Raw genomic sequence first — 144,179 nt, forward strand, 5'->3', positions numbered from 1 at the left:
GTCCCGTAATCCTAACGCGTACTCTAACACTAACCCGCGCGCTCACACGTACGCTCCCCCTAAAGCGTTGTCGTACCCTCACCTGGACCGTAAACCGTCCCCGTCCCCTAAACCTAACCCTAGCCCGAACACTAAACCTAACCCTTCCCCGAAGCCTGACCCTCACCCGTCCCCTAATCCTAACCCGTACGCTAACACTAACCCGCGCTCTCACACGTACGCTCCCCCTAAAGCGTTGTCGTACCCTCACCTGGACCCTAAACCGTCCCCATCCCCTAACTCTATCCCTAGCCCTAACCCTAACCCTAACCCTTCCCCGAAGCCTTACCCTCACCCGTCCCCTAATCCTAACCCGTACGCTAACACTAACCCGCGCCCTCACACGTAAGCTCCCCATAAAGCATTGTCGTACCCTCACCTGGAACCTAAACCGTCCCCATCCCCTAACCCTAACCCTAGCCCGAACACTAAACCTAACACTTCCCCGAAGCCTGACCCTCACCTGTCCCCTAATCCTAACCCGTACGCTAACACTAACCAGCTTCCTCACACGCACACTCCCCCTAAAGCGTTGTCGTACCCTCACCTGGACCCTAAATCGTCCCCGTCCCCTAAACCTAACCCTAGCCCGAACCCTAACCCTAATCCTTCCCCGAAGCCTGACCCTCACCCATCCCCTAATCCTAACCCGTACGCTAACACTAACCTGCGTCCTCACACGTACGCTCCCACTAAAGCGTTGTCGTCCCCTCACTTGGACCCTAAAACGTCCCCGTCCCCTAACTCTAACCCTAGCCTGAACCCTAACCCTAACACTTCCCCGAAGCCTGACCCTCACCCGTCCCCTAATCCTAACCCGTACGTTAACACTATCCCATGCCCTCGCACGCACGCTCCCCCTAAAGCGTTGTCGTACCCTCACCTGGACCGTAAACCGTCCCCATTCCCTAACCCTAACCCTAGCCCGAACCTTAACCCTAACCCTTCCCCGAAGCCTGACCCTCACCCATCCCCTAATCCTAACCCGTACGCTAACACTAACCCGTGCCCTCACACGTACGCTCCCCCTACAGCGTTGTCGTACACTCACCTGGACCCTAAACCGTCCACGTCCCCTAACTCTATCCCTAGCCCTAACCCAAACCCTAACGATTCCCCGAAGCCTGACTCTCACCCGTCCCCTAATCGTAACCCGTACGCTAACATTAACTCGCGCCCTCACACGTACGCTCCCCCTAAAGCGTTGTTGTACCCTCACCTGGACCCTAAACCGTCCCCATCCCCTAACCCTAACCCTACCCCGAACCCTAACCCTAACCCTTCCCAGAAGCCTGACCCTCACCCGTCCCCTAATCCTAACCCATACGCTAACACTAACCCGCGCCCTCACATGCACGCTCCCCCTAAAGCATTGTCGTACCCTCACCTGGAACCTAAACCGTCCCCATCCCCTAACCCTAACCCTAGCCCGAACACTAACCCTAACCCTTCCCCGAAGCATGACCCTCACCCGTCCCCTAATCCTAACCCGTACGCTAACACTACAACGCGCCCTCACACGCACGCTCCCCATAAAGCGTTGTCGTCCCCTCACCAGGACCCTAAACCGTCCCCATCCCCTAAACCTAACCCTAGCCCGAAAACTAACCCTAACCCTTCCCGAAGCCTGACCCTCACCCGTCCCCTAATCCTAATCCGTACGCTAACACTAACCCGCGCCCTCCCACGCACGCTTCCCCTAAAGCGTTGTCGTACCCTCACCTGGACGCTAAACCGTCCCCATCCCATAATCTTAACCCTAGCCTGAACCCTAACCCTAACCCTTCCCCGAAGCCTGACACTCACCCGTCCCCTAATCCTAACCCGTACACTCACACTAACCCGCGCCCTCACACGCACACTCCCCATAAAGTGTTGTCGTCCCCTCACCTGGACCCTGAACCGTCCCCGTCCCCTAACCCTAACCCTAGCCCAAACCCTAACCCTAAACCCTAACCCTAACCCTTCCCCGAAGCCTGACACTCACCCGTCCCCTAATCCTAACCCGTACACTCACACTAACCCGCGCCCTCACACGCACACTCCCCATAAAGTGTTGTCGTCCCCTCACCTGGACCCTGAACCGTCCCCGTCCCCTAACCCTAACCCTAGCCCAAACCCTAACCCTAAACCTTCCCCGAAGCCTGACCCTCACCCATCCCCTAATTCTAAACTGTACACGAACATTAACCCACACCCTCACATGTACACTCCCCCTAAAGCATTGTCGTGCCCTCACCTGGACCCTAAACCGACCCGTCTCCTAATCCTAACCCTAGCCCGTACCCTAAACCTAACACTTCCCCGAAGCCTGACCCTCACCCGTCCCCTAATCCTAACCCGTACGCTAACACTAACCCGCGCCCTCACACGTACGCTCTCCCTAAAGCGTTATCGTACCCTCACCTGGACCCTAAACCGTCCCCGTCCCCTAACTCTATCCCTAGCCCTAACCCTAACCCTAACCCTTCCCCGAAGCCTGACCCTCAACCGTCCCCTAATCCTAACCCGTACGCTAACACTAACCCGCACCCTCACACGTACGCTGCCCCTAAAGCATTGTCGACACTCACCTGGACCCTAAATCGTCCCCGTCCTCTAACCCTAACCCTAGCCCGTCCCCTAACCCTAACCCATCCCTGGAGCCTGACACACACCAGTCCCCTAATCGTAACCCGTACGCTAACACTAACCCGCGCCCTCATACGTACGATCCCCCTAAAGCGTTGTCGTACCCTGACCTGGACCCTAAACCGTCCCCGTCCCCTAACCCTATCCCTAGCCCGAACCCTAACCCTAACACTTTCCCGAAGCCCGACCTTCACCCGTCCCCTAATCCTAACCCGTACGATAACACTAACCCGCGCCCTCACACGTACGCTCCCCCTAAAGCGTTGTTGTACCCTCACCTGGACCCTAAACCGTCCCCGTCCCCTAACCCTAACCCTAGCCCGAACCCTAACCCTAACCCTTCCCAGAAGCCTGACCCTCACCCGTCCCCTAATACTAACCCGTACGCTAACACTAACCCGCTCCCTCACACACACGCTCCCCCTAAAGCGTTGTCGTACCCTCACCTGGACCCTAAATCGAACCTGTCCCCTAACCCTAACCCTAGCCCGAACCCTAACCCTAACCCTTCCCCGAAGCCTGACCCTCACCCGTCCCTGAATCCTAACCCGTACGCTAACACTAAACCGTGCCCTCACACGTACGCTCCCCCTAAAGTGTTGTAGTCCCCTCACCTGGACCCTAAACCGTCCCCGTCCCCTAACATTAATCCTGGCTCGAACCCTAACCCTAACCCTTCCCCAAAGCCTGAACCTCACGCGTCCCCTAATCCTAACCCGTACGCTAACACTAACATGCGCCCTCACACGTACGCTCCCCCTAAAGCATTGTCGTACCCTCACCTGGGCCCTAAACCGTCCCCGTCCCCTAACCCTAACCCTAGCCCGAACCCTAACCCTAACCCTTCCCGAAGCCTGACCCTCACCTGTCCCCTATACCTAAACCGTACGCTAACAGTAATCCGCGCCCTCACACGTACGCTCCCCCTAAAGCGTTGTCGGCCCCTCGCCTGGACCCTAAACCGTCCCCATCCCGTAACCCTAACCCTAGCCCGAACCTTAACCCTAAACCTTCCCCGAAGCCTGACCCTCACCCGTCCCCTAATCCTAACCTGTACGCTAACACTAACCCACGCCCTCAAACGTACGCTCCCCCTAAAGCGTTGTTGTCCCCTCGCCTGGACCCTAAACCGTCCCCGTTCCCTAACCCTAACTCTAGCCCGAACCATAACCCTAACACTTACCCGAAGCCTGATCCTCAACCGTCCCCTAATCCTAACCCGTACGCTAACACTAACCCACGCTCTCACACGTACGCTCCCCCAAAAGCGTTGTCGTCCCCTCCCCTGGACCCGAAACCGTCCCCATCCCCTAACCCTAACCCTAGCCCGAACCGTAACCCTAACACTTCCCCGAAGCCTGACCCTCACCCGTCAACTAATCCTAACCCGTACGCTAACACTAACACACACCCTCACACGTACGCTCCCCCAAAAACGTTGTCGTACCCTCATCTGGACACTAAACCGTCCCCATCCCCTAACCCTAACCCTAGCCCGAACCCTAACCCTAACACTTCCCCGAAGCCTGACCCTCACCCGTCCCTGAATCCTAACCCGTACGCTAACACTAACCCGTGCCCTCACACGTACGCTCCCCCTAAAGCGTTTTCGTACCCTCACCTGGACCCTAAAGCGTCCCCGTCTCCTAGTCCTAACCCTAGCCCGAACCCTAACCCTAACCCTTCCCCGAAGCATGACCCTCACCCGTCCCCTAATCCTAACCCGTACGCTAACACTAACCCGCGCCCTCACACGTACGTTCCCCGTAAAACGTTGTCGTACCCTCACATAGACCCTAAACCATCCCCATTACCTTACCCTAACCATAGCCCGAACCCTAACCCTAAATCTTCTCTCAAGCCTGACCCTCACCCGTACCCTAATCCTAACCCGTACGCTAACACTAACCCGTGCCCTCACACCTACGCTCCCCCTAAAGCGTTGTCGTACCCTCACCTGGACCCTGAACCGTCCCCGTCCCCTAAACCTAACCCTAGCCCGAACCCTACCCCTAACCCTTCCCCGAAGCCTGACCCTCACCCGTCCCCTAATCCTAACCCGTACGCTAACACTAACCCGCGCCCTCACACATATGCTCGCCCTAAAGCGTTGTCGTCCCCTCACCTGAACCCTAAACCGTCCCCGTCCCCTAACCCTAACCCTACCCTGAACCCTAACCCTACCCCTTCCCCGAAGCCTGACCCTCACCCGTCCCTTAATCGTAACCCGTACGCTAACACTAACCCGCACCCTCACACGTACGCTCCCCCTAAAGGGTTGTCGTCCCCTCACCTGGACCCTAAACCGTCCCCGTACCCTACACTAACCCTAGCCCGTACCCTAACCCTAACCCTTCCCCGAAGCCTGACCCTCACCCGTCCCCTAATCCTAACCCGTACGCTAACACTAACCCGTGCCCTCACACGCACGCTCCCCCTAAAGCGTTGTCGTACCCTCACCTGGACCTTAAACCGTCCCCGTCTCCTAACCCTAACCCTAGACCGAACCCTAACCCTAACCCTTCCCCGAATCCTGACCCTCACCCGTCCCCTAATCCTAACCCGTACGCTAACAATAACCCGCGCCCTCACACGTACGCTCCCCCTAAAGCTTTTTCGTACCCTCACCTGGACCCTAAGCCATCCCCGTCCCCTAACCCTAACCCTAGCCCAAAAACCAACCCTAACCCTTCCCCGAAGCCTGACCCTCACCCGTCCCCTAATCCTAACCCGTACGCTAACACTAACCCACGCCCTCACAGGTACGCACCCCCTAAAGCGTTATCGTACCCTCACCTGGACCCTAAACCGTCCCCGTCCCCTAACCCTATCCCTAGCCCGAACCATAACCCTAACTCTTCCCCGAAGCCTGACCCTCACCCGTCCCCAATCGTAAACCGCACGCTAACCCTAACCCGCGCCCTCACACCTACACTTCCCCTAAAGCGTTGTGTTACCCTCACCTGGACCCTAAACCGTCCCCGTCCCCTAACCCTAACCCTAGCCCGAACCCTAACCCTAACCCTTCCCCGAAGGCTGACACTCACCCGTCCCCTAATACTAACCCGTATGCTAACACTAACCCGCGCCCTGAAACGTGTGCTCCCCCTAAAGCGTTGTCGTACCCTCACCTGGAACCTAAACCATCACCGTCCCCTAACCCTAGCCCGAACCCTAACCCTAACCCTTCTCCAAAGCCTGACCCTTACCCGTCCCTTAATCCTAACCCGTACGCTAACACTGAGCCACGCCCTCACACGTACGCTCCCCCTAAAGCGTTGTCGTACCCTCACCTGGACCCTAAACAGTCCCCATCCCCTAAACCTAACACTTCCCTGAAGCCTGACACTCACCCGGCCCCTAATCCTAACCCGTACTGTAACACTAAACCACGCCCTCAAACGTACGCTCCCCCTAAAGCGTTGTCACCCCCTCAACTGGACCATAAACCGTCCCCATCCCCTAACCCTAACCCTAGCCCGAACCCTCACCCTAACACTTCCCCGAAGCCTGACCCTCACCCGGCCCCTATACCTAACCCGTACGCTAACAGTAACCCGCGCCCTCACACGTACGCTCCCCCTAAAGCGTTGTCTTCCCCTCGCCTGGACCCTAAACCGTCCCCGTCCCGTACCCCTAACACTAGCCCGAACCCTAACCCTAACCCTTCCCCGAAGCCTGACCCTCTCCCGTCAACTAATCCTAACCCTTACGCTAACACTAACACACACCCTCACACGTACGCTCCCCCAAAAACGTTGTCGTACCCTCATCTGGACACTAAACCGTCCCCATCCCCTAACCCTAACCCTAGCCCGAACCCTAACCCTAACCCTTCCCCGAAGCCTGACCCTCACCCGTCCCTGAATCCTAACCCGTACGCTAACACTAACCCGTGCCCTCACACGTACGCTCCCCCTAAAGCGTTTTCGTACCCTCACCTGGACCCTAAAGCGTCCCCGTCTCCTAATCCTAACCCTAGCCCGAACCCTAACCCTAACCCTTCCCCGAAGCATGACCCTCACCCGTCCCCTAATCCTAACCCGTACGCTAACACTAACCCGCGCCCTCACACATACGTTCCCCGTAAAACGTTGTCGTACCCTCACATAGACCCTAAACCATCCCCATCACCTTACCCTAACCATAGCCCGAACCCTAACCCTAAACCTTCCCTGAAGCCTGACCCTCACCCGTACCATAATCCTAACCCGTACGCTAACACTAACCCGTGCCCTCACACCTACGCTCCCCCTAAAGCGTTGTCGTACCCTCACCTGGACCCTGAACCGTCCCCGTCCCCTAAACGTAACCCTAGCCCTAACCCTAACCCTAACCCTTCCCAGAAGCCTGACCCTCACCCGTCCCCTAATCCTAACCCGTACGCTAACACTAACCCGCGCCCTCACAATTACGCTCCCCCTAAAGCGTTGTCGTACCTTCACCTGGACCCTAAACCGTTCCCGTCCCCTAAACCTAACCCTAGCCCGAACACTAACCCTAACCCTTCCCCGATGCCTGACCCTCACCCGTCCCCTAATCCTAACCCGTACGCTAACACTAACCCGTGCCCTCACACGTACGCTCCCCCTAAAGCGTTGTCGTACCCTCACCTGGACCCTAAACCATCCCCATCCCCTAACTCTATCCCTAGCCCTAACCCTAACCCTAACCCTTCCCCGAAGCCTGACCCTCACCCGTCCCCTAATCCTAACCCGTACACTAACACTAACCCGCGCCATCACACGTACGCTCCCCCTAAAGAGTTGTTGTACCCTCACCTGGATCCTAAACCGTCCCCATCCCCTAACCCTAACCCTAGCCCGAACCCTAACCCTAAAACTTCCCAGAAGCCTGACCCTCACCCGTCCCCTAATCCTAACCCGTACGCTAACACTAACCCACGCTCTCACACGTACGCTCCCCCAAAAGCGTTGTCGTCCCCTCCCCTGGACCCGAAACCGTCCCCATCCCCTAACCCTAACCCTAGCCCGAACCGTAACCCTAACACTTCCCCGAAGCCTGACCCTCACCCGTCAACTAATCCTAACCCGTACGCTAACACTAACACACACCCTCACACGTACGCTCCCCCAAAAACGTTGTCGTACCCTCATCTGGACACTAAACCGTCCCCATCCCCTAACCCTAACCCTAGCCCGAACCCTAACCCTAACCCTTCCCCGAAGCCTGACCCTCACCCGTCCCTGAATCCAAACCCGTACACTAACACTAACCCGTGCCCTCACACGTACGCTCCCCCTAAAGCGTTTTCGTACCCTCACCTGGACCCTAAAGCGTCCCCGTCTCCTAATCCTAACCCTAGCCCGAACCCTAACCCTAACCCTTCCCCGAAGCATGACCCTCACCCGTCCCCTAATCCTAACCCGTACGCTAACACTAACCCGCGCCCTCACACGTACGTTCCCCGTAAAACGTTGTCGTACCCTCACATAGACCCTAAACCATCCCCATCACCTTACCCTAACCATAGCCCGAACCCTAACCCTAAACCTTCCCTGAAGCCTGACCCTCACCCGTACCCTAATCCTAACCCGTACGCTAACACTAACCCGTGCCCTCACACGTACGCTCCCCCTACAGCGTTGTCGTACACTCACCTGGACCCTAAACCGTCCCCATCCCCTAAACCTAACCCTAGCCCGAACCCTAACCCTAACCCTTCCCGAAGCCTGACCCTCACCCGTCCCCTAATCCTAATCCGTACGCTAACACTAACCCGCGCCCTCACACGCACACTCCCCATAAAGCGTTTTCGTCCCCTCACCTGGACCCTAAAACGTCCCCGTCCCCTAACCCTAACCCTAGCCCTAACCCTAACCCTAACACTTCCCCGAAGCCGGACCCTCACCCGTCCCCTAATCCTAACCCGTACGCTAACACTACCCCGCGCCCTAACACGTACGCTCCCCCTAAAGTGTTGTCGTACCCTCACCTGGACCCTAAATCGTCCCCGTCCCCTAACCCTAACCCTAGCCCGAACCCTAACACTAACCCTTCCCCGAGGCATGACCCTCACCCGTCCCCTAATCCTAACCCGTACGCTAACAGTAATCCGCGCCCTCACAATTACGCTCCAGCTAAAGCGTTGTCATCCCCTCACCTGGACCCTAAACCGTCCCCGTCCCCTAACCCTAACCCTAGCCTGAACCCTAACCCTAACCCTTCCCCGAAGCCTGACCCTCACCCGTCCCCTAATCCTAACCCGTACGCTAACACTAACCCGCGCCCTCACACGTATGCTCCCCCTAAAGCATTGTTCTACCCTCACCTGGACCCTAAAGCGTCCCCGTCCCCTAACCCTAACCCTACCGCGAACCCTAACCCTAACCCTTCCCAGAAGCCTGACCGTCACCCGTCCCCTAATCCTAATCCGTACGCTAACACTAACCCGCACCCTCACACTCACGCTCCCCCTAAAGCATTGTCGTACCCTCACCTGGAACCTAAACCGTCCCCGTCACCTAACCCTAACCCTAGCCCGAACCCTAACCCTTACCCTTCCTCGAAGCCTGACCCTCACCCGTCCCCTAATCCTAATCCGTACGCTAAAACTAACCCGCACCCTCACACGTACGCTCCCCCTAAAGCATTGTCGACACTAACCTGGACCCTAAACCGTCCCCATCCCCTAAACCTAGCCCGAACCCTAACCCTATTACTTCCGCGAAGCCTGACACTCACCCGTCACTTAATCCTACCCCGTACGCTAACACTAATACGCGCCTTCACACGTATGCTCCCCCTAAAGCGTTGTCGTCCCCTCACCTGGACCCTAAACCATCCTCGTCCCCTAACCCTAACCATAGCCCATCCCCTAACCCTAACCCTTCCCCGAAGCCTGACCCTCACCTGTCCCATAATCGTAAACCGTACGCTAACACTAACCCGCGCCCTCACACGCACGCTCCCCCTAAAGTGTTGTCGTACCCTCACCTGGACCCTAAACCGTCCCCGTCTCCTAACACTAACCTTAGACCGAACCCTAACCCTAACCCTTCCCCGAAGCCTGACCCTCACCCGTCCCCTAATCCTAACCCGTACGCTAACACTAACCCGTGCCCTCGCACGCACGCTCCCCCTAAAGCGTTGTCGTACCCTCACCTGGACCGTAAACCGTCCCTGTGCCCTAATCTTAACCCTAGCCTGAACCCTAACACTAACCCTTCCCCGAAGCCTGACCCTCACCCGTCCCCTAATCCTAATCCGTACGCTAACACTAACCCGCGCCCTCACAATTACGCTTCCCCTAAAGCGTTGTCATCCCCTCACCTGGACCCTAAACCGTCCCTGTGCCCTAACCTTAATCCTAGCCTGAACCCTAACACTAACCCTTCCCCGAAGCCTGACCCTCACCCGTCCCCTAATCCTAATCCGTACGCTAACACTACCCCGTGCCCTCACACGTACACTTCCCCTAAAGCGTTGTCGTACCCTCACCTGGACCCTAAACCGTCCCCGTCCCCTAACTCTATCCCTAGCCCTAACGCTAACCCTAACGCTTCCCCGAAGCCTGACCCTCACCCGTCCCCTAATCCTAAACCATACGCTAACACTAACCCGCGCCCTCACACGTACGCTCCCCCTAAAGCGTTGTTGTACCCTCACCTGGACCCTAAACCGTCCCCGTCTCCTAACCCTAACCCTACCCCGAACCCTAACCCTAACCCTTCCCAGAAGCCTGACCCTCACCCGTCCTATAATCCTAACCCGTACGCTAACACTAACCCGCGCAATCACACGCACGCTCCCCCTAAAGCATTGTCGTACCCTCACCTGGAACCTAAACCGTCCCCGTCCCCTAACCCTAACCCTAGCCCGAACCCTAACCCTAACACTTCCCCGAAGCCTGACCCTCACCCTTCCCCTAATCCTAACCCGTACGCTAACACTAACCTGTGTCCTCACACGCACGCTTCCCCTAAAGCGTTGTCGTTCCCTCACCTGGACCCTAAACCGTCCCCGTCCCCTAACCCTAAGCCTAGCCCGAAACCTAACACTAACCCTTCCCCGAAACCTGACCCTCACCCGTCCCCTAATCCTAACCCGTACGCTAACACTAACCCGCGCCCTCACACGCACGCTCCCCCTAAAGCGTTGTCGTACCCTCACCTGGACCCTAAATCGAACCTGTCCCCTAACCCTAACCCTAGCCCAAACCCTAACCCTAAACCTTCCCCGAAGCATGACCCTCAGCCGTCCCCTAATCCTAACCCGTACGCTAATACTAACCCGCGCCCTCACACGCACGCTCCCCCTAAAGCGTTGTCGTACCCTCACCTGGACCCTAAACCTTCCCCGTCTCCTAACAATAACCTTAGCCCGAACCCTAACCCTAACCCTTCCCCGAAGCCTGACCCTCACCCGTCCCCTAATCCTAACCCGTACGCTAACACTAACCCGTGCCCTCGCACGCAAGCTCCCCCTAAAGCGTTGTCGTACCCTCACCTGGACCGTAAACCGTCCCTGTCCCCTAACCTTAATCCTAGCCTGAACCCTAACACTAACCCTTCCCCGAAGCCTGACCCTCACCCGTCCCCTAATCCTAATCCGTACGCTAACACTAACCCGCGCCCTCACACGCACACTCCCCATAAAGCATTGTCGTCCCCTCACCTGGACCCTAAAACGTCCCCGTCCCCTAACCCTAACCCTAGCCCGAACCCTAACCCTAACCCTTCCCCGAAGCCGGACCCTCACCCGTCCCCTAATCCTAACCCGTACGCTAACACTACCCCGCGCCCTCACACGTACGCTCCCCCTTAAGTGTTGTCGTACCCTCACCTGGACCCTAAATCGTCCCCGTCCCCTAACCCTTACCCTAGCCAGAACCCTAACCCTAACCCTTCCCCGAGGCATGACCCTCACCCGTCCCCAAATCCTAACCTGTACGCTAACAATAATCCGCGCCCTCACAATTACGCTCCAGCTAAAGCGTTGTCATCCCCTCACCTGCACCCTAAACCGTCCCCGTCCCCTAACCCTAACCTTAGCCTGAACCCTAACCCTAACCCTTCCCCGAAGCCTGACCTTCACCCGTCCACTAATCCTAACCCGTACGCTAACACTAACCCGTGCCCTCACACGTACGCTCCCCTTAAAGCGTTGTCGTACCCTCACCTGGACCCTAAACCGTCCCCGTCCCCTAACTCTATCCCTAGACCTAACCCTAACCCTAACGCTTCCCCGAATCCTGAGCCTCACCCGTCCCCTAATCCTAACCCATACACTAACACTAACCCGCGCCCTCACACGTATGCTCCCCCTAAAGCATTGTTCTACCCTCACCTGGACCCTAAACCGTCCCCGTCCCCTAACCCTAACCCTACCCCTACCCCGAACCCTAACCCTAACCCTTCCCAGAAGCCTGACCGTCACCCGTCCCCTAATCCTAATCCGTACGCTAACACTAACCTGCACCCTCACACTCACGCTCCCCCTAAAGCATTGTCGTACCCTCACCTGGAACCTAAACCGTCCCCGTCCCCTAACCCTAACCCTAGCCCGAACCCTAACCCTAACCCTTCCTCAAAGCTGACCCTCACCCGTCCCCTAATCCTAATCCGTACGCTAACACTAACCCGCACCCTCACACGTACGCTCCCCCTAAAGCATTGTCAACCCTAACCTGGACCATAAACCGTCCCCGTCCCCTAAACCTAGCCCGAACCCTAACCCTATTACTTCCCGAAGTCTAACACTCACCCGTCACTTAATCCTAATCCGTACGCTAACACTAATCCACGCCTTCACACGTATGCTCCCCCTAAAGCGATGTCGTCCCCTCACCTGGACCCTAAACCATCCTCGTCCCCTAACCCTAACCATAGCCCGTCCCCTAACCCTAAACCTTCCCCGAAGCCTGACCCTCACCTGTCCCCTAATCGTAACCCGTACGCTAACACTAACCCGCGCCCTCACAATTACGCTCCCCCTAAAGAGTTGTCATCCCCTCACCTGGACCCTAAACCGTCCCCGTGCCCTAACCCTAACCATAGCCCGAACCCTAACCCTAACCTTTCCCCGAAGCCTGACCCTCACCCGTCCCCTAATCCTAACGCGTACGCTAACACTAACCGGCACCCTCACACGTACGCTCCCCCTAAAGCACTGTCGTACCCTCACCTGGACCCTAAACCGTCCCCGTCCCTTAACCCTAACCCTAGCCCGAACCCTAACCCTAAACCTTCCCCGAAGCCTGACCCTCACCTGTCCCCTAATACTAACATGTACGCTAACACTAACGCTCGCCCTCACACGTACGCTCCCCCTAAAGCGTTGTCGTACCCTGACCTGGACCCTAAACCGTCCCCGTCCCCTAACCCTATCCCTAGCCCAAACCCTAAGCCTAACCCTTCCCCGAAACCTAACCCTCACCTGTCCCCTAATCCTAACCCGTACGCTCACACTAACCCGCGCCCTCACACGTACGCTCCCCCTAAAGCGTTGTCGTACCCTCACCTGGACCCTAAACAGTCCCCATCCCCTAACTCTATCCCTAGCCCTAACCCTAACCGTAACCCTTCCCCAAAGCGTGACCCTCACCCATTCCCTAATCCTAACCCGTACACTAACACTAACCCACGCGCTCACACGCACGCTCCCCCTAAAGCATTGTCATACCCTCACCTGGAACCTAAACCGTCCCCGTCCCCTAACCCTAACCCTAGCCCGAACCCTAACCCAAACCTTCCCCGAAGCCTGACCCTCACCCGTCCCCTAATTCTAAACCGTACGCTAACACTAACCTGTGCCCTCGCACGCACGCTCCCCCTAAAGCGTTGTCGTACCCTCACCTGGACCATAAACCGTCCCCATCCCCTAACCTTAACCCTAGCCTGAACCCTAACCCTAACCCTTCCCCGAAGCCTGACCCTCACATGTCCCCTAATCCTAACCCGTACGCTAACAGTAACCCGCGCCCTCACAATTACGCTCCCCCTAAAGCGTTTTCATCCCCTCACCTGGACCCTAAACTGTCCCCGTCCCCTAACCCTAACCCTAGCCCGAACCCTAACCCTAACCCTTCTCCGAAGCCTGACCCTAACCCATCCCCTAATCCTAACCCGTACGCTAACACTAACCCACGCCCTCACACGCACGCTCCCCCTAAAGCGTTGTCGTACCCTCACCTGGACCCTAAACCGACCCGTCTCCTAATCCTAACCCTAGCCCGAACCCTAAACCTAACCCTTCCCCGAAGCATGACACTCAGCCGTCCCCTAATCCTAAACCGTACGCTAACACTAACCCGCGCCCTCACACGCACGCTCCCCCTAAAGCTTTGTCGTACCCTCACCTGGACCCTAAACCGTCCCCGTCCCCTAACACTTACCTTAGCCCGAACCCTAACCCTAACCCTTCCCCGAAGCCTGACACTCACCCGTCCCTTAATCCTAAACCGTACGCTAACACTAACCCGTGCCCTCGCACGCACGCTCCACCTAAAGTGTTGTCCTACCCTCACCTGGACCGTAAACCGTCCCCGTCCCCTAATCTTAACCCTAGCCTGAACCCTAACACTAACACTTCCCCTAAGCCTGACCGTCACCCGTCCCCTAATCCTAATCCGTACGCTAACACTAACCCGCTTCCTCACACGCACGCTCCCCATAAAACACTGTCGTCCCCTCACCTGGATCCTAAACCGTCCCCATCCCCTAACCCTAACCCTAGCCCGAACCCTAAACCTAACCCTTCCCCGAAGCCTGACCCTCACCCGTCCCCTAATCCTAAACTATACACTAACATTAACCCGCGTCCTCACACGTACGCTCCCCCTAAAGCGTTGTCGTCCCCTCACCTGGAACCTAAACCGACCTGTCTCCTAATCCTAACCCTAGCCCGAACCCTAACCCTAACACTTCCCCGAAGCCTGACCCTCACCCGTCCCCTAATCCAAACCCGTACGCTAACACTAACCTGCGTCCTCACACGCACGCTCCCCCTAAAGCGTTGTCGTCCCCTTACCTGGACCCTAAAACTTCCCCGTTCCCTAACACTAACCGTAGCCCGAACCCTAACCCTAACCCTTCCGCAAAGCCTGACCCTCACCCGTCCCCTAATCCTAATCCGTACGCTAACACTAACCCGCGCCCTCCCACGCAAGCTCCCCCTAAAGCGTTGTCGTCCCCTCACCTGAACCCTAAACTGTCCCCGTCCCCTAACCCTAACCCTAGCCGGAACCCTAACACTAACCCTTCCCCGAAGCCTGACCCACACCCGTCCCCTAATCCTAAACTGTACACTAACATTAACCCACACCCTCACACGTACACTCCCCCTAAAGCGTTGTCGGACCCTCACCTGGACCCTAAACCGACCCGTATCCTAATCCTAACCCTAGCCCGAACCCTAACACTAACACTTCCCCGAAGCCTGACCCTCACCCGTCCCCTAATCCTAAACCGTATGCTAACACTAACCCACGCCCTCAGACGTATGCTCACCCTAAGGCATTGTCGTACCCTCACCTGGACCCTAAACCGTCCCCGTCCCCTAACCCTAACCCTAGCCCGAACCCTAACCCTAGCCCTTCCCCGAAGCCTGACACTCGCCCGTCTCCTAATCCTAACCCGTACGCTAACACTAACCCGCGCCCTCTCATGTACGCTCCCTCTAAAGCGTTGTCGTACCCTCACCTGGACCCTAAACCTTCCCCGTCCCCTAACCCTAACCCTAGCCCGAACCCTAACCCTAACCTTTCCCCGAAGCCTGACCCTCACCCATCCCTTAATCCTAACCCATACGCTAACACTAACCCGTGCCCTCTCACGTACGCTCCCTCTAAAGCGTGGTCGTACCCTCACCTGGACCCTAAACCGTCCCCGTCCCCAAACCCTAAACCTAGCCCGAACCCTAAACCTAACCTTTCCCCGAAACCTGACCCTCACCCGTCACCTAATCCTAACCCGTACGCTAACACTAACCCACTCCCTCACACGTACGCTCCCTCTAATGCATTGTCGTCCCCTCACCTGGACGCTAAACTGTCCCCATCCCCTAACCCTAACCGTAGCCCGAACACTAACCCTAACCCTTCTCCGAAGCCTGACCCTCACCCGTCCCCTAATCCTAACCCTTACGCTAACACTAAACCGCGACCTCAGTCGTACGCTCCCCCTAAAGAGTTGTCGTCCCCTCACCTGGACCCTAAACCGTCCCCGTCCCCTAAACCTAGCCCGAACCCTAACCCTAACCCTTCCCCAAAGCCTGACCCTCGCCCATCCCCTAATCCTAACCCGTACGCTAACACTTACCCACGCCCTCACACGTACGCTCTCCCTAAAGCATTGTCGTACCCTCACCTGAACCGTAAACCGTCCCCATCCCCTAACCCTAACCCTAGCCCGAACCCTAACCCTTACCCTTCGCCGAAACCTGACCCTCACCCGTCTCCTAATCCTAACCCGTACGCTAACACTAACCCGCTCCCTCACACGTACGCTCCCCCTAAAGCGTAGTCGTACCCTCACCTGGACCCTAAACCGTCCCCGTCCCCTAACCCTAACCCTAGCACGAACCCTAACCGTAACCCTTCCCCGCAGCCTGACCCTCACCCGTCCTCTAATCCTAACCCGTACGCTAACACTAACCCACGCCCTCAAACGTACGCTCCCCCTAAAGCGTTGTCGTACCCTCAACTGGAGACAAAACCGTCCCCGTCCCCTAACCCTAACCGTAGCCCGAACCCTAACCCTAACCCTTCCCCGAAGCCTGACCCTCACCCGTCCCCTAATCCTAAACCGTACGCTAACACTAACCTGCGCCCTCACACGTACGCTCCCCCTAAAGCGTTGTCGTACCCTCACCTGGACCCTAAACCGTCCCCGTCCCCTAACCCTAACCTTAACCCGAAACCTAACCCTAACCCTTACCCGAATCCTGACACTCACCCGTCCCCTAATCCTAACCCGTACGCTAACACTAACCCGCGCCCTCACATATACGCTCCCCCTAAAGCGTTGTCGTACCCTCACCTGGACCCTAAACCGTCCCCGTCCCCTAAACCTAACCCTAGCCCGAAACCTAACCCTAAGCCTTCCGCGAAGCCTGACCCTCACCCGTCCCCTAATCCTAACCCGTACGCTAACACTAACCCACGCCCTCACACGTACGCTCCCCTTAAAGCGTTGTCGTAACCTCACCTGGACCCTAAACAGTCCCCGTACCCTAACACTAACCCTAGCCCGAACCCTAACCCTAACCCTTCCACGAAGCCTGACCCTCACCCGTCCCCTAATCCTAACCCGTACGCTAACACTAATCCGCGCCCTCTCACGTACGCTCCCTCTAAAGCGTTGTCGTACCCTCACCTGGACCCTAAACCGTCCCCGTCCCCTAAACCTAAACCTAGCCCGAACCCTAACCCTAACCTTTCCCCGAAGCCTGACCCTCACCCGCCCCCTAATCCTAACCCGTACGATAACACTAACCCGGGCCCTCAGACGTACGCTTCCCCTAAAGCGTTGTCGTACCCTCACCTGGACCCTAAACCGTCCTCGTCCCCTACCCTAAACCTAGCCCGAACCCTAACCCTAACCCTTCCCCGAAGCCTGACCCTCACCCGTCCCCTAATCCTAACGCGTACTCTAACACTAACCTGCGCCCTCACATGTACGCTCCCTCTAAAGCGCTGTCATCCCCTCACCTGGACCCTACACCGTCCCCGTCCCCTAAACCTAACCCTAGCCCGAACCCTAAACCTAAAACTTCCCCGAAGCCTGACCCTCACCCGAACCCTAATCCTAACCCGTACGCTAACACTAACCCGAGCCCTCACACGTACTCTCCCCCTGAAGCTTTGTCGTCCCCTCACCTGGACCCTAAACCGTCCCCGTCCCCTAACCCTAACCCTAGCCCGAACTCTAACCCTAACACTTCTTCGAAGCCTGACCCTCACCCGTCCCTTAATCCTAACCCGTACGCTAACACTAACCCACGCCCTCACACGTACGCTCTCCCTAAAGCGTTGTCGTCCCCTCACCTGGACCCTAAACCGTCCCCGTCCCCTAACACTAACCCTAGCCCGAACCCTAACCCTAAGCCTTCCCGGAAGCCTGACCCTCACCTGTTCCCTATTCCTAACCCGTACGCTAACACTAACCCACACCCTCACACGTACGCTCCCCCTAAAGCGTTGTCGTACACTCACCTGGACCCTAAACCGTCCCCGTCCCCTAACCCTAACCCTAGCCCGAAACCTAACACTAAAACTTCCCAGAAGCCTGACCCTCACCCGTCCCCTAATCCGAACGGGTACGCTAACACTAACCCACGCCCTCACACGTACACTCCCCCTAAAGCGTTGTCGTCCCCTCAACTGGACTCTAAACCGTCCCCGTCCCCTAACCCTAACCCTAGCCCGAACCCTATCCCTTACACTTCCCCGAAGCCTGACCCTCACCCGTCTCCTAATCCGAACCCGTATGCTAACACTAACCCGCGGCATCACACGTAGGCTCCCCCTAAAGCGTTGTCGTACCCTCACCTGGATCCTATTCCGTCCCCGTCCACTAACCCTAACCCTAGCCCGAACCCTAACCCTAACATTCCCCGAAGCCTGACCCTCACCCGTCCCCTAATCCTAACCCGTACGCTAACAATAACCCGCGCCCTCACACGTACGCTCGCCCTAAAGCGTTGTCGTCCCCTCACCTGGACCCTAAACCGTCCCCGTCCCCTAACCCTAGCCCGAACCGTAACCCTAACCCTTCCCCGAAGCCTGACCTTCACCCGTCCCCTAATCCTAAACCGTACGCTAACACTAAACCGCGCCCTCACTCGTACGCTCCCCCTAAAGCGTTGTCGTCCCCTCACCTGGACCCTAAACTGTCCCCGTCCCCTAACCCTAACCCTAGCCCGAACCATATCCCTAACCCTTCCCCGAAGCCTGACCCTCACCCGTCCCCTAATCCTAACCCGTACGCTGACACTAACCCGCGCCCTCACTCGTACGCTCCCCCTAAAGCGTTGTCGTCCCCTCAACTGGTACCTGAATCGTCCCCGTCCCCTAAACCTAACCCTAGCCCGAAACCTAACCCTAAGCCTTCCGCGAAGCCTGACCCTCACCCGTCCCCTAATCCTAACACGTACGCTAACACAACCCACGCCCTCACACGTACGCTCCCCTTAAAGCGTTGTCGTAACCTCACCTGGACCCTAAACAGTCCCCGTACCCTAACACTAACCCTAGCCCGAACCCTAACCCTAACCCTTCCCCGAAGCCTGACCCTCACCCGTCCCCTAATCCTAACCCGTACGCTAACACTAATCCGCGCCCTCTCATGTACGCACCCTCTAAAGCGTTGTCGTACCCTCACCTGGACCCTAAACTGTCCCCGTCCCTAAATTTAAAACCTAGCCCGAACCCTAACCCTAACCTTTCCCCGAAGCCTGACCCCCACCCGTCCCCTAATCCTAACCCGTACGCTAACACTAACCCGGGCCCTCAGACGTACGCTCTCCCTAAAGCGTTGTCGTACCCTCACCTGGACCCTAAACCATCCCCGTCCCCTAACCCTAACCCTAGCCCAAACCCTAACCCTTACACTTCCCCGAAGCCTGACCCTCACCCGTCCCCTAATCCTAACCCGTACGCTAACAATAACGCCCGCCCTCACACGTATGCTCCCCCTAAAGCGTTGTCGTACCTTCACCTGGACCCTAAACTGTCCCCGTCCCCTAACCCTAACCCTAGCCCGAACCATATCCCTAACCCTTCCCCGAAGCCTGACCCTCACCCGTCCTCTAATCCTAACCCGTACGCTGACACTAACCCGCGCCCTCACACGTACGCTCCCCCTAAAGCGTTGTCGTACCCTCACCTGGACCCTAAACAGTCCCCGTCCCCTAACCCTAACCCTAGCCCGAACCCTAACCCTAGTCCTTCCCCGAAGCCTGACCCTCACCCATCCCCTAATCCTAACCCGTACGGTAACACTAACCCGCGCCCTCACACGTACGCTCCCCCTAAAGCGTTGTCGTACCCTCACCAGGACGCTAAACCGTCCCCGTCCCCTAACCCTAACCCTAGCCCGAACCCTAACCCTAACCCTTCCCCGAAGCCTGACCCTCACCCGTCCCTTAATCCTAACCCGTACGGTAACACTAACCCGTGCCCTCACACGTACGATCCCCCTAAAGCGTTGTCATCCCCTCATCTGGACCCTAAACCGTCCCCGTCCCCTAACCCTAACCCTAGCCCGAACCCTAACCCTAACCCTTCCCCGAAGCCTGACCCTCACCCGTCCCCTAATCCTAACCCGTACGCTAACATTAACCCGCGCCCTCATACTACGCTCCCCATAAAGCATTGCCGTACACTCACCTGGACCCTAAACCGTCCCCATCCCCTAACCCTAACCCTAGCCCGAACCCTAACCCTAAACCTTCCCCGAAGCCTGACCCTCACCCGTCCTCTAATCCTAACCCGTACACTAACACTAACCCGCGCCCTCAAAAGTACGCTCCCCCTAAAGCTTTTTCGTACCCTCACCTAGAGCCTAAACCGTCCCCGTCCCCTAACCTTAACCCTAGCCCGAAAGCTAACCCTAACACTTCCCCGAAGCCAGACCCTCACCCGTCCCCTAATCCTAACCCGTACACTAACACTAACCCACGCCCTCACACGTACGCTCCCCCTAAAGCGTTGTCGTACCCTCAGCTGGACCCTAAACCGTCCCCGTCCCCTAACCCTAACCCTAGCCCGAACCCTAACCCTAACCCTTCCCCGAAGCCTGACCCTCACCCGTCCCCTAATCCTAACCCGTATGCTAACACTAACCCGCGCCCTCACACGTACGCTCCCCCTAAAGCATTGTTGTCCCCTCACCTGGACCCAAAACCGTCCCCGTCCCCTAACCCTAACCCTAGCCCGAACCCTAACCCTAACCCTTCCCCGAAGACTGACCCTCATCCGTCCGCTAATCCTAACCCGTACGCTAACACGAACCCGCGCCCTCACACGTACGCTCCCCCTAAAGAGTTGCCGTACCCTCACCTGGACCCAAAACCGTCCCCGTCCCCTAACCCTAACCCTAGCCCGAACCCTAACCCTAACCCTTCCCCGAAGCCTGACCCTCACACGTCCCCTAATCCTAACACGTAGGCTAACACTAACCCGCGCCCTCACACGACGCTCCCCCTAAAGCGTTGTCATACACTCACCTGGATCCTAAACCGTCCCCGTCCAATAACCCTAACCCTAGCCCGAACCCTAACACTTACGCTTCCCTGAAGCCTGACCCTCACTCGTCCCCTAATCCTAACCCGTACGCTAACACTAACCCGCGCCCTCACACGTACGCTCCCCCTAAAGCATTGTCGTCCCCTCACCTGGACCCTAAACCGTCTCCGTCCCCTAACCCTAACCCTAGCCCGAACCCTAACCCTAAAACTTCCCCGAAGCCTGACCCTCACCCGTCCCCTAATCCTAACCCATACGCTAACACTAACCCGCGCCCTCTCACGTACGCTCCCCATAAAGCGTTGTCATCCCCTCACCTGGGCGCTAAACCGTCCCCATACCCAACACTAACCCTAGCCCGAACTCGAACCCTAACCCTTCCCCGAAGCCTGACCCTCACCCGTCCCCTAAACCTAACCCGTACGCTAACACTAACCCGCGCCCTCACACGTTCGCTCCCCCTAAAGTGTTGTCGTACCCTCACCTGGACGCTAAACCGTCCCCGTCCCCTAACCCTAACCCTAGCCCGAACTCTAACCCTAACACTTCCCCAAAGCCTGACCCTCACCCGTCCGCTAATCCTAACCCGAACGCTAACACTAACACACGCCCTAACACGTGTGCTCCCCCTAAAGCGTTGTCGTACCCTCATCTGGACCATAAACCCTCCCCATCCCCTAACCCTAACCCTAGACCGAACCCTAACCCTTAAACTTCCCCGAAGCCGGACCCTCACCCGTCCGCTAATCCTAACACGTACGCGAACACTAACCCGCGACCTCACACGTACGCTCCCCCTAAAGCGTTGTCGTACCCTCACCTGGACCCTAAACTGTCCCCGTCCCCTAACCCTAACCCTAGCCCGAACCCTAACCCTAACACTTCCCTGAAGCCAGACCCTCACTCGTCCCCTAATCCTAACCCGTACGCTAACACTAACCCATGCCCTCACACATACGCTCCCCCTAAAGCGTTGTCGTACCCTCACCTGGACCCTAAACCGTCCCCGTCCCCTAACCCTAACCCTAGCCAGAACCCTAACCCTAACCCTTCCCCGAAGCCTGACCCTCACCCGTCCCCTAATCCTAACCCGTACGCTAACACTAACCCGCGACCTCACACGTACGCTCCCCCTAAAGCGTTGTCGTCCCCTCACCTGGACCCTAAACCGTCCCCGTCCCCTAAACCTAGCCCGAACCCTAACCCTAACCCTTCCCCAAAGCCTGACCCTCACCCGTCCCCTAATCCTAACCCGTACGCTAACACTTACCCACACCCTCACACGTACGCTCCCCCTAAAGCGTTGTCGTACCCTCACTTGAACCCTAATCCGTCCCCGTCCCCTAACCCTAACGCTAGCCCGAACGCTAACCCTAACCCTTCCCCGAAGCCTGACCCTCACCCATCACCTAATCCTAACCCGTACGCTAACACTTACCCACGCCCTCACACGTACGCTCTCCCTAAAGCGTTGTCGTACCCTCACCTGAACCGTAAACCGTCCCCGTCCCCTAACCCTGACCCTACCCCGATCCCTAACCCTTACCCTTCGCCGAAACCTGACCCTCACCCGTCTCCTAATCCTAACCCGTACGCTAACACTTACCCACACCCTCACACGTACGCTCCCCGTAAATCGTTGTCATACCCTCACCTGGACCCTAAACTGTCCCCGTCCCCTAACCCTAAGCCTAGCCCGAACCCTAACCCTAACCCTTCCCCGAAGCCTGACACTCACCCGTCCTCTAATCCTAACCCGTACACTAACACTAACCCGCGCCCTCAAAAGTACGCTCCCCCTAAAGCGTTGTCGTACCCTCACCTGGACCCTAAACCGTCCCCGTCCCCTAACACTAACCCTAGCCCGAACCCTAACCCTAACCCTTCCCCGAAGCCTGACCCTCACCCGTCCCCTAATTCTAACCCGTATGCTAACACTAACCCACGCCCTCACACGTACGCTCCCCCTAAAGCGTTGTCGTACCCCCACCTGGACCCTAAACCGTCCCCGTACCCTAACCCTAACCCTAGCCCGAACCCTAACCCTAACCCTTCCCCGAAGCCTGACCCTCACCCATCCCCTAATCCTAACCCGTACGCTAACACTAACCCGTGCCCTCTCACGTACGCTCCCTCTAAAGCGTTGTCGTACCCTCACCTGTACCCTAAACCGTTCCCGTCCCCTAACCCTAAACCTAGCACGAACCCAAAACCTAACCTTTCCCCGAAGCCTGACCCGCACCCGTCACCTAATCCTAACCCGTACGCTAACAGTAACCCACGCCCTCACACGTACGCTCCCTCTAAAGCATTGTCGTCCCCTCACCTGGACCCTAAACTGTCCCCATTCCCTAACCCTAACCCTAGCCCGAACCCTAACCCTAACCCTTCCCCGAAGCCTGACCCTCACCTGTCACCTAATCCTAACCCGTACGCTAACACTAACCCGCGCCCTCACACATACGCTCCCCCTAAAGCGCTGTCGTACCCTCACCTGGACCCTAAACTGTCCCCGTCACCTAACCCTAAGCCTAGCCCGAACCATAAACCTAACCCTTCCCCGAAGCCTGACCCTCACCCGTCCCCTAATCCTAACCCGTACGCTAACACTAAACCGCGCCCTCACACCTACGCTCCCCCTAAAGCGTTGTCATCCCCTCACCTGTACGCTAAACCGTCCCCGTCCCCTAACACTAACCCTAGCCCGAACCCTGACCCTAACCCTAACCCTTCCCTGAAGCCTGACCCTCACCCGTCCCCTAATCCTAACCCGTAGGCTAACACTAACCCGCGCCCTCACACGTACGCTCCCCCTAAAGCGTTGTCGTACCCTGACCTGGACCCTAAACCGTCCCCGTCTCCTAACCCTAACCCTAGCCCGAACCCTAACCCTATCCCTTCCCCGAAGCCTGACCCTCACCCGTCCCCTAATCCTAAGAAGTACGCTAACACTAACCTGCGCCCTCACACGTACGCTCCCCCTAAAGCGTTGTCGTACCCTCACCTGGACCCTAAACCGTCCCCGTCCCCTAACCCTAACCCTAGCCCAAACCCTAACCCTAACACTTCCCCGAAGACTGAGGCTCACCCGTCCCCTAATCCTAACTCGTACGCTAACACTTACCCACGCCCTCACACGTACGCTCCCTCTAAAGCATTGTTGTACCCTCACCAGGGACCCTACAGAGTCCCCGTCCCCTAACCCTAACCCTAGCCCGAACCTTAACCCTAACCCTTCCCCGAAGCCTGACCCTCACCCGTCCCCTAATCCTAACCCGTACACTAACACTAACCCGCGCCCTCACACCTACTCTCCCCCTAAAGCGTTGTCGTACCCTCACCAGGACGCTAAACCGTCCCCGTCCCCTAAACCTAACCCTAGCCCGAACCCTAACCCTAACCCTTCCCCGAAGCCTGACCCTCACCCGTCCCCTAATCCTAACCCGTACGCTAACACTAAACCGTGCCCTCACACGTACGCTCCCCATAAAGCGTTGTCGTCCCCTCACCTGGACCCTAAACCGTCCCCGTCCCCTAACCCTAACCCTAGCCCGAACCCTAACCCTAACCCATCCCCGAAGCCTGACCCTCACCCGTCCCCTAATCCTAACCCGTATGCTAACACTAACCCGCGCCCTCACACGTACGCTCCCCCTAAAGCGTTGTCGTACCCTCACCTGGACCCTAAACCGTCCCCCTCCCCTAACCCTAACCCTAACCCGAACCCTAAACCTAACCCTTCCCCGAAGCCTTACCCTCACCCGTCCCCTAATCCTAACCCGTACGCTAACACTAACCCACGCCCTCACACCTACGCTCCCCCTAAAGCGTTGTCGTACCCTCACCTGGACACTAAACCGTCCCCATCTCCTAAGACTAACCCTAGCCCGAACCCTAACCCTAACACTTCTCCGAAGCCTGACCCTCACCCGTCCCCTAATCCTAACCCGTACGCTATCACTAACCCACGCCCTCACACGTACGCTCCCCCTAAAGCGTTGTCGTACCCTCACCTGAACCCTAAACAGTCCCCGTCCCCTAACCCTAACCCTAGCCCGAACCCTAACCCTAACGCTTCCCCGAAGCCTGACCCTCACCCGTCCCCTAATCCTAACCCGTACAATAACACTAACACACGTCCTCACACGTGCGCTCCCCCTAAAGCGTTGTCGTGCTCTCATCTGGACCATAAACCCTCCCCATCCCCTAATCCTAACCCTAGACCGAACCCTAACCCTTAAACTTCCCCGAAGCCTGACCCTCACCCGTCCCCTAATCCTAACACGTACGCTAACACTAACCCGCGACCTCACACGTACGCTCCCCCTAAAGCGTTGTCGTACCCTCACCTGGACCCTAAACCGTCCCCGTCCCCTAAACCTAGCCCGAACCCTAACCATAACCCTTCCCCAAAGCCTGACCCTCACCCGTCCCCTAATCCTAACCCGTACGCTAACACTTACCCACGCCCTCACACGTACGCTCCCCCTAAAGCGTTGTCGTACCCTCACTTGAACCCTAATCCGTCCCCGTCCCCTAACCCTAACGCTAGCCCGAACGCTAACCCTAACCCTTCCCCGAAGCCTGACCCTCACCCATCCCCTAATCCTAACCCGTACGCTAACACTTACCCACGCCCTCACACGTACGCTCTCCCTAAAGCGTTGTCGTACCCTCACCTGAACCGTAAACCGTCCCCGTCCCCTAACCCTAACCCTAGCCCGATCCCTAACCCTTACCCTTCGCCGAAACCTGACCCTCACCCGTCTCCTAATCCTAACCCGTACGCTAACACTAACCCGCTCCCTCACACGTACACTCCCCCTAAAGCCTTGTCGTACCCTCACCTGGACCCTAAACCGTGCCCGTCCCCTACCCCTAACCCTAGCCCGAAACCTAATCCTAACCCTTCCCCGAGCCTGACACTCACCCATCCCCTAATCCTAACCCGTACGCTAACACTAACCCACGCCCTCACACATACGCTCCCCCTAAAGCGTTGTCGTACCCTCACCTGGACCCTCAACCGTCCCCGTCCCCTAACCCTAACCCTAGCCCGAACTCTAACCCTAACCCTTCCCCGAAGCCTGACCCTCACCCGTCCCCTAATCCTAACCCGTACGCTAACACTAACCCGCGCCCTCATACGACGCTCCCCATAAAGCATTGTCGTACACTCACCTGGACCCTAAACCGTCCCCATCCCCTAACCCTAACCCTAGCCCGAACCCTAACCCTAACCCTTCCCCGAAGCCTGACCCTCACCCGTCCTCTATACCTAACCCGTACACTAACACTAACCCGCGCCCTCAAAAGTACGCTCCCCCTAAAGCGTTGTCGTACCCTCACCTCGACCCTAAACTGTCCCCATCCCCTAACCCTAACCCTAGCCCGAACCCTAACCCTAACCCTTCCCCGAAGCCTGACCCTCACCCGTCACCTAATCCTAACCCGTACGCTAACCCTAACCCACGCCCTCACACATACGCTCCCCCTAAAGCGTTGTCGTACACTCACCTGGACCCTAAACCGTCCCCGTCCCCTAAACCTAACCCTAGCCCGAACCCTAACCCTAACCGTTCCCCGAAGCCTGACCCTCATCCGTCCTCTAATCCTAACCCGTACACTAATACTAACCCGCACCCTCAAACGTACGCTCCCCCTAAAGCGTTGTCGTACCCTCACCTGGACCCTAAACCGTCCCCGTCCCCTAACACTAACCCTAGCCCGAACCCTAACCCTAACCCTTCCCCGAAGCCTGACCCTCACCCGTCCCATAATCCTAACCCGTACGCTAACACTAACCCCTCGCCCTCACACGTACGCTCCTCCTAAAGCGTTGTCCTACCCTCACCTGGACCATAAACCATCCCTTTCCCCTAACCCTAACCCTGGCCCGAACCCTAACCCTAACCCTTCCCCGAAGCCTGACCCTCACCCGTCACCTAATCCTAACCCGTACGCTAACACTAACACACGCCTTCACACGTGCGCTCCCCCTAAAGCGTTGTCGTACCCTCATCTGGACCATAAACTCTCCCCATCCCCTAACCCTAACCCTAGACCGAACCCTAACCCTTAAACTTCCCCGAAGCCTGACCCTCACCCGTCCCCTAATCCTAACACGTACGCTAACACTAACCCTCGACCTCACACGTACGCTCCACCTAAAGCGTTGTTGTACCCTCACCTGGACCCTAAACTGTCCCCTTCCCCTAACCCTAACCCTAGCCCAAACCCTAACCCTAACACTTCCCTGAAGCCAGACCCTCACTAGTCCCCTAATCCTAACCCGTACGCTAACACTAACCCACGCCCTCACACATACGCTCCCCCTAAAGCGTTGTCGTACCCTCACCTGGACGCTAAAATGTCACCGTCCCCTAACCCTAACCCTAGCCCGAACCCTAACCCTAATCCTTCCCCGAAGTCTGACCTTCACCCGTCCCCTAATCCTAACCCGTACGCTAACACTAACCCACGCCCTCACACGTACGCTCCCCCTAAAGCGTTGTCGTACCCTCACCAGGACGCTAAACCGTCCCCGTCCCCTAAACCTAACCCTAGCCCGAACCCTAACCCTAACCCTTCCCCGAAGCCTGACCCTCACCCGTCCCCTAATCCTAACCCGTACGCTAACACTAACCCGTGCCCTCACACGTACGCTCCCCATAAAGCGTTGTCGTCCCCTCACCTGGACCCTAAACCGTCCCCGTCCCCTAACCCTAACCCTAGCCCGAACCCTAACCCTAACCCATCCCCGAAGCCTGACCCTCACCCGTCCCCTAATCCTAACCCGTACGCTAACACTAACCCGCGCCCTCACACGTACGCTCCCCCTAAAGCGTTGTCGTACCCTCACCTGGACCCTAAACCGTCCCCCTCCCCTAACACTAACCCTAGCCCGAACCCTAACCCTAACCCTTCCCCGAAGCCTTACCCTCACCCGTCCCCTAATCCTAACCCGTACGCTAACACTAACCCACGCCCTCACACCTACGCTCCCCCTAAAGCGTTGGCGTACCCTCACCTGGACACTAAACCGTCCCCATCTCCTAAGCCTAACCCTAGCCCGAACCCTAACCCTAACCCTTCTCCGAAGCCTGACCCTCACCCGTCCCCTAATCCTAACCCGTACGCTATCACTAACCCACGCCCTCACACGTACGCTCCCCCTAAAGCGTTGTCGTAACCTCACCTGGACCCTAAACCGTCCCCGTACCCTAACCCTAACCCTAGCCCGAACCCTAACCCTAACCCTTCCCCGAAGCCTGACCCTCACCCGTCCCCTAATCCTAACCCGTATGCTAACACTAACCCGCGCCCTCACACATACGCTCCCCCTAAAGCGTTGTCGTACCCTCACCTGGACCCTAAACTGTCCCCGTCCCCTAACCCTAAGCCTAGCCCGAACCATAAACCTAACCCTTCCCCGAAGCCTGACCCTCACCCGTCCCCTACTCCTAACCCGTATGCTAACACTAACCCACGCCCTCACACGTACGCTCCCCCTAAAGCGTTGTCGTACCCTCACCTGGACCCTAAACCGTCCCCGTCCACTATCCCTAACCCCAGCCCGAAACCTAACCCTAAACCTTTCCCGAGCCTGACACTCACCCATCCCCTAATCCTAACCCGTACGCTAACACTAACACGCGCCCTCACACGTACGCTCCCCCTAAAGTGTTGTTGTACCCTCACCTGGACCATAAACCATCCCTGTCCCCTAACCCTAACCCTAGCCCGAACCCTAACCCTAACCCTTCCCCGAAGCCTGACCCTCACCCGTCCCCTAATCCTAACCCGTACGCTAACACTAACCCGCGCCCTCACACGTACGCTCCCTCTAAAGCGTTGTCGTACCCTCACCTGGACCCTAAACCGTCCCCGTCCCCTAAACCTAACCCTAGCCCGAACCCTAACCCTAACCGTTCCCCGAAGCCTGACCCTCATCCGTCCTCTAATCCTAACCCGTACGCTAACACTAACCCGCACCCTCAAACGTACGCTCCCCCTAAAGCGTTGTCGTACCCTCACCTGGACCCTAAACCGTCCCCGTCCCCTAACACTAACCCTAGCCCGAACCCTAACCCTAACCCTTCCCCGAAGCCTGAACCTCACCCGTCCCATAATCCTAACCCGTACGCTAACACTAACCCCTCGCCCTCACACGTACGCTCCTCCTAAAGCATTGTCCTACCCTCACCTGGACCATAAACCATCCCTTTCCCCTAACCCTAACCCTAGCCCGAACCCTAACCCTAACCCTTCCCCGAAGCCTGACCCTCACCCGTCCCCTAATCCTAAACCATTCGCTAACACTAACCCGCACCCTCACACGTATGCTCCCCCTAAAGCGTTGTCGTACCCTCACCTGGACCCTAAACCGTCCCCGTCCCCTAACCCTAACCCTAGCCCGAACACTAAACCTAACCCTTCCCCGAACCCTGACCCTCACCCGTCCTCTAATCCTAACCCGTACGCTAACACTAACCCGCGCCCTCAAACGTACGCTCCCCCTAAAGCATTGTCGTACCCTCACCTGGACCCTAAACCGTCCCCGTCCCCTAACCCTAACCCTAGCCCGAACCCTAAATCTAACCCTTCCCCGAAGCCTGACCCTCACCTGTCCCCTAATCCTAACCCGTACGCTAACAGTAACCCGTGCCCTCACACGTACGCTCCGCTTAAAGCGTTGTCGTACCCTCACCTGGACCCTAAACCGTCCCCGTCCCCTAACCCTAACCCTAGCCCGAACTCTAACCCTAACCCTTCCCCGAAGCCTGACCCTCAACTGTCCCCTAATCCTAACCCGTACGCTAACACTAACCCACGCCCTCACACGTATGCTCCCCCTAAAGCGTTGTCGTCCCCTCACCTGAACCCTAAACCGTCCCCGTCCCCTAACCCTAACCCTAGCCCGAACCCTAACCCTAAGCCTTCCCCGAAGCCTGACCCTCACCTGTTCCCTATTCCTAACCCGTACACTAACACTAACCCACGCCCTCACACGTACGCTCCCCCTAAAGCGTTGTCGTACCCTCACCTGGACCCTAAACCGTCCCCGTCCCCTAACCCTAACCCTAGCCCGAAACCTAACACTAAACCTTCCCAGAAGCCTGACCCTCACCCGTCCCCTAATCCTAACCGGTACGCTAACACTAACCCACGCCCTCACACGTACGCTCCCCCTAAAGCGTTGTCGTCCCCTCAACTGGACTCTAAACCGTCCCCGTCCCCTAACCCTAACCCTAGCCCGAACCATATCCCTTACACTTCCCCGAAGCCTGACCCTCACCCGTCTCCTAATCCGAATCCCTATGCAAACACTAATCCGCGGCATCACACGTACGCTCCCCCTAAAGCGTTGTCGTACCCTCACCTGGATCCTAATCCGTCCCCGTCCACTAACCCTAACCCTAGCCCGAACCCTAACCCTAACATTCCCCGAAGCCTGACCCTCACCCGTCCCGTAATCCTAACCCGTACGCTAACAATAACCCGCGCCCTCACACGTACGCTCCCCCTAAAGCGTTGTCGTCCCCTCACCTGGACCCTAAACCGTCCCCGTCCCCTAACCTTAACCCTAGCCGGAACCCTAACCCTAACCCTTCCCCGAAGCCTGACTTTCACCCGTCCCCTAATCCTAAACCGTACGCTAACACTAACCCGCGCCCTCACTCGTACGCTCCCCCTAAAGGGTTGTCGTCCCCTCACCTGGACCCTAAACCGTCCCCGTCGCCTAACCCTAACCCTAGCCCGAACCCTAACCCTAACCCTTCCCCGAAGCCTGACCCTCACTCGTCCCCTAATCCTAACCCGTACGCTAACAATAACGCCCGCCCTCACACGTATGCTCCCCCTAAAGCGTTGTCGTACCTTCACCTGGACCCTAAACTGTCCCCGTCCCCTAACCCTAACCCTAGCCCGAACCATATCCCTAACCCTTCCCCGAAGCCTGACCCTCACCCGTCCTCTAATCCTAACCCGTACGCTGACACTAACCCGTGCCCTCACACGTACGCTCCCCCTAAAACGTTGTCGTACCCTCACCTGGACCCTAAACCGTCCCCGTCCCCTAACCCTAACCCTAGCCCGAACCCTAACCCTAACCGTTCCCCGAAGCCTGACCATCACCCATCCCCTAATCCTAACCCGTACGGTAACACTAACCCGCGCCCTCACACGTACGCTCCCCCTAAAGCGTTGTCGTACACTCACCAGGACGCTAAACCGTCCTCGTCCCCTAACCCTAACCCTAGTCCGAACCCTAAACCTAACCCTTCCCCGAAGCCTGACCCTCACCCGTCCCTTAATCCTAACCCGTACGGTAACACTAACCCATGCCCTCACACGTACGATCCCCCTAAAGCGTTGTCATCCCCTCATCTGGACCCTAAACCGTCCCCGTCCCCTAACCCTAACCCTAGCCTGAACCCTAACCCTAAAACTTCCCCGAAGCCTGACCCTCACCCGTCCCCTAATCCTAACCCGTACGCTAACACTAACCCGCGCCCTCACACGTACGCTCCCCCTAAAGCGTTGTCGTACCCTCACCTGGACCCTAAACCGTCCCCGTCCCCTAACCCTAACCCTAGCCCGAACCCTAACCCTAACACTTCCCCGAAGCCTGACCCTCACCCGTCCTCTAATCCTAACCCGTACGCTAACACTAACCCGCGCCCTCATACGACGCTCCCCATAAAGCATTGTCGTACACTCACCTGGACCCTAAACCGTCCCCATCCCCTAACCCTAACCCTAGCCCGAACCCTAACCCTAACCCTTCCCCAAAGCCTGACCCTCACCCGTCTTCTATACCTAACCCGTACACTAACACTAACCCGCGCCCTCAAAAGTACGCTCCCCCTAAAGCGTTGTCGTACCCTCACCTGGACCCTAAACTGTCCCCATCCCCTAACCCTAACCCTAGCCCGAACCCTAACCCTAACCCTTCCCCGAAGCCTGACCCTCACCCGTCACCTAATCCTAACCCGTACGCTAACCCTAACCCGCGCCCTCACACATACGCTCCCCCTAAAGCATTGTCGTACACTCACCTGGACCCTAAACCGTCCCCGTCCCCTAAACCTAACCCTAGCCCGAACCCTAACCCTAACCGTTCCCCGAAGCCTGACCCTCATCCGTCCTCTAATCCTAACCCGTACACTAACACTAACCCGCACCCTCAAATGTACACTCCCCCTAAAGCGTTGTCGTACCCTCACCTGGACCCTAAACCGTCCCCGTCCCCTAACACTAACCCTAGCCCGAACCCTAACCCTAACCCTTCCCCGAAGCCTGACCCAAACCCGTCCCATAATCCTAACCCGTACGCTAACACTAACCCCTCGCCCTCACACGTACGCTCCTCCTAAAGCGTTGTCTACCCTCACCTGGACCATAAACCATCCCTTTCCCCTAACCCTAACCCTGGCCCGAACCCTAACCCTAACCCTTCCCCGAAGCCTGACCCTCACCCGTCACCTAATCCTAATCCGTACGCTAACACTAACACACGCCCTCACACGTGCGCTCCCCCTAAAGCGTTGTCGTACCCTCATCTGGACCATAAACTCTCCCCATCCCCTAACCCTAACCCTAGACCGAACCCTAACCCTTAAACTTCCCCGAAGCCTGACCCTCACCCGTCCCCTAATCCTAACACGTACGCTAACACTAACCCGCGACCTCACACGTACGCTCCACCTAAAGCGTTGTTGTACCCTCACCTGGACCCTAAACTGTCCCCTTCCCCTAACCCTAACCCTAGCCCAAACCCTAACCCTAACACTTCCCTGAAGCCAGACCCTCACTAGTCCCCTAATCCTAACCCGTACGCTAACACTAACCCACGCCCTCACACATACGCTCCCCCTAAAGCGTTGTCGTACCCTCACCTGGACGCTAAAACGTCACCGTCCCCTAACCCTAACCCTAGCCCGAACCCTAACCCTAATCCTTCCCCGAAGCCTGACCTTCACCCGTCCCCTAATCCTAACCCGTACGCTAACACTAACCCACGCCCTCACACGTACGCTCCCCCTAAAGCGTTGTCGTACCCTCACCAGGACGCTAAACTGTCCCCGTCCCCTAAACCTAACCCTAGCCCGAACCCTAACCCTAACCCTTCCCCGAAGCCTGATCCTCACCCGTCCCCTAATCCTAACCCGTACGCTAACACTAACCCGTGCCCTCACACGTACGCTCCCCATAAAGCGTTGTCCTCCCCTCACCTGGACCCTAAACCGTGCCCATCCCCTAACCCTAACCCTAGCCCGAACCCTAACCCTAACCCATCCCCGAAGCCTGACCCTCACCCGTCCCCTAATCCTAACCCGTACGCTAACACTAACCCACGCCCTCACACGTACGCTCCCCCTAAAGCGTTGTCGTACCCTCACCTGGACCCTAAACCGTCCCCCTCCCCTAACCCTAACCCTAGCCCGAACCCTAACCTTAACCCTTCCCCGAAGCCTTACCCTCACCCGTCCCCTAATCCTAACCCGTACGCTAACACTAACCCACGCCCTCACACCTACGCTCACCCTAAAGCGTTGGCGTACCCTCACCTGGACACTAAACCGTCCCCATCTCCTAAGCCTAACCCTAGCCCGAACCCTAACCCTAACCCTTCTCCGAAGCCTGACCCTCACCCGTCCCCTAATCCTAACCCGTACGCTATCACTAACCCACGCCCTCACACGTACGCTCCCCCTAAAGCGTTGTCGTACCCTCACCTGGACCCTAAACCGTCCCCGTCCCCTAACCCTAAGCCTAGCCCGAACCCTAACCCTAACCCTTCCCCGAAGCCTGACCCTCACCCGTCCCCTAATCCTAACCCGTATGCTAACACTAACCCGCGCCCTCACACATACGCTCCCCCTAAAGCGTTGTCGTACCCTCACCTGGACCCTAAACTGTCCCCGTCCCCTAACCCTAAGCCTAGCCCGAACCATAAACCTAACCCTTCCCCGAAGCCTGACCCTCACCCGTCCCCTACTCCTAACCCGTATGCTAACACTAACCCACGCCCTCACACGTACGCTCCCCCTAAAGCGTTGTCGTACCCTCACCTAAACCCTAAACCGTCCCCGTCCCCTAACCCTAACCCTAGCCCGATCCGTAACCCTTACCCTTCCCCGAAGCCTGACCCTCACCAGTCTCCTAATCCTAACCCGTACGCTAACACTAACCCGCGCCTCACACGTACGCTCCCCCTAAAGCGTTGTCGTACCCTCACCTGGACCCTAAACCGTCCCCGTCCACTATCCCTAACCCCAGCCCGAAACCTAACCCTAAACCTTTCCCGAGCCTGACACTCACCCATCCCCTAATCCTAACCCGTACGCTAACACTAACACGCACCCTCCCACGTACGCTCCCCCTAAAGTGTTGTTGTACCCTCACCTGGACCATAAACCATCCCTGTCCCCTAACCCTAACCCTAGCCCGAACCCTAACCCTAACCCTTCCCCGAAGCCTGACCCTCACCCGTCCCCTAATCCTAACCCGTACGCTAACACTAACCCGCGCCCTCACACGTACGCTCCCTCTAAAGCGTTGTCGTACCCTCACCTGGACCCTAAACCGTCCCCGTCACCTAAACCTAACCCTAGCCCGAACCCTAACCCTAACCGTTCCCCGAAGCCTGACCCTCATCCGTCCTCTAATCCTAACCCGTACGCTAACACTAACCCGCACCCTCAAACGTACGCTCCCCCTAAAGCGTTGTCATACCCTCACCTGGACCCTAAACCGTCCCCGTCCCCTAACACTAACCCTAGCCCAAACCCTAACCCTAACCCTTCCCCGAAGCCTGACCCTCAACCGTCCCCTAATCCTAACCCGTACGCTAACACTAACCCACGCCCTCACACGTATGCTCCCCCTAAAGCGTTGTCGTCCCCTCACCTGAACCCTAAACCGTCCCCGTCCCCTAACCCTAACCCTAGCCCGAACCCTAACCCTAAGCCTTCCCCGAAGCCTGACCCTCACCTGTTCCCTATTCCTAACCCGTACACTAACACTAAACCACGCCCTCACACGTACGCTCCCCCTAAAGCGTTGTCGTACCCTCACCTGGACCCTAAACCGTCCCCGACCCCTAACCCTAACCCTAGCCCGAAACCTAACACTAAACCTTCCCCGAAGCCTGACCCTCACCCGTCCCATAATCCTAACCCGTACGCTAACACTAACCCCTCGCCCTCACACGTACGCTCCTCCTAAAGCATTGTCCTACCCTCACCTGGACTATAAACCATCCCTTTCCCCTAACCCTAACCCTAGCCCGAACCCTAACCCTAACCCTTCCCCGAAGCCTGACCCTCACCCGTCCCCTAATCCTAAACCGTACGCTAACACTAACCCGCACCCTCACACGTATGCTCCCCCTAAAGCGTTGTCGTACCCTCACCTGGACCCTAAACCGTCCCCGTCCCCTAACCCTAACCCTAGCCCGAACCCTAAACCTAACCCTTCCCCGAAGCCTGACCCTCACCCGTCCTCTAATCCTAACCCGTACGCTAACACTAACCCGCGCCCTCAAACGTACGCTCCCCCTAAAGCGTTGTCGTACCCTCACATGGACCCTAAACCGTCCCCGTCCCCTAACCCTAACCCTAGCCCGAACCCTAAACCTAACCCTTCCCCGAAGCCTGACCCTCACCTGTCCCCTAATCCTAACCCGTACGCTAACAGTAACCCGTGCCCTCACACGTACGCTCCGCTTAAAGCGTTGTCGTACCCTCACCTGGACCCTAAACCGTCCCCGTCCCCTAACCCTAAACCTAGCCCGAACCCTAACCCTAACCCTTCCCCGAAGCCTGACCCTCACCCGTCCTCTAATCCTAACCCGTACGCTAACACTAACCCGAGCCCTCAAACGTACTCTCCCCCTGAAGCGTTGTCGTCCCCTCACCTGGACCCTAAACCGTCCCCGTCCCCTAACCCTAACCCTAGCCCGAACTCTAACCCTAACCCTTCCCCGAAGCCTGACCCTCAACCGTCCCCTAATCCTAACCCGTACGCTAACACTAACCCACGCCCTCACACGTATGCTCCCCCTAAAGCGTTGTCGTCCCCTCACCTGAACCCTAAACCGTCCCCGTCCCCTAACCCTAACCCTGGCCGGAAACCTAACCCTAAGCCTTCCCCGAAGCCTGACCCTCACCTGTTCCCTATTCCTAACCCGTACACTAACACTAAACCACGCCCTCACACGTACGCTCCCCCTAAAGCGTTGTCGTACCCTCACCTGGACCCTAAACCGTCCCCGTCCCCTAACCCTAACCCTAGCCCGAAACTTAACACTAAACCTTCCCAGAAGCCTGACCCTCACCCGTCCCCTAATCCTAACCGGTACGCTAACACTAACCCACGCCCTCACACATACGCTCCCCCTAAAGCGTTGTCGTCCCCTCAACTGGACTCTAAACCGTCCCCGTCCCCTAACCCTAACCCTAGCCCGAACCATATCCCTTACACTTCCCCGAAGCCTGACCCTCACCCGTCTCCTAATCCGAACCCCTATGCTAACACTAACCCGCGGCATCACACGTACGCTCCCCCTAAAGCGTTGTCGTACCCTCACCTGGATCCTAATCCGTCCCCGTCCACTAACCCTAACCCTAGCCCGAACCCTAACCCTAACATTCCCCGAAGCCTGACCCTCACCCGTCCCCTAATCCTAACCCGTACGCTAACAATAACCCGCGGCCTCACACGTACGCTCCCCCTAAAGCGTTGTCGACCCCTCACCTGGACCCTAAACCGTCCCCGTCCCCTAACCTTAACCCTAGCCGGAACCCTAACCCTAACCCTTCCCCGAAGCCTGACGTTCACCCGTCCCCTAATCCTAAACCGTACACTAACACTAACCCGCGCCCTCACTCGTACGCTCCCCCTAAAGGGTTGTCGTCCCCTCACCTGGACCCTAAACCGTCCCCGTCGCCTAACCCTAACCCTAGCCCGAACCCTAACCCTAACCCTTCCCCGAAGCCTGACCCTCACTCGTCCCCTAATCCTAACCCGTACGCTAACAATAACGCCCGCCCTCACACGTATGCTCCCCCTAAAGCGTTGTCGTACCTTCACCTGGACCCTAAACTGTCCCCGTCCCCTAACCCTAACCCTAGCCCGAACCATATCCCTAACGCTTCCCCGAAGCCTGACCCTCACCCGTCCTCTAATCCTAACCCGTACGCTGACACTAACCCGTGCCCTCACACGTACGCTCCCCCTAAAGCGTTGTCATACCCTCACCTGGACCCTAAACCGTCCCCGTCCCCTAACCCTAACCCTAGCCCGAACCCTAACCCTAACCCTTCCCCGAAGCCTGACCCTCACCCGTCCCTTAATCCTAACCCGTACGGTAACACTAACCCATGCCCTCACACGTACGCTCCCCCTAAAGCGTTGTCATCCCCTCATCTGGACCCTAAACCGTCCCCGTCCCCTAACCCTAACCCTAGCCCGAACCCTAAACCTAAAACTTCCCCGAAGCCTGACCCTCACCCGTCCCCTAATCCTAAACCGTACGCTAACACTAACCCGCGCCCTCACACGTACGCTCCCCCTAAAGCGTTGTCGTACCCTCACTTGGACCCTAAACCGTCCCCGTCCCCTAACCCTAACCCTAGCCCGAACCCTAACCCTAACCCTTCCCCGAAGCCTGACCCTCACCCGTCCCCTAATCCTAACCCGTACGCTAACACTAACCCGCGCCCTCACATGTACGCTCCCCCTAAAGCGTTGTCGTCCCCTCACCTGGACCCTAAACCGTACCCGTCCCCTAACCCTAACCCTAGCCCGAACCCTAACTCTAAACCTTCCCCGAAGCCTGACCCTCACCCGTCCCCTAATCCTAACCCGTACGCTAACAATAACCCGCGCCCTCACACGTACGCTCCCACTAAAGCGTTGTTGTACCCTCACCTGGACCCTAAACCGTCCCCGTCCCCTAACCATAACCCTAGCCCGAACCCTAACCCTAACCCTTCCCCGAAGCCTGACGCTCACCCGTCCCCTAATCGTAACCCGTACGCTAACACTAACCCGCTCCTCACACCTACGCTCTCCCTAAAGCGTTGTCGTACCCTCACCTGGAAACTAAACCGTCCCCGTCTCCTAACACTAACCCTAGCCCGAACCCTAACCCTAACCCTTCCCTGAAGCCTGACCCTCACTTGTCCCCTAATCCTAACCCGTACGCTATCACTAACACACGTCCTCACATGTACGCTCCCTCTAAAGCGTTGTCGTACCCTCACATGGACCCTAAACCGTCCCCGTCCCCTAACTCTAACCCTAGCCTGAACCCAAGCCGTAACACTTCCCCGAAGCCTGAACCTCACCCGTCCCCTAATCCTAACCCGTACGCTAACACTAACTCGCGCCCTCACACGTACACTACCCCTAAAGCTTTTTTATACCCTCACCTGGAGCCTAAACCGTCCCCGTCCCCTAACCCTAACCCTAGCCCGAACCCTAACCCTAACCCTTCCCCGAAGCCTGACCCTCACCCGTCCCCTAATCCTAACCCGTACGCAAACACTAACCCGCGCCCTCACACGTACACTCCCCCTAAAGCTTTTTCGTACCCTCACCTGGAGCCTAAACCGTCCCCGTCCCCTAACCTTAACCCTAGCCCGAACCCTAACCTCAACCCTTCCCCGAAGCCTGACCCTCACCCGTCCCCTAATCCTAACCCGTATGCTAACACTAACCCACGCCCTCACACGTACGCTCCCCCTAAAGCTTTTTCGTACCCTCACCTGGACCCTAAACCGTCCCCGTCCCCTAACCCTAACCCTAGCCCTATCCCTAACCCTAACCCTTGCCCGAAGCCTGACCCTCACCCGTCCCCTAATCCTAACCCATATGCTAACACTAACCTGCGCCCTCACACGTACGCTCCCCCTAAAGCGTTGTCGTACCCTCACCTAGACCCTAAACCGTCCCCGTCCCCTAACCCTAACCCTAGCCTGAACTCTAGCCCTAACACTTCCCCGAAGCCTGACCCTCACCCGTCCCCTAATCCTAACCCGTACGCTAACACTAACCCGCGCCCTCACACGTACGCTCCCCCTAAAGCGTTGTCGTCCCCTCACCTGGACCCTAAACCGTCCCTGTCCCCTAACCCTAACCCTAGCTCGAAACCTAACCCTAACTCTTCCCAGAAGCTGACCCTCACCCGTCCCCTAATCCTAACCCGTATGGTAACACTAACCCGCGGCCTCACACGTACGCTCCCCCAAAAACATTGTCGTCCCCTCACATGGACCCTAAACTGTCCCTGTCCCCTAACCCTAACCCTAGCCCGAACCCTAACCCTAACACTTCCCCTAAGCCTGACACTCACCCATACCCTAATCCTAACCCGTACTCTAACACTAACCCGCGCCCTCACACGTACGCTCCCCCTAAAGCGTTGTCGTCCCCTCACCTGGACCCTAAACCATCCCCGTCCCCTAACCCTAACCCTAGCCCGAAACCTAACCCTAACCCTTCCCCGAAGCCTGACCCTCACCCATCCCCTAATCCTAACCCGTACGCTAACACTAACCCACGCCCTCACACGTACGCTCCCCCTAAAGCATTGTCGTCCCCTCACCTGGACCCTAAACCGTCCCCGTCCCCTAACCCTAACCCTAGCCCGAACCCTAACCCTAACCCTTCCCCGAAGCCTGACCCTCACCCGTCCCCTAATCCTAACCCATATGCTAACACTAACCCGCTCCCTCACACCTACAATCCCCCTAAAGCGTTGTCGTACCCTCACCTGGATATTAAACCGTCCCCGTCTCCTAACACTAACCATAGCCCGAACCCTAACCCTAACACTTCCCCAAATCTGACCCTCACCCGTCCCCTAATCCTAACCCGTACGCTATCATTAACCCAAGCCCTCACACGTACACTCCCTCTAAAGCGTTGTCGTACCCTCACATGGACCCTAAACCGTCCCCGTCCCCTAAACCTAACCCTAGCCTGAAACCTACCCCTAACCCTTCCCCGAAGCCTGACCCTCACCCGTCCCCTAATCCTAACCCGTACGCTAAAACTAACCCGTGCCCTCACACGTACGCTCCCCCTAAAGCGTTGTCGTACCCTCACCTGAACCCTAAACTGTCCCCGTCCCCTAACCCTAACCCTAGCCCGAACCCTAACCCTAACCCTTCCCCGAAGCCTGACCCTCACCCTTCCCCTACTCCTAACCCGTACGCTAACACTAACCCGCGCCCTCACACGTACGCTCCCCCTAAAGCGTTGTCGTACCCTCACCTGGACCATAAACCATCCCCGTCCCCTAAACCTAACCCTAGCCCGAACCCTAACCCTAACCCTTCCCCGAAGCCTGACCCTCACCCGTCCCCTAATCCTAACCCGTACGCTAACACTAACCCGCGCCCTCACACGTACGCTCCCCCTAAAGCGTTGTCGTCCCCTCACCTGGACCCTAAACCATCCCCATCCCCTATCCCTAACCGTAGCACGAACGCTAACCCTAACCCTTCCCCGAAGCCTGACCCTCACCCGTCCCCTAATCCTAACCCGTACGCTAACACTAACCCGCGCCCTCACACGTACGCTAACACTAAAGCTTTTTCGTACCCTCAGCTGGACCCTAAACCGTTCCCGGCCCCTAACCCTAACCCTAGCCCGAACCCTAACCCTAACCCTTCCCCGAAGCCTGACCCTCACCCGTCCCCTAATCCTAACCCGTATGCTAACACTAACCCGCGCCCTCTCACGTACACTCCCCCTAAAGCGTTGTCCTCCCCTCAACTGGACCCTAAACCGTCCCCGTCCCCTAAACCTAGCCCGAACCCTAACCCTAACACTTCCGCGAAGCCTTACACTCACCGGTCCCTTAATCCTAACCCGTATGCTAACACTAATCCGCGCCTTCACACGTACGCTCCCCCTAAAGCGTTGTCGTCCCCTCACCTGGACCGTAAACCATCCCCGTCCCCTAACCCTAACCATAGCCCGTCCCCTAACCCTAACACTTCCCCGAAGCCTGACCCTCACCCGGCCCCTAATGCTAACACGTACGCTAACACTAACAAGCTCCCTCACACGCACGCTCCCCTAAAGCGTTGTTGTACACTCACCTGGACCCTAAACCGTCCCCGTCCCCTAACCCTAACCCTAGCCCGAACCCTAACCCTAACACTTCCCAGAAGCCGGACCCTCACACGTCCCCTAATCCTAAACCATACGCTAACACTAACGCAAGCCCTCAAACGCACGCTCCTCCTAAAGCATTGTCGTACCCTCACCTGGAACCTAAACCGTCCCTGTACCCTAACCCTAAACCTAACCCGAACCCAAACCCTAAACCTTCCCCGAAGCCTGACCCTCACCCGTCCCCTAATCCTAACCCGCACGCTAACACTAACCCGCGCCCTCACACGCACTCTCCCCCTAAAGCGTTGTCGTACCCTCACCTGGACCCTAAATTGAACCTGTCCCATAACTCTAACCCTAGCCCGAACCCTAACCCTTCCCCGAAGCATGACCCTCAGCCGTCCCCTAATCCTAACCCATACGCTAACACTAACCCGCGCCCGCTCACGCACGCTCCCCCTAAAGCGTTGTCGTACCCTCACCTGGACCCTAAACCGTACCCGTTCCGTAACACTAACCTTAGCCCGAACCCTAACCCTAACCCTTCCCCGAAGCCTGACCCTCAACCGTCCCCTAATCCTAACCCGTACGCTAGCACTAACCCGTGCCCTCACACGTACGCTCCCCCTAAAGCATTGTCGTTCCCTCACCTGGACCCTAAACCGTCCCCGTTCCCTAACCCTAAGCCTAGCCCGAACCCTAACCCTAACCTTTCCACGAAGCCTGACACTCACCTGTCCCCTAATCCTAACCCGTACCGTAACAGTAACCCGCGCCCTCACAATTACGCTCCCCCTAAAGCGTTGTCATCCCGTCACCTGGACCCTAAACCGTCCCCATCCCCTAACCCTAACCCTAGCTGGAACTCTAACGCTAACCCTTCCCCGAAGCCTGACCCTCACCCGTCCCCTAATCCTAACCCGTACGCTAACACTAACCTGCGCCCTCACACGTACGCTCCCCCTAAAGCGTTGTCGTACCCTCACCTGGACCCTAAACCGTCCCCGTTCCCTAACCCTAACCCTAGCCCGATCCCTAACCCTAACCCTTCCCCGAAGCCTGACCCTCACCCGTCCCCTAATCCTAACCCGTACGCTAACACTAACCCGCGCCCTCACACGTACGCTCCCCCTAAAGTGTTGTCGTACCCTCACCTGGACCCTAAACCGTCCCCATCCCCTAACTCTATCCCTAGCCCTAACCCTAACCCTAACCCTTCCCCGAAGCCTGACCCTCACACGTCCCTTAATCTTAACCCGTACGCTAACACTAACCCACGCCCTCACACGTACGCTCCCCCTAAAGCGTTGACGTTCCCTCACCTGGACCCTAAACCGTCCCCGTCCCCTAACCCTAAGCCTAGCCCAAACCCTAACCCTAACCCTTCCCCGAAACCTGACCCTCACCCGTCCCCTAATCCTAACCCGTACGCTAACACTAACCCTCGCCCTCACACGAACGCTCCCCCTAAAGCGTTGTCGTCCCCTCACCTGGACCCTAAACCGTCCCCGTCCCTTAACGCTAGCCCGAACCCTAACCCTAACACTTCCGGAAGGCTGACACTCACCCGTCCCCTAATCCTAACCCGTACGCTAACAGTAACCCACGCCCTCACAATTACGCTCCCCCTAAAGCGTTTTCGTCCCCTCACCTGGACCCTAAACCGTCCCCGTCCCCTAACGCTAACCCTAGTCCGTCCCCTGACCCTAACCCTTCCCCGAAGCCTGACCATCACATGTCCCCTAATCCTAACCCGTACGCTAACAGTAACCCACGCCCTCACAATTACGCTCCCCCTAAAGCGTTGTCATCCCGTCAACTGGACCCTAAACCTTCCCCGTCCCCTAACCCTAACCCTAGCCTGAACCCTAACCCTAACCCTTCCCCGAAGCCTGACCCTCACCCGTCCCCTAATCCTAACCCGTACGCTAACACTAACCCGCACCCTCACACGCACGCTCTACCTAAAGCGTTGTCGTACCCTCACCTGGACCCTAAATCGAACCCGTCCCTTAACTCTAACCCTAGCCCGAACCCTAACCCTAACCCTTCCCCGAAGCCTGACCCTCACCCGTCCCCTAATCCTAACCTGTACGCTAACACTAACCCGCGCCCTCACACGCTCGCTACCCATAAAGCGTTGTCGTCCCCTCACCTGGACCCTAAACCGTCCCTGTCCCCTAACCCTAACCCTAACCCGAACCCTAACCCTAACCCTTCCGCGAAGCCTGACCTTCACCCATCCCTTAATCCTAACCCGTACGCTAACACTAACCCGCACCCTCACACGTACGCTGCCCCTAAAGCATTGTCGACCCTCACCTGGACCCTAAATCGTCCCCGTCCTCTAACCCTAACCCTACCCCGTCCCCTAACCCTAACGCATCCCCGGAGCCTGACCCTCAACCTTCCTCTAATCCTAACCCGTACGCTAACACTAACCCGCGCCCTCACACGTACGCTCCCCCTAAAGCTTTGTCGTTCCCTCACCTGGACCCTAAACCGTCCCCGTCCCCTAACCCTAACCCTAGCCCAAACCCTAAACTTAACCCTTCCCTGAAGCCTAACCCTCACCCGCCCCTAATCCTAACCCGTACGCTAACACTAACCCCCGCCCTCACACGAACCCTCCCCCTAAAGCGTTGTCGTCCCCACACCTGGACCCTAAACCGTCCCCGTCTCCTAAACCTAGCCCGAACCCTAACCCTAACACTTCCGCGAAGCCTTACACTCACCCGTCCCCTAATCCTAACCCGTACGCTAACACTAACACACGCCCTCACACGCAGGCTCCTGCTAAAGCATTGTCATACCCTCACCTGGAACCTAAACCGTCCCCGTCCCCTATCCCTAACCCTAGCCCGAACCCTAACCCTAACCCTTCCCCGAAGCCTGACCCTCACCCATCCCCTAATACTAACCCGTACGCTAACACTAAGCTGCGTCCTCACACGTACGCTCCACCTAAAGCGTTGTCGTACCCTCACCTGGAACCTAAACCGACCCGTCTCTTAATCCTAACCCTAGCCCGAACCCTAACCCTAACAGTTCCCCGAAGCCTGACCCTCACCTGTCCCCTAATCCTAACCCGTACGCTAACACTAACCCGCGCCCTCACACGCACGCTCCCCCTAAAGCATTGTCATACCCTCACCTGGAACCTAAACCGTCCCGGTCCCCTAACCTTAACCCTAGCCCGAACCCTAAACCTAACCCTTCCCCGAAGCCTGACCCTCACCCGTCCCCTAATCCTAACCTGTACGCTAACAATAACCCCCGCCCTCACACGTACGCTCCCCCTAAAGCGTTGTCGTCCACTCACCTGGACCCAAAACCGTTCCCATCCCCTAACCTTAACCCTCGCCTGAACCCTAACCCTAACCCTTCCCCGAAGCCTGACCCTCACCCGTCCCCTAATCCTTACCCGTATGCTAACACTAACCCGTGCCCTCACACGCACACTCCCCATAAAGCGTTGTCGTCCCCTCACCTGGACCCTAAACCGTGCCCGTCCCCTAACCCTGACACTAGCCCGAACCCTAACCCTAACCCTTCCCAGAAGCCTGACCCTCACCCGTCCTATAATCTTAACCCGAACGCTAACACTAACCCGCACCCTCACACGTACGCTCCCCCTAAAGCGTTGTCATACCCTCACCTGGACCCTAAACCGACCCGTCTCCTAATCCTAACCCTAGCCCGAACCCTAACCCTAACCCTTCCCAGAAGCCTGACACTCACCCGTCCCCTAATCCTAACCCGTACGCTAACACTAACCCTCGCCCTCACACGAACGCTCCCCCTAAAGCGTTGTCATCCCCTCACCTGGACCCTAAACCGTCCCCGTCCCCTAACGCTAGCCCGAACCCTAACCCTAACACTTCCGAGAAGGCTGACACTCACCCGTCCCCTAATCCTAACCCGTACGCTAACAGTAACCCACGCCCTCACAATTACGCTCCCCCTAAAGCGTTGTCGTCCCCTCACCTGGACCCTAAACCGTCCCCGTCCCCTAACGCTAACCCTAGTCCGTCCCCTAACCCTAACCCTTCCCCGAAGCCTGACCATCACATGTCCCCTAATCCTAACCCGTACGCTAACAGTAACCCACGCCCTCACAATTACGCTCCCCGTAAAGCGTTGTCATCCCCTCACCTGGACCCTAAACCGTCCCCGTCCCCTAACCCTAACCCTAGCCCGAACCCTAACCCTAACCCTTCCCCAAAACCTGACCCTCACCCGTCCCCTAATCGTAACCCGTACGCTAACACTAACCCCCGCCCTCACACGTACGCTCCCCCTAAAGCGTTGTCGTCCCCACACCTGGACCCTAAACCGTCCCCGTCCCCTAAACCTAGCCCGAACCCTAACCCTAACACTTCCGCGAAGCCTTACACTCACCCGTCCCTTAATCCTAACCCGTACGCTAACACTAATCCGCGCCTTCACACGTACTCTCCCCCTAAAGCGTTGTCGTCCCCTCACCTGGACCCTAAACCATCCCCGTCCCCTAACCCTAACCGTAGCCCGTCCCCTAACCCTAACCCTTCCCCAAAGCCTGACCCTCACATGTCCCCTAATCGTAACCCGTACGCTAACAATAACCCGCGCCCTAACAATTACGCTCACCCTAAAGCGTTGTCATCCCCTCACCTGGACCCTAAACCGTCCCCGTGCCCTAACCCTAACCCTAGCCGGAACCCTAACCCTAACCCTTCACCGAAGCCTGACCCTCACCCGTCCCCTAATCCTAACCCGTACACTAACACTAACCCGCGCCCTCACACGTACGCTCCCCCTAAAGCGTTGTCGTACCCTGACCTGGACCCTAAACCGTCCAGGTCCCGTAACCCTATCCCTAGCCCGAACCCTAAACCTAAACCTTCCCAGAAGCCTGACCCTCACCCGTCCCCTAATCCTAACCCGTACGCTAACACTAACCCACGCCCTCACACGCACGCTCCTCCTAAAGCGTTGTCGTACCCTCACCTGGACCCTAAATCGTCCCCGTCCCCTAACCCTAACCCTAGCCCGAACGCTAACCCTAACCCTTCCCCAAAGCCTGACCCTCACCCATCCCCTAATCCTAACCCGTACGCTAACACTAACCTGCGTCCTCACACGTACGCTCCCCCTAAAGCGTTGTTGTCCCCTCACTGGACCCTAAAACGTCCCCATCCCCTAACTCTAACCCTAGCCTGAACCCTAACCCTAACCCTTCCCCGAAGCCTGACCCTCACCCGTCCCCTAATCCTAACGCGTACGCTAACACTAACCCGCGCGCTCACACGCACGCTCCCCCTAAAGCGTTGTCGTACCCTCACCTGGACCCTAAACCGTCACCGTCCCCTAAACCTAACCTTAGCCCGAACCCTAACCCTAACCCTTCCCCGAAGCCTGACCCTCACCCGTCCCCTAATCCTAACCCGTACGCTAACACTAACCCATGCCTTCCCACGCACGCTCCCCCTAAAGCGTTGTCGTACCCTCACCTGGACCCTAAACTGTCCCCGTCCCCTAACCTTAACCCTAGCCTGAACCCTAACCCTAACCCTTCCCCGAAGCCTGACCCTCACCCGTCCCCTAATCCTAACCCGTACGCTAACACTAACCTGCACCCTCACACGTACGCTCCCCCTAAAGCATTGTCGACCCTCACCTGGACCCTAAACCGTCCCCGTCCCCTAAACCTAACCCTAGCCCGTCCCCTAACCTTAACCATTCCGCGAAGCCTGACCCTCATCCGTCCCCTAATCCTAACCCGTACGCTAACACTAACCCGCGCCGTCACACGTACGCTCCCCCTAAAGCGTTGTCGTTCCCTCACCTGGACCCTAAACCGTCCCCGTCCCCTAACCCTAAGCCTAACCCGAACCCTAACCCTAACACTTCACCGAAGCCTGACCCTCACCCGTCCCCTAATCCTAACCCGTACGCTAACACTAACCTCCGTCCTCACACGAACGCTCCCCCTAAGGCGTTGTAGTCCCCTCACTTGGACCCTAAACCGTCCCCGTCCTTTAACCCTAACCCTAGCCCGTCCCCTAACCCTAACCCTTCCCCGAAGCCTGACCCTCACCTGTCTCCTAATCCTAACCCGTATGCTAACAGTAACCCACGCCCTCACAATTACGCTCCCCCTAAAGCATTGTCGTACCCTCTCCTGAAACCTAAACCGTCCCCGTCCCCTAACCCTAACCCTAGCACGAACCCTAACCCTAACCCTTCCCCGAAGCATGACCCTCACCCATCCCCTAATCCTAACCTGTACGCTAACACTAACCCGTGCCCTAACACGCACGCTCCCCATAAAGCGTTGTCGTCCTCTCACCAGGACCCTAAACCGTCCCCGTCCCCTAAACCTAACCCTAAACCGAACCCTAACCCTAACCCTTCCAGAAGCCTGACCCTCACCCGTCCCCAATCCTAATCCGTACGCTAACACTAACCCGCGCCCTCCAACGCACGCTCCCCCTAAAGCGTTGTCGTACCCTCACCTGGACCCTAAACCGTCCCCTTCCCATAACCTTAACCCTAGCCTAAACCCTAACCCTAACCCTTCCCCGAAGCCTGACCCTCACCCGTCCCCTAATCCTAACACGTACACTAACACTAACCCCCGCCCTCACACGTACGCTCCCCCTAAAGCGTTGTCGTCCCCTCACCTGGACCCTAAACCGTCCCTCTCCCCTAACCCTAACCCTAGCCCATCCCCTAACCCTAACCCATCCATGGAGCCTGACACTCACCCGTCCCCTAATCCTAACCCGTACGCTAACACTAACCCGCGCCCTCACACGTACGCTCCCCCTAAAGCGTTGTCGTACCCTCACCTGGACCGTAAACCGTTCCCATCCCCTAACCTTAACCCTAGCCTGAACACTAACCCTAACCCTTCCCCGAAGCCTGACCCTCACCCGTCCCCTAATCCTAACCAGTAGGCTAACACTAACCCACGCCCTCACACGCACACTCCCCATAAAGAGTTGTCGTCCCCTCACCGCGACCCTAAACCGTGCCCGTCCCCTAACCCTGACCCTAGCCCGAACCCTAACCCTAACACTTCCCCGAAGCCTGACCCTCACCCGTCCCCTAATCCTAACCCGTACGCTAACACTAACCCGCACCCTCACACGCACGCTCCCCCTAAAGCGTTGTCGTACCCTCACCTGGACCCTAAATCGAACCCGTCCCCTAACCCTAACCCTAGCCCGAACCCTAACCCTAACCCTTCCCCGAAGCCTGACCCTCACCCATCCCCTAATCCTAACCCGTACGCTAACACTAACCTGCACCCTCACACGTACGTTGCCCCTAAAGCATTGTCGACCCTCACCAGGAACCTAAATCGTCCCCGTCCTCTAACCCTAACCCTAGCCCGTCCCCTAACCCTAACCCATCCCCGGAGCCTGACCCTCACCCTTCCGCTAATCCTAACCCGTACGCTAACACTAACCCGCGCCCTCACACGTACGCTCCCCCTAAAGCGTTGTCGTCCCCTCACCTGGACCCTAAACCGTCCCCGTCCCCTAACCCTAACCCTAGCCCGAACCCTAACCTTAACCCTTCCCTGAAGCCTGACCCTCACCCGCCCCTAATCCTAACCCGTACGCAAACACTAACCACGCCCTCACACGAACGCTCCCCCTAAAGCGTTGTCGTCCCCACACCTGGACCCTAAACCGTCCCCGTCCCCTAATCCTAGCCCGAACCCTAACCCTAACACTTCGGCGAAGCCTTACACTCACCCGTCCCTTAATCGTAACCCGTACGCTAACACTAATCCGCGCCTTCACACGTACACTCCCCCTAAAGCGTTGTCGTCCCCTCACGTGGACCCTAAACCATCCCCGTCCCCTAACCCTAACCATAGCCCGTCCCCTAACCCTAACCCTTCCCCGAAGCCTGACACTCACATGTCCCCTAATCGTAACCCGTACGCTAACAATAACCCGCGCCCTAACAATTACGCTCCCCCTAAAGCGTTGTCATCCCCTCACCTGGACCCTAAACCGTCCCCGTCCCCTAACCTAACCCTAGCCGGAACCCTAACCCTAACACTTCACCGAAGCCTGACCCTCACCCGTCCCCTAATCCTAACCCGTACACTAACACTAACCCGCGCCCTCACACGTACGCTCCCCCTAAAGCGTTGTCGTACCCTGACCTGGACCCTAAACCGTCCCCGTCCCATAACCCTATCCCTAGCCCGAACCCTAACCCTAAACCTTCCCAGAAGCCTGACCCTCACCCGTCCCCTAATCCTAACCCATACGCTAACACTAACCCACGCCCTCACACGCACGCTCCTCCTAAAGCATTGTCATACCCTCACCTGGAACCTAAACCGACCCCTTCCCCTAACCCTAACCCTAGCCCGAACCCTAACCCTAAACCTTCCTCGAAGCCTGACCCTCACCCGTCCCCTAATCCTAACCCGTACGCTAACACTAACCAGCTTCCTCACACGCACGCTCCTCCTAAAGCGTTGTCGTACCCTCACCTGGACCCTAAATCGTCCCCGTCCCCTAACCCTAACCCTAGCCCGAACCCTAACCCTAACCCTTCCCCGAAGCCTGAACCTCACCCATCCCCTAATCCTAACCCGTACGCTAACACTAACCCGCACCCTCACACGCACGCTCTACCTAAAGCGTTGTCGTACCCTCACCTGGACCCTAAATCGAACCCGTCCCTTAACTCTAACCCTAGCCCGAACCCTAACCCTAACCCTTCCCCGAAGCCTGACCCTCACCCGTCCCCTAATCCTAACCTGTACGCTAACACTAACCCGCGCCCTCACACGCTCGCTACCCATAAAGCGTTGTCGTCCCCTCACCTGGACCCTAAACCGTCCCTGTCCCCTAACCCTAACCCTAACCCGAACCCTAACCCTAACCCTTCCGCGAAGCCTGACCTTCACCCATCCCTTAATCCTAACCCGTACGCTAACACTAACCCGCACCCTCACACGTACGCTGCCCCTAAAGCATTGTCGACCCTCACCTGGACCCTAAATCGTCCCCGTCCTCTAACCCTAACCCTACCCCGTCCCCTAACCCTAACGCATCCCCGGAGCCTGACCCTCAACCTTCCTCTAATCCTAACCCGTACGCTAACACTAACCCGCGCCCTCACACGTACGCTCCCCCTAAAGCTTTGTCGTTCCCTCACCTGGACCCTAAACCGTCCCCGTCCCCTAACCCTAACCCTAGCCCAAACCCTAAACTTAACCCTTCCCTGAAGCCTAACCCTCACCCGCCCCTAATCCTAACCCGTACGCTAACACTAACCCCCGCCCTCACACGAACCCTCCCCCTAAAGCGTTGTCGTCCCCACACCTGGACCCTAAACCGTCCCCGTCTCCTAAACCTAGCCCAAACCCTAACCCTAACACTTCCGCGAAGCCTTACACTCACCCGTCCCCTAATCCTAACCCGTACGCTAACACTAACACACGCCCTCACACGCAGGCTCCTGCTAAAGCATTGTCATACCCTCACCTGGAACCTAAACCGTCCCCGTCCCCTATCGCTAACCCTAGCCCGAACCCTAACCCTAACCCTTCCCCGAAGCCTGACCCTCACCCATCCCCTAATACTAACCCGTACGCTAACACTAAGCTGCGTCCTCACACGTACGCTCCACCTAAAGCGTTGTCGTACCCTCACCTGGAACCTAAACCGACCCGTCTCTTAATCCTAACCCTAGCCCGAACCCTAACCCTAACAGTTCCCCGAAGCCTGACCCTCACCTGTCCCCTAATCCTAACCCGTACGCTAACACTAACCCGCGCCCTCACACGCACGCTCCCCCTAAAGCATTGTCATACCCTCACCTGGAACCTAAACCGTCCCGGTCCCCTAACCTTAACCCTAGCCCGAACCCTAAACCTAACCCTTCCCCGAAGCCTGACCCTCACCCGTCCCCTAATCCTAACCTGTACGCTAACAATAACCCCCGCCCTCACACGTACGCTCCCCCTAAAGCGTTGTCGTCCACTCACCTGGACCCAAAACCGTTCCCATCCCCTAACCTTAACCCTCGCCTGAACCCTAACCCTAACCCTTCCCCGAAGCCTGACCCTCACCCGTCCCCTAATCCTTACCCGTATGCTAACACTAACCCGTGCCCTCACACGCACACTCCCCATAAAGCGTTGTCGTCCCCTCACCTGGACCCTAAACCGTGCCCGTCCCCTAACCCTGACACTAGCCCGAACCCTAACCCTAACCCTTCCCAGAAGCCTGACCCTCACCCGTCCTATAATCTTAACCCGAACGCTAACACTAACCCGCACCCTCACACGTACGCTCCCCCTAAAGCGTTGTCATACCCTCACCTGGACCCTAAACCGACCCGTCTCCTAATCCTAACCCTAGCCCGAACCCTAACCCTAACCCTTCCCAGAAGCCTGACACTCACCCGTCCCCTAATCCTAACCCGTACGCTAACACTAAACCGCGCCCTCACACACACGCTCCCTCTAAAGCGTTGTCGATACCCTCACCTGGACCCTAAATCGTCCCCGTCCCCTAACCCTAACCCTAGCCCAAACCCTAACCCTAACCCATCCCCGGAGCCTGACCCTCACCCGTCCCCTAATCTTAACCCGTACGCTAACACTAACCCGCGCCCTAACAATTACGCTCCCCCTAAAGCGTTGACGTTCCCTCACCTGGACCCTAAACGGTCCCCGTCCCCTAACCCTAAGCCTAGCCCGAACCCTAACCCTAACACTTCCCCGAAACCTGACCCTCACCCGTCCCCTAATCCTAACCCGTACGCTAACACTAACCCTCGCCCTCACACGAACGCTCCCCCTAAAGCGTTGTCATCCCCTCACCTGGACCCTAAACCGTCCCCGTCCCCTAACGCTAGCCCGAACCCTAACCCTAACACTTCCGAGAAGGCTGACACTCACCCGTCCCCTAATCCTAACCCGTACGCTAACAGTAACCCACGCCCTCACAATTACGCTCCCCCTAAAGCGTTGTCGTCCCCTCACCTGGACCCTAAACCGTCCCCGTCCCCTAACGCTAACCCTAGTCCGTCCCCTAACCCTAACCCTTCCCCGAAGCCTGACCATCACATGTCCCCTAATCCTAACCCGTACGCTAACAGTAACCCACGCCCTCACAATTACGCTCCCCGTAAAGCGTTGTCATCCCCTCACCTGGACCCTAAACCGTCCCCGTCCCCTAACCCTAACCCTAGCCCGAACCCTAACCCTAACCCTTCCCCAAAACCTGACCCTCACCCGTCCCCTAATCGTAACCCGTACGCTAACACTAACCCCCGCCCTCACACGTACGCTCCCCCTAAAGCGTTGTCGTCCCCACACCTGGACCCTAAACCGTCCCCGTCCCCTAAACCTAGCCCGAACCCTAACCCTAACACTTCCGCGAAGCCTTACACTCACCCGTCCCTTAATCCTAACCCGTACGCTAACACTAATCCGCGCCTTCACACGTACTCTCCCCCTAAAGCGTTGTCGTCCCCTCACCTGGACCCTAAACCATCCCCGTCCCCTAACCCTAACCGTAGCCCGTCCCCTAACCCTAACCCTTCCCCAAAGCCTGACCCTCACATGTCCCCTAATCGTAACCCGTACGCTAACAATAACCCGCGCCCTAACAATTACGCTCACCCTAAAGCGTTGTCATCCCCTCACCTGGACCCTAAACCGTCCCCGTGCCCTAACCCTAACCCTAGCCGGAACCCTAACCCTAACCCTTCACCGAAGCCTGACCCTCACCCGTCCCCTAATCCTAACCCGTACACTAACACTAACCCGCGCCCTCACACGTACGCTCCCCCTAAAGCGTTGTCGTACCCTGACCTGGACCCTAAACCGTCCAGGTCCCGTAACCCTATCCCTAGCCCGAACCCTAAACCTAAACCTTCCCAGAAGCCTGACCCTCACCCGTCCCCTAATCCTAACCCGTACGCTAACACTAACCCACGCCCTCACACGCACGCTCCTCCTAAAGCGTTGTCGTACCCTCACCTGGACCCTAAATCGTCCCCGTCCCCTAACCCAAACCCTAGCCCGAACGCTAACCCTAACCCTTCCCCAAAGCCTGACCCTCACCCATCCCCTAATCCTAACCCGTACGCTAACACTAACCTGCGTCCTCACACGTACGCTCCCCCTAAAGCGTTTTTGTCCCCTCACTGGACCCTAAAACGTCCCCATCCCCTAACTCTAACCCTAGCCTGAACCCTAACCCTAACCCTTCCCCGAAGCCTGACCCTCACCCGTCCCCTAATCCTAACGCGTACGCTAACACTAACCCGCGCGCTCACACGCACGCTCCCCCTAAAGCGTTGTCGTACCCTCACCTGGACCCTAAACCGTCACCGTCCCCTAAACCTAACCTTAGCCCGAACCCTAACCCTAACCCTTCCCCGAAGCCTGACCCTCACCCGTCCCCTAATCCTAACCCGTACGCTAACACTAACCCATGCCTTCCCACGCACGCTCCCCCTAAAGCGTTGTCGTACCCTCACCTGGACCCTAAACTGTCCCCGTCCCCTAACCTTAACCCTAGCCTGAACCCTAACCCTAACCCTTCCCCGAAGCCTGACCCTCACCCGTCCCCTAATCCTAACCCGTACGCTAACACTAACCTGCACCCTCACACGTACGCTCCCCCTAAAGCATTGTCGACCCTCACCTGGACCCTAAACCGTCCCCGTCCCCTAAACCTAACCCTAGCCCGTCCCCTAACCTTAACCATTCCGCGAAGCCTGACCCTCATCCGTCCCCTAATCCTAACCCGTACGCTAACACTAACCCGCGCCCTCACACGTACGCTCCCCCTAAAGCGTTGTCGTTCCCTCACCTGGACCCTAAACCGTCCCCGTCCCCTAACCCTAAGCCTAACCCGAACCCTAACCCTAACACTTCACCGAAGCCTGACCCTCACCCGTCCCCTAATCCTAACCCGTACGCTAACACTAACCTCCGTCCTCACACGAACGCTCCCCCTAAGGCGTTGTAGTCCCCTCACTTGGACCCTAAACCGTCCCCGTCCTTTAACCCTAACCCTAGCCCGTCCCCTAACCCTAACCCTTCCCCGAAGCCTGACCCTCACCTGTCTCCTAATCCTAACCCGTATGCTAACAGTAACCCACGCCCTCACAATTACGCTCCCCCTAAAGCATTGTCGTACCCTCTCCTGAAACCTAAACCGTCCCCGTCCCCTAACCCTAACCCTAGCACGAACCCTAACCCTAACCCTTCCCCGAAGCATGACCCTCACCCATCCCCTAATCCTAACCCGTACGCTAACACTAACCCGTGCCCTAACACGCACGCTCCCCATAAAGCGTTGTCGTCCTCTCACCAGGACCCTAAACCGTCCCCGTCCCCTAAACCTAACCCTAAACCGAACCCTAACCCTAACCCTTCCAGAAGCCTGACCCTCACCCGTCCCCAATCCTAATCCGTACGCTAACACTAACCCGCGCCCTCCAACGCACGCTCCCCCTAAAGCGTTGTCGTACCCTCACCTGGACCCTAAACCGTCCCCTTCCCATAACCTTAACCCTAGCCTAAACCCTAACCCTAACCCTTCCCCGAAGCCTGACCCTCACCCGTCCCCTAATCCTAACACGTACACTAACACTAACCCCCGCCCTCACACGTACGCTCCCCCTAAAGCGTTGTCGTCCCCTCACCTGGACCCTAAACCGTCCCTCTCCCCTAACCCTAACCCTAGCCCATCCCCTAACCCTAACCCATCCATGGAGCCTGACACTCACCCGTCCCCTAATCCTAACCCGTACGCTAACACTAACCCGTGCCCTCACACGTACGCTCCCCCTAAAGCGTTGTCGTACCCTCACCTGGACCGTAAACCGTTCCCATCCCCTAACCTTAACCCTAGCCTGAACACTAACCCTAACCCTTCCCCGAAGCCTGACCCTCACCCGTCCCCTAATCCTAACCCGTAGGCTAACACTAACCCACGCCCTCACACGCACACTCCCCATAAAGAGTTGTCGTCCCCTCACCGCGACCCTAAACCGTGCCCGTCCCCTAACCCTGACCCTAGCCCGAACCCTAACCCTAACACTTCCCCGAAGCCTGACCCTCACCCGTCCCCTAATCCTAACCCGTACGCTAACACTAACCCGCACCCTCACACGCACGCTCCCCCTAAAGCGTTGTCGTACCCTCACCTGGACCCTAAATCGAACCCGTCCCCTAACCCTAACCCTAGCCCGAACCCTAACCCTAACCCTTCCCCGAAGCCTGACCCTCACCCATCCCCTAATCCTAACCCGTACGCTAACACTAACCTGCACCCTCACACGTACGTTGCCCCTAAAGCATTGTCGACCCTCACCAGGAACCTAAATCGTCCCCGTCCTCTAACCCTAACCCTAGCCCGTCCCCTAACCCTAACCCATCCCCGGAGCCTGACCCTCACCCTTCCGCTAATCCTAACCCGTACGCTAACACTAACCCGCGCCCTCACACGTACGCTCCCCCTAAAGCGTTGTCGTCCCCTCACCTGGACCCTAAACCGTCCCCGTCCCCTAACCCTAACCCTAGCCCGAACCCTAACCTTAACCCTTCCCTGAAGCCTGACCCTCACCCGCCCCTAATCCTAACCCGTACGCAAACACTAACCACGCCCTCACACGAACGCTCCCGCTAAAGCGTTGTCGTCCCCACACCTGGACCCTAAACCGTCCCCGTCCCCTAATCCTAGCCCGAACCATAACCCTAACACTTCGGCGAAGCCTTACACTCACCCGTCCCTTAATCGTAACCCGTACGCTAACACTAATCCGCGCCTTCACACGTACACTCCCCCTAAAGCGTTGTCGTCCCCTCACGTGGACCCTAAACCATCCCCGTCCCCTAACCCTAACCATAGCCCGTCCCCTAACCCTAACCCTTCCCCGAAGCCTGACACTCACATGTCCCCTAATCGTAACCCGTACGCTAACAATAACCCGCGCCCTAACAATTACGCTCCCCCTAAAGCGTTGTCATCCCCTCACCTGGACCCTAAACCGTCCCCGTCCCCTAACCTAACCCTAGCCGGAACCCTAACCCTAACACTTCACCGAAGCCTGACCCTCACCCGTCCCCTAATCCTAACCCGTACACTAACACTAACCCGCGCCCTCACACGTACGCTCCCCCTAAAGCGTTGTCGTACCCTGACCTGGACCCTAAACCGTCCCCGTCCCATAACCCTATCCCTAGCCCGAACCCTAACCCTAAACCTTCCCAGAAGCCTGACCCTCACCCGTCCCCTAATCCTAACCCATACGCTAACACTAACCCACGCCCTCACACGCACGCTCCTCCTAAAGCATTGTCATACCCTCACCTGGAACCTAAACCGACCCCTTCCCCTAACCCTAACCCTAGCCCGAACCCTAACCCTAAACCTTCCTCGAAGCCTGACCCTCACCCGTCCCCTAATCCTAACCCGTACGCTAACACTAACGAGCTTCCTCACACGCACGCTCCTCCTAAAGCGTTGTCGTACCCTCACCTGGACCCTAAATCGTCCCCGTCCCCTAACCCTAACCCTAGCCCGAACCCTAACCCTAACCCTTCCCCGAAGCCTGAACCTCACCCATCCCCTAATCCTAACCCGTACGCTAACACTAACCTGCGTCCTCACACGTACGCTCCCCCTAAAGCGTTGTCGTCCCCTCACCTGGACCCTAAAACGTCCCCATCCCCTAACTCTAACCCTAGCCTGAACCATAACCCTAACCCTTCCCTGAAGCCTGACCCTCACCCGTCCCCTAATCCTAACCCGTACGCTAACACTAACCCCCGCCCTCACACGTACGCTCCCCCTAAAGCATTGTCGTCCCCTCACCTGGACCCTAAACCGTCCCTGTCCCCTAACCCTAACCCTAGCCCGAACCCTAACCCTAACACTTCCGCGAAGCCTGACCCTCACCCATCCCCTAATCCTAACCCGTACGCTAACACTAACCCGCACCCTCACACGTACGCTGCCCCTAAAGCATTGTCGACCCTCACCTGGACCGTAAATCGTCACCGTCCTCTAACCCTAACCCTAGCCCGTCCCCTAACCCTAACCCATCCCCGGAGCCTGACCCTCACCCTTCCCCTAATCCTAACCCGTACGCTAACACTAACCCGCGCCCTCACACGTACGCTCCCCCTAAAGCGTTGTCTTCCCCTCACCTGGACCCTAAACCGTCCCCGTGCCCTAACCCTAACCCTAGCCGGAACCCTAAACCTAACCCTTCACCGAAGCCTGACCCTCACCCGTCCCCTAATCCTAACCCGTACACTAACACTAACCCGCGCCCTCACACGTACGCTCCCCCTAAAGCGTTGTCGTACCCTGACCTGGACCCTAAACCGTCCCCGTCCCGTAACCCTATCCCTAGCCCGAACCCTAACCCTAAAGCTTCCCAGAAGCCTGACCCTCACCCGTCCCCTAATCCTAACCCGTACGCTAACACTAACCCACGCCCTCACACGCACGCTCCTCCTAAAGTATTGTCATACCCTCACCTGGAACCTAAACCGACCCCTTCCCCTAACCCTAACCCTAGCACGAACCCTAACCCTAACCCTTCCCCGAAGCCTGACCCTCACCCGTCCCCTAATCCTAACCCGTACGCTAACACTAACCAGCTTCCTCACACGCACGCTCCTCCTAAAGCGTTGTCGTACCCTCACCTGGACCCTAAATCGTCCCAGTACCCTAACCCTAACCCTAGCCGGAACCCTAACACTAACCCTTCCCCGAAGCCTGACCCTCACCTGTCTCCTAATCCTAACCCGTACGCTAACAGTAACCCGCGCCCTCACAATTACGCTCCCCCTAAAGCGTTGTCATCCCCTCACCTGGACCCTAAACCGTCCCCGTCCCCTAACCCTAACCCTAGCCGGAACCCTAACACTAACCCTTCCCCGAAGCCTGACCCTCACCCGTCCCCTAATCTTAACCCGTACGCTAACACTAACCCGCGCCCTCACACGTACGCTCCCCCTAAAGCATTGTCGTACCCTCACCTGAAACCTAAACCGTCCCCGTCCCCTAACCCTAACCCTAGCCCTAACCCTAACCCTAACCCTTCCCCGAAGCCTGACCCTCACCCGTCCCCTAATCCTAAACTGTACACTAACATTAACCCACACCCTCACACTTACACTCCCCCTAAAGCATTGTCGTCCCCTCACCAGGACCCTAAACCGTCCCTGTCCCCTAAACCTAACCCTAGCCCAAACCCTAACCCTAACCCTTCCCGAAGCCTGACCCTCACCCGTCCCCTAATCCTAACCCGTACGCTAACACTAACCCGCGCCCTCCCACGCACGCTCCCCCTAAAGCGTTGTCGTACCCTCACATGGACCCTAAACCGTCCCCGTCCCATAACCTTAACCCTAGCCTGAACCCTAACCCTAACCCTTCCCCGAAGCCTGACACTCACCCGTCCCCTAATCCTAACCTGTACACTAACACTAACCCGCGCCCTCACACGCATACTCCCCATAAAATGTTGTCGTCCCCTCACCTGGACCCTGAACCGTCCCCGTCCCGTAACCCTAACCCTAGCCCGAACCCTAACCCTAACCCTTCCCCGAAGCCTGACCCTCATCCGTCCCCTAATCCTAAACTGTACACTAACATTAACCGACACCCTCACACGTACACTCCCCCTAAACCGTTGTCGTGCCCTCACCTGGACCCTAAACCGACCCGTCCCCTAATCCTAACCCGTACGCTAACATTAACCCACGCCCTCACACGTACGCTCCCCCTAAAGCGTTGTCGTCCCCTCACCTGGACCCTAAACCGTCCCCGTCCCCTAACCCTAACCCTAGCCCGAACCCTAACCTTAACCCTTCCGTGAAACCTGACCCTCACCCCTCCCCTAATCCTATCCCGTACGCTAACACTAACCCACGCCCTCACAGGAACGCTCCCCCTAAAGCGTTGTCGTCCCCTCACCTGGACCCTAAACCGTCCCCTTCCCCTAAACCTAGACCGAACCCTAACCCTAACACTTCCGTGTAGCCTTACACTCACCCGTCCCATAATGCTAACCCGTACGCTAACACTAACCCGCGCCCTCACACGTACGCTCCCCCTAAAGCGTTGTCGTCCCCTCACCTGGACCCTAAACCATCCCCGTCCCCTAAACCTAACCATAGCCCGTCCCCTAACCCTAATACTTCCCCGAAGCCTGACCCTCACATGTCCCCTAATCGTACACCGTACGCTAACAATAACCCGTGCCCTCGCACGCACGCTCCCCCTAATGCGTTGTCGTACCCTGACCTGGACCCTAAACCCTCCCCAACCCGAAACCGTATCCCTAGCCCGAACCCTAAACCTAACCCTTCCCAGAAGCCTGACCCTCACCTGTCCCCTAATCCTAACCTGTACGCTAACACTAACCCACGCCCTAACACGCACGCTCCTCCTAAAGCATTGTCATACCCTCACCTGGAACCTAAACCGTCCCCGTCCCCTAACCCTAACCCTAGCCCGAACCCTAACCCTAACCCTTCCCCGAAGCCTGACCCTCACCCGTCCCCTAATCCTAAACCGTACGCTAACACTAACCAGCTTCCTCACACGCACGCTCCCCCTAAAGCATTGTCGTACCCTCACCTGGACCCTAAATCGTCCCCGTCCCCTAACCCTAACCCTAGCCCGAACCCTAACCCTAACCCTTCCCCGAAGCCTGACCCTCACCCATCCCCTAATCCTAACCTGTACGCTAACACTAACCTGTGTCCTCACACGTACGCTCCCCCTAAAGCGTTGTCGTCCACTCACCTGGACCCTAAAACTTCCCCGTCCCCTAACTCTAACCCTAGCCTAAAACCTAACCCTAACCCTTCCCCGAAGCCTGACACTCACCCGTACCCTAATCCTAACGCGTACGCTAACACTAACCCGCGCCCTCACACGTACGCTCCCCCTAAAGCGTTGTCGTACCCTCACCTGGACCCTAAACCGTCCCCGTCCCCTAAACCTAACCCTAGCCCGAACCCTAACCCTAACCCTTCCCCGAAGCCTGACCCTCACCCATCCCCTAATCCTAACCTGTACGCTAACACTAACCTGTGTCCTCACACGTACGCTCCCCCTAAAGCGTTGTCGTCCACTCACCTGGACCCTAAAACTTCCCCGTCCCCTAACTCTAACCCTAGCCTGAAACCTAACCCTAACCCTTCCCCGAAGCCTGACACTCACCCGTACCCTAATCCTAACGCGTACGCTAACACTAACCCGCGCCCTCACACGTACGCTCCCCCTAAAGCGTTGTCGTACCCTCACCTGGACCCTAAACCGTCCCCGTCCCCTAAACCTAACCCTAGCCCGAACCCTAACCCTAACCCTTCCCCGAAGCCTGACCCTCACCCGTCCCCTAATCCTAACCCGTACGCTAACACTAACCCGCTCCCTAACACGCACGCTCCCCCTAAAGCGTTGTCGTACCCTCACCTGGACCCTAAATCGTCCCCGTCCCCTAACCCTAACCCTAGCCCGAACCCTAACCCTAACCCTTCCCCGAAGCCTGACCCTCACCCGTCCCCTAATCCTAAACTGTACACTAACATTAACCCACACCCTCACACGTACGCTCCCCCTAAAGCGTTGTCGTGCCCTCACCTGGACCCTAAACCGACCCGTCGCCTAATCCTAACCCTAGCCCGAACCCTCACCCTAACACTTCCCCGAAGCCTGACCCTCACCCGTCCCCTAATGCTAACCCGTACGCTAACACTAACACACGCCCTCACACGTACGCTCCCCCTAAAGTGTTGTCGTCCCCTCACCTGGACCCTAAACCGTCCCCGTCCCGTAACCCTAACCCTAGCCCGAACCCTAACCCTAACACTTCCCCGAAGCCTGACCCTCACCCGTCCGCTAATCCTAACATGTACGCTAACACTAACCCGCGCCCTCACACGTACGCTCGCCCTAAAGCGTTGTCGTACCCTCACCTGGACCCTAAACCGTCCCCGTCCCCTAACCCTATCCCTAGCCCAAACCCTAAGCCTAACCCTTCCCCGAAACCTGACCCTCACCTGTCCCCTAATCCTAACCCGAACGCTAACACTAACCCCCGCCCTCACACGTACGCTACCCCTAAAGCGTTGTTGTACCCTTACTTGGAACCTAAACCGTCCCCGTCCCCTAAACCTAACCCTAGCCCGAACCCTAACCCTAACCCTTCCCAGAAGCCGGACCCTCACCCGTCCCCTAATCCTAACCCGTACGCTAACACTAACCCACGCCCTCACACGCACGCTCCCCTTAAAGCATTGTCGTACCCTCACCTGGAACCTAAAACGTCCCCGTCCCCTAACCCTAACTCTAGCCCGAACCCTAAATCTAACCCTTCCCCGAAGCCTGACCCTCAACCGTCCCCTAATCCTAACCCGTATGCTAACACTAACACGTTCCGTCACATGCACCCTCCTCCTAAAGAGTTGTCGTACCCTCACCTGGACCCTAAATCGTCCCCGTCCCCTAACCCTAACCCTAGCCCGAACCCTAACCCTAACCCTTTCCCGAAGCCTGACCCTCACATGTCCCCTAATCCTAACCCGTACGCTAACAGTAACCCGCGCCCACACAATTACGCTCCCCCTAAAGCGTTGTCATCCCCTCACCTGGAACCTAAACCGTCCCCGTCCCCTAACCCTAACCCTAGCCCGAACCCTAACCATAACCCTTCCCCGAAGCCTGACCCTCAGCCGTCCCCTAATCCTAACCCGTATGCTAACACTAACCCGCGCCCTCAAACGCACGTTCCCCCTAAAGCGTTGTCGTCCCCTCACCTGGACCCTAAACCGTCCCCGTCCCCTAACCCTAACCCTAGCCCGAACCCTAAACCTAACCCTTCCCCGAAGCCTGACAGTCACACGTCCCCTAATCCTAAACTATACACTAACATTAACCCGCGTCCTCACACGAAAGCTCCCCCTAAAGCGTTGTCGTCCCCTCACCTGGACCCTAAACCGACCCGTCTCCTAATCCTAACCCTAGCCCGAACCCTAACCCTAACCCTTCCCCGAAGCCTGACCCTCACCCGTCCCCTAATCCTAACCCGTACGCTAACACTAACCTGCGTCCTCACACGCACGCTCCCCCTAAAGCGTTGTCGTCCCCTCTCCTGGACCCTAAAACGTCCCCGTCCCCTAACCCTAACCCTAGCCCGAACCCTAACCCTAACCTTCCCCAAAGCCTGACCCTCACCCGTCCCCTAATCCTAATCCGTACGCTAACACTAACCCGCGCCCTCCCACGCACGCTCCCCCTAAAGCGTTGTCGTCCCCTCACTGGGACCCTAAACCGTCCCCGTCCCCTAAACCTAACCCTAGCCCGAACCCTAACCCTAACCCTTCCCCGAAGCCTGACCCTCACCTGTCCCCTAATCCTAAACTGTACACTAACATTAACCCACACCCTCACACGTACACTCCCCCTAAAGCGTTGTCGTACCCTCACGTGGACCCTAAACCGACCCGTCTCCTAATCCTTACCCTAGCCCGAACCCTAACCCTAACACTTCCCCGAAGCCTGACCCTCACCCGTCCCCTAATCCTAACCCGTACGCTAACACTAACCCGCGCCCTAACACGCACTCTCCCCCTAAAGCATTGTCGGACCCTCACCTGGAAACTAAACCGTCCCCGTCCCCTAACCTTAACCCTAGCCCGAACCCTAAACCTAACCCTTCCCCGAAGCCTGACCCTCACCCGTCCCCTAATCCTAACCCGTACGCTAACACTAACCCCCGCCCTCACACGTATGCTCCCCCTAAAGCGTTGTCGTCCCCTCATCTGGACCCTAAACCGTCCCTGTCCCCTAACCCTAACCCTAGCCCGTCCCCTAACCCTAACACTTCCGCGAAGCCTGACCCTCACCAATCCCCTAATCCTAACGCGTACGCTAACACTAACCCGCACCCTCACACGTACGCTCCCCCTAAAGCATTGTCGAACCTCACCTGGACCCTAAACCGTCCCTGTCACCTAACCCTAACCCTAGCCCGTCCCCTAACCCTAACCCATCCCTGGAGCCTGACCCTCACCCGTCCCCTAATCCTAACCCGTACGCTAACACTAACCTGCGCCCTCATACGTACGCTCCCCCTAAAGGGTTGTCGTACCCTGACCTGGACCCTAAACCGTCCCCGTCCCCTAACCCTATCCCTACCCCGAACCCTAACCCTAACACTTCCCCGAATCCTGACCCTCACCCGTCCGCTAATCCTAACATGTACGCAAACACTAACCCGCGCTCTCACACGTACGCTCGCCTTAAAGCGTTGTCGTACCCTCACCTGGACCCTAAACCGTCCCCGTCCCCTAACCCTATCCCTAGCCCAAACCCTAAGCCTAACCCTTCCCCGAAACCTGACCCTCACCTGTCCCCTAATCCTAACCCGAACGCTAACACTAACCCCCGCCCTCACACGTACGCTACCCCTAAAGCGTTGTTGTACCCTCACTTGGAACCTAAACCATCCCCGTCCCCTAACCCTAACCCTAGCCCGAACCCTAACCCTAACCCTTCCCAGAAGCCTGACCCTCACCCGTCCCCTAATCCTAACCCGTACGCTAACACTAACCCACGCCCTCACACGCACGCTCCCCTTAAAGCATTGTCGTACCCTCACCTGGAACCTAAACCGTCCCCGTCCCCTAACCCTAACCCTATCCCGAACCCTAAACCTAACCCTTCCCCGAAGCCTGACCCTCAGCCGTCCCCTAATCCTAACCCATATGCTAACACTAACACGCTCCGTCACATGCACCCTCCCCCTAAAGTGTTGTCGTACCCTCACCTGGACCCTAAATCGTCCCCGTCCCCTAACCCTAACCCTAGCCCGAACCCTAACCCTAACCCTTCCCCGAAGCCTGACCCTCACATGTCCCCTAATCCTAACCCGTACGCTAACAGTAACCCGCGCCCACACAATTACGCTCCCCCTAAAGCGTTGTCATCCCCTCACCTGGACCCTAAACCGTCCCCGTCCCCTAACCCTAACCCTAGCCCGCACCCTAACCCTAACACTTCCCCGAAGCCTGACCCTCACCCGTCCCCTAATCCAAACCCGTACGCTAACACTAACCCGCGCCCTCACACGTACGCTCCCCCTAAAGCGTTGTCGTACACTCACCTGGACCCTAAACCGTCCCCGTCCTCTAACTCTATCCCTAGCCCTAACCCTAACCCTAACCCTTTCCCAAAGCCTGACCCTCACCCGTCCCCTAATCCTAACCCGTACGCTAACACTAACACGCGCCCTCACACATATGCTCCCCCTAAAGCGTTGTTGTACCCTCACCTGGACCCTAAACCGTCCCCGTCCCCTAACCCTAACCCTAGCCCAAACCCTAAACCTAACCCTTCCCAGAATCCTGACCCTCGACCGTCCCCTAATCCTAACCCGTACACTTACACTAACCCACGCCATCACACGCACGCTCCCCCTAAAGCATTGTCGTAACCTCACCTGGAACCTAAACCGTCCCCGTCCCCTAACCCTAACCCTAGCAGGAACCTTAACCCTAAGCCTTCCCCGAAGCCTGACCCTCAACCGTCCCCTAATCCTAACCCGTACGCTAACACTAACCCGCGCCCTCACACGCACGCTCCCCCTAAAGTGTTGTCGTACCCTCACCTGGACCCTAAATCGAACCCGTCCCCTAACCCTAACCCTAGCCCGAACCCTAACCCTAACCCTTCCCCGAAGCCTGACCCTCAGCCGTCCCCTAATCCTAACCCGTACGCTAACACTAACCCGCGCCCTCAAACGCACGCTCCCCCTAAAGCGTTGTCGTCCCCTCACCTGGACCCTAAACCGTCCCCGTCCCCTAACCCTAACCCTAGCCCGAAACCTAAACCTAACCCTTCCCCGAAGCCTGACCCTCACCCGTCCCCTAATCCTAACCCGTACGCTAACACTAACCCCCGCCCTCACACGTATGCTCCCCCTAAAGCGTTGTCGTCCCCTCATCTGGACCCTAAACCGTCCCTGTCCCCTAACCCTAAGCCTAGCCCGTCCCCTAACCCTAACACTTCCGCGAAGCCTGACCCTCACCCATCCCCTAATCCTAACCCGTACACTAACACTAACCCGCGTCCTCACAAGCACGCTCCCCCTAAAGCGTTGTCGAACCTCACCTGGACCCTAAACCGTCCCTGTCACCTAACCCTAACCCTAGCCCGTCCCCTAACCCTAACCCATCCCTGGAGCCTGACCCTCACCCGTCCCCTAATCCTAACCCGTACGCTAACACTAACCTACGCCCTCATACGTACGCTCCCCGTAAAGCGTTGTCGTACCCTGACCTGGACCCTAAACCGTCCCCGTCCCCTAACCCTATCCCTAGCCCGAACCCTAACCCTAACACTTCCCCGAAGCCTGACCCTCACCCGTCCGCTAATCCTAACATGTACGCTAACACTAACCCGCGCCCTCAAATGCACGCTCCCCCTAAAGCGTTGTCGTCCCCTCACCTGGACTCTAAACCTACCCGTCTCCTAATCCTAACCCTAGCCCGAACCCTAACCCTAACACTTCCCCGAAGCCTGACCCTCACCCGTCCCCTAATCCTAACCCGTACGCTAACACTAACCTGCGTTCTCACACGCACGCTCCCCCTAAAGCGTTGTCGTCCCCTCACCTGGACCCTAAAACGTCCCCGTCCCCTAACCCTAACCCTAGCCCGAACCCTAACCCTAACCCTTCCCCGAAGCCTGACCCTCACCTGTCCCGTAATCCTAAACTGTACACTAACATTAACCCACACCCTCACACGTACACTCCCCCTAAAGCGTTGTCGTACCCTCACGTGGACCCTAAACCGACCCGTCTCCTAATCCTTACCCTAGCCCGAACCCTAACCCTAACACTTCCCCGAAGCCTGACCCTCACCCGTCCCCTAATCCTAACCCGTACGCTAACACTAACCCGCGACCTCACACTCACTCTCCCCCTAAAGCATTGTCGTACCCTCACCTGGGAACTAAACCGTCCCCGTCCCCTAACCTTAACCCTAGCCCGAACCCTAAGCCTAACCCTTCCCCGAAGCCTGACCCTCACCCGTCCCCTAATCCTAACCCGTACGCTAACACTAACCCCCGCCCTCACACGTATGCTCCCCCTAAAGCGTTGTCGTCCCCTCATCTGGACCCTAAACCGTCCCTGTCCCCTAACCCTAACCCTAGCCCGTCCCCTAACCCTAACACTTCCGCGAAGCCTGACCCTCACCCATCCCCTAATCCTAACGCGTACGCTAACACTAACCTGCACCCTCACACGTACGCTCCCACTAAAGCATTGTCGAACCTCACCTGGACACTAAACCGTCCCTGTCACCTAACCCTAACCCTAGCCCGTCCCCTAACCCTAACCCATCCCTGGAGCCTGACCCTCACCCGTCCCCTAATCCTAACCCGTACGCTAACACTAACCTGCGCCCTCATACGTACGCTCCCCCTCAAGCGTTGTCGTACCCTGACCTGGACCCTAAACCGTCCCCGCCCCCTAACCCTATCCCTAGCCCGAACCCTAACCCTAACACTTTCGCGAAGCCTGACCCTCACCCGTCCCCTAATCCTAACCTGTACGCTAACACTAACCCGCGCCCTCACACGTACGCTCCCCCTAAAACATTGTCGTACCCTCACCTGGAACCTAAACCGTTCCCGTCACCTAACCCTAACCCTAGCCCGATCCCTAACCCTAACCCTTCCCCGAAGCCTGACCCTCACCCGTCCCCTAATCCTAACCCGTACGCTAACACTAACCCGCTCCCTCACACGCACGCTCCCCCTAAAGCGTTGTCGTCCCCTCACCTGGACCCTAAATCGTCCCCGTCCCCTAACCCTAACCCTAGCCCGAACCCTAACCCTAACCCTTCCCCGAAGCCTGACCCTCACCCATCCCCTAATCCTAACCCTTACGCTAACACTAACCTGCGTCCTCACACGCACGCTCCCCCTAAAGCGTTGACGTCCCCTTACCTGGGCCCTAAAACGTCCCCGTCCCCTAACGCTAACCCTAGCCGGAATCCTAACCCTAAACCTTCCCCGAAGCCTGACCCTCACCCGTCCCCTAATCATAATCCGTACGCTAACACTAACCCGTGCCCTCCCACGCATGCTCCCCCTAAAGCGTTGTCGTTCCCTCACCTGGACCCTAAACCTTCCCCGTCCCCTAACATTAACCCTAGCCTGAACCCTAACCCTAACCCTTCCCCGAAGCCTGACCCTCACCCGTCCCCTAATCCTAACCCGTACGCTAACACTAACCCGCGCCCTCACACGCACACTCCCCATAAAGCGTTGTCGTCCCCTCACCTGGAACCTAAACCGTCCCCGTCCCCTAACCCTAACCCTAGACGGAACCCTAACCCTAACCCTTCCCCGAAGCCTGACCCTCACCCGTCCCCTAATCCTAAACTGTACACTAACATTAACACACACCCTCACACGTACGCTCCCCCTAAAGCGTTGTCGTGCCCTCATCTGGACCCTAAACCGACCCATCGCCTAATCCTAACCCTAGCCCGAACCCTAACCCTAACACTTCCCCGAAGCCTGACCCTCACCCGTCCCCTAATCCTAACCCGTACGCTAACACTAACCCACGCCCTCACACGTACGCTCCCCCTAAAGTGTTGTCGTCCCCTCACCTGGACCCTAAACCGTCCCTGTCCCCTAACCCTAACCCTAGCCCGACCCTAACCCTAACACTTCTGCGAAGCCTGACCCTCACCCATCCCCTAATCCTAACCCGTACGCTAACACTAACACGCACCCTCACACGTACGCTCCCCATAAAGCATTGTCGACACTCACCTGGACCCTAAACCGTCCGCGTACCCTAACCCTAACCCTTGCCCGTCCCCTAACCCTAACCCATCCCCGGAGCCTGACCCTCACCCTTCCCCTAATCCTAACCCGTACGCTAACACTAACCCGCGCCCTCACACGTACGCTCCCCCTAAAGCGTTGTCGTCCCCTCACCTGGACCCTAAACCGTCCCCGTCCCCTAACCCTAACCCTAGCCCTAACCCTAACCCTAACTCTTCCCCGAAGCCTGACCCTCACCCGTCCCCTAATCCTAACCAGTACGCTAACACTAACCTGCGCTCTCACACGTACGCTCCCCCTAAAGCGTTGTCGTACCCTCACCTGGACCCTAAACCGTCCCCGTCCCCTAACTAAATCCCTAGCCCTAACCCTAACCCTAACCCTTCCCCAAAGCCTGACCCTCACCTGTCCCCTAATCCTAACCCGTACGCTAACACTAACCCGCGCCCTCACACGTACGCTCCCCCTAAAGAGTTGTTGTACCCTCACCTGGACCCTAAACCGTCCCCGTCACCTAACCCTAACCCTACCCCGAACCCTAAACCTAACCCTTCCCAGAAGCCTGACCCTCACCCGTCCCCTAATCCTAACCCGTACGCTAACACTAACCAACGCCCTCACACGCACGTTCCCCCTAAAGCATTGTCGTACCCTCACCTGGAACCTAAACCGTCCCCGTCCCCTAACCCTAATCCTAGCCCGAACCCTAGCCCTAACCCTTCCCCGAAGCCTGACCCTCACCTGTCCCCTAATCCTAACCCGTACGCTAACACTAACCCGTGCCCTCACACACACGCTCCCCATAAATAGTTGTCGTACCCTCACCTGGACCCTAATCGAACCTGTCCCCTAACCCTAACCCTAGCCCAAACCCTAAAGCTAAACCTTCCCCGAAGCATGACCCTCAGCCGTCCCCTAATCCTAACCCGTACGCTAACACTAACCCGCGCCCTCACACGCACGCTCCCCCTAAAGCGTTGTCGTACCCTCACCTGGACCCTAAACCGTCCCCGTCTCCTAACACTAACCTTAGCCCGAACCCTAACCCTAACCCTTCCCCGAAGCCTGACCCTCACCCGTCCCCTAATCCTAACCCGTACGCTAACACTAAACCGTGCCCTCGCACGCGCGCTCCCCCTAAAGCGTTGTCGTACCCTCACCTGGACCGTAAACCGTCCCTATCCCCTAACCTTAAACCTAGCCTGAACCCTAACACTAACCCTTCCCCGAAGCCTGACCCTCACCCGTCCCCTAATCCTAATCCGTACGCTAACACTAACCCACGCCCTCACACGCAAGCTCCCCATAAAGCGTTGTCGTCCCCTCACCTGGACCCTAAACCGTCCCCGTCCCCTAATTCTAACCCTAGCCCAAACCCTAACCCTAACACTTCCCCGAAGCCTGACCCTCACCCGTCCCCTAATCCTAACCCGTACGCTAACACTAACCCACGCCCTCACACGTACGCTCCCCCTAAAGTGTTGTCGTCCCCTCACCTGGACCCTAAACCGTCCCTGTCCCCTAACCCTAACCCCAGCCCGAACCCTAACCCTAACACTTCCGCGAACCCTGACCCTCACCCATCCCCTAATCCTAACCCGTACGCTAACACTAAACCGCACCCTCACACGTACGCTCCCCATAAAGCATTGTCGACACTCACCTGGACCCTAAACCGTCCCCGTACCCTAACCCTAACCCTAGCCCGTCCCCTAACCCTAACCCATCCCCGGAGCCTGACCCTCACCCTTCCCCTAATCCTAACCCGTATGCTAATACTAACCCGCGCCCTCACACGTACGCTCCCCCTAAAGCGTTGTCGTCCCCTCACCTGGACCCTAAACCGTCCCCGTCCCCTAACCCTAACCCTACCCCGAACCCTAACCCTAACCCTTCCCAGAAGCCTGACCCTCACCCGTCCCCTAATCCTAAACCGTACGCTAACACTAACCCGCACCCTCACACGTACGCTCCCCCTAAAGCATTGTCGACCCTCACCTGGACCCTAAACCTTCCCCGTCCCCTAAACCTAGCCCGAACCCTAACCCTAATACTTCCGCGAAGCCTGACACTCACCCGTCCCTTAATCCTAACCCGTACGCTAACACTAATCCGCGCCTTCACATGTATGCTCCCCCTAAAGCGTTGTCGTCCCATCACCTGGAGCTTAAACCATCCTCGTCCCCTAACCCTAACCATAGCCCGTCCCCTAACCCTAACACTTCCCCGATGCCTGACCCTCACCTGTCCCCTAATCGTAACCCGTACGCTAACACTAACCCGCGCCCTCACAATTACGCTCCCCCTAAAGCGTTGTCATCCCCTCACCTGGACCCTAAACCGTCCCCGTGCCCTAACCCTAACCCTAGCCCGAACCCTAACCCTATCCTTTCCCCGAAGCCTGACCCTCACCCGTCCCCTAATCCTAACGCGTACGCTAACACTAACCCGCGCCCTCACACGTACGCTCCCCCTAAAGCGTTGTCGTCCCCTCACCTGGACCCTAAACCGTCCCCGTCCCGTAACCCTAACCCTAGCCCGAACCCTAACCCTAACACTTCCCTGAAGCCTGACCCTCACCCGTCCCCTAATCCTAACATGTACGCTAACACTAACCCGCGCCCTTACACGTACGCTCGCCCTAAAGCGTTGTCGTACCCTCACCTGGACCCTAAACCGTCCCCGTCCCCTAACCCTATCCCTAGCCCAAACCCTAAGCCTAACACTTCCCCGAAACCTGAACCTCACCTGTCCCCTAATCCTAACCCGAACGCTAACACTAACCCCCGCCCTCACACGTACGCTCCCTCTAAACCGTTGTTGTACCCTCACCTGGAACCTAAACCGTCCCCATCCCCTAACCCTAACCCTAGCCCGAACCCTAACCCTAACCCTTCCCAGAAGCCTGACCCTCACCCATCCCCTAATCCTAACCCGTACGCTAACACTATCCCACGCCCTCACACGCACGCTCCCCTTAAAGCATTGTCATACCCTCACCTGGAACATAAACCGTCCCCGTCCCCTAACCCTAACCCTAGCCCGAACCCTAAACCTAACCCTTCCCCGAAGCCTGACCCTCAGCCGTCCCCTAATCCTAACACGTACGCTAACAGTAACCCGCGCCCTCACAATTACCTTCCCCTTAAAGCGTTGTCATCCCCTCACCTGGACCCTAAACCGTCCCCGTCCCCTAACCCTAACCCTAGCCCGAACCCTAACCCTAACCCTTTCCCGAAGCCTGACCCTCACCCGTCCCCTAATCCAAACCCGTACGCTAACACTAACCCGCGCCCTCACACGTACGCTCCCCCTAAAGCGTTGTCGTACCCTCACCTGGACCCTAAACCGTCCCCGTCCTCTAACTCTATCCCTAGCCCTAACCCTAACCCTAACCCTTTCCCGAAGCCTTCCCCTCACCCGTCCCCTAATCCTAACCCGTACGCTAACACTAACCCGTGCCCTCACACGTACGCTCCCCCTAAAGCGTTGTAGTACCCTCACCTGGACCCTAAACCGTCCCCGTCCCCTAACCCTAACCCTACCCCGAACCCTAACCCTAACCCTTCCCAGAAGCCTGACCCTCACCCGTCCCCTAATCCTAACCCGTACGCTAACACTAACCCAAGCCCTCACACGTACGCTCCCCCTAAAGCGTTGTCGTTCCCTCACCTGGACCCTAAACCGTCCCCGTCCCCTAACCCTAAGCCTAGCCCGAACCCTAACCCTAACACTTCCCCGAAGCCTGACCCTCACCCGTCCCCTAATCCTAACCTGTACGCTAACACTAACCCCCGCCCTCACATGAACGCTCTCCCTAAGGCGTTATCGTCCCCTCACCTGGACCCTAAACCGTCCCCGTCCCCTAACCCTAGCCCGAACCCTAACCCTAACACTTCCGCGAAGCCTGACACTCACCCGTCCCGTAATCCTAACCCGTACGCTAACACTAACCAACGCCTTCACACGTACGCTCCCCCTAAAGCGTTGTCGTCCCCTCACCTGCACCCTAAACCGTCCCCGTCCCGTAACCCTAACCCTAGCCCGAACCCTAACGCTAACAGTTCCCCGAAGACTGACCCTCACCCGTCCCCTAATCATAACCTGTACGCTAACACTAACCCGCGCCCTCACACGTACGCTCCCCCTAAAGCGTTGTCGTACCCTTATCTGGACCTTAAACCGTCCCCGTTCCCTAACCCTATCCCTAGCCCAAACCCTAAGCCTAACCCTTCCCTGAAGCCTGACCCTCACCTGTCCCCTAATCCTAACCCGTACGCTAACACTAACCCGCGCCCTCACACGTACGCTCCCCCTAAAGCGTTGTTGGACCCTCACCTGAACACTAAACCGTCCCCGTCCCCTAACCCTAACCCTAGCCCGAACCCTAACCCTAACCCTTCCCCGAAGCCTGACACTCAACCGTCCCCTAATCCTAACCCGTACGCTAACACTAACCCGTGCCCTCACACGTACGCTCCCCCTAAAGCGTTGTCGTACCATCACCTGGACCCTAAACCGTCCCCGTCCCCTAACCCTAACCCTAGCCCGAACCCTAACCCTAACCCTTCCCAGCATCCTGACCCTCACCCGTCCCCTAATCTTAACCCGTACACTAACACTAACCCACGCCCTCACACGCACGCTCCCCCTAAAGCATTGTCGTACCCTCACCTGGAACCTAAACCGTCCCCGTCCCCTAACCGTAACCCTAGCCCGAACCCTAACCCTAACCCTTCTCCGAAGCCTGACCCTCACCCGTCCCCTAATCCTAAACTATACACCAACATTAACCCGCGTCCTCACACGTACGCTCCCCCTACATCGTTGTCGTCCCCGCACCTGGAACCTAAACCGACCCGTCTCCTAATCCTAACCCTAGCCCGAACCCTAACCCTAACCCTTCCCCGAAGCCTGACCCTCACCCGTCTCTTAATCCAAACCCGTACGCTAACACTAACCTGCGTCCTCACACGCACGCTCCCCCTAAAGCGTTGTCGTCCCCTCACCTGGACCCTAAAACTTCCCCGTCCCCTAACCCTAACCCTAGCCCGAACCCTAACCCTAACCCTTCCCCAAAGCCTGACCCTCACCCGTCCCCTAATCCTAATCCGTACGCTAACACTAACCGGCGCCCTCCCACGCAAGCTCCCCCTAAAGCGTTGTCGTCCCCTCACCTGGACCCTAAACCGTCCCCATCCCCTAACCCTAACCCTAGCCCGAACCCTAACCCTAACACTTCCCCGAAGCCTGACCCTCACCTGTCCCCTAATCCTAAACTGTACACTAACATTAACCCACACCCTCATACGTACACTCCCCCTAAAGCATTGTCGGACCCTCAACTGGACCCTAAACCGACCCGTCTCCTAATCCTAACCCTAGCCCGAACCCTAACCCTAACACTTCCCCGAAGCCTGACCCTCACCCGTCCCCTAATCCTAACCCGTACGGTAACACTAACCCGTGCCCTCACACGTACGCTCCCCCTAAAGCGTTGTCGTTCACTCACCTGGACCCTAAAACGTCCCCGTCCCCTAAACCTAAGCCTAGCCCGAACCCTAACCCTAACCCTTCCCCGAAACCTGACACTCACCCGTCCCCTAATCCTAACCCGTACGCTAACACTAACCCGCGCCCTCCCACGCAGGCTCCCCCTAAAGCATTGTCGAACCTCACCTGGACCCTAAACCGTCCCTGTCACCTAACCCTAACCCTAGCCCGTCCCCTTACCCTAACCCATCCCTGGAGCCTGACCCTCACCCGTCCCCTAATCCTAACCCGTACGCTAACACTAACCCGCGCCCTCATACGTACGCTCCCCCTAAAGCGTTGTCGTACCCTGACCTGGACCCTAAACCGTCCCCGTCCCCTAACCCTATCCCTAGCCCGAACCCTAACCCTAACACTTTCCCGAAGCCTGACCCTCACCCGTCCCCTAATCCTAACCCGTACGCTAACACTAACCCACGCCCTCACACGTACGCTCCCCCTAAAGCATTGTCGTACCCTCACCTGGAACCTAAACCGTTCCCGTCCCCTAACCCTAACCCTAGCCCGAACCCTAACCCTAACCCTTCCCCGAAGCCTGACCCTCACCCGTCCCCTAATCCTAACCCGTACGTTAACACTAACCCGCTCCCTCACACGCACACTCCCCCTAAAGCGTTGTCGTACCCTCACCTGGACCCTAAATTGTGCCCGTCCCCTAACCCTAACCCTAGCCCGAACCCTAACCCTAACACTTCCCCGAAGCCTGACCCTCACCCATCCCCTAATCCTAACCCTTACACTAACACTAACCTGCGTCCTCACACCCACGCTCCCCCTAAAGCATTGTCGTCCCCTCACCTGGACCCTAAAATGTCCCCGTCCCCTAACGCTAACCCTAGCCCGAATCCTAACCCTAACCCTTCCCCGAAGCTTGACGCTCACCCGTCCCCTAATCCTAATCCGTATGCTAACACTAACCCGTGCCCTCCCACGCATGCTCCCCCTAAAGCGTTGTTGTTCCCTCACCTGGACCCTAAACCGTCCCCGTCCCCTAACCTTAACCCTAGCCTGAACCCTAACCCTAACCCTTCCCCGAAGCCTGACCCTCACCCGTCCCCTAATCCTAACGCGTACGCTAACACTAACCCGCGCCCTCACACGCACGCTCCCCATAAAGCGTTGTCGTCCCCTTACCTGGAACCTAAACCGTCCCTGTCCCCTAACCCTAACCCTAGCCTGAACCCTAACCCTAACCCTTCCCCAAAGCCTGACCCTCACCCGTCCCCTAATCCTAAACTGTACACTAACATTAACCCACACCCTCACACGTACGCTCCCCCTAAAGCGTTGTCGTGCCCTCACCTGAACCCTAAACCGACCCGTCGCCTAATCCTAACCCTAGCCCGAACCCTAACCCTAACACTTCCCCGAAGCCTGACCCTCACCCGTCCCCTAATCCTAACCCGTACGCTAACACTAACCCACGCCCTCACACGTACGCTCCCCCTAAAGTGTTGTCGTCCCCTCACCTGGACCCTAAACCTTCCCTGTCCCCTAACCCTAACGCTAGCCCGAACCCTAACCCTAACACTTCCGCGAAGCCTGACCCTCACCCATCCCCTAATCCTAACCCGTACGCTAACACTAACCCGCACCCTCACACGTACACTCCCCGTAAAGCATTGTCGACACTCACCTGGACCCTAAATCGTCCCCGTCCCCTAACCCTAACCCTAGCCCGTCCCCTAACCCTAACCCATCCCTGGAGCCTGACCCTCACCCTTCCCCTAATCCTAACCCGTACGCTAACACTAACCCGCGCCCTCACACGTACGCTCCCCATAAAGCGTTTTCGTCCCCTCACCTGGACCCTAAACCGTCCCCGTCCCCTAACCCTAAACCTAGCCCGAACCGTAACCCTAACCCTTCCCCGAAGCCTGACACTCACCCGTCCCCTAATCCTAACCCATACGCTAACACTAACCTGTGTCCTCACACGCACGCTCCCCCTAAAGTGTTGTCGTTCCCTCACCTGGACCCTAAACCGTCCCCGTCCCCTAAACCTAACCCTAGCCCGAAACCTAACCCTAACCCTTCCCCGAAGCCTGACCCTCACCCGTCCCCTAATCCTAACGCGTACGTTAACACTAACCCGCGCCCTCACACGTACGCTCCCCCTAAAGCGTTGTCGTACCCTCACTAGGACCCTAAACCGTCCCCGTCCCTTAACCCTAACCCTAGCCTGAACCCTAACCCTAACTCTTCCCCGAAGCCTGACCCTCACCCGTCCCCTAATCCTAACCCGTACGCTAACACTAACCCGCGCTCTCACACGTACGCTCCCCCTAAAGCGTTGTCGTACCCTCACCTGGACCCTAAACCGTCCCCGTCCCCTAACTCTATCCCTAGCCCTAACCCTAACCCTAACCCTTCCCCAAAGCCTGACCCTCACTTGTCCCCTAATCCTAACCCGTACGCTAACACTAACCCGCGCCCTCACACGTACGCTCCTCCTAAAGAGTTGTTGTACCCTCACCTGGACCCTAAACCGTCCCCGTCACCTAACCCTAACCCTAGCCCGAACCCTAACCCTAACACTTCCCAGAAGCCTGACCCTCACCCGTCCCCTAATCCTAACCCGTACGCTAACACTAACCCACGCGCTCACACGCACGCTCCCCCTAAAGCATTGTAGTACCCTCACCTGGAACCTAAACCGTCCCCGTCCCCTAACCCTAATCCTAGACCGAACCCTAGCCCTAACCCTTCCCCGAAGCCTGACCCTCACCTGTCCCCTAATCCTAACCCGTACGCTACCACTAACCCGCGCCCTCACACGCACGCTCCCCCTAAAGCGTTGTCGTACCCTCACCTGGACCCTAATCGAACCTGTCCCCTAACCCTAACCCTAGCCCAAACCCTAACCCTAAACCTTCCCCGAAGCATGACCCTCAGCCGTCCCCTAATCCTAATCCGTACGCTAACACTAACCCGCGCCCTCACACGCACGCTCCCCCTAAAGCGTTGTCATACACTCACCTGGACCCTAAACCGTCCCCGTCTCCTAACACTAACCTTAGCCCGAACCCTAACCCTAACCCTTCCCCGAAGCCTGACCCTCACCCGTCCCCTAATCCTAACCCGTACGCTAACACTAACCCGTGCCCTCGCACGCGCGCTCCCCCTAAAGCGTTGTCGTACCCTCACCTGGACCGTGTACCATCCCTGTCCCCTAACCTTAACCCTAGCCTGAACCCTAACACTAACCCTTCCCCGAAGCCTGACCCTCACCCGTCCCCTAATCCTAATCCGTACGCTAACACTAACCCGCGCCCTCACACGCAAGCTCCCCATAAAGCGTTGTCGTACCCTCACCTGGACCCTAAACCGTCCCCGTCCCCTAATCCTAACCCTAGCCCGAACCCTAAACCTAATCCTTCCCCGAAGTCTGACCCTCACCCGTCCCATAATCCTAAACTATACACTAACATTAACCCGCGTCCTCACACGTACGCTCCCCCTAAAGCGTTGTCGTCCCCTCACCTGGACTCTAAACCTACCCGTCTCCTAATCCTAACCCTAGCCCGAACCCTAAACCTAAACCTTCCCCGAAGCCTGACACTCACCCATCCCCTAATCCTAACCCGTACGCTAACACTAACCTGCGTCCTCACACGCACGCTCCCCCTAAAGCGTTGTCGTCCCCTCACCTGGACCCTAAAACGTCCCCGTCCCCTAACCCTAACCCTAGCCCGAACCCTAACCCTAACCCTTCCCCGAAGCCGGACCCTCACCCGTCCCCTAATCCTAACCTGTACGCTAACACTAATCCGCGCCCTCACACGTACGCTCCCCCTAAAGTGTTGTCGTACCCTCACCTGGACACTAAACCGTCCCCGTCCCCTAACCCTAACACTAGCCCGAACCCTAACCCTAACCCTTCCCCGAGGCATGAGGCTCACCCATCCCTTATTCCTAACCCGTACGCTAAAACTAACCCACGCCCTCACTCGCACGCTCCCCCTAAAGCGTTGTCGTAGCCTCACCTGGACCCTAAACCGTCCCCGTCCCCTAACCCTAACCTTAGCCTGAACCCTAACCCTAACCCTTCCCCGAAGCCTGACCCTCACCCATCCCCTAATCCTAACCCGTACGCTAACACTAACCCGTGCCCTCGCACGCGCGCTCCCCCTAAAGCGTTGTCGTACACTCACCTGGACCGAAAACCGTCCCTGTCCCCTAACCTTAACCCTAGCCTGAACACTAACACTAACCCTTCCCCGAACCCTGACCCTCACCCGTCCCCTAATCCTAATCCGTACGATAAGACTATCACGCGCCCTCACACGCAAGCTCCCCATAAAGCGTTGTCGTCCCCTCACCTGGACCCTAAACCGTCCCCGTCCCCTAAACCTAACCCTAGCCCGAACCCTAACCCTAACCCTTCCCGAAGCCTGACCCTCACCCGTCCCCTAATCTTAATCCGTACGCTAACACTAACCAGCGCCCTCCCACGCACGCTCCCGCTAAAGCATTGTCGTACCCTCACCTGGACCCTAAACCGTCCCCGTCCCCTAACCCTAACCCTAGCCCGAACCCTAACCCTATCCTTTCCCCGAAGCCTGACCCTCACCCGTCCCCTAAACCTAACGCGTACGCTAACACTAACCCGCGCCCTCACACGTACGCTCCCCCTAAAGCGTTGTCGTACCCTCACCTGGACCCTAAACCGTCCCCGTCCCGTAACCCAAACCCTAGCCCGAACCCTAACCCTAACACTTCCCCGAAGCCTGACCCTCACCCGTCCCCTAATCCTAACATGTACGCTAACACTAACCCGCGCCCTCACACGTACGCTCGCCCTATAGCGTTGTCGTACACTCACCTGGACCCTAAACCGTCCCCGTCCCCTAACCCTATCCCTAGCCCAAACCCTAAGCCTAACCCTTCCCCGAAACCTGACCCTCACCTGTCCCCTAATCCTAACCCGAACGCTAACACTAACCCCCGCCCTCACACGTACGCTCCCCCTAAAGCGTTGTCGTACCCTCACATGGAACCTAAACCGTCCCCGTCCCCTAACCCTTACCCTAGCCCGATCCCTAAACCTAACCCTTCCCCGAAGCCTGTCCCTCACCCGTCCCCTAATCCTAAACTATACACTAACATTAACCCGCGTCCTCACACGTACGCTCCCCCTAAAGCGTTGTCGTCCCCTCACCTGGACTCTAAACCTACCCGTCTCCTAATCCTAACCCTAGCCTGAACCCTAACACTAACCCTTCCCCGAAGCCTGACCCTCACCCATCCCCTAATCCTAATCCGTAGGTTAACACTAACCTGCGTCCTCAAACGCACGCTCCCCCTAAAGCGTTGTCGTCTCCTCACCTGGACCCTAAAGCGTCCCCGTCCCCTAACCCTAACCCTAGCCCGAACCCTAAACCTAACCCTTCCCCGAAGCCGGACCCTCACCCGTACGCTAATCCTAACCCGTACGCTAACACTAACCCGCGCCCTCACACGCACGCTCCCCCTAAAGTGTTGTCGTACCCTCACCTGGACCCTAAATCGTCCCCGTCCCCTAACCCTAACCCTAGGCCGAACCCTAACCCTAACCCTTCCCCAAAGCATGACCCTCACCTGTCTCCTAATCCTAACCCGTACGCTAACAGTAACCCGCGCCCTCACAATTACGCTCCCCCTAAAGCGTTGTCATCCCCTCACCTGGACCCTAAACTGTCCCCGTCCCCTAACCCTAACCCTAGCCAGAACCCTAACCCTAACCCTTCCCCGAAGCCTGACCCTCACCCGTCCCCTAATCCTAACCCGTACGCTAACACTAACACGCGCCCTCACACGTACGCTCCCCCTAAAGCGTTGTCGTACCCTCACCTGGACCCTAAACCGTCCCCGTCCCCTAACACTAACCTTACCCCGAACCCTAACCCTAACCCTTCCCCGAAGCCTGACCCTCACCCGTTCCCTAATCCTAAACTATACACTAACATTAACCCACACCCTCACACGTACACTTCCCCTAAAGCGTTGTCGTGCCCTCACCTGGACCCTAAACCGACCCGTTTCCTAATCCTAACCCTAGCCCGTACCCTAAATCTAACACTTCCCCGAAGCCTGACCCTCACCCGTCCCCTAATCCTAACCCGTACGTTAACACTAACCCGCGCCCTCACACGTACGCTCCCCATAAAGCGTTGTCGTCCCCTCACCTGGACCCTAAACCGTCCCCGTCCCCTAACTCTATCCCTAGCCCTAACCCTAACCCTAACACTTCCCCGAAGCCTGACCCTCACCCGTCCCCTAATCCTAAACTGTACACTCACATTAACCCACACCCTCACACGTACACTCCCCCTAAAGCGTTGTCGTACCCTCATCTGGACCCTAAACCGACCCGTCTCCTAATCCTAACCCTAGCCCGAACCCTAACCCTAACAATTCCCCGAAGCCTGACCCTCACCCGTTCCCTAATCCTTACCCGTATGCTAACACTAACCCGCGCCCTCACACGCACGCTCCCCGTAAAGCATTGTCGTACCCTCACCTGGAAACTAAACTGTCCCCGTCCCCTAACCTTAACCCTAGCCCGAACCCTAAACCTAACCCTTCACCGAAGCCTGACCCTCACCCGTCCCCTAATCCTAATCCGTACGCTAACACTAACCCGTGCCCTCCCATGCACGCACCCCCTAAAGCGTTGTCGTACCTTCACCTGGACCCTAAACCGTCCACGTGCCCTAACCTTAACCCTAGCCTGAACCCTAACCCTAACCCTTCCCCGAAGCCTGACCCTCACCCGTCCCCTAATCCTAACCCGTACGCTAACACTAACCCGCGCCCTCACACGCACACTCCCCATAAAGCGTTGTCGTCCCCTCATCTGGACCCTAAACCGTCCCCGTCCCCTAACCCTAACCCTAGCCCGAAACCTAACCCTAACCCTTCCCCGAAGCCTGACCCTCACCCGTCCCCTAATCCTAAACTGTACACTAACTTTAACCCGCACCCTCACACGTACGCTCGCCCTAAAGGGTTGTCGTACCCTCACCTGGACCCTAAACCGACCCGTCTCCTAATCCTAACACTAGCCCGAACCCTAACCCTAACTCTTCCCCGAAGCCTGACCCTCACCCGTCACCTAATCCTAACCCGTACGCTAATACTAACCCCCGCCCTCACACGAACGCTCACCGTAAAGCGTTGTCGTCCCCTCACCTGGACCCTAAACCGTCCCCGTCCCCTAAAGCTAGCCCGAACCTTAACCCTAACACTTCCGCGAAACCTTACACTCACCCGTCCCTGAATCCTAACCCGTACGCTAACACTAATCCACGCCTTCACACGTACGCTCCCCCTAAAGCGTTGTCGTCCCCTCACCTGGACCGTAAACCATCCCCGTCCCCTAACCCTAACCATAGCCCGTCCCCTAACCTTAACCATTCCGCGAAGCCTGACCCTCACCTGTCTCCTAATCGTAACCCGTATGCTAACAATAACCCGCGCCCTAACAATTACGCTCCCCCTAAAGCGTTGTCATCCCCTCACCTGGACCCTAAACCGTCCCCGTGCCCTAACCCTAACCCTAGCCGGAACACTAACCCTAACCCTTCACCGTAGCCTGACCCTCACCCGCCCCCTAATCCTAACGCATACGCTAACACTAAACCACGCCCTCACACGTACGCTCCCCCTAAAGCGTTGTTGTACCCTCACCTCGACCCTAAACCGTCCCTGTCCCTTAACCCTAACCCTAGCCCGAACCCTAACCCTTACCCTTCCCAGAAGCCTGACCCTCACACGTCCCCTAATCCTAACCCGTACGCTAACACTAACCCAAGCCCTCACACGCATGCTCCTCCTAAAGCATTGTCGTACCCTCACCTGGAAAATAAACCGTCCCCGTCCCCTAACCCTAACCCTAGCCCGAACCCTAAACCTAACCCTTCCCCGAAGCCGGACCCTAACCCGTCCGCTAATCCTAACCCGTACGCTAACACTAACCCGCACCCTCAGACGCACGCTCCCCCTAAAGTGTTGTCGTACCCTCACCTGGACCCTAAATCGGCCCCGTCCCCTAACCCTAACCCTAGCCCTAAACCTAACCCTAATCCTTCCCCGAAGCATGACCCTCACCCGTCCCCTAATCCTAACCCGTACCCTAACACTAACCCGCGCCCTCACACGCACGCTCCCCCTAAAGCGTTGTCGTACCCTCACCTGGACCCTAAACCGTCCCCGTCCCCTAACCCTAACCCTAGCCCAAACCCTAACCCTAACCCTTCCCCGAAGCCTGACCCTCACCCGTCCCCTAATCCTAAACTGTACACTAACTTTAACCCGCACCCTCACACGTACGCTCGCCCTAAAGGGTTGTCGTACCCTCACCTGGACCCTAAACCGTCCCCGTGCCCTAACCCTAACCCTAGCCGGAACACTAACCCTAACCCTTCACCGAAGCCTGACCCTCACCCGTCCCCTAATCCTAACGCATACGCTAACACTAAACCGCGCCCTCACACGTACGCTCCTCCTAAAGCGTTGTTGTACCCTCACCTCGACCCTAAACCTTCCCTGTCCCTTAACCCTAACCCTAGCCCGAACCCTAACCCTAACCCTTCCCAGAAGCCTGACCCTCACATGTCCCCTAATCCTAACCCGTACGCTAACACTAACCCAAGCCCTCACACGCACGCTCCTCCTAAAGCATTGTCGTACCCTCACCTGGAAAATAAACCGTCCCCGTCCCCTAACCCTAACCCTAGCCCGAACCCTAAACCTAACCCTTCCCCGAAGCCGGACCCTAACCCGTCCGCTAATCCTAACCCGTACGCTAACACTAACCCGCACCCTCAGACGCACGCTCCCCCTAAAGTGTTGTCGTACCCTCACCTGGACCCTAAATCGGCCCCGTCCCCTAACCCTAACCCTAGCCCTAAACCTAACCCTAATCCTTCCCCGAAGCATGACCCTCACCCGTCCCCTAATCCTAACCCGTACCCTAACACTAACCCGCGCCCTCACACGCACGCTCCCCCTAAAGCGTTGTCGTACCCTCACCTGGACCCTAAACCGTCCCCGTCCCCTAACCCTAACCCTAGCCCAAACCCTAACCCTAACCCTTCCCAGAAGCCTGACCCTCACCCGTCCCCTAATCCTAAACTGTACACTAACATTAACCCACACCCTCACACGTACACTCCCCCTAAAGCGTTGTCGTACCCTCATCTGGACCCTAAACGGACCCGTCTCCTAATCCTAACCCTAGCCCGAACCCTAACCCTAACACTTCCCCGAAGCCTGACCCTCACCCGTCCCCTAATCCTAACCCGTACGCTAATACTAACCCCCGCCCTCACACGCATGCTCCCAATAAAGCGTTGTCGTCCCCTCACCTGGACCCTAAACCGTCCCCGTCCCCTAACCCTAACCCTAGCCCGAACACTAAACCTAACCCTTCCCCGAAGCCTGACCCTCACCCGGCCCCTAATCCTAAACTATACACTAACATTAACCCGCGTCCTCACACGTACGCTCCCCCTAAAGCGTTGTCGCCCCTCACCTGGACTCTAAACCTACCCGTCTCCTAATCCTAACCCTAGCCCGAACACTAACACTAACCCTTCCCCGAAGCCTGACCCTCACCCATCCCCTAATCCTAACCCGTACGCTAACACTAACCTGCGTCCTCACACGCACGCTCCCCCTAAAGCGTTGTCGTACCCTCACCTGGACCCTAAACCGTCCCCGTCCCCTAACTCTAACCCTAGCCCGAACCCTAACTCTAACCCTTCCCCGAAGCCGGACCCTCACCCGTCCCCTAATCCTAACCCGTACGCTAACACTAACTCGTGCCCTCCCACGCACGCTCCCCCAAAGCGTTGTCGTACCCTCACCTGGACCCTAAACCGTCCCCGTCCCCTAACCCTAACCTTAGCCCGAACCCTAACCCTAACCCTTCCCCGAAGCCTGACCCACACCCGTCCCCTAATCCTAACCCGTACGCTAACACTAACCCGTGCCCTCCCACGCACGCTCCCCCAAAGCGTTGTCGTACCCTCACCTGGACCCTAAACCGTCCCCGTCCCCTAACCCTAACCTTAGCCCGAACCCTAACCCTAACACTTCCCCGAAGCCTGACCCTCACCCGTCCCCTAATCCTAACCCGTACGCTAACACTAACACGTGCCCTCCCACGCACGCTCCCCCAAAGCGTTGTCGTACCCTCACCTGGACCCTAAACCGTCCCCGTCCCCTAACCCTAACCCTAGCCCGAACCCTAACCCTAACCCTTCCCCGAAGCCGGACCCTCAACCGTCCCCTAATCCTAACCTGTACGCTAACACTAACCCGCGCCCTCACACGCACGCTCCCCCTAAAGCGTTGTCGTACCCTCACCTGGACCCTAAACCGTCCCCGTCCCCTAACCCTAACCTTAGCCCGAACCCTAACCCTAACACTTCCCTGAAGCCTGACCCTCACCCGTCCCCTAATCCTAACCCGTACGCTAACACTAACCCGTGCCCTCCCACGCACGCTCACCGTAAAGCGTTGTCGTCCCGTCACCTGGACCCTAAACCGTCCCCGTCCCCTAAACCTAGCCCGAACCCTAACCCTAACACTTCCGCGAAGCCTTACACTCACCCGTCCCTTAATCCTAAACCGTACGCTAACACTAATCCGCGCCTTCACACGTACGCTCCCCCTAAAGCGTTGTCGTCCCCTCTCCTTGACCGAAAACCATCCCCGTCCCCTAACCCTAACCATAGCCCGTCCCCTAACCCTAACCCTTCCCCGAAGCCTGACCCTCACCTGTCTCCTAATCGTAACCCGTACACTAACACTAACCCGCGCCCTCACACGCACACTCCCGATAAAGTGTTGTCGTCCCCTCACCTGGACCCTAAACCGTCCCCGTCCCCTAACCCTAACCTTAGCCCGAACCCTAACCCTAACCCTTCCCCAAAGCCTGACCCTCACCCGTCCCCAAATCCTAAACTGTACACTAACATTAACCCACACCCTCACACGTACTCTCCCCCTAAAGCGTTGTCGTGCCCTCACCTGGACCCTAAACCGACCCGTCCCCTAATCCTAACCCTAGCCCGAACCCTAACCCTAACACTTCCCCGAAGCCTGACTCTCACCCGTCCCCTAATCCTAACCCGTACGCTAACACTAACCCCCGCCCTCACACGTATGCTCCCCCTAAAGTGTTGTCGTCCCCTCACCTGGACCCTAAACCGTCCCTGTGCCCTAACCCTAACCCTAGCCGGAACCCTAACCCTAACACTTCCGTGAAGCCTTACCCTCAACCATCCCCTAATCCTAACCCGTACGCTAACACTAACCCGCACCCTCACACGTACGCTCCCCCTAAAGCATTGTCGACCCTCACCTCGACCCTAAACCGTCCCCGTCCCCTAACCCTAACCCTAGCCCGTCCCCTAACCCTAACCCATCCCCGGAGCCTAACCCTCACCCTTCCCCTAATCCTAACCCGTACGCTAACAGTAACCCCGCCCTCACACGAACGCTACCCCTAAAGCGTTGTTGTCCCCTCACCTGGACCCTAAACCGTCCCCTTCCCCTAAACCTAGCCCGAACCCTAACCCTAACACTTCCGCGAAGCCTTACACTCACTCGTCCCTTAATCCTAACCCGTATGCTAACACTAATCCACGCCTTCACACGTACGCTCCCCCTAAAGCGTTGTCGTCCCCTCACCTGGACCATAAACCATCCCCATCCCCTAACGCTAACCATAGCCCGTCCCCTAACCCTAACCTTTCCCCGAAGCCTGACCCTCTCTTGTCCCCTAATAGTAACCCGTACACTAACAATAACCCGCGCACTAACAATTACGCTCCCCCTAAAGCGTTGTCATACCCTCACCTGGTCCCTAAACCGTCCCCATGCCCTAACCCTAACCCTAGCCGGAACCCTAACCCTAACCCTTCACCAAAGCCTGACCCTCACCCGTCCCCTAATCCTAACGCGTACGTTAACACTAACCCACGCCCTCACACGTACGCTCCCCCTAAAGCGTTGTCGTACCCTCACCTGGACCCTAAACTGTCCCCGTCCCCTAACCCTAACCCTAGCCAGAACCCTAACCCTAACCCTTCCCCGAACCCTCAGCCTCACCCATCCCCTAATCCTAACCCGTACGCTAACACTAAACCGCGCCCTCACATGTACGCTCCCCCTAAAGCGTTGTCGTACCCTCACCTGGACCCTAAATCTTCGCCGTCCCCTAACTCTATCCCTAGCCCTAACCCTAAACCTAACCCTTCCCAGAAGCCTCACGCTCACCCGTCCCCTAATCCTAACCCGTACGCTAACACTAACCCGCGCCCTCACACGCACGCTCCCCCTAAAGCATTGTCGTACCCTCACCTGGAACCTAAACCGTCCCCGTCCCCTAACCCTAACCCTAGCCCGAACCCTATCCCTAACCCTTCCCCGAAGCCTGACCCTCACCCGTCCCCTAATCCTAACCCGTACGCTAACACTAACCCGTGCCCTCGCACGCACGCTCCCCCTAAAGCGTTGTCGTACCCTCACCTGGACCGTAAACCGTCCCCGTCCCCTAACCTTAACCCTAGCCTGAACCCTAACACTAACCCTTCCCCGAAGCCTGACCCTCAACCGTCCCCTAATCCTAATCCGTACGCTAACACTAACCCGCGCCCTCACACGCACGCTCCTCATAAAGCGTTGTCGTCCCTTCACCTGGACCCTAAACCGTCCCCGTCCCCTAATCCTAACCCTAGGCCGAACGCTAAACCTAACCCTTCCCCGAAGCCTGACCCTCACCCGTCCCGTAATCCTAAACTATACACTAAAATTAACCCGCGTCCTCACACGTACGCTCCCCCTAAAGTGTTGTCGTACCCTCACCTGGACCCTAAATCGTCCCCGTCCCCTAACCCTAACCCTAGCCCGAACCCTAACCCTAACCCTTCCCCGAGGCATGACCCTCACCCGTCCCCTAATCCTAACCCGTACGCTAACACTAACCCGCCCCCTCACATGCACGCTCCCCATAAAGTGTTGTCGTCCCCTCACCTGGACCCTAAACCGTCCCCGTCCCCTAACCCTAACCCTAGCCCGAACCCTAACCGTAACCCTTCCCCGAAGCCTGACCCTCACCCGTCCCCTAATCCTAACCCGTACGCTAACACTAACCCTCACCCTCACACGTACGCTCCCCCTAAAGCATTGTCGACCCTCACCTGGTCCCTAAACCGTCCCCGTCCCCTAACCCTAACCCTACCCCGAACCCTAACCCTAACCCTTCCCAGAAGCCTGACCGTCAACCGTCCCTTAATCCTAACCCGTACGCTAACACCAACCCGCGCCCTCACACGCACGCTCCCCCAAAGCATTGTCGTACCCTCACCTGGAACCTAAACCGTCCCCGTCCCCTAACCCTAACCCTAGCCCGAACCCTAACCCTAACCCTTCCCCGAAGCATGACCCTCACTTGTCCCCTAATCGTAACCCGTACGCTAACAATAACCCGCGCCCTAACAATTACGCTCCCCCTAAAGCGTTGTCATACCCTCACCTGGACCCTAAACGGTCCCCATGCCCTAACCCTAACCTTAGCCGGAACCCTAACCCTAACCCTTCACCAAAGCCTGACCCTCACCCGTCCCCTAATCCTAACGCGTACGCTAACACTAACCCACGCCCTCACACGTACGCTCCCCCTAAAGCGTTGTCGTACCCTCACCTGGACCCTAAACCGTCCCCGTCCCCTAACCCTAACCCTAGCCCGAACCCTAACCCTAACACTTCCCCGAAGCCTGACCCTCACCCGTCCCCTAATCCTAACCCGTACGCTAACACTAACCCGCGCCCTCACACGTACGCTCCCCCTAAAGCGTTGTCATCCCCTCACCTGGACCCTAAACCGTCCCCGTCCCCTAACCCTAACCCTACCCCGAACCCTAACCCTAACCCTTCCCAGAAGCCTGACCCTCACCCGTCCTATAATCTTAACCCGAACGCTAACACTAACCCGCGCCCTCACACGCACGCTCCCCCTAAAGCATTGTCATACCCTCACCTGGAACCTAAACCGTCCCCGTCCCCTAACCCTAACCCTAGCCCGAACCCTAACCCTAACACTTCCCCGAAGCCTGACCCTCACCGGTCCCCTAATCCTAACCCGTACGCTAACACTAACCTGTGTCCTCACACGCACTCTCCCCCTAAAGCGTTGTAGTTCCCTCACCTGTCCCCTAAACCGTCCCCGTCCTCTAACCCTAAGCCTAGCCCGAAACCTAACCCTAACCCTTCCCCGAAGCCTGACCCTCACCCGTCCCCTAATCCTAACGCGTACGCTAACACTAACCCGCGCCCTCACACGTACGCTCCCCCTAAAGCGTTGTCGTACACTCACCTGGACCCTAAACTGTCCCCGTCCCCTAACCCTAACCCTACCCCGAACACTAACCCTAACACTTCCCCGAACCCTCACCCTCAACCGTCCCCTAATCCTAACTCGTACGCTAACACTAACACGCGCCCTCACACGTACGCTCCCCCTAAAGCGTTGTCGTACCCTCACCTGGACCCTAAACCTTCCCCGTCCCCTAACTCTATCCCTAGCCCTAACTCTAACCCTAACCCTTCCCAGAAGCCTCACGCTCACCCGTCCCCTAATCCTAACCCGTACGCTAACACTAACCAACGAGCTCACACGCACGCTCCCCCTAAAGCATTGTCGTACCCTCACCTGGAACCTAAACCGTCCCTGTCCCCTAACCCTAACCCGAGCCCGAACCCTAGCCTTAATCCTTCCCCGAAGCCTGACCCTCACCCATCCCCTAATCCTAAACCGTACGCTAACACTAACCCGTGCCCTCGCACGCACGCTCCCCCTAAAGCGTTGTCGTACCCTCACCTGGACCGTAAACCGTCCCCGTCCCCTAACCTTAACCCTAGCCTGAACCCTAACACTAACCCTTCCCCGAAGCCTGACACTCACCCGTCCCCTAATCCTAATCCGTACGCTAACACTAACCCCGCCCTCACACGAACGCTCCCCCTAAAGCGTTGTCGTCCCCTCACCTGGACCCTAAACCGTCCCCTTCCTCTAAACCTAGCCCGAACCCTAACCCTAACACTTCCGCGAAGCCTTACACTCACTCGTCCCTTAATCCTAACCCGTACGCTAACACTAATCCAAGCCTTCACGCGTACGCTCCCCCTAAAGCGTTGTCGTCCCCTCACCTGGACCATAAACAATCCCCGTCCCCTAACACTAACCATAGCCCGTCCCCTAACCCTAACCCTTCCCCGAAGCCTGACCCTCTCTTGTCCCCTAATAGTAACCCGTACACTAACAATAACCCGCGCACTAACAATTACGCTCCCCCTAAAGCGTTGTCATACCCTCACCTGGACCCTAAACCGTCCCCATGCCCTAACCCTAACCCTAGCCGGAACCCTAACCCTAACCCTTCACCAAAGCCTGACCCTCACCCGTCCCCTAATCCTAACGCGTACGTTAACACTAACACACGCCCTCACACGTACGCTCCCCCTAAAGCGTTGTCGTACCCTCACCTGGACCCTAAACCATTCCCGTCCCCTAACCCTAACCCTAGCCCGAACCCTAACCCTAACACTTCCCCGAAGCCTGACACTCACCCGTCCTATCATCCTAACCCGAACGCTAACACTAACCCGCGCCCTCACACGCACGCTCCCCCTAAAGCATTGTCGTACCCTCACCTGGAACCTAAACCGTCCCCGTCCCCTAACCCTAACCCTAGCCCGAACCCTAACCCTAACACTTCCCCGAAGCCTGACCCTCACCCGTCCCCTAATCCTAACCCGTACGCTAACACTAACCTGTGTCCTCACACGCACGCTCCCCCTAAAGAGTTGTCGTTCCCTCACCTGGACCCTAAACCGTCCCCGTCCTCTAAACCTAAGCCTAGCCCGAAACCTAACCCTAACCCTTCCCCGAAGCCTGACCCTCACCCGTCCCCTAATCCTAACGCGTACGCTAACACTAACCCGCGCCCTCACACGTACGCTCCCCCTAAAGCGTTGTCGTACCCTCACCTGGACCCTAAACTGTCCCCGTCCCCTAACCCTAACCCTAGCCCGAACCCTAACCCTAACCCTTCCCCGAACCCTCACACTCACCCGTCCCCTAATCCTAACCCGTACGCTAACACTAACCCGCGCCCTCACATGTACGCTCCCCCTAAAGCGTTGTCATACCCTCACCTGGACCCTAAACCTTCGCCGTCCCCTAACTCTATCCCTAGCCCTAACCCTAACCTTAACCCTTCACAGAAGCCTCACGCTCACCCGTCCCCTAATCCTAACCCGTACGCTAACACTAACCAACGCCCTCACACGCACTCTCCCCCTAAAGCATTGTCGTACCCTCACCTGGAACCTAAACCGTCCCCGTCCCCTAACCCTAACCCTAGCCCGAACCCTAGCCCTAACCCTTCCCCGAAGCCTGACCCTCACCCTTCCCCTAATCCTAACCCGTACGCTAACACTAACCCATGCCCTCGCACGCACGCTCCCCCTAAAGCGTTGTCGTACCCTCACCTGGAACCTAAACCGTCCCCGTCCCCTAACCCTAACCCTAGCCCGAACCCTAACCCTAACCCTTCCCCGAAGCATGACCCTCACCCGTCCCCTAATCCTAACCCATACGCTAACACTAACCCGCGCCCTCAAACGCACGCTCCCCATAAAGCGTTGTCGTACCCTCACCTGGACCCTAAACCGTCCCCGTCCCGTAACCCTAACCCTAGCCCGAACCCTAAACCTAACCCTTCCCCAAAGCGTGACCCTCACCCGTCCCCTAATCCTAACCTGTACACTAACACTAACCCACGCCTTCACACGCACGCTCCCCCTAAAGCATTGTCGTACCCTCACCTGGAACCTAAACCGTCCCCGTCCCCTAACCCTAACCCTAGCCCGAACCCTAACGCTAACCCTTCTCCGAAGCATGACCCTCAGCCGTCCCCTAATCCTAACCCGTACACTAACACTAACCCGCGCCCTCACACGCACGATCCCCCTAAAGCGTTGTCGTACCCTCACCTGGACCCTAAACCGTGCCCGTCCCCTAACACTTATCTTAGCCCGAACCCTAACCCTAAACCTTCCCCGAAGCCTGACCCTCACCCGTCCCCTAATCCTAACCCGTACGCTAACACTAACCCGTGTCCTCACACGCACGCTCCCCCTAAAGCGTTGTCGTACACTCACCTGGACCGTAAACCGTCCCCGTCCCCTAACGTTAACCCTAGCCTGAACCCTAACCTTAACCCTTTCCCGAAGCCTGACCCTCACATGTCCCCTAATCCTATCCCGTACGCTAACAGTAACCCGCGCCCTCACAATTACGCTCCCCCTAAAGCGTTGTCATCCCCTCACCTGGACCCTAAACCGTCCCCGTCCCCTAACCCTAACCCTAGCCCGAACCCTAACCCTAACCCTTCCCCGAAGCCTGACCCTCACCCGTCCCCTAATCCAAACCCGTACGCTAACACTAACCCGCACCCTCACACGTACGCTCCCCCTAAAGCGTTGTCGTCCCCTCACCTGGACCCTAAAACGACCCGTCTCCTAATCCTAACCCTAGCCCGAACCCTAACCCTAACCCTTCCCTGAAGCCTGATCCTCACCCGTCCCCTAATCCTAAACCGTACGCTAACACTAACCTGCGTCCTCACACGCACGCTCCCCCTAAAGCGTTGTCGTCCCCTCACCTGGACCCTAAAACGTCCCCGTCCCCTAAACCTAACCCTAGCCCGAACACTAACCCTAACCCTTCCCGAAGCCTGACACTCACCCGTCCCCTAATCCTAATCCCTACACTAACACTAACCCGCGCCCTCCCACGCACGCTCCCCCTAAAGCATTGTCGTACCCTCACCTGGACCCTAAACTGTCCCCGTCCCCTAACCTTAACCCTAGCCTGAACCCTAACCCTAACCCTTCCCCAAAGCCTGACCCTTACCCGTCCCCTAATTCTAACCCGTACATTAACACTAACCCGCGCCCTCACACGCACATTCCCGATAAAGTGTTGTTGTCCCCTCACCTGGAAACTAAACCGTCCCCGTCCCCTAACCCTAACCCTAGCCCGAACCCTAACCCTAAACCTTCCCCGAAGCCTGACCCTCACCCATCCCCTAATCTTAAACTGTACACTAATGTTAACTCACACCCTCACACGTACTCTCCCCCTAAAGCGTTGTCGTGCCCTCACCTGGACCCTAAACCGACCCGTCTCCTTATCCTAACCCTAGCCCGAACCCTAACCCTAACACTTCCCCGAAGCCTGACCCTCACCCGTCCCCTAATCCTAACCCGTAGGCTAACACTAACCCCCGCCCTCACACGTGCGCTCCCCCTAAAGTGTTGTCGTCCCCTCACCTGGACCCTAAACCGTCCCAGTCCCCTAACCCTAAACCTAACCCGAACCCTAACCCTAACACTTCCGCGAAGCCTGACCCTCACCCATCCCCTAATCCTAACCCGTACGCTAACAGTAACCCGCACCCTCACACGTGCGCTCCCCCTAAAGCATTGTCGGCCCTCATCTGGACCCTAAACCGTCCCCGTCCCCTAACCCTAACCCTAGCCCGTCCCCTAACCCTAACCCATCCCCGGAGCCTGACAATCACCCTTCTCCTAATCCTAACCCGTACGATAACACTAACCCGCGCCCTCACACGTACGCTCCCCCTAAAGCGTTGTCGTACCCTCACCTGGACTCTAAACCTACCCGTCTCCTAATCCTTACCCTAGCCCGAACCGTAACAGTAACCCTTCCCCGAAGCCTGACCCTCACCCATCCCCTAATCCTAACCCGTACGCTAACACTAACCTGCGTCCTCACACGCACACTCCCCCTAAAGTGTTGTCGTCCCCTCACCTGGACCCTAAAACGTCCCCGTCCCCTAACCCTAAACCTAGCCCGAACCCTAAACCTAACACTTCCCGAAAGTCGGACACTCACCCGTCCCCTAATCCTAACCCGTACGCTAACACTAACCCGCGCCCTCACACGCACTCTCCCCCTAAAGTGTTGTCGTACCCTCACCTGGACCCTAAACCGTCCCCGTCCCCTAACCCTAAGCCTAGCCCGAACCCTAACCCTAACACTTCCCCGAACCCTGACCCTCACCCGTCCCCTAATCCTAACCCGTACGCTAACTCTAACCCCCGCCCTCACATGAACGCTCCCCCTAAGGCGTTGTCGTCCCCTCACCTGGACCCTAAACCATCCCCGTCACCTAACTCTATCCCTAGCCCTAACCCTAACCCTAACCCTTCACCGAAGCCTGACCCTCACCCGTCCCCTAATCCTAACGCATACGCTAACACTAACCCACGCCCTCACACGTATGCTCCCCCTAAAGCGTTGTTGTACCCTCACCTGGACCCTAAACCGTCACCGTCCCCTAACCCTAACCGTACCCCGAACCCTAACCCTAACACTTCCCAGAAGCCTGACCCTCACCCGTCCCCTAATCCTAACCCGTACGCTAACACTAACCCGCGCCCTCACACGCACGCTCCCCCTAAAGCGTTCTTGTACCCTCACCTGGACCCTAAATCGAACCCATCCCCTAACCCTAACCCTAGCCCGAACCCTAAAACTAACCCTTCCCCGAAGCATGACCCTCACCCGTCGCCTAATCCTAACCCGTACACTAACACTAACCCGCGCCCTCACATGCACGCTCCCCATAAAGCATTGTCGTCCCGTTACCTGGACCCTAAACCATCCCCGTCCCCTAAACCTAACCCTAGCCCGAATCCTAAACCTAACCCTTCCCCGAAGCCTGACCCTCACCCGTCCCCTAATCCTAAACTATACACTAACATTAACCCGCGCCCTCACACGTACGCTCCCCCTAAAGCGTTGTCGTCCCCTCACCTGGACCCTAAACCGACCCGTCTCCTAATCCTAACCCTAGCCCGAACGCTAACCCTAACCCTTCCCCGAAGCCTGATCCTCACCCGTCCCCTAATCCTAACCCGTACGGTAACACTAACCTGCGTCCTCACACGCACGCTCCCCCTGAAGCGTTGTCGTCCCCTCACCTGGACCCTAAAACGTCCCCGTCCCCTAACCTTAACTCTAGCCCGAACCCTAAACCTAACCCTTCCCCGAAGCCTGACCCTCACCCGTCCCCTAATCCTAACCTGTACGCTAACACTAACACCCGACCTCACACGAACGCTCCCCCTAAAGCGTTGTCGTCCCCTCACCTGGACCCTAAACCATCCCCGTTCCCTAAACCTAGCCCGAACCGTAACCCTAACACTTCCGCGAAGCCTGACACTCACCCGGCCCTTAAGCCTAACCCGTACGCTAACACTAACCGGCGCCTTCACACGTACGCTCCCCCTAAAGCGTTGTTGTACCCTCAACAGGACCCTAAACCGTCCCCGTCCCCTAACCCTAACCCTAGCCTGAACCCTAACCCTAACCCTTCCCAGAATCCTAACCCTCACCCGTCCCCTAATCCTAACCCGTACACTTACACTAACCCACGCCCTCACACGCACGCTCCCCCTAAAGCGTTGTCGTACCCTCACCTGGAACCTAAACCATCTCCGTCCCCTAACCCTAACCCTAGCCCGAACCATAACCCTAACCATTCCCCGAAGCCTGACCCTCACCCATCCCCTAATCCTAACCCGTACGCTAACACTAACCCGCGCCCTCACACGCACGCTCCCCCTGAAGCGTTGTCGTACCCTCACCTGGACCCTAAACCGACCCGTCTCCTAATCCTTACCCTAGCCAGAACCCTAACCCTAACCCTTCCCTGAAACCTGATACTCACCCGTCCCCTAATCCTAACCCGTACGCTAACACTAACCTGCGTCCTCACACGCACGCTCCCCCTAAAGCGTTGTCGTCCCCTCACCTGGACCCTAAAACGTCCCCATCCCCTAAACCTAAGCCTAGCCCGAACCCTAACCCTAAACCTTCCCGAAGCCTGACACTCACCCGTCCCCTAACCCTAATCCGTACACTAACACTAACCCGTGCCCTCCCACGCACGCTCCCCCTAAAGCGTTGTCGTCCCCTCACCTGGACCCTAAGCCGTCCCCGTGCCCTAAACTTAACCCTAGCCTGAACCCTAACCCTAACCCTTCCCCGAAGCTTGACCCTCACCCGTCCCCTAATCCTAACCCGTACACTAACACTAACCCGCGCCCTCACATGCACACTCCCGATAAAGTGTTGTCGTCCCCTCACCTGGACCCTAAACCATCCCCGTCCCCTAACCCTAACCCTAGCCCGAACCCTAACCCTAACACTTCCCCGAAGCCTGACCCTCACCCGTCCCCTAATCCTAAACTGTACACTAACATTAACCCACACCCTCACACATACTCTCCCCCTAAAGCGTTGTCGTGCCCTCACCTGGACCCTAAACCGACCCGTCTCCTAATCCTAACCCCAGCCCGAACCCTAACCCTAACACTTCCCCGAAGCCTGACACTCACCCGTCCCCAAATCCTAACCCGTACGCAAACACTAACCCACGCCCTCACACGCACGCTCCCCCTAAGCATTGTCAACCCTCACCTGGACCCGAAACCGTCCCCGTCCCCTAACCCTAACCCTAGTCCGTCCCGTAACCCTAACCCATCCCCGGAGCCTGACCCTCACACTTCCCCTAATCCTAACCCATACGCTAACACTAACCTGCGCCCTCACACGTACGCTCCCCCTAAAACGTTGTCGTCCCCTCACCTGGAACCTAAACCGTCCCCGTCCCATAAACCTAGCCCGAACCCTAACCCTAACACTTCCGCGAAGCCTTACACTCACCCGTCCCTTAATCCTAACCCGTACGCTAACACTAATCCGCGCCTTCACACGTACGCTCCCCCTAAAGCGTTGTCGTACCCTCACCTGGACCGTAAACCGTCCCCGTCCCCTAACTCTATCCCTAGCCCTAACCCTAACCCTAACCCTTCCCCGAAGCCTCACCCTCACCCGTCCCCTAATCCTAACCCGTACGCTAACACTAACCCGCGCCCTCACAAGTACGATCCCCCTAAAGAGTTGTTGTACACTCACCTGGACCCTAAACCGTCCCCGTCCCCTAACCCTAACCCTAGCCCGAACCCTAACCCTAAACCTTCCCAGAAACCTGACCCTCACCCGTCCCCTAATCCTAACCCGTACGCTAACACTAAGCCGCGCCCTCACACGCACGCTCCCCCTAAAGCATTGTCGTACCCTCACCTGGAACCTAAACCGTTCCCGTCCCCTAACACTAACCTTAGCCCGAACCCTAACCCTAACCCTTCCCCGAAGCCGGACCCTCACCCGTCCCCTAATCCTAAGACGTACGCTAACACTAACCCGTGCCCTCACATGCACGCTCCCCCTAAAGCGTTGTCGTACCCTCACCTGGACCCTAAACCGTTTCCATCCCCTAACCCTAAACTTAGCCCGAACCCTAACCCTAACCCTTCCCCGAAGCCTGACCCTCACCCGTCCCCTAATCCTAACACGTACGCTAACACTAACCCGTGCCCTCCCACGCACGCTCCCCCTAAAGCGTTGTCGTACCCTCACCTGGACCCTAAACCGTTTCCATCCCCTAACCTTAACCCTACCCTGAACCCTAACCATAACCCTTCCCCGAAGCCTGACCCTCACCCGTCCCCTAATCCTAACCCGTACGCTAACACTAACCCGCGCCCTCACACGCACGCTCCCCATAAAGTGTTGTCGTCTCCTCACCTGGACCCTAAACCGTCCCCGTCCCCTAACGCTAACCCTAGACAGTCCCCTAACCGTAACTCTTCCCCGAAGCCTGACCCTCACCTGTCCCCTAATCCTAACCCCTACGCTAACAGTAACCCGCGCCCTCACAATTACGCTCCCCCTAAAGCGTTGTCATCCCCTCTCCTGGACCCTAAACCGTCCCCGTCCCCTAACCCTAACCCTAGCCGGAACCCTAACACTAACCCTTCCCCGAAGCCTGACCCTCACCCGTCCCCTAATCCTAACCCGTACGCTAACACTAACCCGCGCCCTCACACGTACGCTCCCCCTAAAACGTTGTCGTCCCCTCATCTAGACCCTAAACCGTCCCCGTCCCCTAAACCTAGCCCGAACCCTAACCCTAACACTTCCGCGAAGCCTGACACTCACCCGTCCCTTAATCCTAACCGTACGCTAACACTAATCCGCGCCTTCACACGTATGCTCCCCCTAAAGCGTTGTCGTCCCCTCACCTGGACCCTAAACCATCCCCGTCCCCTAACCCTAACCATAGGCCGTCCCCTAACCCTAACCCTTCCCCGAAGCCTGACCCTCACCCGTCCCCTAATCGTAACCCGAACGCTAACACTAACCCACGCCCTCACAATTACGCTCCCCCTAAAGTGTTGTCATCCCCTCACCTGGACCCCAAAACCGTCCCCGTGCCCTAACCCTAACCCTAGCCGGAACCCTAACCCTAACCCTTCCCCGAAGCCTGACCCTCACCTGTCCCCTAATCCTAACCCGTACGCTAACACTAACCCGCGCCCTCACACGTACGCTCCCCCTAAAGCGTTGTCGTCCCCTCACCTGGACCCTAAACCGACCCGTCTCCTAATCCTAACCATAGTCTGAACCCTAACCCTAACCCTTCCCGGAAGCCTGACCCTCACCCGTCCCCTAATCCAAACCAGTACGGTAACACTAACCCGCGCCCTCACACGTACGCTCCCCCTAAAGTGTTGTCGTACCCTCACCTGGACCCTAAACCGTCCCTGTCCCCTAACACTAACCTTAGCCCGAACCCTAACCCTAACCCTTCCCCGAAGCCTGACCCTCACCCGTCCCCTAATCCTAACCCGTACGCTAACACTAACCCGTGCCCTCGCACGCACGATCCCCCTAAAGCTCACACGTACGCTCCCCCTAAAGCGTTCTCGTACCCTCACCTGGACTCTAAACCTACCCGTCTCCTACTCCTAACCCTAGCCCGAACCCTAACACTAACCCTTCCCCGAAGCCTGACCCTCACCCATCACCTAATCCTAAGCCGTACGCTAACTCTAACCCCCGCCCTCACATGAACGCTCCCCCTAAGGCGTTGTCGTCCCCTCACCTGGACCCTAAACCATCCCCGTCACCTAACTCTATCCCTAGCCCTAACCCTAACCCTAACCCTTCACTGAAGCCTGACCCTCACCCGTCCCCTAATCCTAACGCATACGCTAACACTAACCGACGCCCTCACACGTATGCTCCCCCTAAAGCGTTGTTGTACCCTCACCTGGACCCTAAACCGTCACCGTCCCCTAACCCTAACCGTACCCCGAACCCTAACCCTAACACTTCCCAGAAGCCTGACCCTCACCCGTCCCCTAATCCTAACCCGTACGCTAACACTAACCCGCGCCCTCACACGCACGCTCCCCCTAAAGCGTTCTTGTACCCTCACCTGGACCCTAAATCGAACCCATCCCCTAACCCTAACCCTAGCCCGAACCCTAACCCTAACCCTTCCCCGAAGCATGACCCTCACCCGTCGCCTAATCCTAACCCGTACACTAACACTAACCCGCGCCCTCACATGCACGCTCCCCATAAAGCATTGTCGTCCCGTTACCTGGACCCTAAACCGTCCCCGTCCCCTAAACCTAACCCTAGCCCGAATCCTAAACCTAACCCTTCCCCGAAGCCTGACCCTCACCCGTCCCCTAATCCTAAACTATACACTAACATTAACCCGCGCCCTCACACGTACGCTCCCCCTAAAGCGTTGTCGTCCCCTCACCTGGACCCTAAACCGACCCGTCTCCTAATCCTAACCCTAGCCCGAACGCTAACCCTAACCCTTCCCCGAAGCCTGATCCTCACCCGTCCCCTAATCCTAACCCGTACGGTAACACTAACCTGCGTCCTCACACGCACGCTCCCCCTGAAGCGTTGTCGTCCCCTCACCTGGACCCTAAAACGTCCCCGTCCCCTAACCTTAACTCTAGCCCGAACCCTAAACCTAACCCTTCCCCGAAGCCTGACCCTCACCCGTCCCCTAATCCTAACCTGTACGCTAACACTAACACCCGACCTCACACGAACGCTCCCCCTAAAGCGTTGTCGTCCCCTCACCTGGACCCTAAACCGTCCCCGTTCCCTAAACCTAGCCCGAACCGTAACCCTAACACTTCCGCGAAGCCTGACACTCACCCGGCCCTTAATCCTAACCCGTACGCTAACACTAACCGGCGCCTTCACACGTACGCTCCCCCTAAAGCGTTGTTGTACCCTCAACAGGACCCTAAACCGTCCCCGTCCCCTAACCCTAACCCTAGCCTGAACCCTAACCCTAACCCTTCCCAGAATCGTAACCCTCACCCGTCCCCTAATCCTAACCCGTACACTTACACTAACCGACGCCCTCACACGCACGCTCCCCCTAAAGCGTTGTCGTACCCTCACCTGGAACCTAAACCATCTCCGTCCCCTAACCCTAACCCTAGCCCGAACCATAACCCTAACCATTCCCCGAAGCCTGACCCTCACCCATCCCCTAATCCTAACCCGTACGCTAACACTAACCCGCGCCCTCACACGCACGCTCCCCCTGAAGCGTTGTCGTACCCTCACCTGGACCCTAAACCGACCCGTCTCCTAATCCTTACCCTAGCCAGAACCCTAACCCTAACCCTTCCCTGAAACCTGATACTCACCCGTCCCCTAATCCTAACCCGTACGCTAACACTAACCTGCGTCCTCACACGCACGCTCCCCCTAAAGCGTTGTCGTCCCCTCACCTGGACCCTAAAACGTCCCCATCCCCTAAACCTAAGCCTAGCCCGAACCCTAACCCTAACCCTTCCCGAAGCCTGACACTCACCCGTCCCCTAACCCTAATCCGTACACTAACACTAACCCGTGCCCTCCCACGCACGCTCCCCCTAAAGCGTTGTCGTCCCCTCACCTGGACCCTAAGCCGTCCCCGTGCCCTAAACTTAACCCTAGCCTGAACCCTAACCCTAACCCTTCCCCGAAGCTTGACCCTCACCCGTCCCCTAATCCTAACCCGTACACTAACACTAACCCGCGCCCTCACATGCACACTCCCGATAAAGTGTTGTCGTCCCCTCACCTGGACCCTAAACCATCCCCGTCCCCTAACCCTAACCCTAGCCCGAACCCTAACCCTAACACTTCCCCGAAGCCTGACCCTCACCCGTCCCCTAATCCTAAACTGTACACTAACATTAACCCACACCCTCACACATACTCTCCCCCTAAAGCGTTGTCGTGCCCTCACCTGGACCCTAAGCCGACCCGTCTCCTAATCCTAACCCCAGGCCGAACCCTAACCCTAACACTTCCCCGAAGCCTGACACTCACCCGTCCCCAAATCCTAACCCGTACACAAACACTAACCCACGCCCTCACACGCACGCTCCCCCTAAGCATTGTCAACCCTCACCTGGACCCGAAACCGTCCCCGTCCCCTAACCCTAACCCTAGTCCGTCCCGTAACCCTAACCGATCCCCGGAGCCTGACCCTCACCCTTCCCCTAATCCTAACCCATACGCTAACACTAACCCGCGCCCTCACACGTACGCTCCCCCTAAAACTTTGTCGTCCCCTCACCTGGAACCTAAACCGTCCCCGTCCCATAAACCTAGCCCGAACCCTAACCCTAACACTTCCGCGAAGCCTTACACTCACCCGTCCCTTAATCCTAACCCGTACGCTAACACTAATCCGCGCCTTCACACGTACGCTCCCCCTAAAGCGTTGTCGTACCCTCACTTGGACCGTAAACCGTCCCCGTCCCCTAACTCTATCCCTAGCCCTAACCCTAACCCTAACCCTTCCCCGAAGCCTCACCCTCACCCGTCCCCTAATCCTAACCCGTACGCTAACACTAACCCGCGCCCTCACAAGTACGATCCCCCTAAAGAGTTGTTGTACACTCACCTGGACCCTAAACCGTCCCCGTCCCCTAACCCTAACCCTAGCCCGAACCCTAACCCTAAACCTTCCCAGAAACCTGACCCTCACCCGTCCCCTAATCCTAACCCGTACGCTAACACTAAGCCGCGCCCTCACACGCACGCTCCCCCTAAAGCATTGTCGTACCCTCACCTGGAACCTAAACCGTTCCCGTCCCCTAACACTAACCTTAGCCCGAACCCTAACCCTAACCCTTCCCCGAAGCCTGACCCTCACCCGTCCCCTAATCCTAAGACGTACGCTAACACTAACCCGTGCCCTCACATGCACGCTCCCCCTAAAGCGTTGTCGTACCCTCACCTGGACCCTAAACTGTCCCCGTCCCCTAACCCTAAACTTAGCCCGAACCCTAACCCTAACCCTTCCCCGAAGCCTGACCCTCACCCGTCCCCTAATCCTAACACGTACGCTAACACTAACCCGTGCCCTCCCACGCACGCTCCCCCTAAAGCGTTGTCGTACCCTCACCTGGACCCTAAACCGTTTCCATCCCCTAACCTTAACCCTACCCTGAACCCTAACCATAACCCTTCCCCGAAGCCTGACCCTCACCCGTCCCCTAATCCTAACCCGTACGCTAACACTAACCCGCGCCCTCACACGCACGCTCCCCATAAAGTGTTGTCGTCTCCTCACCTGGACCCTAAACCGACCCGTCCCCTAACGCTAACCCTAGACAGTCCCCTAACCCTAACCCTTCCCCGAAGCCTGACCCTCACATGTCCCCTAATCCTAACCCCTATGCTAACAGTAACCCGCGCCCTCACAATTACGCTCCCCCTAAAGCGTTGTCATCCCCTCTCCTGGACCCTAAACCGTCCCCGTCCCCTAACCCTAACCCTAGCCGGAACCCTAACACTAACCCTTCCCCGAAGCCTGACCCTCACCCGTCCCCTAATCCTAACCCGTACGCTAACACTAACCCGCGCCCTCACACGTACGCTCCCCCTAAAGCGTTGTCGTCCCCTCATCTAGACCCTAAACCGTCCCCGTCCCCTAAACCTAGCCCGAACCCTAACCCTAACACTTCCGCGAAGCCTGACACTCACCCGTCCCTTAATCCTAACCCGTACGCTAACACTAATCCGCGCCTTCACACGTATGCTCCCCCTAAAGCGTTGTCGTCCCCTCACCTGGACCCTAAAACATCCCCGTCCCCTAACCCTAACCATAGGCCGTCCCCTAACCCTAACCCTTCCCCGAAGCCTGACCCTCACCCGTCCCCTAATCGTAACCCGTACGCTAACACTAACCCACGCCCTCACAATTACGCTCCCCCTAAAGTGTTGTCATCCCCTCACCTGGACCCCAAAACCGTCCCCGTGCCCTAACCCTAACCCTAGCCGGAACCCTAACCCTAACCCTTCCCCGAAGCCTGACCCTCACCTGTCCCCTAATCCTAACCCGTACGCTAACACTAACCCGCGCCCTCACACGTACGCTCCCCCTAAAGCGTTGTCGTCCCCTCACCTGGACCCTAAACCGACCCGTCTCCTAATCCTAACCATAGTCTGAACCCTAACCCTAACCCTTCCCGGAAGCCTGACCCTCACCCGTCCCCTAATCGAAACCAGTACGGTAACACTAACCCGCGCCCTCACACGTACGCTCCCCCTAAAGCGTTGTCGTACCCTCACCTGGACCCTAAACCGTCCCTGTCCCCTAACCCTATCCCTAGCCCGAACCCTAACCCTAACCCTTCCCCGAAGCCTGACCCTCACCCGTCCCCTAATCCTAACCCGTACGCTAACACTAACCTGTGCCCTCACACGCACGCTCCCCCTAAAGTGTTGTCGTACCCTCACCTGGACCCTAAACCGTCCCTGTCCCCTAACACTAACCTTAGCCCGAACCCTAACCCTAACCCTTCCCCGAAGCCTGACCCTCACCCGTCCCCTAATCCTAACCCGTACGCTAACACTAAACCGTGCCCTCGCACGCACGATCCCCCTAAAGCTCACACGTACGCTCCCCCTAAAGCGTTCTCGTACCCTCACCTGGACTCTAAACCTACCCGTCTCCTACTCCTAACCCTAGCCCGAACCCTAACACTAACCCTTCCCCGAAGCCTGACCCTCACCCATCACCTAATCCTAACCCGTACGCTAACACTAACCCGCGCCCTCACACGCACGCTCCCCCTAAAGCGTTGTCGTACCCTCACCTGGACCCTAAACCGTCCCCGTTCCCTAACCCTAAACTTACCCCGAACCCTAACTCTAACCCTTCCCCGAAGCCTGACCCTCACCCGTCCCCTAACCCTAACCCTTCCCCGAAGCCTGACCCTCACCTGTCCCCTAATCCTAACCCCTACGCTAACAGTAACCCGCGCCCTCACAATTACGCTCCCCCTAAAGCGTTGTCATCCCCTCTCCTGGACCCTAAACCGTCCCCGTCCCCTAACCCTAACCCTAGCCGGAACCCTAACACTAACCCTTCCCCGAAGCCTGACCCTCACCCGTCCCCTAATCCTAACCCGTATGCTAACACTAACCCACGCCCTCACACGTACGCTCCCCCTAAAGCGTTGTCGTCCCCTCACCTGGACCCTAAACCGTCCCCGTCCCCTAAACCTAGCCCGAACCCTAACCCTAACACTTCCGCGAAGCCTGACACTCACCCGTCCCTTAATCCTAACCCGTACGCTAACACTAATCCGCGCCTTCACACGTATGCTCCCCCTAAAGCGTTGTCGTCCCCTCACCTGGACCCTAAACCATCCCTGTCCCCTAACCCTAACCCTAGCCGGAACCCTAACCCTAACCCTTCCCCGAAGCCTGACCCTCACCCGTCCCCTAATCCTAACCCGTACGCTAACACTAACCCACGCCCTCACACGTACGCTCCCCCTAAAGCGTTGTCGTCCCCTCACCTGGACCCTAAACCGACCCGTCTCCTAATCCTAACCATAGCCCGAACCCTAACCCTAACACTTCCCGGAAGTCTGACCCTCACCCGTCCCCTAATCCAAGCCAGTACGGTAACACTAACCTGCGCCCTCACACGTACGCTCCCCCTAAAGCGTTGTCGTACCCTCACCTGGACCCTAAACAGTCCCCGTCCTCTAACTCTATCCCTAGCCCTAACCCTAACCCTAACCCTTCCCCAAAGCCTGACCCTCACCCGTCCCCTAATCCTAACCCGTACGCTAACACTAACCCGCGCCCTCACACGTACGCTCCCCCTCAAGTGTTGTAGTACCCTCACCTGGACCCTAAACCGTCCCCGTCCCCTAAACCTAACCCTACCCCAAACCCTAACCCTAACCATTCCCAGAAGCCTGACCCTCACCCGTCCCCTAACCCTAACCCGTATGCTAACACTAAACAACGCCCTCACACGCACGCTCCCCCTAAAGCATTGTCGTACCCTGACCTGGACCCTAAACCGTCCCCGTCCCCTAACACTAACCTTAGCCCGAACCCTAACCCTAACACTTCCCCGAAGCCTGACCCTCACCCGTCCCCTAATCCTAACCCGTACGCTAACGCTAACCCGTGCCCTCGCACGCACGATCCCCCTAAAGCGTTGTCGTACCCTCACCTGGACCGTAAACCGTCTCTGTCCCCTAACCTTAACCCTAGCCTGAACCCTAACCCTAACCCTTCCCCGAAGCCTGACCCTCACTCGTCCACTAATCCTAATCCGTACGCTAACACTAACCTGCGCCCTCACACGTATGCTCCCCCTAAAGCGTTGTCGTACCCTCACCTGGACCCTAAACCGTCCCCGTCCCCTAACCCTAACCCTAGCCCGAACCCTAACCCTAACCCTAAACCTTCCCCGAAGCCTGACCCTCACCCGTACCCTAATCCTAACCCGTACGGTAACACTAACCCACGCCCTCACACGTGTGCTCCCCCTAAAGCGTTGTCGTACCCTCACCTGGACCCTAAACCGTCCCCGTCCCCTAACCCTAACCCTAGCCCGAACCCTAACCCTAACCCTTCCCCGAAGCCTGACCCTCACCCGTACCCTAATCCTAACCCGTACGGTAACACTAACCCCCGCCCTCACAAGAACGATCCCCCTAAAGCGTTGTCGTCCCCTCACCTGGACCCTAAACCGTCCCCGTTCCCTAAACCTAGCCCGAACCGTAACCCTAACACTTCCGCGAAGCCTGACACTCACCCGGCCCTTAATCCTAAACCGTATGCTAACACTAATCCGCGCCTTCCCACGTACGCTCCCCCTAAAGCGTTGTCGTCCCCTCACCTGGACCCTAAACCATCCCTGTCCCCTAACCCTAACCATAGCACGTCCCCTAACCCTAACCCTTCCCCGAAGCCTGACCCTCACCCGTCCCTTAATCCTAACCCGTACGCTAACACTAACCCACGCCCTCACACGCACGCTCCCCCTAAAGCATTGTCATACCCTCACCTGGAACCTAAACCGTCCCCGTCCCCTAACCCTAACCCTAGCCCGAACCCTAACCCTAACTCTTCCCCGAAGCCTGACCCTCACCCGTCCCCTAATCCTAACCCGTACGCTAACACTAACACGCTCCCTCACATGCACCCTCCCCCTAAAGCGTTGTCGTACCCTCACCTGGACCCTAAATCGTCCCCATCCCCTAACACTAACCCTAGCCCGAACCCTAACTGTAACCCTTCCCCGAAGCCTGACCCTCACCCGTCCCCTAATCCTAATGCGTACACTAACACTAACCCACGCCCTCACACGTACGCTCCCCCTAAAGCGTTGTCGTACCCACACCTGGACACTAAACCGTCCCCGTTCCCTAACCCTAACCCTAGCCCAAACCCTAAAACTAACTCTTCCCCGAAGCCTGACCCTCACCCATCCCCTAATCCTAACCCGTACGCTAACACTAACCGGCGCCCTCACACGTACGCTCCCCCTAAAGCGTTCTCGTACCCTCACCTGGACCCTAAACCTTCCCCATCCCCTAACTCTATCCTTAGCCCTAACCCTAAACCTAACCCTTCCCCGAAGCCTGACCCTCACCAGTCCCCTAATCCTAACCCTTACGCTAACACTAACCTGCGTCCTCACACACACGCTCCCCCTAAAGCGTTGTCGTCCCCTCACCTGGACCCTAAAACGTCCCCATCCCCTAAACCTAACCCTAGCCCGAACCCTAACCCTAACCCTTCCCGAAGCCTGACCCTCACCCGTCCCCTAACCCTAATCCGTACACTAAAACTAACCCGCGCCCTCCCACGCACACTCCCGATAAAGTGTTGTCGTCCCCTCACCTGGACCCTAAACCATCCCCGTCCCCTAACCCTAACCCTAGCCCGAACCCTAACCCTAACACTTCCCCGAAGCCTGACCCTCACCCGTCCCCTAATCCTAAACTGTACACTAACATTAACCCACACCCTCACACATACTCTCCCCCTAAAGCGTTCTCGTGCCCTCACATGGACCCTAAACCGACCCGTCTCCTAATCCTAACCCTAGCCCGAACCCTAACCCTAAAACTTCCCCGAAGCATGACCCTCAGCCGTCCCCTAATCCTAACCCGTACACTAACACTAACCCACGCCCTCACACGCACGCTCCCCCTAAAGCGTTGTCGTACCCTCACCTGGACCCTAAACCGTCCCCGTCCCCTAACCCTAATCTTAGCCCGAACCCTAACCCTAACCCTTCCCCGAAGCCAGACCCTCACCCGTCCCCTAACCCTAACCCTTCCCCGAAGCCTGACCCTCACCTGTCCCCTAATCCTAACCCCTACGCTAACAGTAACCCGCGCCCTCACAATTACGCTCCCCCTAAAGCGTTGTCATCCCCTCTCCTGGACCCTAAACCGTCCCCGTCCCCTAACCCTAACCCTAGCCGCAACCCTAACACTAACCCTTCCCCGAAGCCTGACCCTCACCCGTCCCCTAATCCTAACCCGTACGCTAACACTAACCTGCGCCCTCAAACGTACGCTCCCCCTAAAGAGTTGTCGTCCCCTCACCTGGACCCTAAACCGTCCCCGTCCCCTAAACCTAGCCAGAACCCTAACCCTAACACTTCCGCGAAGCCTGACACTCACCCGTCCCTTAATCCTAACCCGTACCCTAACACTAATCCGCGCCTTCACACGTATGCTCCCCCTAAAGCGTTGTCGTCCCCTCACCTGGACCCTAAACCATCCCCATCCCCTAACCCTAACCATAGCCCGTCCCCTAACACTAACCCTTCCCCGAAGCCTGACCCTCACCCGTCCCCTAATCCTAACCCCTACGCTAACAGTAACCCGCGCCCTCACACGTACGCTCCCCCTAAAGCGTTGTCGTCCCCTCACCTGGACCCTAAACCGACCCGTCTCCTAATCCTAACCATAGCCCGAACCCTAACCCTAACCCTTCCCGGAAGTCTAACCCTCACCCGTCCCCTAATCCAAACCAGTACGGTAACACTAAACCACGCCCTCACACGTGTGCTCCCCCTAAAGCGTTGTCGTACCCTCACCTGGACCCTAAACCGTCCCCGTCCCCTAACCCTAACCCTAGCCCGAACCCTAAGCCTAACCCTTCCCCGAAGCCTGACCCTCACCCGTACCCTAATCCTAACCCGTACGGTAACACTAACCCCCGCCCTCACAAGAACGCTCCCCCAAAAGCGTTGTCGTCCCCTCACCTGGACCCTAAACCGTCCCCGTTCCCTAAACCTAGCCCGAAACGTAACCCTAACACTTCCGCGAAGCCTGACACTCACCCGGCCCTTAATCCTAACCCGTAGGCTAACACTAATCCGCGCCTTCCCACGTACGCTCCCCCTAAAGCGTTGTCGTCCCCTCACCTGGACCCTAAACCATCCCTGTCCCCTAACCCTAACCATAGCACGTCCCCTAACCCTAACCCTTCCCCGAAGCCTGACCCTCAACCGTCCCCTAATCCTAACGCGTATGCTAACACTAACCCGCGCCCTCACACGTACGCTCCCCCTAAAGCATTGTCGTACCCTCACCTGGACCCTAAACCGTCCCCGTCCCCTAACCCTAACCCTAGCCCGAACCCTAACCCTAACACTTCCCCGAAGACTGACCCTCACCCGTCCCCTAATCCTAACCCGTACGCTAACACTAACCCGCGCCCTCACACGTACGCTCCCCCTAAAGCGTTGTCGTACCATGACCTGGACCCTAAACCGTCCCCGTCCCCTAACCCTATCCCTAGCCCAAACCCTAAGCCTAACACTTCCCTGAAGCCTGACCCTCACCTGTCCCCTAATCCTAACCCGTACGCTAACACTAACCCGCGCCCTGAAACGTACGCTCCCCCTAAAGCGTTGTTGTACCCTCACCTGGACCCTAAACCGTCCCCGTCCCCTAACCCTAACCCTAGCCCGAAACCTAACTCTAACCCTTCCTCGAAGCCTGACCCTCACCCGTCCCCTAATCCTAACCCGTACGCTAACACTAACCCACACCCTCACACGCACGCTCCCCCTAAAGCATTGTCATACCCTCACCTGGAACCTAAACCGTCCCCGTCCCCTAACCCTAACCCTAGCCCGAACCCTAACCCTAACTCTTCCCCGAAGCCTGACCCTCACCCGTCCCCTAATCCTAAGCCGTACGCTAACACTAACACGCTCCCTCACACGCACCCTCCCCCTAAAGCGTTGTCGTACCCTCACCTGGACCCTAAATCGTCCCCATCCCCTAACACTAACCCTAGCCCGAACCCTAACCGTAACCCTTCCCCAAAGCCTGACCCTCACCCGTCCCCTAATCCTAACGCGTACACTAACACTAACCCACGCCCTCACACGTACGCTCCCCCTAATGCGTTGTCGTACCCACACCTGGACACTAACCCGTCCCCGTCCCCTAACCCTAACCCTAGCCCAATCCCTAAAACTAACCCTTCCCCGAAGCCTGACCCTCACCCATCCCCTAATCCTAACCCGTACGCTAACACTAACCGGCGCCCTCACACGTACGCTCCCCCTAAAGCGTTCTCGTACCCTCACCTGGACCCTAAACCGTCCCCATCCCCTAACTCTATCCCTAGCCCTAACCCTAACCCTAACCCTTCCCCGAAGCCTGACCCTCACCAGTCCCCTAATCCTAACCCGTACGCTAACACTAACCCGCGCCCTCACACGTACGCTCCCCCTAAAGCGTTGTTGTACCCTCACCTGGACCCTAAACCATCCCCGTCCCCTAACCGTAACCCTAGCCTGAACACTAACCCTAACCCTTCCCAGAATCCTGACCCTCACCCGTCCCCTAATCCTAACCAGTACACTAACACTAACCCACGCCCTCACACGCACGCTCCCCCTAAAGCATTGTCGTACCCTCACCTGGAACCTAAACCGTCCCCGTCCCCTAACCCTAACCCTAGCTCGAACCCTAACCCTAACCCTTCCCCGAAGCCTGACCCTCACCCATCCCCTAATCCTAACCCGAACACTAACACTAACCCGCGTCCTCACAAGCACGCTCCCCCTAAAGCGTTGTCGTACCCTCACCTGGACCCTAAACCGACCCGTCTCCTAATCCTAACCCTAGCCCGAACCCTAACCCTAAAACTTCCCCGAAGCATGACCCTCAGCCGTCCCCTAATCCTAAACCGTACGCTAACACTAACCCCCGCCCTCACTCGTACGCTCCCCCTAAAGTGTTGTCGTCCCCTCACCTGGACCCTAAACCATCCCCGTCCCCTAAACCAAGCCCGAACCCTAACCCTAACACTTCCGCGAAGCCTTACACTCACCCGTCCCTTAATCCTAACCCGTACGCTAACACTAATCCGCGCCTTCACACGTACGCTCCCCGTAAAGCGTTATCGTCCCCTCACCTGGAGCCTAAACCATCCCCGTCCCCTAACCCTAACCATAGCCCGTCCCCTAACCCTAACCCTTCCCCGAAGCCTGACCCTCACCTGTCCCCTAATCGTAACCCGTACGCTAACAATAACCCGCGCCCTAACAATTACGCTCCCCTTAAATCGTTGTCATCCCCTCACCTGGACCCTAAACCGTCCCCGTGCCCTAACCCTAACCCTAGCCGGAACCCTAACCCTAACCCTTCCCCGAAGCCTGACCCTCACACGTCCCCTAATCCTAACCCGTACGCTAACACTAACCGGCGCCTTCACACGTACGCTCCCCCTAAAGCGTTGTTGTACCCTCAGCTGGACCCTAAACCGTCCCCGTCCCCTAACTCTATCCCTAGCCCTAACCCTAACCCTAACCCTTCCCCGAAGCCTGACCCTCACCCGTCCCCTAATCCTAACCCGTACGCTAACACTAACCCGCGCCCTCACACGTACGCTCCCACTAAAGCGTTGTTGTACCCTCACCTGGACGCTAAACCGTCCCCGTCCCCTAACACTAACCCTAGCCTGAACCCTAACCCTAACCCTTCCCAGAATCCTAACCCTCACCCGTCCCCTAATCCTAACCCGTACACTTACACTAACCCACGCCCTCACACGCACGCTCCCCCTAAAGCATTGTCGTACCCTCACCTGGAACCTAAACCGTCCCCGTCCCCTAACCCTAACCCTACCCGAACCCTAACCCTAACCCTTCCCCGAAGCCTGACCCTCACCCATCCCCTAATCCTAACCCGTACGCTAACACTAACCCGCGCCCTCACACGCACGCTCCCCCTAAAGCGTTGTCGTACCCTCACCTGGACCCTAAACCGACCCGTCTCCTAATCCTAACCCTAGCCAGAACCCTAACCCTAACACTTCCCTGAAGCCTGATCCTCACCCGTTCCCTAATCCTAACCCGTACGCTAACACTAACCTGCGTCCTCACACACACGCTCCCCCTAAAGCGTTGTCGTCCCCTCACCTGGAACCTAAAACGTCCCCATCCCCTAAACCTAACCCTAGCCCGAACCCTAACCCTAACCCTTCCCGAAGCCTGACACTCACCCGTCCCCTAACCCTAATCCGTACACTAAAACTAACCCGCGCCCTCCCACGCACACTCCCGATAAAGTGTTGTCGTCCCCTCACCTGGACCCTAAACCATCCCCGTCCCCTAACCCTAACCCTAGCCCGAACCCTAAACCTAACCCTTCCCCGAAGCCTGACCCTCACCCGTCACCTAATCCTAAACTGTACACTAACATTAACCCACACCCTCACACATACTCTCCCCCTAAAGCGTTCTCGTGCCCTCACATGGACCCTAAACCGACCCGTCTCCTAATCCTAACCCTAGCCCGAACCCTAACCCTAAAACTTCCACGAAGCATGACCCTCAGCCGTCCCCTAATCCTAACCCGTACGGTAACACTAACCTGCGTCCTCACACGCACGCTCCCCCTAAAGCATTGTCGTACCCTCACCTGGAACCTAAACCGTCCCCGTCCCCTAACCCTAACCCTAGCTAGAACCCTAACCCTAACCCTTCCCTGAAGCCTGACCCTCACCCATCCCCTAATCCTAACCCGTACGCTAACACTAACCCGCGACCTCACACGCACGCTCCCCCTAAAGCGTTGTCGTACCCTCACCTGGACCCTAAACCGACCCGTCTCCTAATCCTAATCCTAGCCCGAACCCTAACCCTAAAACTTCCCCGAAGCATGACCCTCAGCCGTGCCCTAATCCTAACCCGTACGCTAACACTAACCCCCGCCCTCACACGTACGCTCCCCCTAAAGCGTTGTCGTACCCTCACCTGGACCCTAAACCTTCCCCATCCCCTAACTCTATCCCTAACCCTAACCCTAACCCTAACCCTTCCCCGAAGCCTGACCCTCACACGTCCCCTAATCCTAATCTGTACGCTAACACTAACCCTCGCCCTCACACGCACGCTCCCCATAAAGCGTTGTCGTCCCCTCACCTGGACCCTAAACCGTCCCCGTCCCCTAATTCTAACCCTAGCTCGAACCCTAAAACTAACCCTTCCCCGAAGCCTGACCCTCACCCGTCCCGTAATCCTAAACTATACACTAACATTAACCCGCGTCCTCACACGTACGCTCCCCCTAAAGCGTTGTCATCCCCTCACCTGGACTCTAAACCTACCCGTCTCCTACTCCTAACCCTAGCCCGAACCCTAACACTAACCCTTCCCCGAAGCCTGACCCTCACCCATCCCCTAATCCTAACCCGTACGCTAACACTAACCCGCGCCCTCACACGCACGCTCCCCCTAAAGCGTTGTCGTACACTCACCTGGACCCTAAACCGTCCCCGTCCCCTAACGCTAAACTTAGCCCGAACCCTAACCCTAACCCTTCCCCGAAGCCTGACCCTCACCCGTCCCCTAATCCTAACCCGTATGCTAACACTAACCCGTGCCCTCCCACGCACGCTCCCCCTAAAGTGTTGTCGTACCCTCACCTGGACCCTAAACCGTTTCCATCCCCTAACCTTAACCCTAGCCTGAACCCTAACCATAAGCCTTCCCCGAAGCCTGACCCTCACCCGTCCCCTAATCCTAAACCGTACGCTAACACTAACCCGCGCCCTCACACGCACGCTCCCCATAAAGTGTTGTCGTCCCCTCACCTGGACCCTAAACCGTCCCCGTCCCCTAACGCTAACCCTAGCCCGTCCCCTAACCCTAACCCTTCCCCGAAGCCTGACCCTCACCTGTCCCCTAATCCTAACCCCTACGCTATAAGTAACCCGCGCCCTCACAATTACGCTCCCCCTAAAGCGTTGTCGTTCCCTCTCCTGGACCCTAAACCGACCAGTCTCCTAATCCTAACCATAGCCCGAACCCTAAACCTAACCCTTCCCGGAAGCCTGACCCTCACCCGTCCCCTAATCCAAACCAGTACGGTAACACTAACCCGCGCCTTCACACGTACGCTCCCCCTAAAGCGTTGTCGTACCCTCACCTGGACCCTAAACCGTCCCCGTCCCCTAACTCTATCCCTAGCCCTAACTCTAACCCTAACCCTTCCCCGAAGCCTCACCCTCACCCGTCCCCTAATCCTAACCCGTACGCTAACACTAACCCGCGCCCTCACACGTACGCTCCCCCTAAAGCGTTGTTGTACCCTCACCTGGACCCTAAACCGTCCCCGTCCCCTAACCCTAACCCTAGCCTGAACCCTAACCCTAACCCTTCCCAGAACCCTAACCCTCACCCGTCCCCTAATCCTAACCCGTACACTTACACTAACTCACGCCCTCACACGCACGCTCCCCCTAAAGCATTGTCGTACCCTCAACTGGAACCTAAACCTTCCCCGTCCCCTAACCCTAACCCTAGCCCGAACCCTAACCCTAACCCTTCCCCGAAGCCTGACCCTCACCCATCCCCTAATCCTAACCCGTACGCTAACACTAACCCGCGCCCTCACACGCACGCTCCCCCTAAAGCGTTGTCGTACCCTCACCTGCACCCAAAACCGACCGGTCTCCTAATCCTAACCCTAGCCAGACCCTAACACTAACCCTTCCCTGAAGCCTGATCCTCACCCGTCCCCTAATCCTAACCCGTACGCTAACACTAACCTGCGTCCTCATAGGCACGTTCCCCCTAAAGCGTTGTCGTCCCCTCACCTGGACCCTAAAACGTCCCCATTCCCTAAACCTAACCCTAGCCCGAACACTAACCCTAACCCTTCCCGAAGCCTGACCCTCACCCGTCCCCTAACCCTAATCCGTACACTAACACTAACCCGCGCCCTCCCACGCACGCTCCCCCTAAAGCGTTGTCGTACCCTCACCTGGACCCTAAGCCGTCCTCGTGCCCTAACCTTAACCCTAGCCTGAACCCTAACCCTAACCCTTCCCCGAAGCTTGACCCTCACCCGTCCCCTAATCCTAACCCGTACACTAACACTAACCCGCGCCCTCACACGCACACTCCCGATAAAGTGTTGTCGTCCCCTCACCTGGACCCTAAACCATCCCCGTCCCCTAACCCTAACCCTAGCCCGAACCCTAACCCTAATCCTTCCCCGAAGCCTGACACTCACCCGTCCCCTAATCCTAAACTGTACACTAACATTAACCCACACCCTCACACATACTCTCCCCCTAAAGCGTTGCCGTGCCCTCACCTGGACCCTAAATCGAACCCGTCCCCTAACCCTAACCCTAGCCCGAACCCTAAACCTAACTCTTCCCCGAAGCCTGACCCTCACCCGTCCCCTAATCCTAAACTATACACTAAAATTAACCCATGCCCACACACGTACGCTCCCCCTAAAGCGTTGTGGTCCCCTCACCTGGACCCTAAACCGACCCGTGTCCTAATGCTAACCCTAGCCCGAACCCTAACCCTAACCGTTCCCCGAAGCCTGATCCTCAGCCATCCCCTAATCCTAACCCGTACGCTAACACTAACCTGCATCCTCACATGCACGCTCCCCCTAAAGCGTTATCGTACCCTCACCTGGACCCTAAAACGTCCCCGTCCCCTAACCTTAACCCTAGCCCGAACCCTAACCCTAACCCTTCCCCGAAGCCTGACCCTCAGCCGTCCCCTAATCCTAACCCGTACGCTAACACTAACACCCGCCCTCACACGTACGCTCCCCCTAAAGTGTTGTCGTCCCCACACCTGGACCCTAAACCGTCCCTGTCCCCTAACCCTAACCCTAGCCCGAACCCTAACCCTAACACTTCCGCGAAGCCTGACACTCACCCGTCCCTTAATCCTAACCCGTACGCTAACACTAATCCGTGCCTTCACACGTACGCTCCCCCTAAAGCGTTGTCGTCCCCTCACCTGGACCCTAAACCATCCCCGTCCCCTAACCCTAACCATAGCCCGTCCCCTAACCCTAACCCTTCCCCGAAGCCTGACCCTCACCTGTCCCATAATCGTAACCCGTACGCTAACACTAACCCGCGCCCTCACAATTACGTTCCCCCTAAAGCATTGTCGTACCCTCACCTGAACCCTAAACCGTCCGCGTCCCCTAACCCTAACCCTAGCCCAAACCCTAAACCTAACACTTCCCCGAAGCCTGAACCTCACCCGTCGCCTAATCCTAACCCGTACGCTAACACTAATCTGCGCCCTCACATGTACGCTCCCCCTAAAGCGCTGTCGTACCCTGACCTGGACCCTAAACCGTCCCCGTCCCCTAACCCTATCCCTAGCCCAAACCCTAAGCCTAACCATTCCCCGAAGCCTGACCCTCACCCGTCCCCTAATCCTAACCCGTACGCTAACACTAACCCACGCCCTCACACGTACGCTCCCCCTAAAGCGTTGTTGTACCCTCACCTGGACCCTAAACCGTCCCCATCCCCTAACATTAATCCTAGCCCGAACCCTAACCCTAACCCCTCCCAGAATCCTGACCCTCACCCGTCCCCTAATCCTAACCCGTACACTAACACTAACCCACGCCCTCACATGCACGCTCCCACTAAAGCATTGTCGTACCCTCACCTGGAACCTAAACCTTCCCCGTCCCCTAACCCTAACCCTAGCCCGAACCCTAACCCTAACCCTTCCCCGAAGTCTGACCCTCACCCATCACCTTTTCCTAACCCGTACGCTAACACTAACCCGCGCCCTCACACACACGTTCCCCCTAAAGCGTTATCGTACCCTCACCTGGACCATAAATCAAACCCGTCACCTAACCCTAACCCTAGCCCGAATCGTAACCCTAAACCTTCCCCGAAGCATGACCTTCAGCCGTCCCCTAATCCTAACCCATACGCTAACACTAACCCGCGCCCTCACACGCACGCTCCCCCTAAAGCGTTGTCGTACCCTCACCTGGACCCCAAACCGTCCCCGTCCCCTAACACTATCCTTAGCCCAAACCCTAACCCTAAGACTTCTCCGAAGCCTGACCCTCACCCGTCCTCTAATCCTAATCCGTACGCTAACACTAACCCGCGCCCTCACACGCACGCTCCACCTAAAGCGTTGTCGTCCCCTGACCAGGACCCTAAAACGTCCCCGACGCCTAACCCTAACCCTAGCCCGAACCCTAACCCTAACCCTTCCCCGAAGCCTGACCCTCACCCATCCCCTAATCCTAATCCGTACGCTAACACTAACCCGCGCCCTCCCACGCACGCTCCCCCTAAAGCATTGTCGTACCCTCACTTGGAACCTAAACCGTCCCCGTTCCCTAACCCTAACCCTAGCCCGAACCCTAACCCTAACACTTCCCCGAAGCCTGACCCTCACCCGTCCCCTAATCCTAACCCGTACGGTAACACTAAACCGCGCCCTCACACGCACACTCCCCATAAAGCGTTGTCGTCCCCTCACCTGGACCCTAAACCGTCCCCGTCCCCTAACCCTAACCCTAGGCCGAACCCTAACCCTAACCCTTCCCCGAAGCCTGACCCTCAACCGTCCCCTAATCCTAAACTGTACACTAAATTTACCCCGCACCCTCACACGTACGATCCCCCTAAAGCGTTGTCGTACCCTCACCTGGACCCTAAACCGACCCGTCTCCTAATCCTAACCCTAGGCCGAACCCTAACCCTAACACTTCCCCAAAGCCTGACCCTCACCCGTCCCCTAATCCTAACCCGTACGCTAACACTAACCCCCGCCCTCACACGTACGGTCCCCCTAAAGCATTGTCGTACCCTCACCTGGACCCTAAACCGTCCCCGTCCCCTAACTCTATCCCTAGCCCTAACCCTAACCCTAACACTTCCCCGAAGCCTCACCCTCACCCGTCCCCTAATCCTAACCCGTACGCTAACACTAACCCGCGCCTTCACACGTACGATCCCCCTAAAGAGTTGTTGTACACTCACCTGGACCCTAAACCGTCCCTGTCCCCTAACCCTAACCCTAGCCCGAACCCTAACCCTAAACCTTCCCAGAAGCCTGACCCTCACCCGTCCCCTAATCCTAACCCGTACGCTAATACTAACCCGTGCCCTCACACGCACGCTCCCCATAAAGCATTGTCGTACCCTCACCTGGAACCTAAACCGTTCCCGTCCCCTAACCCTACCCTTAGCCCGAACCCTAACCCTAACCCTTCCCCGAAGCCTGACCCTCACCCGTCCCCTAATCCTAACCCGTACGTTAACACTAACCCGCGCCCTCACATGCACGCTCCCCCTAAAGCGTTGTCGTACCCTCACCTGGACCCTAAACCGTCCCCGTCCCCTAACACTAACCTTAGCCCGAACCCTAAACCTAACCCTTCCCCGAAGCCTGAACCTCACCCGTCCCCTAATCCTAAACCGTACGCTAACACTAACCCGTGCCCTCCCACGCACGCTCCCCCTAAAGCGTTGTCGTACCCTCACCTGGACCGTAAACCATCCCCGTCCCCTAACCTTAACCCTAGCCTTTACCCTAACACTAACCCTTCCCCGAAGCCTGACCCTCACACGTCCCCTAATCCTAATCTGTACGCTAACACTAACCCTCGCCCTCACACGCACGCTCCCCATAAAGCGTTGTCGTCCCCTCACCTGGACCCTAAACCGTCCCCGTCCCCTAATTCTAACCCTAGCTCGAACCCTAAAACTAACCCTTCCCCGAAGCCTGACCCTCACCCGTCCCGTAATCCTAAACTATACACTAACATTAACCCGCGTCCTCACACGTACGCTCCCCCTAAAGCGTTGTCATCCCCTCACCTGGACTCTAAACCTACCCGTCTCCTACTCCTAACCCTAGCCCGAACCCTAACACTAACCCTTCCCCGAAGCCTGACCCTCACCCATCCCCTAATCCTAACCCGTACGCTAACACTAACCCGCGCCCTCACACGCACGCTCCCCCTAAAGCGTTGTCGTACCCTCACCTGGACCCTAAACCGTCCCCGTCCCCTAACGCTAAACTTAGCCCGAACCCTAACCCTAACCCTTCCCCGAAGCCTGACCCTCACCCGTCCCCTAATCCTAACCTGTATGCTAACACTAACCCGTGCCCTCCCACGCACGCTCCCCCTAAAGCGTTGTCGTTCCCTCTCCTGGACCCTAAACCGACCAGTCTCCTAATCCTAACCATAGCCCGAACCCTAAACCTAACCCTTCCCGGAAGCCTGACCCTCACCCGTCCCCTAATCCAAACCAGTACGGTAACAATAACCCGCGACTTCACACGTACGCTCCCCCTAAAGCGTTGTCGTACCCTCACCTGGACCCTAAACCGTCCCCGTCCCCTAACTCTATCCCTAGCCCTAACTCTAACCCTAACCCTTCCCCGAAGCCTCACCCTCACCCGTCCCCTAATCCTAACCCGTACGCTAACACTAACCCGCGCCCTCACACGTACGCTCCCCCTAAAGCGTTGTTGTACCCTCACCTGGACCCTAAACCGTCCCCGTCCCCTAACCCTAACCCTAGCCTGAACCCTAACCCTAACCCTTCCCAGAACCCTAACCCTCACCCGTCCCCTAATCCTAACCCGTACACTTACACTAACTCACGCCCTCACACGCACGCTCCCCCTAAAGCATTGTCGTACCCTCAACTGGAACCTAAACCTTCCCCGTCCCCTAACCCTAACCCTAGCCCGAACCCTAACCCTAACCCTTCACCGAAGCCTGACCCTCACCCATCCCCTAATCCTAACCCGTACGCTAACACTAACCCGCGCCCTCACACGCACGCTCCCCCTAAAGCGTTGTCGTACCCTCACCTGGACCCAAAACCGACCGGTCTCCTAATCCTAACCCTAGCCAGACCCTAACACTAACCCTTCCCTGAAGCCTGATCCTCACCCGTCCCCTAATCCTAACCCGTACGCTAACACTAACCTGCGTCCTCATAGGCACGTTCCCCCTAAAGCGTTGTCGTCCCCTCACCTGGACCCTAAAACGTCCCCATTCCCTAAACCTAACCCTAGCCCGAACACTAACCCTAACCCTTCCCGAAGCCTGACCCTCACCCGTCCCCTAACCCTAATCCGTACACTAACACTAACCCGCGCCCTCCCACGCACGCTCCCCCTAAAGCGTTGTCGTACCCTCACCTGGACCCTAAGCCGTCCTCGTGCCCTAACCTTAAACCTAACCTGAACCCTAACCCTAACCCTTCCCCGAAGCTTGACCCTCACCCATCCCCTAATCCTAACCCGTACACTAACAGTAACCCGCGCCCTCACACGCACACTCCCGATAAAGTGTTGTCGTCCCCTCACCTGGACCCTAAACCATCCCCGTCCCCTAACCCTAACCCTAGCCCGAACCCTAACCCTAATCCTTCCCCGAAGCCTGACACTCACCCGTCCCCTAATCCTAAACTGTACACTAACATTAACCCACACCCTCACACATACTCTCCCCCTAAAGCGTTGCCGTGCCCTCACCTGGACCCTAAATCGAACCCGTCCCCTAACCCTAACCCTAGCCCGAACCCTAAACCTAACTCTTCCCCGAAGCCTGACCCTCACCCGTCCCCTAATCCTAAACTATACACTAAAATTAACCCATGCCCACACACGTACGCTCCCCCTAAAGCGTTGTGGTCCCCTCACCTGGACCCTAAACCGACCCGTGTCCTAATGCTAACCCTAGCCCGAACCCTAACCCTAACCGTTCCCCGAAGCCTGATCCTCAGCCATCCCCTAATCCTAACCCGTACGCTAACACTAACCTGCATCCTCACACGCACGCTCCCCCTAAAGCGTTGTCGTCCCCTCACCTGGACCCTAAAACGTCCCCGTCCCCTAACCTTAACCCTAGCCCGAACCCTAACCCTAACCCTTCCCCGAAGCCTGACCCTCAGCCGTCCCCTAATCCTAACCCGTACGCTAACACTAACACCCGCCCTCACACGTACGCTCCCCCTAAAGTGTTGTCGTCCCCACACCTGGACCCTAAACCGTCCCTGTCCCCTAACCCTAACCCTAGCCCGAACCCTAACCCTAACACTTCCGCGAAGCCTGACACTCACCCGTCCCTTAATCCTAACCCGTACGCTAACACTAATCCGTGCCTTCACACGTACGCTCCCCCTAAAGCGTTGTCGTCCCCTCACCTGGACCCTAAACCATCCCCGTCCCCTAACCCTAACCATAGCCCGTCCCCTAACCCTAACCCTTCCCCGAAGCCTGACCCTCACCTGTCCCATAATCGTAACCCGTACGCTAACACTAACCCGCGCCCTCACAATTACGTTCCCCCTAAAGCATTGTCGTACCCTCACCTGAACCCTAAACCGTCCGCGTCCCCTAACCCTAACCCTAGCCCAAACCCTAAACCTAACACTTCCCCGAAGCCTGAACCTCACCCGTCGCCTAATCCTAACCCGTACGCTAACACTAATCTGCGCCCTCACATGTACGCTCCCCCTAAAGCGCTGTCGTACCCTGACCTGGACCCTAAACCGTCCCCGTCCCCTAACCCTATCCCTAGCCCAAACCCTAAGCCTAACCATTCCCCGAAGCCTGACCCTCACCCGTCCCCTAATCCTAACCCGTACGCTAACACTAACCCACGCCCTCACACGTACGCTCCCCCTAAAGCGTTGTTGTACCCTCACCTGGACCCTAAACCGTCCCCATCCCCTAACATTAATCCTAGCCCGAACCCTAACCCTAACCCCTCCCAGAATCCTGACCCTCACCCGTCCCCTAATCCTAACCCGTACACTAACACTAACCCACGCCCTCACATGCACGCTCCCACTAAAGCATTGTCGTACCCTCACCTGGAACCTAAAACGTCCACGTCCCCTAACCCTAACCCTAGCCCGAACCCTAACCCTAACCCTTCCCCGAAGCCTGACCCTCACCCATCACCTTTTCCTAACCCGTACGCTAACACTAACCCGCGCCCTCACACACACGTTCCCCCTAAAGCGTTATCGTACCCTCACCTGGACCATAAATCAAACCCGTCACCTAACCCTAACCCTAGCCCGAATCGTAACCCTAAACCTTCCCCGAAGCATGACCTTCAGCCGTCCCCTAATCCTAACCCATACGCTAACACTAACCCGCGCCCTCACACGCACGCTCCCCCTAAAGCGTTGTCGTACCCTCACCTGGACCCCAAACCGTCCCCGTCCCCTAACACTATCCTTAGCCCAAACCCTAACCCTAAGACTTCTCCGAAGCCTGACCCTCACCCGTCCTCTAATCCTAATCCGTACGCTAACACTAACCCGCGCCCTCACACGCACGCTCCACCTAAAGCGTTGTCGTCCCCTGACCAGGACCCTAAAACGTCCCCGACGCCTAACCCTAACCCTAGCCCGAACCCTAACCCTAACCCTTCCCCGAAGCCTGACCCTCACCCATCCCCTAATCCTAATCCGTACGCTAACACTAACCCGCGCCCTCCCACGCACGCTCCCCCTAAAGCGTTGTCGTCCCCTCACCTGGACCCTAAACCGTCCCTGTGCCCTAACCCTAACCCTAGCCCGAACCCTAACCCTAACACTTCCGCGAAGCCTGACACTCACCCATCCCCTAATCCTAACCCGTACGCTAAGACTAACCCACCCCCTCACACGTACGCTCCCCCTTAAGCGTTGTCGTACCCTGACCTGGACCCTAAACCGTCCCCGTCCGCTAACCCTATCCCTAGCCCGAACCCTAACCCTAACACTTTCCCGAAGCCTGACCCTCACCCGTCCCCTAATCCTAACCCGTACGCTAACACTAACCCACCCCCTCACACGTACGCTCCCCCTAAAGCGTTGTTGTACCCTCACCTGGACCCTAAACCGTCCCCTTCACCTAACCCTAACCCTAGCCCGAACCCTAACCCTAACCCTTCTCAGAAGCCTGACCCTCACCCGTCCCCTAATCCTAACCCGTACGCTAGCACTAACCCACGCCCTCACACGCACGCTCCCCCTAAAGCATTGTCGTACCCTCACTTGGAACCTAAACCGTCCCCGTTCCCTAACCCTAACCCTAGCCCGAACCCTAACCCTAACACTTCCCCGAAGCCTGACCCTCACCCGTCCCCTAATCCTAACCCGTACGGTAACACTAAACCGCGCCCTCACACGCACACTCCCCATAAAGCGTTGTCGTCCCCTCACCTGGACCCTAAACCGTCCCCGTCCCCTAACCCTAACCCTAGGCCGAACCCTAACCCTAACCCTTCCCCGAAGCCTGACCCTCAACCGTCCCCTAATCCTAAACTGTACACTAAATTTACCCCGCACCCTCACACGTACGCTCCCCCTAAAGCGTTGTCGTACCCTCACCTGGACCCTAAACCGACCCGTCTCCTAATCCTAACCCTAGGCCGAACCCTAACCCTAACACTTCCCCGAAGCCTGACCCTCACCCGTCCCCTAATCCTAACCCGTACGCTAACACTAACCCGCGCCCTCACACGCACGCTCCCCCTAAAGCGTTGTCGATACCCTCACCTGGACCCTAAATCGTCCCCGTCCCCTAACCCTAACCCTAGCCCGAACCATAACCCTAACCCTTCCCCGAAGCCTGACCCTCACCCGTCCCCTAATCCTAACCCGTACGCTAACACGAACCCGCGCCCTCACACGTACGCTCCCCCTAAAGCGTTGACGTCCCCTCACCTGGACCCTAAACCGTCCCCGTCCCCTAACCCTAACCCTAGCCCGAACCCTAACCCTAACCCTTCCCAGAAGCCTGACCCTCACCCATCCCCTAATCCTAACCCGTACGCTAACACTAACCCACGTCCTAACACGCACGCACCCCCTAAAGCATTGTCGTACCCTCACCTGGAACCTAAACCGTCCCCGTCCCCTAACCCTAACCCTAGCCCGAACCCTAACCCTAACCCTTCCCCGAAGACTGACCCTCACCCGTCCCCTAATCCTAACCCGTACGCTAACACTAACCTGCGCCCTCACTCGCACGCTCCCACTAAAGCGTTGTCGTACCCTCACCTGGAGCCTAAATCGTCCCCGTCCCCTAACCCTAACCCTAGCCCGAACCCTAACCCTAACCCTTCCCCGAAGCATGACCCTCACCCGTCCCCTAATCCTAAACCGTACGCTAACACTAACCCGCGCCCTCACACGCACGCTCCCCCTAAAGCGTTGTCGTACCCTCACCTGGACCCTAAACCGTCCCTGTCCCCTAACCCTAACGTTAGCCCAAACCCTAAACCTAACCCTGCCCCGAAGCCTGACCCTCACCCGTCCCCTAATCCTAACCTGTACGCTAACACTAACCCGTGCCCTCGCACGCACGCTCTCTCTAAAGCGTTGTCGTACCCTCACCTGGAACCTAAACCGTCCCCGTCCCCTAACCTTAACCCTAGCCTGAACCATAACCCTAACCCTTCCCCGAAGGCTGACCCTCATCCGTCCCCTAATCCTAACCGTACGCTGACACTAACCCGCGCCCTCACACGCACACTCCCCATAAAGCGTTGTCATCCCCTCACCTGGACCCTATACCGTCACAGTCCCCTAACCCTAACCCTAGCCCGAACCCTAACCCTAACCCTTCCCCGAAGCCTGACCCTCACCCGTCCGCTAATCCTAACACGTACGCTAACACAAAGCGCGCCCTCACACGTACGCTCCCCCAAAGCATTGTCGTCCCCTCACCTGGACCCTAAACCGTCCCCGTCCCCTAAACCTAACCCTAGCCCGAACCCTAAACCTAACCCTTCCCCGAACCCTAACCATCACCCGTCCCCTACTCCTATCCCGTACGCTAACACTAACACCCGCCCTCACACGTACGCTCCCCCTAAAGCGTTGTCGTCCCCTCACCTGGACCCTAAACCGTCCCCGTCTCCTAACCCTAACCCTAGCCCGAACCCTAACCCTAACACTTCCGCAAAGCCTGACCCTCACCCGTCCCCTAATCCTAACCCGTACGCTAACACTAACCCGCGCCCTCACACGTACGCTCCCCCTAAAGCGTTGTCAACCCTCACCTGGACCCTAAACTGTCCCCGTCCTCTAACCCTAACCCTAGCCCGTCCCCTAACCCTAACCCTTCCCCGAAGCCTCACTCTCAACTGTCCCCTAATCCTAACCCGTACGCTAACACTAACCCGCGCCCTCACAATTATGCTCCCCCTAAAGCGTTGTCATCCCCTCACCTTGACCCTAAACCGTCCCCATCCCCTAACCCTAACCCTAGCCGGAACCCTAACCCTAACCCTTCCCCGAAGCCTGACCCTCAAGCGTCCCCTAATCCTAACCCGTACGCTAACACTAACCCGCGCCCTCACACGCACGCTCCCACTAAAGCATTGTCGTACCCTCACCTGGAAGCTAAACCGTCCCCGTCCCCTAACCTTAACCCTAGCCCGAACCCTAAACCTAACAGTTCCCCGAAGCCTGACCCTCACCCGTCCCCTAATCCTAAACCGTACGCTAACACTAACCCCCGCCCTCACACGTACGCTCCCCCTAAAGCGTTGTCGTACCCTCACCTGGACCCTAAACCGTCCCCGTCCCCTAAACCTAACCCTAGCCCGAACACTAACCCTAACCCTTCCCCGAAGCCTGACCCTCACCCGTCCCCTAATCCTAACCCGTACGCTAACACTAACCCGTGCCCTCACACGTACGCTCCACCTAAAGCGTTGCCGTACCCTCACCTGGACCCTAAACCATCCCCATCCCCTAACTCTATCCCTAACCCTAACCCTAACCCTAACCCTTCCCCGAAGCCTGACCCTCACCCGTCCCCTAATCCTAACCCGTACACTAAAACTAACCCGCGCCATCACACCTACGCTCCCCCTAAAGCATTGTCGTATCCTCACCTGGAACCTAAACCGTCCCCGTTCCCTAACCCTAACCCTTGACCGAACCCTAACCCTAACCCTTCCCCGAAGCCTGACCCTCACCCGTCCCCTAATCCTAACCCGTACGCTAACACTAACCCCCGCCCTCACACGTACGCTCCCCCTAAAGCATTGTCGTCCCCTCACCTGGACCCTAAACCGTCCCCGTCCCCTAACCCTAACCCTAGGCCGAACCCTAACCCTAACACTTCCCCGAAGCCTGACCCTCACCCGTCCCCTAATCCTAACCCGTACGCTAACACTAACCCGCGCCCTCACACGCACGCTCCCCCTAAAGCATTGTCGATACCCTCACCTAGACCCTAAATCGTCCCCGTCCCCTAACCCTAACCCTAGCCCGAACCCTAACCCTAACACTTCCCTGAAGCCTGACCCTCACCCGTCCCCTAATCCTAACCCGTACGCTAACACGAACCCGCGCCCTCACACGTACGCTCCCCCTAAAGCGTTGTCGTCCACTCACCTGGACCCTAAACTGTCCTCGTCCCCTAACCCTAACCCTAGCCCGAACCCTAACACTAACCCTTCCGCGAAGTCTGACCCTCACCCGTCCCGTAATCCTAACCCGTACGCTAACACTAACCCGCGCCCTCTCACGTACGCTCCCCCTAAAGCGTTGTTCTACCCTCACCTGGACCCTAAACCGTCCCCGTCTCCTAACCCTAACCTTAGCCAGAACCCTAACCCTAACCCTTCCCAGAAGCCTGACCCTCACCCTTCCCCTAATCCTAACCCGTACGCTAACACTAACCCACGTCCTCACACGCACGCACCCCCTAAAGCATTGTCGTACCCTCACCTGGAACCTAAACCGTCCCCGTCCCCTAACCCTAACCCTAGCCCGAACGCTAACTCTAACCCTTCCCCGAAGCCTGACCCTCACCCGTCCCCTAATCCTAACCCGTTCGCTAAAACTAACCCGCGCCCTCAATCGCACGCTCCCACTAAAGCGTTGTCGTACCCTCACCTGGAGCCTAAATCGTCCCCGTCCCCTAACCCTAACCCTAGCCCGAACCCTAACCCTAACCCTTCCCCGAAGCATGACCCTCACCCGTCCCCTAATCCTAAACCGTACGCTAACACTAACCCGCGCCCTCACACGCACGCTCCCCCTAAAGCGTTGTCGTACCCTCACCTGGACCCTAAACCGTCCCCGTCCCCTAACCCTAACCTTAGCCCGAACCCTAAACCTAACCCTTCCCCGAAGCCTGACCCTCACCCGTCCCATAATCCTAACCCGTACAGTAACACTAAACCGCGCCCTCACACGCACACTCAGCATAAAGCGTTGTTGTCTCCTCACCTGGACCCTAAACCGTCCCCGTCCCCTAAACCTAACCCTAGCCCAAACCCTAACCCTAACACTTCCCCGAAGCCTGACCCTCAACCGTCCCCTAATCCTAAACTGTACACTAACTTTAACCCGCACCCTCACACGTACGCTCCCCCTAAAGCGTTGTCGTACCCTCACCTGGACCCTAAACCGACCCGTCTCCTAATCCTAACCCTAGGCCGAACCCTAACCCTAACACTTCCCCGAAGCCTGACCCTCACCCGTCCCCTAATCCTAACCCGTTCGCTAACACTAAACCCCGCCCTCACACGTACGCTCCCCCTAAAGCATTGTCGTCCCCTCACCTGGACCCTAAACCGTCCCCGTCCCCTAACCCTAACCCTAGGCCGAAACCTAACCCTAACACTTCCCCGAAGCCTGACCCTCACCCGTCCCCTAATCCTAACCCGTACGCTAACACTAACCCGCGCCCTCACACGCACGCTCCCGCTAAAGCGTTGTCGATACCCTCACCTTGACCCTAAATCGTCCCCGTCCCCTAACCCTAACCCTAGCCCGAAACCTAACCCTAACCCTTCCCCGAAGCCTGACCCTCACCCGTCCCCTAATCCTAACCCGTACGCTAACACGAACCCGCGCCCTCACACGTACGCTCCCCCTAAAGCGTTGTCGTCCCCTCACCTGGACCCTAAACCGTCCCCGTCCCCTAAACCTAACCCTAGCCCGAACCCTAAACCTAACCCTTCCGCGAAGTCTGACCCTCACCCGTCCCGTAATCCTAACCCGTACGCTAACACTAACCCGCGCCCTCTCACGTACGCTCCCCCTAAAGCGTTGTTGTACCCTCACCTGGACCCTAAACCGTGCCCGTCTCCTAACCCTAACCCTAGCCCGAACCCTAACCCTAACCCTTCCCAGAAGCCTGACCCTCACCCGTCCCCTAATCCTAACCCGTACGCTAACACTAAACCACGTCCTCACACGCACGCACCCCCTAAAGCATTGTCGTACCCTCACCTGGAACCTAAACTGTCCCCGTCCCCTAACCCTAACCCTAGCCCGAACCCTAACTCTAACGCTTCCCCGAAGCCTGACCCTCACCCGTCCCCTAATCCTAACCCGTACTCTAAAACTAACCCGCGCCCTCACTCGCACGCTCCCATTAAAGCGTTGTCGTACCCTCACCTGGAGCCTAAATCGTCCCCGTCCCCTAACCCTAACCCTAGCCCGAACCCTAACCCTAACCCTTCCCCGAAGCATGACCCTCACCCGTCCCCTAATCCTAACCCGTACGCTAACACTAACCCGTGCCCTCACACGCACGCTCCCCCTAAAGCGTTGTCGTACCCTCACCTGGACCCTAAACCGTCCCCGTCCCCTAACCCTAACCTTAGCCCGAACCCTAAACCTAACACTTCCCCGAAGCCTGACCCTCACCCGTCCCCTAATCCTAACCTGTACGCTAACACTAACCCGTGCCCTCGCACGCACACTCCCTCTATAGCGTTGTCGTACCCTCACCTGGACCCTAAACCGTCGCCGTCCCCTAACCTTAACCCTAGCCTGAACCCTAAACCTAACCCTTCCCCGAAGGCTGACCCTCACCCTTCCCCTAATCCTAACCCGTACGATGACACTAACCCGCGCCCTCACACGTACGCTCCCCCTAAAGCGTTGTCGTCCCCTCACCTGGACCCTAAACCGACCCGTCTCCTAATCCTAACCCTAGCCCGAACCCTAACCCTTATCCTTCCCCGAAGCCTGACCCTCACACGTCCCCTAATCCTAACCAGTACGCTACCACTAACCTGCGTCCTCACACGCACGCTCCCCCTAAAGCGTTGTCGTCCCCTCACCTGGACCCTAAAACCTCGCCGTCCCCTAACCCTAACCTTAGCCCAAACACTAAACCTAACCCTGCCCCGAAGCCTGACCCTCACCCGTCCCCTAATCCTAACCTGTACGCTAACACTAACCCGTGCCCTCGCACGCACGCTCTCTCTAAAGCGTTGTCGTACCCTCACCTGGAACCTAAACCGTCCCCGTCCCCTAACCTTAACCCTAGCCTGAACCATAACCCTAACCCTTCCCCGAAGGCTGACCCTCATCCGTCCCCTAATCCTAACCGTACGCTGACACTAACCCGCGCCCTCACACGCACACTCCCCATAAAGCGTTGTCATCCCCTCACCTGGACCCTATACCGTCACAGTCCCCTAACCCTAACCCTAGCCCGAACCCTAACCCTAACCCTTCCCCGAAGCCTGACCCTCACCCGTCCGCTAATCCTAACACGTACGCTAACACAAAGCACGCCCTCACACGTACGCTCCCCCAAAGCATTGTCGTCCCCTCACCTGGACCCTAAACCGTCCCCGTCCCCTAAACCTAACCCTAGCCCGAACCCTAAACCTAACCCTTCCCCGAACCCTAACCATCACCCGTCCCCTACTCCTATCCCGTACGCTAACACTAACACCCGCCCTCACACGTACGCTCCCCCTAAAGCGTTGTCGTCCCCTCACCTGGACCCTAAACCGTCCCCGTCTCCTAACCCTAACCCTAGCCCGAACCCTAACCCTAACACTTCCGCAAAGCCTGACCCTCACCCGTCCCCTAATCCTAACCCGTACGCTAACACTAACCCGCGCCCTCACACGTACGCTCCCCCTAAAGCGTTGTCAACCCTCACCTGGACCCTAAACTGTCCCCGTCCTCTAACCCTAACCCTAGCCCGTCCCCTAACCCTAACCCTTCCCCGAAGCCTCACTCTCAACTGTCCCCTAATCCTAACCCGTACGCTAACACTAACCCGCGCCCTCACAATTATGCTCCCCCTAAAGCGTTGTCATCCCCTCACCTTGACCCTAAACCGTCCCCATCCCCTAACCCTAACCCTAGCCGGAACCATAACCCTAACCCTTCCCCGAAGCCTGACCCTCAAGCGTCCCCTAATCCTAACCCGTACGCTAACACTAACCCGCGCCCTCACACGCACGCTCCCACTAAAGCATTGTCGTACCCTCACCTGGAAGCTAAACCGTCCCCGTCCCCTAACCTTAACCCTAGCCCGAACCCTAAACCTAACAGTTCCCCGAAGCCTGACCCTCACCCGTCCCCTAATCCTAAACCGTACGCTAACACTAACCCCCGCCCTCACACGTACGCTCCCCCTAAAGCGTTGTCGTACCCTCACCTGGACCCTAAACCGTCCCCGTCCCCTAAACCTAACCCTAGCCCGAACACTAACCCTAACCCTTCCCCGAAGCCTGACCCTCACCCGTCCCCTAATCCTAACCCGTACGCTAACACTAACCCGTGCCCTCACACGTACGCTCCACCTAAAGCGTTGCCGTACCCTCACCTGAACCCTAAACCATCCCCATCCCCTAACTCTATCCCTAACCCTAACCCTAACCCTAACACTTCCCCGAAGCCTGACCCTCACCCGTCCCCTAATCCTAACCCGTACACTAAAACTAACCCGCGCCATCACACCTACGCTCCCCCTAAAGCGTTGTTGTACCCTCACCTGGACCCTAAACCGTCCCCTTCCCCTAACCCTAACCCTAGCCCGAACCCTAACCCTAACCATTCTCAGAAGCCTGACCCTCACCCGTTCCCTAATCCTAACCCGTACGCTAACACTAACCCACGCCCTCACACGCACGCTCCCCCTAAAGCATTGTCGTATCCTCACCTGGAACCTAAACCGTCCCCGTTCCCTAACCCTAACCCTTGACCGAACCCTAACCCTAACCCTTCCCCGAAGCCTGACCCTCACCCGTCCCCTAATCCTAACCCGTACGCTAACACTAACCCCCGCCCTCACACGTACGCTCCCCCTAAAGCATTGTCGTCCCCTCACCTGGACCCTAAACCGTCCCCGTCCCCTAACCCTAACCCTAGGCCGAACCCTAACCCTAACACTTCCCCGAAGCCTGACCCTCACCCGTCCCCTAATCCTAACCCGTACGCTAACACTAACCCGCGCCCTCACACGCACGCTCCCCCTAAAGCGTTGTCGATACCCTCACCTAGACCCTAAATCGTCCCCGTCCCCTAACCCTAACCCTAGCCCGAACCCTAACCCTAACCCTTCCCTGAAGCCTGACCCTCACCCGTCCCCTAATCCTAACCCGTACGCTAACACGAACCCGCGCCCTCACACGTACGCTCCCCCTAAAGCGTTGTCGTCCACTCACCTGGACCCTAAACCGTCCTCGTCCCCTAACCCTAACCCTAGCCCGAACCCTAACACTAACCCTTCCGCGAAGTCTGACCCTCACCCGTCCCGTAATCCTAACCCGTACGCTAACACTAACCCGCGCCCTCTCACGTACGCTCCCCCTAAAGCGTTGTTCTACCCTCACCTGGACCCTAAACCGTCCCCGTCTCCTAACCCTAACCTTAGCCAGAACCCTAACCCTAACCCTTCCCAGAAGCCTGACCCTCACCCTTCCCCTAATCCTAACCCGTACGCTAACACTAACCCACGTCCTCACACGCACGCACCCCCTAAAGCATTGTCGTACCCTCACCTGGAACCTAAACCGTCCCCGTCCCCTAACCCTAACCCTAGCCCGAACGCTAACTCTAACCCTTCCCCGAAGCCTGACCCTCACCCGTCCCCTAATCCTAACCCGTTTGCTAAAACTAACCCGCGCCCTCAATCGCACGCTCCCACTAAAGCGTTGTCGTACCCTCACCTGGAGCCTAAATCGTCCCCGTCCCCTAACCCTAACCCTAGCCCGAACCCTAACCCTAACCCTTCCCCGAAGCATGACCCTCACCCGTCCCCTAATCCTAAACCGTACGCTAACACTAACCCGCGCCCTCACACGCACGCTCCCCCTAAAGCGTTGTCGTACCCTCACCTGGACCCTAAACCGTCCCCGTACCCTAACCCTAACCTTAGCCCGAACCCTAAACCTAACCCTTCCCGAAGCCTGACCCTCACCCGTCCCATAATCCTAACCCGTACAGTAACACTAAACCGCGCCCTCACACGCACACTCAGCATAAAGCGTTGTTGTCTCCTCACCTGGACCCTAAACCGTCCCCGTCCCCTAAACCTAACCCTAGCCCAAACCCTAACCCTAACACTTCCCCGAAGCCTGACCCTCAACCGTCCCCTAATCCTAAACTGTACACTAACTTTAACCCGCACCCTCACACGTACGCTCCCCCTAAAGCGTTGTCGTACCCTCACCTGGACCCTAAACCGACCCGTCTCCTAATCCTAACCCTAGGCCGAACCCTAACCCTAACACTTCCCCGAAGCCTGACCCTCACCCGTCCCCTAATCCTAACCCGTTCGCTAACACTAAACCCCGCCCTCACACGTACGCTCCCCCTAAAGCATTGTCGTCCCCTCACCTGGACCCTAAACCGTCCCCGTCCCCTAACCCTAACCCTAGGCCGAAACCTAACCCTAACACTTCCCCGAAGCCTGACCCTCACCCGTCCCCTAATCCTAACCCGTACGCTAACACTAACCCGCGCCCTCACACGCACGCTCCCGCTAAAGCGTTGTCGATACCCTCACCTTGACCCTAAATCGTCCCCGTCCCCTAACCCTAACCCTAGCCCGAAACCGAACCCTAACTCTTCCCCGAAGCCTGACCCTCACCCGTCCCCTAATCCTAACCCGTACGCTAACACGAACCCGCGCCCTCACACGTACGCTCCCCCTAGAGCGTTGTCGTCCCCTCACCTGGACCCTAAACTGTCCCCGTCCCCTAAACCTAACCCTAGCCCGAACCCTAAACCTAACCCTTCCGCGAAGTCTGACCCTCACCCGTCCCGTAATCCTAACCCGTACGCTAACACTAACCCGCGCCCTCTCACGTACGCTCCCCCTAAAGCGTTGTTGTACCCTCACCTGGACCCTAAACCGTGCCCGTCTCCTAACCCTAACCCTAGCCCGAACCCTAACCCTAACCCTTCCCAGAAGCCTGACCCTCACCCGTCCCCTAATCCTAACCCGTACGCTAACACTAAACCACGTCCTCACACGCACGCACCCCCTAAAGCATTGTCGTACCCTCACCTGGAACCTAAACTGTCCCCGTCCCCTAACCCTAACCCTAGCCCGAACCCTAACTCTAACGCTTCCCCGAAGCCTGACCCTCACCCGTCCCCTAATCCTAACCCGTACTCTAAAACTAACCCGCGCCCTCACTCGCACGCTCCCATTAAAGCGTTGTCGTACCCTCACCTGGAGCCTAAATCGTCCCCGTCCCCTAACCCTAACCCTAGCCCGAACCCTAACCCTAACCCTTCCCCGAAGCATGACCCTCACCCGTCCCCTAATCCTAACCCGTACGCTAACACTAACCCGCGCCCTCACACGCACGCTCCCCCTAAAGCGTTGTCGTACCCTCACCTGGACCCTAAACCGTCCCCGTCCCCTAACCCTAACCTTAGCCCGAACCCTAAACCTAACACTTCCCCGAAGCCTGACCCTCACCCGTCCCCTAATCCTAACCTGTACGCTAACACTAACCCGTGCCCTCGCACGCACACTCCCTCTATAGCGTTGTCGTACCCTCACCTGGACCCTAAACCGTCGCCGTCCCCTAACCTTAACCCTAGCCTGAACCCTAAACCTAACCCTTCCCCGAAGGCTGACCCTCACCCTTCCCCTAATCCTAACCCGTACGCTGACACTAACCCGCGCCCTCACACGTACGCTCCCCCTAAAGCGTTGTCGTCCCCTCACCTGGACCCTAAACCGACCCGTCTCCTAATCCTAACCCTAGCCCGAACCCTAACCCTTATCCTTCCCCGAAGCCTGACCCTCACACGTCCCCTAATCCTAACCAGTACGCTACCACTAACCTGCGTCCTCACACGCACGCTCCCCCTAAAGCGTTGTCGTCCCCTCACCTGGACACTAAAACCTCGCCGTCCCCTAACCCTAACCCTAGCCCGAACCCTAACCCTAACACTTCCCCGAAGCCTGACCCTCACCCGTCCCCTAATCCTAATCCGTACGCTAACACTAACCCGCGCCCTCCCACGCACGCTCCCCCTAAAGCGTTGTCGTACCCTCACCTGGACCCTAAACCGTCCCCATCCCCTAAACTTAACCCTAGCCTGAACCCTAAACCTAACACTTCCCCGAAGCCTGACCCTCACCCGTCCCCTAATCCTAACCCGTACACTAACACTAACCCCCGCCCTCACACGCACACTCCCCATAAAGCGTTGTCGTCACCTCACCTGGACCCTAAACCGTCCCCGTCCCCTAACCCTAACCCTAGCCCGAACCCTAACCCTAACACTTCCCCGAAACCTGACCCTCACCCGTCCCCTAATCCTAACCCGTACGCTAACACTAACCACCGCCCTCACACGTACGCTCCCCCTAAAGCGTTGTCATCCCCTCACCTGGACCCTAAACCGTCCCTGTCCCCTAACCCTAACCCTACCCGAACCGTAACCCTAACACTTCCGCGAAGCCTGACACTCACCCATCCCCTAATCCTAACCCGTACGCTAACACTAACCCGCACCCTCACACGTACGCTCCCCCTAAAGCATTGTCGACCCTCACCTGGACCCTAAACCGTCCCCGTCCCCTAATCCTAACCCTTCCCCGGAGCCTGACCCTCACCCTTCCCCTAATCCTAACCCGTACACTAACACTAACCCACACCTTCACACGTACGCTCCCTCTAAAGCGTTGTCGTCCCCTCACCTGGACCCTAAACCGTCCCCGTCCCCTAACCCTAACCCTAGCCCGAACCCTAACCCTAACCCTTCCCCGAAGCCTGACCCTCACCCGTCCCCTAATCCTAACCCTTACGCTAACACTAACCCACATCCTCACACGCACGCTCCCCCTAAAGCATTGTACCCTCACCTGGAACCTAAACCGTCTCCGTCCCCTAACCCTAACCCTAGCCCGAACCCTAACCCTAACCCTTCCCCGAAGCCTGACCCTCACCCGTCCCCTAAACCTAACCCGTACGCTAACACTAACCCGCGCCCTCACATGCACGCTCCCACTAAAGCGTTGTCGTACCCTCACCTGGAGGCTAAATCGTCCCGGTCCCCTAACACTAACCCTAGCCCGAACCCTAACCCTAACCCTTCACCAAAGCATGACCCTCACCCGTCCCGTAATTCTAAACCGTACGCTAACACTAACCCGCGCCCTCACACGCACGCTCTCCCTAAAGCGTTGTCGTACCCTCACCTGGACCCTAAACCGTCCCCGTCCCCTAACCCTAACCTTAGCCCGAACCCTAACCCTAAAACTTCCCCGAAGCCTGACACTCACCCATCCCGTAATCCTAACCCGTATGCTACCACTAACCCGTGCCCTCACACGCATGCTCCCCCTAAAGCGTTGTCGTCCCCTCACCTGGACCCTAAACCGTCCCCGTCCCCTAAACCTAACCCTAGCCCGAACCCTAACCCTAACCCTTCCCCGAAGCCTGACCCTCACCCGTCCCCTAATCCTAATCCGTACGCTAACACTAACCCAGGCCCTCCCACGCACGCTCCCCCTAAAGCGTTGTCGTACCCTCACCTGGACCCTAAACCGTCCCCGTCACCTAAACTTAACCCTAGCCTGAACCCTAAACCTAACCCTTCCCCGAAGCCTGACACTCACCCGTCCCCTAATCTTAACCCGTACACTAACACTAACCCGCGCCCTCACACGCACACTCCCCATAAAGCGTTGTCGTCCCCTCACCTGGACCCTATACCGTCACAGTCCCCTAACCCTAACCCTAGCCCGAACCCTAACCCTAACCCTTCCCCGAAGCCTGACCCTCATCCGTCCGCTAATCCTAACACGTACGCTAACACTAACCGCGCCCTCACACGTACGCTCCCCCTAAAGCATTGTCGTCCCCTCACCTGGACCCTAAACCGTCCCCGTCCCCTAAACCTAACCCTAGCCCGAACCCTGAACCTAACACTTCCCTGAACCCTGACCATCACCTGTCCCCTACTCCTATCCCGTACGCTAACACTAACACCCGCCCGCACACGTACGCTTCCCCTAAAGCCTTGTCGTCCCCTCACCTGGACCCTAAACCGTCCCCGTCCCCTAACCCTAACCCTAGCCCGAACCCTAACCCTAACCCTTCCCCGAAACCTGACCCTCACCCGTCCCCTAATCCTAACCCGTACGCTAACACTAACCACCGCCCTCACACGTACGCTCCCCCTAAAGCGTTGTCATCCCCTAACCTGGACCCTAAACCGTCCCTGTCCCCTAACCCTAACCCTACCCGAACCCTAACCCTAACACTTCCGCGAAGCCTGACACTCACCCATCCCCTAATCCTAACCCGTACGCTAACACTAACCCGCACCCGCACACGTACGCTCCACCTAAAGCGTTGTCAACCCTCACCTGGACCCTAAACTGTCGCCGTCCCCTAACCCTAACCCTAGCCCGTCCCCTAACCCTAACCCTTCCCCGAAGCCTGACCCTCACCTGTCCCCTAATCCTAACCCGTACGCTAACACTAACCCGCGCCCTCACAATTACGCTCCCCCTAAAGCGTTGTCATCCCCTCACCTGGACCCTAAACCGTCCCCATCCCCTAACCCTAACCCTAGCCAGAACCCTAATCCTAACCCTTCCCCGAAGCCTGACCCTCACCCGTCCCATAATCCTAACCGTACGCTAACACTAACCAGCGCCCTCACACGTACGCTCCCCTTAAAGCGTTGTCGTACCCTCACCTGGACCCTAAACCGTCCCCAATCCTAACCCTAACGCTAGCCCGAACCATAACCCTAACCCTTCCCCGAAGCCTGACCCTCACACGTCCCCTAATCCTAACCCGTACGCAAACACTAACCCATGCCCTCAAACGCACGCTCCGCCTAAAGCGTTGTCGTCCCCTCACCTGGACCCTAAACCGTCCCCGTCCCCTAACCCTAACCCTAGCCCTAAACCTAACCCTAACACTTCCCAGAAGCCTGACCCTCACCCGTCCCCTAATCCTAACCCGTATGCTAACACTAACCCACGCCCTCACACGCACCCTCCCTCTAAAGCATTGTCGTACCGTCACCTGGAACCTAAACCGTTCCCGTCCCCTAACCCTAACCCTAGCCCGAACCCTAACCCTAACATTTCCCCGAAGCCTAACCCTCACCCGTCCCCTAATCCTAACCCGTACGCTAACACTAACACGCGTCCTCACACGCACGCTCCCCCTAAAGCGTTGTCGTCCCCTCACCTGGACCCTAAAACGTCCCCGTCCCCTAACCCTAACCCTAGCCCGAACCCTAACCCTTCCCCGAAGCCTGACCCTCACCTGTCCCCTAATCCTAAACCGTACGCTAACACTAACCCATGTCCTCCCACGCACGCTCCCCCTAAAGCGTAGTCGTACCCTCCCCTTGACCCTAAACCGTCCCCATCCCCTAAACTTAACCCTAGCCTGAACCCTAACCCTAACACTTCCCAGAAGCCTGACCCTCACCCGTCCCCTAATCCTAACCCGTACGCTAACACTAACCCGCGCCCTCACACGCACGCTCCCCATAAAGCCTTGTCGTCCCCTCACCTGGACCCTAAACCGTCCCCGTCCCCTAACCCTAACACTAGCCCGAACCATAACCCTAACCCTTCCCCGAAGCCTGACCCTCATCCGTCACCTAATCCTAAACTGTACACTAACATTAACCCGCGCCCTCACACGTACACTCCCGCTAAAGCGTTGTCGTACCCTCACCTGGACCCTAAACCCACTCGTCTCCTAATCCTAACCCTAGACCGAACCCTAACCCTAACCCTTCCACGAAGCCTGACCCTCACCCGTCCCCTAATCCTAAACCGTACGCTAACACTAACCCGTGTCCTCCCACGCACGCTCCCCCTAAAGCTTGGTCGTACCCTCCCCTTGAGCCTAAACCGTCCCCGTCCTCTAAACTTAACCCTAGCCTGAACCCTAACCCTAACCCTTACCCGAAGCCTGACCCTCACCCGTCCCCTAATCCTAACCCGTACGCTAACACTAACCACCGCCCTCACACGTATGCTCCCCCTAAAGCGTTGTCGTCCCCTCACCTGGACCCTAAACCGTCCCCGTCCCCTATCCCTAACCCTTCCCCGAAGCCTGACGCTCACCTCTCCCCTAATCCTAACCCGTACGCTAACACTAACCTGCGCCCTCACAATTACGCACCCCCTAAAGCGTTGTCATCCCCTCACCTGGACCCTAAACCGTCCCCATCCCCTAACCCTTACCCTAGCCGGAACCATAACCCTAACCCTTCCCCGAAGCCTGACCGTCACCCGTCCCGTAATCCTAACCGTATGCTAACACTAAACAGCGCCCTCACACGTACGCTCCACCTAAAGCGTTGTCGTTCCCTCACCTGGACCCTAAACCATCCCCAATCCTAACCCTAACCCTAGCCCAAACCCTAAACCTAACCCTTCCCCGAAGCCTGACCCTCACCTGTCCCCTAATCCTAACCCGTACGCTAACACTAACCCACGCCCTCACACACACGCTCCGCCTAAAGCGTTGTCGTCCCCTCACCTGGACCCTAAACCGTCCCCGTCCCCTAACCCTAACCCTAGCCCGAACCTTAACCCTAAACCTTCCCCGAAGCCTGACCTTCACCCGTCCCCTACTCCTATCCCGTACGCTAACACTAACCCCCGCCCTCACACGTACGCTCCCGCTAAAGCGTTGTCGTCCCCTCACCTGGACCCTGAACCGGCCCCGTCCCCTACCCCTAACCCTACCCCGAACCATGACCCTAATACTTCCGCGAAGCCTGACCCTCACCCATCCCCTAATCCTAAACCGTACGCTAACACTAACCCGCGCCCTCACACGTACGCTCCCCCTAAAGCGTTGTCGACCCTCAGCTGGACCCTAAACCGTCCCCGTCCCCTAACCCTAACCCTAGCCCGTCCCCTAACCCTGACCTTCCCCGAAGCCTGTCACTCACCTGTCCCCTAATCCTAACCCGTACGCTAACACTAACCCACGCCCTCACACGTACGCTCCCCCTAAAGCGTTGTCGTACCCTCACCTGGACCCTAAACCGTCCCCGTCCCCTAACCCTAACCCTAGCCCGAACCCTAAACCTAACACTTCCCCGAAGCCTGACTCTCACCCATCCCCTAATCCTAACCCGTACGCTAACACTAACCCCGCCCTCACACGTACGCTCCGCGTAAAGCGTTGTCGTCCTCTCACCTGGACCCTAAACCGTCCCCGTCCCCTAACCATAACCCTAGCCCGAACCCTAACCCTAACACTTCCGCGAAGCCTGACCCTCACCCGTCCCCTAATCCTAACCCGTACTCTAACACTAACACGCGCCCTCACACGTACGCTCCCCCTAAAGCGTTGTCGACCCTCACCTGGACCCTAAACCGTCCCCGGCCCCTAACCCTAACACTAGCCCGTCCCCTAACCCTAACCCTTCCCCGAAGCCGGACCCTCACCCGTCCCCTAATCCTAACCCGTACGCTAACTCTAACCCCCGCCCTCACACGTACGATCCACCTAAAGCGTTGTCGTCCCCTCACCTTGACCCTAAACCGTCCCAGTCCCCTAACCCTAACCCTAGCCCGAACCCTAACCGTAACACTTCCGCGAACCCTGAGCTTCACCCGTCCCCTAATCCTAACACGTACGCTAACACTAACACGCGCCCTCACATGTACGCTCCCCCTAAAGCGTTGTTGACCCTCACCTGGACCCTAAACCATCCCCGGCCCCTAACCGTAACCCTAGCCCGTCCCGTAACCCTAACCCTTCCCCGAAGCCGGACCCTCACCCGTCCCCTAATCCTAACCCGTACGCTAACTCTAACCCCCGCCCTCACACGTACGCTCCCCCTAAAGCGTTGTAGTCCCCTCACCTGGACCCTAAACCGTCCCCGTCCCCTAACCCTAACCCTAGCCCGAACCCTAAACTTAACCCTTCCCAGAAGCCAGACCGTCAACCGTTCCCTACTCCTATCCCGTACGCTAACACTAACACCCGCCCTCACACGTACGCTCCCCCTAAAGCATTGTCGTCCCCTCACTTGGAACCTAAACCATCCCCGTCCCCTAACCCTAGCCCAAACCCTAACCCTAACACTTGCGCGAAGCCTGACCCTCACCCGTCCCCTAATCCTAACCCGTATGCTAACACTAACTCGCGCCCTCACACGCACGATCCCCCTAAAGCGTTGTTCTACCCTCACCTGGACCCTAAATCGTCCCCGCCCTCTAACTCTAACCCTAGCCCGAACCCTAACCCTAACACTTCCCCGAAGCATGACCCTCACCCGTCCCTTAATCCTAACCCGTATGCTAACACTAACCCACACCCTCACACGTACGCTCCCTCTAAAGCGTTGTCGTCCCCTCACCTGGACCCTAAACCGTCCCCGTCCCGTAACCCTAACCCTAGCCCGAACCCTAACCCTAACCCTTCCCCGAAGCCTAACCCTCACCCGGCCCCTAATCCTAACCCTTACGCTAACACTAACCCACGTCCTCACACGCACGCTCCCCCTAAAGCATTGTCGTACCCTCACCTGGAACCTAAACCGTCCCCGTCCCCTAACCCTAACCCTAGCCCAAACCCTAACCCTAACCCTTCCCCGAAGCCTGACCCTCACCCTTCCCCTAATCCTAACCCGTACGCTAACACTAACCCGCGCCCTCACACGCACGCTCCCACTAAAGCGTTGTCGTACCGTCACCTGGAGCCTAAATCGTCCCCGTCCCTTAACCCTAACCCTAGCCTGAACCCTAACCCTAACCCTTCACCAAAGCATGACCCTCACCCGTCCCGGAATCCTAAACCGTACGCTGACACTAACCCGCGCCCTCACACGCATGCTCTCCCTAAAGCGTTGTCGTACCCTCACCTGGACCCTAAATCGTCCCCGTCCCCTAACCCTAACCTTAGCTCGAACCCTAACCCTAAAACTTGCCCGAAGCCTGACACTCACCCGTCCCGTAATCCTAACCCGTATGCTAAGACTAACCCGTGCCCTCACACGCACGCTCCCCCTAAAGCGTTGTCGTCCCCTCACCTGGACCCTAAACCGTCCCCGTCCCCTATAACTAACCCTAGCCCGAACCCTAACCCTAACACTTCCCCGAAGCCTGACCCTCACCCGTCCCCTAATCCTAATCCGTACGCTAACACTAACCCGCGCCCTCCCACGCACGCTCCCTCTAAAGCGTTGTCGTACCCTACCCTGGACCCTAAACCGTCCCCGTCCCCTAAACTTAACCCTAGTCTGAACCATAAACCTAACCCTTCCCCGAAGCCTGACCCTCACCCGTCCCCTAATCCTAACCCGTACGCTAACACGAACCACCGCCCTCACACGTATGCTCCCCCTAAAGCGTTGTCGTCCCCTCACCTGGACCCTAAACCGTCCCCGTCCCCTAACCCTAACCCTTCCCCGAAGCCTGACGCTCACCTCTACCCTAATCCTAACCCGTACGCTAACACTAACCTGCGCCCTCACAATTACGCACCCCCTAAAGCGTTGTCATCCCCTCACCTGGACCCTAAACCGTCCCCATCCCCTAACCCTTACCCTAGCCGGAACCATAACCCTAACCCTTCCCCGAAGCCTGACCCTCACCCGTCACCTAATCCTAACCCGTACGCTAACACTAACCCGCGCCCTCACACGCACACTCCCCATAAAGCGTTGTCGTCCCCTCACCTGGACCCTATACCGTCACAGTCCCCTAACCCTAACCCTAGCCCGAACCCTAACCCTAACCCTTCCCCGAAGTCTGACCCTCACCCGTCCGCTAATCCTAACACGTACGCTAACACTAACCGCGCCCTCACACGTACGCTCCCCCTAAAGTGTTGTCGTACCCTCACCTGGACGCTAAACCGTCCCCGTCCCCTAACCCTATCCCTATCCCGAACCGTAACCCTAACATTTCCCCGAAGCCTGACACTCACCCGTCCCCTAATCCTAACCCGTACGCTAACACTAACCCACGCCCTCACACGCACGCTCCCTCTAAAGCATTGTCGTACCCTCACCTGGAACCTAAACCGTCCCCGTCCCCTAACCCTAACACTAGCCCGAACCCTAACCCTAACCCTTCCCCGAAGCCTGACCCTCACCCGTCCACTAATCCTAACCCGTACGCTAAAACTAACTCGAGCCCTCACACGCACGCTCCCCCTAAAGCGTTGTCGTACCCTCACCTGGACCCTAAACCGTCCCCGTCCCCTAACCCTAACCCGAGCCCGAACCCTAACCCTAACCCTTCCCCAAGACCTGACCCTCACCCGTCCCCTAATCCTAACCCGTACGCTAACACTAACCCATGCCCTCACACGCACGCTCAACTTAAAGCGTTGTCGTACCCTCACTTGGACCCTAAACCGTCCCCATCCCCTTACCCTAACCCTAGCCCGAACCCTAACCCTAACCCTTCCCCGAAGCCTGACCCTCACCTGTCCCCTAATCCTAACCCGTACGCTAACACTAACCCGCGTCCTCACACGCACGCTCCCCCTAAAGCGTTGTCGTCCCCTCACCTGGACCCTAAAATGTCCCCGTCCCCTAACCCTAACCCTAGCCCGAACCCTAACCCTAACCCTTCCCCGAAGCCTGACCCTCACCCGTCCCCTAATCCTAAACCGTACGCTAACACTAACCACCGCCCTCACACGTACGCTCCACTTAAAGCGTTGTCGTCCCCTCACCTGGACCCTAAACCGTTCCCGCCTCCTAACCCTAACCCTAGCCCGAACCCTAACCCTAACACTTCCTTGAAGCCTGATCCTCACCCGTCCCCTAATCCTAACCGGTACGCTAACACTAGCCCGCGCCCTCACACTTACGCTCCCCCTAAAGCGTTGTCGTCCCCTCACCTGGACCCTAAACCGTCCCCGTCCCCTAACCCTAACCCTAGCCCAAACCTTAACCCTAACCCTTCCCCGAAACCTGACAGTCACCCGTCCCCTACTCCTATCCCGTACGCTAACACTAACCCCCGCCCTCACACGTACGCTCCCCCTAAAGCGTTGTCGTCCCCTCACCTGGACCCTAAACCGTCCCCGTCCCCTAACCCTAACCCTAGCCCGAACCCTGACCCTAACACTTCCGCGAAGCCTAACCCTCACCCGTCCCCTAATCCTAACCCGTACGCTAACACTAACCCGCGCCCTCACACGTACGCTCCCCCTAAAGCGTTGTCGACCCTCACCTGGACCCTAAACCGTCCCCGTCCCCTAACCCTAACCCTAGCCCGTCCCCTAACCCTGACCCTTCCCCGAAGCCTCACCCTCACTTGTTCCTAATCCTAACCCGTACGCTAACACTAACCCGCGCCCTCACAATTACGCACCCACTAAAGCGTTGTCATCCCCTCACCTGGACCCTAAACCGTCCCCATCTCCTAACCCTTACCCTAGCCGGAACCATAACCCTAATCCTTCCCCGAAGCCTGACCGTCACCCGTCCCGTAATCCTAACCGTATGCTAACACTAACCAGCGCCCTCACACGTACGCTCCAACTAAAGCGTTGTCGTTGCCTCACCTGGACCCTAAACCATCCCCAATCCTAACCCTAACCCTAGCCCGAACCCTAACCCTAACCTTTCCCCAAAGCCTGACCCTCACCCGTCCCCTGATCCTAAACCGTACGCTAACACTAACCCGCGTCCTCACACGCACGCTCCCCCTAAAGCGTTGTCGTCCCCTCACCTGGACCCTAAAACGTCCCCGTCCCCTAACCCTAACCCTACCCCGAACCCTATCCCTAACCCTTCCCTGAAGCCTGACCCTCACCCGTCCCCTAATCCTAAACCGTACGCTAACACTAACCCATGTCCTCCCACGCACGCTCCCCCTAAAGCGTTGTCGTACCCTCCCCTTGACCCTAAACCGTCCCCGTCCCCTAAACTTAACCCTAGCCTGAACCCTAACCCTAACACTTCCCCAAAGCCTGACCCTCACCCGTCCCCTGATCCTAATCCGTACGCTAACACTAACCCGCGCCCTCACACGCATGCTCCCCATAAAGCGTTGTCGTCCCCTCACCTGGACCCTAAACCGTCCCCGTCCCCTAACCCTAACACTAGCCCGAACCATAACCCTAACCCTTCCCCGAAGCCTGACCCTCATCCGTCCCCTAATCCTAAACTGTACACTAACATTAACCCGCACCCTCACACGTACACTCCACCTAAAGCGTTGTCGTACCCTCACCTGGACCCTAAACCCACTCGTCTCCTAATCCTAACCCTAGACCAAACCCTAACCCTAACCCTTCCCCGAAGCCTGACCCTCACCCGTCCCCTAATCCTAAACCGTACGCTAACACTAACCCGTGTCCTCCCACGCACGCTCCCCCTAAAGCGTTGTGGTACCCTCCCCTTGACCCTAAACCGTCCCCGTACCCTAAACTTAACCCTAGCCTGAACCCTAACCCTAACCCTTACCCGAAGCCTGACCCTCACCCGTCCCCTAATCCTAACCCGTACGCTAACAATAACCACCGCCCTCACACGTATGCTCCCCCTAAAGCGTTGTCGTCCCCTCACCTGGACCCTAAACCGTCCCCATCCCCTAACCCTAACCCTTCCCCGAACCCTGACCCTCACCTCTCCCCTAATCCTAACCCGTACGCTAACACTAACCCGCGCCCTCACAATTACACTCCCCCTAAAGCGTTGTCATACCCTCACCTGGACCCTAAACAGTCCCCATCCCCTAACCCTTACCCTAGCCGGAACCCTAACCCTAACCCTTCCCCGAAGCCTGACCGTCACCCGTCCCATAATCCTAACCGTATGCTAACACTAACCAGCGCCCTCACACGTACGCTCCACCTAAAGCGTTGTCGTACCCTCACCTGGACCCTAAACCGTCCCCAATCCTAACCCTAACCCTAGCCCGAACCCTAAACTTAACCCTTCCCCGAAGCCAGACCGTCAACCGTCCCCTACTCCTATCCCGTACGCTAACACTAACACCCGCCCTCACACGTACGCTCCCCCTAAAGCGTTGTCGTCCCCTCACCTGGAACCTAAACCATCCCCGTCCCCTAACCCTAGCCCAAACCCTAACCCTATCACATCCGCAAAGCCTGACCCTCACCCGTCCCCTAATCCTAACCCGTACGCTAACACTAACCCGCGCCCTCACACGCACGCTCCCCCTAAAGCGTTGTCGTACCCTCCCATTGACAATAAACCGTCCCCGTCCCCTAAACTTAACCCTAGCCTGAATCCTAACCCTAACACTTCCCCGAAGCCTGACCCTCACCCGCCCCCTAATCCTAACCCGTACGCTAACACTAACCCGCGCCCTCACACGCACGCTCCCCATAAAGCGTTGTCGTCCCCTCACCTGGACCCTAAACCGTCCCCGTCCCCTAAACCTAACACTAGCCCGAACCATAACCCTAACCCTTCCCCGAAGCCTGACCCTCACCCGTCCCCTAATCCTAAACTGTACACTAACATTAACCCGCTCCCTCACACGTACACTCCCCCTAAAGCGTTGTCGTACCCTCACCTGGACCCTAAACCCACTCGTCTCCTAATCCTAACCGTAGCCCGAATCCTAACCCTAACCCTTCCCCGAAGCCTGACTCTCACCCGTCCCCTAATCCTAAACCGTACGCTAACACTAACCCCTGCCCTCACACGTACGCTCCCCCTAATGCGTTGTCGTCCCCTCACCTGGACCCTAAACCGTCCCCGTCCCCTAACCCTAAACCTAGCCCGAACCCTAACCCTAACACTTCCGCGAAGCCTGACCCTCACCCGTCCCCTAATCCGAACACGTACGCTAACACTAACCGCGCCCTCAGACGTACGCTCCCCCTAAAGCGTTGTCATTCCCTCACCTGGACCCTAAACCGTCCCCGTCCCCTAACGCTAACCCTAGCCCGAACCC

General features: G+C 57.6%; 1 long non-coding RNA gene across 2 annotated transcripts; it reads right to left on the reverse strand.

Moving 5' to 3' along the window:
- Positions 1-73,639: 73,639 nt before the first annotated feature.
- On the reverse strand, positions 73,640-117,638 carry LOC125963197 (uncharacterized). Of its 2 annotated transcripts, none has more exons than XR_007475018.1 (3): positions 117,573-117,638; positions 102,503-102,579; positions 73,640-73,828 (listed from the first exon to the last, which is right to left on the reverse strand). It is a non-coding gene; the product is annotated as an uncharacterized LOC125963197 (long non-coding RNA). The 2 variants fall into 2 exon arrangements; XR_007475017.1 differs by lacking the exon at positions 117,573-117,638 and adding an exon at positions 112,372-112,437.
- Positions 117,639-144,179: the final 26,541 nt, after the last annotated feature.

The sequence above is a fragment of the Orcinus orca genome, unplaced genomic scaffold, assembly GCF_937001465.1.
Source record: "Orcinus orca unplaced genomic scaffold, mOrcOrc1.1 scaffold_194, whole genome shotgun sequence".
Taxonomy (NCBI): domain Eukaryota; kingdom Metazoa; phylum Chordata; class Mammalia; order Artiodactyla; family Delphinidae; genus Orcinus; species Orcinus orca.